The 141,885-nt window shown below is 47.2% G+C and overlaps 5 protein-coding genes and 1 long non-coding RNA gene across 18 annotated transcripts in view; 2 read left to right on the forward strand and 4 right to left on the reverse strand.

The window, feature by feature from the left end:
- The window catches only part of CAPN10 (calpain 10), a 17,034-nt gene extending 15,357 nt beyond the window's left edge, over positions 1-1,677 (forward strand). For all 4 annotated transcript variants that reach the window (XR_011973986.1, XM_072640477.1, XM_072640478.1 and 1 more), the window contains one exon: positions 1-1,677. This exon is cut by the window's left edge and continues 308 nt beyond it. The gene's annotated coding sequence lies outside the window, so the exon portion shown is untranslated.
- A 25,391-nt stretch (positions 1,678-27,068) lies between these two features.
- EIF4E2 (eukaryotic translation initiation factor 4E family member 2) lies at positions 27,069-51,487 on the reverse strand. 9 transcript variants are annotated; one of them, XR_011973987.1, is made up of 9 exons: positions 51,257-51,487; positions 48,154-48,268; positions 47,536-47,670; positions 42,480-42,584; positions 41,505-41,657; positions 41,266-41,402; positions 34,367-34,447; positions 32,303-32,452; positions 27,069-29,807 (listed from the first exon to the last, which is right to left on the reverse strand). XR_011973987.1 is itself a non-coding variant. In XM_072640483.1 (8 exons), exons 1-7 carry the CDS (start codon positions 51,274-51,276, stop codon positions 34,402-34,404), a joined length of 711 nt encoding a protein of 236 aa, XP_072496584.1. In that variant the 5' UTR covers positions 51,277-51,487; the 3' UTR covers positions 27,069-29,807; positions 34,367-34,401. The 9 variants fall into 9 exon arrangements, 7 of the variants coding, with proteins under 7 accessions (XP_072496584.1, XP_072496588.1, XP_072496585.1 ...); XR_011973988.1 differs by lacking the exon at positions 34,367-34,447; XM_072640483.1 differs by lacking the exon at positions 32,303-32,452.
- LOC140525263 (uncharacterized) lies at positions 32,370-41,144 on the forward strand. The gene is made up of 2 exons (XR_011973989.1): positions 32,370-33,529; positions 35,918-41,144. It is a non-coding gene; the product is annotated as an uncharacterized lncRNA (long non-coding RNA).
- A 5,959-nt stretch (positions 51,488-57,446) lies between the features above and the next one.
- CHRNG (cholinergic receptor nicotinic gamma subunit) lies at positions 57,447-66,424 on the reverse strand. 2 transcript variants are annotated; one of them, XM_072640489.1, is made up of 12 exons: positions 66,297-66,423; positions 65,823-65,962; positions 65,567-65,611; positions 65,173-65,282; positions 64,276-64,431; positions 63,458-63,555; positions 62,977-63,177; positions 61,186-61,300; positions 60,841-60,955; positions 59,396-59,612; positions 58,880-59,013; positions 57,447-57,833 (listed from the first exon to the last, which is right to left on the reverse strand). In XM_072640489.1, the coding sequence occupies exons 1-12, from the start codon at positions 66,343-66,345 to the stop codon at positions 57,669-57,671; spliced, it is 1,545 nt and encodes a 514-aa protein (XP_072496590.1). In that variant the 5' UTR covers positions 66,346-66,423; the 3' UTR covers positions 57,447-57,668. The 2 variants fall into 2 exon arrangements, with proteins under 2 accessions (XP_072496590.1, XP_072496591.1); XM_072640490.1 differs by lacking the exon at positions 64,276-64,431 and having other exon boundaries at positions 66,297-66,424.
- A 5,977-nt stretch (positions 66,425-72,401) lies between these two features.
- On the reverse strand, positions 72,402-82,410 carry CHRND (cholinergic receptor nicotinic delta subunit). Its single transcript, XM_072640491.1, is given in 13 exon segments — positions 72,402-73,045; positions 74,620-74,738; positions 74,851-75,052; positions 76,469-76,583; positions 76,724-76,835; positions 77,884-78,084; positions 78,244-78,359; positions 78,681-78,836; positions 79,437-79,546; positions 79,717-79,761; positions 81,602-81,654; positions 81,657-81,746; positions 82,160-82,410. Coding segments are annotated over 13 exon segments (1,554 nt in total). The 5' UTR covers positions 82,212-82,410; the 3' UTR covers positions 72,402-72,862.
- A 366-nt stretch (positions 82,411-82,776) lies between these two features.
- Positions 82,777-92,204, reverse strand: PRSS56 (serine protease 56). Its single transcript, XM_072640492.1, has 13 exons — positions 92,096-92,204; positions 90,710-90,847; positions 90,146-90,199; positions 89,831-90,020; positions 88,340-88,439; positions 88,045-88,204; positions 87,712-87,854; positions 86,968-87,130; positions 86,027-86,209; positions 85,712-85,882; positions 85,113-85,172; positions 84,368-84,474; positions 82,777-84,075 (listed from the first exon to the last, which is right to left on the reverse strand). Exons 1-13 carry the CDS (start codon positions 92,202-92,204, stop codon positions 83,890-83,892), a joined length of 1,764 nt encoding a protein of 587 aa, XP_072496593.1. The 3' UTR covers positions 82,777-83,889.
- Positions 92,205-141,885: the final 49,681 nt, after the last annotated feature.

Here is a 141,885-nt window from a genome sequence, read left to right on the forward strand (position 1 = left end):
GACTGTGAAAAGGTGAAGAGTAACATTGCCTCTCATAGAAAAACCTCAGGCTTGTGGGAAGCCAAGAAAGTTCCTCCCCTACCTCCCCCAAAGTGTCAGGGTTCAAACCTAGAGCTCACTGCCTGAGGTGGAAAAGTCCCTGGGAACTTGGGAAGAATATTGGATTGAGAACTGGATCTGTTCATTGATGATGCAATTAAGTACTGGAAAGGACCTCCTTTTCCAAATGAGGAAACAGACTCAGAAGTCTCATAAGTAGTAAAGCCAGGGCCTCCAGCCCCACATTCCATACGCCTTCCACTGCCCTCTCCTGTAATGGAATGAAAGCAGAAGGGCTTAGGGTTAGGCCAAGGATGGCTCCAGATCACAGCAGCTCAGACTGAGGGGCAGCAAGGAGGGAGTGGGTATACTGTGTGTTTAGCTACAGGAATGAGAGGAAGACTGAAGCAGGATAATGTGACCACTGCTGTCCAAGGCTGGGCCACGAATAATGGGCAGCACAGAGAAGGCACAGGGCGTCCAAACGTATTTCTGTTTTCTCTGTCAAGAAGTACCTTTGCACTAGAAAAGAGAAACAAAATGGTCAAAAGGGAGTTGAAACCCACAATGAATAAGGAAGCAGAAACAGGACCCTTGGCTTCCCAGTGAGTTCAGGTCACACAGCCCGGACAAGCTACCTCTTAGAGTTCTGAAAGAACGGCCGGTGTTGGACTTCTTGGAGAGCTTTTGGAGAACAGACCTGGAAAATGGAAACTGTCTGGATTTTCAAAATGGGGAACATGGTAGCATCGCCTTGGCATTTACTGTACAGGTGGCTTGTGAGCATTGGTCACTCAGAGCCTAAAGGACTTTATCAGAAACAGGTCATTCAGTTCAGCAAATATTAAGCACTCATTTTGTGCAGGACACTCTGCTGGACCCTGGGGATAAAAATACAATGAAACAGTCCCTGTTCTCAAGGAACTGACTTTTCTGTGGAGCCAAAGCACAGCTGAGTGCCTACCAGGTACTTGGAGGAGGAGAGAGATGTGAATAGCTGGGAGGGATGGAGAAGTGAATGAACCACTGAGCTTTGAGTGGAGCATTGGGTGGAAACTGAAGATTGATTTTGACTCATTATAAAGGAAAACTGCTTTGTGATAGGAGCTAGTCAGGAGTGCAGCAAGGTGCCCTGTCAGGTGGAGGATCCCCTCTCTCTGGAGGCCTTCACTTATACATGGCTTGTCACGATGTTGCAGAGGAGATTCCTGTTCAGGAATCAGCTGGATTGGATGACCCCAGGGGCCTCTTCCAGTGTTAAGATTAAATGAACCCAGTTATCAGCAAAGGTGATAGTCTGTTTTCGAGGACTTTTGACTTTCATTGGTATGGGTACCCACCCTGCAGATGGAGACTGCAACCCATCTCTGACATCATCTCACATAGTGACCTGAGGTGCAGAGAAGCTAAGGGCAGGCCCCTGAGTGTCAGCACAGAACCCAGGTCTTCCAGATTTCCAAGTCCAGCACTGTGTCCTCAATGTTGCACTGCCTCTCCTGATGTTTGCAATATTCTAAATCATCTGGTGAATTCAGAGAGATGCTCTAGCATCAGGAAGAAATGTATTATAAAACTGTTTCTTATTTGAAACATTTTTAAGATTGTAATTTTTTTAATAAACACATAATTAAAGAAACATTTGAAGTTGCCATGACTGTGCTGATTAGATGATTTACACATTTATTTTTACATGGTTTTAAAATACTTGTTTTTCAGTCATGTTCAACTCTTTATGACCCTATATGGGGGTTCCTTGGCAAAGATCCTGGAGTGGTTTGCCATTTCCTTCTCCAGCTCAATTTGCAGATGATGAAATGGAGGCAAACAAGGTTAAGTGACTTGGCCAGGATCACACAACCAGTAAGTGTCTGAAGCCAGATTTGAACTTAGGAAGGTGAATCTTCCTGACACTAGGCACAGTGCTCTGTGCACTATGGCGGCTCCTAGTTGCCAAAATGTGGCTAAGGTTAAATTCAAAATTTTGAGTTCAAACGTAGCCATAAGATAATAAATAAGAAAGTTCTTCATGGGAGCGTGTTGTGGGCTTGGTGGGTTACTGGGATCAGTCTTTCTGTACAGAGATATGTTCTTCCACATATCTGCCTCTGAGAATTAACTCAAGCTTATTAAGTGCCTACTGTGTGCCAGACATATGAGGACAAAAATGAAAGACACTTCCCTTAAGCACGTGGGCATGGAAGAGCAAATAGAATTTAATTTCAGTGACAGAGGATTGAAGAGCGCTTATGGCCTGTAGAAGGGGGCTGAGGCTTAGGAGTGACCTTGTGCAGGATTTGGCCCTTGAGCCCCATTGAAGGGAGCCAGGGATTCCAATGGGCAAAACTGGCCTTGGAATGGCCCAGCTGTCCCACAACGACTTTAGTAATGGTTACAACAACAAAACCCCAAGGAGAACCATACAGTAACAATCCAGATCTTCACAAAAAGACAGCCTGGCAAGCCTTTGGGTCTTCGGGAAGGGGTCCAGTCAGAACAGACTGGGGAATTCAGTACATCAAAGCTTCCCAGCATGTGGACCAGGGTGAAGCCAGGGGAACGTGGGGCTTAAAGTTGTGAGCCAGGGGCAGAGAGATGGAAGACCAGAGAAGGGTGTAGCCAAGGGTGTCTATGTCATTCTGACCCCAGAGGACCTCAAAAGCTTGTGAGGCAGCAACCAGGAGGGCAACAAGATCCAGGATGGATCCGAATACTCCACGTAGATAGACCACCCATGTTTGTATCAGCCACTGCTGAGGTTTTTGTAAAACACATCTGATTTATATTACCCAGAATCCAGAAGTTACAGAAGGCCTGACTGTTCTTTCCAGAAGTCCACAGATCCTGGCCCCTGGCACAAAGTTCTAATTCAGTAAATAAGGCTGGGAAAAATGAATAAACAGAAGAAAAAGATGATTAAAAATATTATATAGTCAAAGATGTTCAAGAAGTAAATCCAGAAAATGAAAATAACTGTACATTATCTACAAACAAAGCCTTAAATTTACAGATGGCCACAAACTTTACTGAGATTCCTGGAAGAAACGAGTCGAAAAATGATTATATAAATATTGAATGAAAGCTCTAGATAAATTGGAAGGATAAGAAGCAGCTTAACACAAGAGGTACACAACCTTACTCAAGTAATGGACTCCCTGACAGACTAGGTCAGAGAACTGACTTTGTGAGACTATTAAAAATACAACAAAGTTTAAAAAAATGTAAGGAATGTAAGGTATTTCCTGTCAAAAACAACTGACTTGGAAAACAAGTCAAAGAGAGACCCTAAGAATCACTGGCCTTACTGGAAAACCTTAACTCGCCTTTTGTTTAGTACCCGCCTCATGATATGTAAATGCTCAATTGATATGGTCTTCTGTACATCTTCAAATTTCAGCTAAATGGCATTTGCAGAGCTCCTTTGTTCAGTGACATAGGCTTCAAAATTGACTATGGGACTGTCATATTGGAATGACTGTCATCTTGGCTTACCTTCCACCCTTCCACTGAAGGCTGCCAAAAAGGACTGGAAAAATCCCAGTAATTTGGAGATACATCTAGGTAAAAAATTTATTTAGGCTATCCAGTTCCAGAATCTGATTTCCAAGAGTTAAGTGGAGTTGACTTTGACTTATATTTTGCTAATGGGGTCAGCAGTGCCACTGACTGAGAAACTCTCAAGGTGACAGCTCCCATCAAAAAAAAACCATACCTTTTGGGGACCTCAGCCATGGGCTCCCACTTGCTTATTTTTGAATGAGGTTATAACTACCATGATTGGGGAAAATGGAAGTTAATTCCTTTAAAGATAGGAAAGGCTTTTTACTACTTATTGTCATGCCTGAAAATGCTAACAAGCATGTCTCCTGGAATAGTCATACCTGGGGAATTAGTTGCGTGTCTTGGCTGTTGCCTTCCTCTCACTGCTTTTCCTGCCTCTCACTCCATTAGAACTGTCCACTGAGAACTCCTAGGACTCAAACCAGCAATAGGATGAATATGAGCAAGAGAGGGAGAAAAGAGGTACCTAGCAGCATGCTGGGATGGGAAACAGAGTGAGGTGAGTCTTGGAAGACCTTGAGGCACAGGTGGTGGTTTACCATTGCCTCCATTTGAAGGCAGCAGCCTCAGAAGAGGAAGACAGATGGTTGCCTGAGTATGGGATGTGGATTTCTGGACCAGAACTCAAGATAATGGACCCCTGGCTAAAATAAAGTTTAAGAAGTTCTAAATACACACACATATACATATATAAACATACATAGAGTATATGTATATGTATGCACACTATGTGTGTATATGTATATATATACACATGCATATATGTATGTGTGTGTATATATGTATACATATATATGTAGATGTGTGTATGTTTGTATTTAATCCAGAGAGTTATGGGGATGTCTTCCCTAAGTATGTTAGGACTTCTCCGATAGAATGGGTGAATGAGAACAGTTTATTCCATGCCATGAAGGTGGCTGAACCTGGTGCTGTGGAGTTTTTTAGAGCCTGATCAGACATTGAAGACACCAAGGTCGCATAACCATCCCCAGTCATCTTGAGTTTTGTCCTTCCATTGGATTTCGATGACTCTGGAAGAGAGAGTGATGGTGATGACTTTGTGCAACTCTGCCTCACTTAAATACAATTCATGCCACAAGTTAAGACATCACCCATGATGTCATTGGTCTTTGAAAAAGAGAGACAAATAACTGGCTGTGTCATCCTGGCAAGGCATCTGAGCTCTCAGTGTCCCAGACAACTCTAAGACTCTAAAGCTGCAGTGCTGACCTGTATTGGTAGAGAGAGTTTCCTCATCTGGGAGTTTTCTATGCCTGTGATGTCACAGGTTCAGTCCTTCTTCCTGTGTGCAAGGCATGGTGCTAAATATGGAGATAAAGAATGAAGCGTTCCCTGCTTTCAAGAAGCTCACATTCCATCATGGAGATATGTGTGTGTGTGTACATGTACTTATACATGTATGTGGGTACGTATGTACATAGACAATAAATGCGTACAAAATAAACCCAAGGGAGTTTGGGAAGATGAGTGGCACGAGCAATATCAGGGAGGGAGTGCATCCAGAAAGCCTCCAAGGCTTTTATTTTTATTTATTTAGTCCTTTTATTAAGTACTTACCATGTGCCAGGCACCGTGTTAAGCACTGAGGATACAAAACAAGGCAAAAGAGATCCCTGCCCTTGAGGAGCTTACAGTCTTATGGGGGAGACAACATGTGAACAAATGTCCACATCGCACGCTAGAGACAGAATAAGTACAGAATGATTAACAGGGGGAAGGCTTTCTGTAGGAAGGGGGGGTTTTAGTGGGGACTCAGAGGAAGCCAGGGAGGTCAGTAGTAGGAGTGGAGGAGGGAGAGTGTTCTGGCCTGGAGAACAGCCAAAGAAAATGCCCAGAGCTGAGTGATGGAGGGTCTTGTTTGAGGAACAGCCTCCTGGCTATCACTGGATCACAGTACATGTTGGGGAATACAGTGTAAGAATACTGGAAAGGTAAGAGAGGGATGGGTCTTGAAGGGTTTTGAATGCCAAGTGGAGCATTTTGTATTTGATCCTCAAGGTAATATGGAGCCACTGGAGATTATTGGGTAGAAAGGATGATGTAGGCAGCCTGTTTTAGAAAAATCCCTTTAGCGACTGAATTGAATGGAGGATGTATTAGAGCAGGGAAAGATGAGGCAGGCAGACCACCCTGCCCCAAGGAGCTGTGGCAACGTCCAAGTGGGAAATGGTGCAGAGGTGAACAACAGGACAGCAGCATGAATATAGGGAGAGATAGTGAGGAGTCCAGGACAACGCCTAGGTCAGGAGCCTGAGGGACTGGGAGGATAGTGTTGCTCTCTACAATAATAAGGAAGGTAGGAGGGGGAGAGAGAGTTTGGGAGGAAAGATGGTGAATTGTTTTGCATATTCTGAATTGAAGATGTCTGCTGGACATCCAGTTTGAGATATCTGAAAGGCAGTTGGAGATGGAAGACTGGAGGTCAGCAGAGACGCTGGGGCTTAAAGGGTAGATTTCAGAATCATCAGCATAAAGATGGTAATTAACACTTCACAGGAAGTGAAGAGATCTACCAGTGAAGTAGTAAAGCAGAAGAAGAGAGTCCAGGACAGAACCCTGAGGAATACCTGCAATTAGAGGGTGCGATCTAGGGGGAAGGGTCAGCAAGGAAGCTGAGAAGGAGCTATCAGAGAGGTAGGACAACCAGAAGAGAGTGGTATCCTGAAAACCTAAATAGATTGTGTTCGTTCTTCATTTTCAAAGAGGACTGTGACATCAGAGAAATGATGACATAACTTGCACTTGACTTTGTTGGGTTTTTTTTTGGGGGGGGGGGGCTGTGTAAGGTTACCAGCCTCACTTTCTCCTCCTGAGCCATCTGGGTCTAGTGACTGGAGACAGCTCAGGATGCAATGGGAGACCTTAGTCTTTTTAGGCTAATGCCTCTTCAGGTACTCACCTAGAGGGAGGTAAAGCCCATTCAGTGAATAGGTCTTTTTAAGAAGTAGTCAGGGAATGGCCCCTTTAATGAGCAAAAGAAAAAATTACTAAATCAAGCTGGGAAGGAAAGAGAAACTGTTACTATTGGTAATCACTCTAAGGCATCCATTAAGTGGAGCTTGGACAGGGACCTATTGTCCAATCTATGGGCTTCAGATTGCACTGGGTTTAAGGTTTTGGGAATGACAGGAAGGAAGGAGGGAGGGAGGGAAGGAAGGAAGGAAGGAAGGAAGGAAGGAAGGAAGGAAGGAAGGAAGGAAGGAAGGAAGGAAGGAAGGGAAAGATATCTAGCCAATAAACCCCAGGTTAACTGGGCAGCCTCTGGCCATCCAAATTTACCTTCCTTTGGAGAAGAGAAGGAAGGGGAGAGGGAGACGGAAGGGAGAGGATGAGCTGAGTTACCCAGCTAGCTCAGGCAGCTCGATCTAGTCACAGGTTGTGTTTGTCCTTCGTTTTCAAAGAAGACCATGACATCAGAAAAATAATGACATGACTTGCACTTGACTTTGTTCTGAGTGAGGGAGGGCTGTGCAGGTCACCAGCCTCACTTCTCCTCCAGAGCCATCTGAATCCAGTGACCAGATATTTATCAGGATGACTGGAGATGGCCCAGGATGAAGAGAGTATCAAAGACAGGGTCATCAACAGTGGTCAAAGCTGCAGAGACATCAAGGAGAATGAGGACAGAGAAAAACCACTGGGGCTTCATTTTTTCCTTTGTTATTTACTAGCTGGGTGACCGCGGACAAAATCTGTGCCCTTTCTGAGCCTCAGTATCCTCATCTTAAAATGGGACAATGATCCCTGCAGTGCTCTCTGGGAAATCTAATGTAAAGACTAAGTGCACTGGAGGCTGGTCCTCCGTCCTCCACCAGGACTATGGCCCATACTCCGACAGCTTCTCTCTTTTCATAGAGATGGTTAAACATAAACAACCTTCATATAGAGATCTCTAGCACTCTCTTCCTTGGAGATGCTTGGATTCAGAACCTAGCTGCTTCCTACCTACCCAGGACAGTCCTGAGAAATCAGGTGTGCAGGCCCAGCAAGGGAGAGTGTAACAGCTATGATCCTGGCCCTGCCTTTGGAGTGCAGGACTGACCAGACCACACGGGGGCATCATTCCTAGGCTGTCCTAACTTGTTTGGATTTTCTTTCCTTTAGTTACTTCCTCCTGTCGACAGAAGAGCAATATGGGCATGAGGTGCCTTGGACAAAGACCACTAGGTCTACTCTGCCTCCTCCAGTGAAGCTCCAGGGTCATTTGATGACCCTGGCACTTACAGCCAGGGCCATGATGGAAACTGAAAGGAGCTGATTCACTCCAAGCCAAAAGTTAGGGTGGCCTGAAGCATGGGTGTTGGAGGAACTGACCCAGCTATGAAACTCACCCAAGAGCTGACATGGACCCTCAGACTATGGCCTGACTCACAAAAGAACTGTAACCAACCTCTTGAGGAGGCCCTGGAAGTCTGGGGAGAACTTGTAGGTGGCAGCAGCCACTCACTGGAGAACCAACAGAGAAAGTGACCTCAATGGCACCCCCAGGATGTGCCTGCACCCTCTCCTGCTGTGGCCTCCATCTCTCATCCTCAACTGATCTGAAGCTCACTGTGAAATGAAACTCAGGAGGGCAACCAAGGCTTTATACTCTGCCACCACTGGCTGGAATGACCTTGGACAAGTCCTTTTCCTTTTCTTGTTGGTGAAATGGTCATACCATCAGACACTCCACATATCTCTTCCTCTTCTACCCAGGCCACTGGTGAGAGTCATTAACAGGAAACAGAGTGCAGATCTCAATGGTGCTATTACATTGCTTGTTCTGCAGCCCCAAAGTTTGTGTTTCCTGAGCCCAAACCACAGTGAGAGCTATGAGGCACTGAATGTAGGGTTGAGTGACATCTTCACTCACCATCTTCACATCTCCTCTCACTCTAAGAGCAGCTCCCAGGTCAGTTACCTTTGAGGCAGTCAATGGGCTTTATTTATGTGGCGTTTGGATTTCTTTATTTATGGGTGCCTGTGAGTCCCATGCATCTTTTATTAGTAACCACTTGTCTAGTATGTGGTGGTAGGGACTCCTTCACTGTATGGGTTGAACTCGGTGGCTACCGGGGTTCCTCCATTTCAATTCTCCCTACTGATTCCTTGAAATAAAGTCTGTCCCAACCCCAACATGCATGTGTTACCTTGTGTATGGGAGCCAGGGATACCCTTCGGAGGTTCTCCTGGGAACTCTAAATGTAAGTATTTGTTGTTCATTTATTTGTAATTGTGCCTGACTCTTCATGACTCCATTTGGAGTTTTCTTGGCAAGGATGCTGGAGCAGTTTGCTATTTTCTTCTCCAGCTCATTTGGCAGATGAGGAAACTGAGGCAGACGTGGTGAGGTGATTTGCCCAGGGTCACAGCCACAACTAGTGGCTAAGGCCAGATTTAAATTTGAGGAGATTTGTCTTGCTGACACCAGGCCTGGCACTCTATCCTAATGTATGTTGCTGCCCTAATATAAATATATCATGAAGTATAATAGGAGATTATCCTGGAGTAACTCCAGGTGGACACAATAAGTACAAGAGATAATGACCCTCTTGGGGTCCAGTCCCATGTGATGGGGGAGGCCATGCCATGGGTTATACTGTCTTCTCCATGGAAATACAACATGGAAGGAGATGGTCTCCCTCTAACTGCAGAATTTTCCATTAATAATTGATATTGAGACACCAGGTCTCACAGATACTGCTAAGGATGCCAAGATGTATAACAATGTTGATGGTCTGCTCAAGGGCACTTTTGTGCTGTGGTTCTCAGTGAGCATCACCCACCACATCTTGACTACTCTTGGTCATGGAGACATGCCCCATTGTCCTTTCTCTTGTGGGGTGGCCAGTAGCACTCAGAATGTTCCCTCTTCCTGCCTGTGAATGACTCTACCACCTGGCTGGCAGCCTGCTTTCTACTGTCATCTACCCAAGGGGATGAATGTCTCAGCGAGGCACATGCTGGCTTTATACAAGGAAAGCTTCCTAACAGTCACAAGTGACCTCAAGTAAAATGGGCTGCCCCAAAAGGAATGCATTCACCATCACTGGAGGTCTGCAGGCAAAGGCTGGCCAGGGAGACCGACCAGGGAGGATTCTTGGATGAGGCTCTCTCAGGTCCTCTCCAATTCTGAGGGTCCATTTTTTCCAGTTACCCACACTCAGCTTGAAGACCTCCAATGTGAAGAAACCTACTCACCAGATAGATAGCCACAGCTATGACTATTTGTGAAGTTTCCCCTGAAATCTGCTTCTGTGAATTTTGCCCACTGCTCATGTTTCTGCCCAGAGAAGTTGAGCAGAATACGTCTTATCCCTCTTTCACATACTTGAAGACAGGTGTCAAGTACCTCCTAGAACATCTTTTCTTCAGGCTCAATGACCTGTCCCTTTCAAGAATCTTTCAAGGATCTCTTGAATGTGACTCATGTCAGGGGCTCACATGCCTGGAAAGGCCAGCTACCCTGCAGAAAGTGTCACTTTCTTGTAGGGGACGATGTGTGAGCCCCTCACATTCACTCCCATCTCCAAATTTAACATTCCAAGTCCTGTGCCTTTGCCCTGGCTGTCCCCCATTTCTTCATTTTGTTCTCTTAGAATTCCCAGAACCCTTCAAAGCTCAGTTTGCATATAGCTGGATGCCACAGCGGATAGAGCACCGGGCCTGGAGTCAAGAGAACCTGAGTTCAAATTTGGCCTCAGACACTTGCTAGCTGCATGACCCTGGGCAAGTCACGTCAGCCTGTTTGCTTCAGTTTGCCCATCTGTAAAATGAACTGGAGAAGGAAATGTCAAATCACTATCTGTGTGCGGAAAACCCCCAAAAGGGGTCCTGAAGTGTCAGACGTGACTGAAAAAGAACTGAATAACAAACCCCCAATGTAAGCACCTCAAGGGTAGAAGTTTCTTATTTTGGTGCTTGTATCCAGCCTCATCACCCACCACAATGTCTGGTAAACAATAGGGGCTTAATAGATGCACACTGAATCCTTGAATGAACAAAGATGAAATTAGATCCAGTATTAAGTGTGAAAACCTGCACCCCAAGGAATGTCTTGGCTCTCTGAACCTGGCTGCTCCCCAGAAATCCAGGTGTGAGTGCAAGGCGGGGGTGGGGGTGGCTTCTATTTCTTCCTCAGTCCTCATGGTTCTCATTTAAAACCATCCAGTCGCTGACTTTGTAGACCAGAGAAGGGGATTCTCAGCCAGTCTCTGGATGCTGTCTCTCCTGACTGAAATCACTTGAGTCCCCTCTTCCCAGGCCCTTACCCCTCTCTGCCACTTCAGGGCCCCACCCTTCCCTAGCACCATTAATAAGTCCCTCTTGGGCATGGAGCAGTGACTATCTGAGCCATCCCTAGGTTATAACCAGCACTTTGTCCAGCCCTTTCCTTCTCCAGGCTTAAGGTTCCCATGTCCCTCAGATGTCCTTGAGGCCACATTCATTGCTGTGTGACCTTGGAGAAGCCCTGGGCCTCAGTTTCCTTCATGGTAAGGTTCCCTGCAGCTTTCTTCACTCCAGCCAACCCCAGGAGCTAATCCCCAGCACCTGCCAGGCCAAGGGGACACTTGGAGACTCCCTGGCAGCAAAGGGGCTTCTCAGATGCAGATATGGACAAGGGTAGCAGGTGGGATCCCAGTCCCACATGAAAAGCTCATTCTCTGCTGCTGCATCAGCCGGGCTTGGACTCAGTTCTGACCCTGGAAGAGAACCTTGTAGTTTATGCCATTTGGGTGTAGGTGGAAGTCAGTTTAATAAGGGGCTGAGGCTGAGATGCTATTAGAGGCCTGAGAGGAGTGTGGTGCTGGGGACAGAGGGTGACCAAAGAGAAGGAGACATGGGTCCAGACCTCACCCTTCCCCTACTGGCTGTTACCAGGGTGAGTCACCTAAACCTTCCATGTCTGAGATGCGTAGCATACATCATCCTCACAGGCAGAGGGAGTGAAGTCACAAGTCAGGCCTGGACTCTGGGTTGTTCCTGCATGATCTCTCTACATCCGGGTCTGCAAGCCAGTGGGGCAGGAGGGGCTAGGACCTGGCTCACCCTGCTGGTGCCCCACAGATGCGCTGCCTCTGCCAAAGGCCCACAGGCACCATCCCACATATTCTGGCCTCGTCACCCACTCCCACTTCCCTCCCTCATCTGCTGCTCTCGTCTTCCTTCCTCCCACTTTGGCTTCTTGCCATCTGTGATGGCTGCGAGGGAAACCCCACAAGCGAGGGTTATACAGGGGAGGAGGGAAGTGAGCACAGCCAGGAGCTGCCTGGGGGAGGGGCAGCCACTGTGGATACTCCCCCTGCTCTTGCTCCTGGTCTGGCTTGCTCCATCTGCCCTCTCCAACTGCAGCCTAGGAAGGTCTGCCCACTGGTGGCCTTCAGTCAACCCTTCATGCCCCATGTGACCTCAGTCAAGTCACTTCACCCTGGCTCAGGACACTTACCTGCACCATGCAGGCCTGAACTAAGTGGCCTCTGACATCCTCCCAGCTTTGGGTCTTGGGTCCTAGGATCTCCATGCTGGCTGGAGTCCCAGAGAGGAGTAACAGTTCTCAGGACCTGAAGTGGGATTGCTGCCCTTAGACTGGTACCTCCTGGGGTAGACCCTTTGCGCACCACCCGTATGGGAGGGATCCACTGGGCTGGTGACAAAGGGATCTGGGAAGGAAAGTGATGCCAGGGTGGCCGCTCGCTCCATCTCAAGATTAAGTCCGTTTCCCTCAGTAAGTGGAATGTGGAGGAAGAGGAACTGCGGCAGTCCTAGGGTCTTTCCTCAAGTCTCTGCTCTGCTGAAGGACAGATACTACCTTCCCCAACCCAAGCCTCAGTTTCCCTATTGTGGGTTCTGAGTCTTCCTTGGATCACACTTGAACATCCAAGCACAGCTTTGTCGTCCTGGGGCAGGAGGTAGTAGTGATGGCCCCGGGAAGTCAAGCTGGGGGCAAGTCAGGGGCCCAAAGATGGTGCCAGTGACGTGGCCTTTGGAAGCCTCCCTCATACCAATGGGGGATCAGGCAAACAAAAGGTACGTGTGTAAGAAGACCAATCACCTCCATGCCTGGGGATGTGTGTGTGTGTGTGTGTGTGTGTGTGCCAGGGCTACAGGCACACAGAGCACCAGCAGCAACTCCAGCTAGATAAAGCAGGAGCAGGAAGGAAGGGTATGATAGAGAACAATTCCTGCTCCACCAGCAACTTTTTTCCTTCCTGGGAAAAGCAGTGATTGCTCTTACTACACACGATGTGAAATACTTTCCCCTTCCATGAACAGTTCTGTAGGGAAGGGGAGAATTCTGGGGTACATTCCCTCTTCTGAGAAAGCTGCTTTCAATCCCAGGTAAATCAAGGCTCTCAGTGAGCCCAGTTCCCTCAGCATTCCCACCTATCACCCAGATATACAGGACTTTTTTCTGAAAAGGCAGGAAAATCCAGAGAGGTGATGTTTCTATTTAAAAATGGTATTAAAGTGGGTTTTTTTTAAGTCTCCAGACTTAATCCCCAGACACAAGAGAATCCTTCATTACCTCTGCTACATTTGCCTCAGTCTCTTACCACAAGGGAGAAATGTTCTTCTGTCCAATCCAGAGCCTCCCCATGACTGACAATGGAAACAAGCTAAAAGTAAACACTCCAGGAGATGGAAGAATGGACAGACTGTGATCAGGAGCACCAGGAAAGTGTGGGAAGACGTGGCCGTCAACATGGAAGGATTGGCTGCCACAAATGACCAGAACTTCCCTTAATGCCAGGCTGTGAGGCCCCCGGAGGCTGAGGCCTAGACTTCAAAGTGTCTGCCAAGCTCAGTGCAGGCCTGGGCATCAGAGGTTCTGCCCCTAGGCTTGCTCTGAGGGGAGACACGAAGCTGCTGCTGGAGCAAAGTGCCATCGGAAGCCCCCTAAAGGATACCTCCTCTCCCCCGTTCACTGTATGGTAGGGCATCCCTTGGACAACTCTGCCCCCTAGGTCTCTAACTGTTAGTCAATGCCAAGGGAAGGTCCCAGGGCAGCAGGACTGACTAGTTAAGGGGAAAAGTTGGGGAAGCAAGAAAAAGAGAAATGGAAAGGAGCCACAGCTGGCCAGTAATGGAGACATATAGCCAGATGTGCGGTGTTTGAGGACTTGGAGGCTCTTTCTAAGCTCTGTACCACAACCCAAGAAATACCAAGCTCTGGGAAGGGAAAGTGAGATGGCTCCTGCTGGGGAGGATAGGAAGGAGGAGGTTGGCCATCTTGGAAAGACGGAACTACCTAGTCATAAGCAGAACCTTGGATGGAAAGGGGGATGGGGCCCAGCTCAGAAGCACCAAATGAAAGTCTTCACCGACATCAGTCTGCCCCTGTCTCCCAGCCCAGCTGTGGTGGGTCCAGACAAAAACCCTTTCCCTGGACACTGGCTTATCCCAGAGGAGAAGCCTTGGGGCTCATCAGCCAATGCTTCCTGAAAAAGGGCACTAGGGCCAGGGAGTTGAGGAGATGCCAGAGGGGCCACCCACCTGGAGTAGACCCCGAACTGTATTAGCAGCAACAACAAATTCCTACCATGTATAGAGCACTGTGTCAGTAAGTCAGTCAACAAACATCTATTAAGCACTTATTGTGTGCCAGATAACATGTTAAAGACAGGTAAAAGGCAGGTCCTGTGTTCAAGGACTCAGTCTGATGGAGCAGATAGCAGCCTGACCACTGTACAAGTGATTGAGAGAGGAGCAACTGGGGCTGAGCCACAGAGGGAATAGGGCCATGGTGAGATGAGAAAGTTTAAATGGGATCTGGTCCCTGCTTTTTGGGGGGGGCATAAAGACACAAACCCAGAGAGCTTTGGAGCATGTGGCGTGATGGTGCTGCTAGGGAGGTGTCATAGTGACCAGAGCACCAGGCCTGAAGTCAGGAAGACTCACCTTCCTGAGTTCAAATCCAGCCTCAGACACTTGCTAGCTGTGTGACCCTGGGCAAGTCACTTCAGCCTGTTTGCCTCAGATTCCCCATCTGTAAAATGAGCAGCAGAAGGAAACGACCAACCACTGCGGTATCTTTAGCAAGCAAACCCCAAATGGAGTCATGAAGAGTCAGGACATGGCTGAAAAATAACTAAACAACGTCAACATGACAGGTGCACTGCAGACACAAAACAAAGCTTTGTGAGAGATCAGATGGAGGAGGTGCCAGATTTGGGCTTTAAGTAATGAGCAGGAATTTGAACAGTGAAGATAGCGGGGGGAGGCCTCCCAGGCAGAGGCCCAGGCCCAGAACAGAGGCTGGCAGGGATGGGGAGGCAGGGCAGTGCAGTGGGTAAAGTGTTGGCCCTGGTGGCCCAAAGACCCTCAGGCCCTCACTAACTGAGCGACCCTGGAGAAGTCACTTGGCCTTGATGGAATTCAGTTTCCTTTTCTATAAAATGGGTGTGATAACCGTGTCGGCCTCCCCAGGCTGTACCATTGGGTTATGAGGGGAAGCGCAGAAAGCAGGAGGGAAAGGATGGGAGATAAAGCTGCACATGGAGGCTGCCAGGTGTCTGGATCTAAGTGGTGGAAGGAGACGTTGGCCAGCAGGGCTCAGCCACCCTCAATGTCACAGCTCCAGGGAGGGAAAGTCCATCCCCTCATTTTACAAAAAAGTTCAAGGTGGTCCAGACAGGATTTAAACTCAGGGCTCTTCCTGCCACCTCCATTTGGCTCTCGCTGGAATAAGGACATAGAAATCTTAGCATCAGGGGCCCAAGAGAAGCTCCTGCCCCCACGGCTCCAGAGAGCTCATCTAGGGTGAGAGGTCTTGTCCCAAAGGAAGCCCAGTGTCCATTTGCCCAGGGGTTGCTGTGATCAATGTCCTGGACCCAGCGTCAGGATCGCTTTAATAACTCGTGAACCCCTGGGATGGAGAATAGACAACATCCTTTCACCTCCATCAGAACCACAGTCAGGGATTTTTGTATGTGGGGATCTCCATTTCCTGTTGGGGGGTAGAGCACAAAGACCTAGGGAGATTGGGGGGCTTGGGAGAGGAGACAGACAAAGGACACCAGCTCCGGGCTGTTGTTGGGGGTGAGCTCACACCAGCTTGTGATTTGATAGCTTCCATTTTTACCAACTATTCTTGTTAACTAGGCACTAAGCTCTGTTATTTCTGGCTGCTCAAGGACTGCCAAGAATGATCAGCAACCTCTCTAAATTTGGTACCCTGAGACTATGGCTCAGTTGCCCTTCCCTAGTTACAATCAAGCTGGGCTCAGAGGATCCTGGGAGAGAGGCAGAGATGGCTTGCTCCAAAGGCTGATTTGAGGGGAACAGAAAAGCTTTGGGGCTTAGAGATCTCATCAGTTTCCAAGGATTCAGGAATCATATCTACATATCAGAGGCAGCTAGGTAGGGCACTGGATAGAGATCTGAGTCAGGAAGACCCAAATTCAAATCCCATCTCAGACACTAATTAACTCTTGTAATTTGCTTGGGCACATTGTGTAATATGCGTTTGCCTCAGTTTCCTCAATTGTAAAGTGAGGACTGTTGTAAGAATCAAAAGAGAGAATATTTATAAACCATTTTGTACAGTGCCTGGCACATAGTAGGCACTATCAATTTTAAAATGTCAATCTCTATCTCACTCTTAGGCTTCTGTTCCCCATCTCCAAATACCAGACCATTGTAACAGAAATGCTGTTAGACAAAACAATGCTTTAATCTGGATGCTGTTACACATGAATTGGGCTTTTAAAAGAATGTGATAAAAACCTGATATTTGAAAACTGTTAAATATTTAATGAAGAATATTTTGTTATAAAGCAGATAATAATAATGTTTTTACTATAATAGCAATTTTTCATTTGAAAATCTTGGCTACTGTGAAAGCGTATAAGGTGGTTTAAAGACGCAGTTTCAACGTATCAAGGATAAGTCAACCATCAGGTATTTGCTGTATGTCTGAAGCCCCAGATTACAGCTAGTTTTAATTTATATGTAAAGGATAAATGAAATGTCAACTGTTAGGAAAACATCAGGAAAAATATTCAAGCCCTAAGTTGTGGTTAGTGAAATTTTGCTATTTAACATAAAACTTCCTGGGACTGTAACTTACTATTGTTTTGAGCTTTGTTGTCTGGACTGTTGTGAAGCTGTGGGAAGACAGCACACTGGTGAATGATTGGTGGAGCTGTGAACTGGTCTAGGAAATAATTTGGTACTATACCCAGAAAAGACACTCAACTCTGCATATCCCCCTTTGACCCAATGAGATCCAAACCCCAAAGACATCAAAGAAAGAAGAAAAGGATCCATATGTCCAAAACATTTACAGCAGCTCTCTGTTGTGGCAAAGAATTGGAAAGAGAGGGGGTGCCTGAATATAATCGAACATTACTGCACCTCAAGAAATGTTAAAAGAACAGTTTCAAAGAAACCTGGTAACACTTGTATGAACTGATGCAAACTGAAGCAAGAAGAAGCAAAACAAATTAAAGTGACAACAGCATGGAAAAGAAAAACAAGTCTGAAAGCCTTGCAGGCGCTGACCCTGGCAGTGATGACCCCTGACTTCCAAGGACCAATGATGAAGCCTGTAAGCTGCCCACTTTCCAACAGGTAGGTGATGGATTCAAGGGGCAGACGTGGCCAACGCATGTATTTGTCTAGGCTTATTGGTTGCAAGGATTTTGTTTCTCTTTTTATATTTGAGAATGAAATGGTAGAGAGGTAGAGAGAAGTTAGCAATAGTCATGCCAAAAAGGGGAAAAGAGAAGGTCACTGAAACATCCTAGAAAAACTCATGTTGGGAGAGAGTTCCAAAGAGACCCAGCAAACAGGGCAACACTGAAATTCAAATGTAGACTATATCACATTTTTTTTTTTTTACAGCAAGATGTATGTGAGAGCTATGCAGTTTTGGATATAGTTCCCCTTTTTCTAGTCTACTCTGTTATGGAAATATTAATTTTTTGGTGTTAAATTCAGAATAAAAAATTAAATTTGAAAAAATAAATGCTTTTTGATCTACTGACAATAAATTGATGTCTTCTGTATTAACCACACACACCTTAACTGTGTCCTGTCATTTGTACACTCGTAACACGTCTTGTATATGCCTCCTTCTCTCTTTTGACACTGCTCCTACCTTGGTACAGAGCCTCCTAACTTCACACCTGGACAATTGCATAGGCTACTGGGGGTCTGCCTGCCCCAGGTCTCCCCACTACATTCACCATTCAGCTATAAGAGTGATTTCTCTTAAGCACAGGTCTGACCAAGTCGCTCCTATATTCACTAAACTGCAATGACTCTTTATCACCCAGGATCAAATATAAAATCCTATTTGGCTTTTAAAGACATTCACAAGCTGGCCTTTTCCTACCTTTCCACTCTTCTTATAACTTACACCCTTCCAAGTACTCTGTTTAGTGACACTGGCCTCCTTTCTCTCCTGATGGTCCCCCATGCCCACAACACTCTCTTGCCTTTATTCTATCTCCCACTCATGGATACTCCATACTCTCAACTGGCAGCACTAGAGGGGGCCTCTGGGGCAATGAAGAGCTAGCTGAGAAGATGCCAGTGATATCTATTCTCAGATGCTCACACATCAGAATAAGCATTTGGATTTATATTCAAATATGTTCCAGATACCTACCATACACTACGTACTGCACTAGAGATATAGAGACAAAAATCCGCCCCCAAGAAGTTAACTTTTTATTGATGGGGAATGACATGTGTGCAGAAGAGTGAATACAAAATAAGAGATTCAGAGTGGATGGAGTACTGGGCCTGGGGTCTGGAAGGCCTGAATTTAAATCCAACCTCACACACTTATTAGCTTTGTGACCCAGGGCAAAATCACTTAACATCTCCCAGGCCCAGGTTCCTCATCTGTAAAATGAAGATAATAAGAGCACCTTCCCAAGAGGGTTGCTGTGAGAATCAAGGGTAAAGAGGTTTTAAAACCTCTGTATAAATACTACCTATTATTCATCTTACATTTGGAAGACTGACAAAGAGGAAAAAAGACAGGAAGAGGGATGGAGCAGGAGCTGTGGAGAGGCTGGAACACTTATACATTATTAGTGGCGCTATGGACCGGTGAAAAGTTATTTGGAATTATGCAAACAAAGAAATCGTAACATCCATACCCTTTGATCCACAGGTAGGGATATTACCCTAGAAGGCCACTGACAAAAACAAAGACTCCAAAGACACCAAAACATTAAGAGCAGTATGTTTGATGGTAGCAAAGAATGGGAAACAAGGTCATCCTTCCCATCAACTGGGGAATGGCTACACAGGTCAGGGTCCATGAACATAATGGAAAATTATCAAACACAAAGTATAATACACAGATAATGATGCAAAGTGAAGTGTACTGAGCCAAGAAAACAACACACAAGAGGACTGTGGAAATGAAAAGACCAGAGACCACAAAACAACCCAAACTGAAATTTGTGAACTTAGAATAAGCTCGGCCCCAGAGAAGACATATGAGAAGAAAAGCTGCCCTTCCAGCTTCCCCGGCTTCCTGCAGAGGAATACTGCACATAAAGCTTGACTGATTTAATGAATGGATCAGCTTCACAGAATTTTTTTTCTCTTCTCCCTTTACTTTTTAATTCTATGTCATAAGAGATTAAATTGCAGAGAGGAAATGATCTACCCTGGTGGAGATGGTAGCTACAGTGGTGAAATCGCAGATCCTGGAAGGGCAGAAACTTTGTCTAAAAAATCATTCATCCTATTAGCCTCCATCAGTTTGACCAAGACCACATGCGTCCCCTTAGCAAAGCAGACAATTGTGAGGAGCTCGTTCTGAGATCCCAGCACTCACACCGATTTAGCTGGGACACACAAGAGTCTCAGCCAAAGCCAATGTTTTCATTAAGAACACCCAGAGTCATGTTAACTTGTCCAGGAGAGTTGGATGCCCAGGGTCAGTCAACAAACTCAGTCAAGGGGTCACACACCCGAAAAAGAAGGGCAAGGCAAGCTGCCTTTACATTTCCATCTCTATGGGGACCTTAGATCTAGGCTGGCTTTCATTTCCAACAGCCCACACTCTAAGGGGCCGCAGGAGCTCAGGGGATGATGCTGAGTTTCTTTTAGTTGCTGGGCCCATGTTCACAGGATATCTCATTGTGCCACTGCAGTGAGAAAGGAAACTTCTCATTAGCACAAACAAGGCAAGGCAAGAACTCATTAACTGGAGGTGTGAGAGTAACCACAGCTCTCACAAGAGCAAAAAACCAGATATGATGGTGAGTTTTGGAGGTCAGGGGAAGGCACTCTATAAGGTAAGCATTTCCGAGAGCATGGATGAGGCTTTCCTTTTAGCTGTGCCTGTGGCAGCGGGGCACCCCAGCAGAAAAGAAGCAAGCTAGAGCTGGTGCCCACCTCTGGACATGGTTGATTGAAGATGTCACATACAGTAGATAATGAATTTGGAGGTATAAACCTGGGCTCAAATCCCAGCTCTGCCAGGAAGCAATGGATGTGGAATTGTGGGTCTGCCCCTTGCTCCCTGTGAGACCTTGGGCAGATCCCATCCTCACCTACAGATGAAGAGTTGGATTAGAGACCTCCAAGGTCACTTCTAGCTGACTATCATCCCATGTGGCCTTGGGCAAATTACTTAAACTCTCTAGACCCCCATTTCCATACCTTTAAAATAAGGGGGTAGGGGTAGAAGACTTGGTGATCTTAATGGTCCCTTCTGGTTCTAAATCTATGATCCTATAATCCTAATTAGTGGAGATGTGAGGGACAGGGAAAGGGACTGACCTTGTGCCAGACATTGAGCTAAGCACTTTAAAAATACTGTATCAGCAGATGATTCCTCACCTACAGACCCACACTGAAAGACAACTACATGCTCATGGGATGTACTCCGAGCTGCATGCCAACCCTGGGGTGAGAATGGTCCCCTCAAGACTATTCCACTGACATTCAAACAGCCCAGTGCCCTTGATGGTTGGGAAGAAAATCAGCCCTTGCATGCCTTAACTCCAACGAAAGGATGTGGGCATGTGTACACTTACAGAAGAAGGTCGGGGAGTTCAACACCACGACCCATCCTCGGTTGGCTACAACCAACTTCAAAAGGGCAATGACCAAAGTTTGGAAGTGAGCAAGCCATCATCATTCATCATCATCATCATTCCTTTGGTTCTGCCAGTGCCTCTGGAGATAGAAGGGAGCTAATGGTTTCCAGCAGGGGGATCCACTTTGAGGCTTCATCTCCACTTCAGTTTCAATCCAACAAAAATTTACTGAGTCTCAACGACATGGAAGGCATTATGCTAGACACTGGGGTCACAGAGATGAGTAATGACCCATTATTTGCCCTTAAACTATTTACTAATAGAGGAAAAAAACATGGGCACAAAAAACTATGAGTCAGACTATGGCTTAGGACAAAGGAAAGGTCAACATGGCATGAGTGAGAATCTCAAAGAAAGTGTGAGTCTTTTCTCTAGGACACTCAGAAAAGTGAGGAAGACTAGGCTCGTCTTTTTCTCTGACTGGAGGAATGGGGCAAGGCTTCAGAGAGAAAGAGGTTGGCCCCTAAGGGGGAACCTTGAAGGAAAAGATGAGGTGAGGTGAAGGCAGTCTGCTCCAGCAACAGAGAACAATGTCTTTAAGTACAGAGTAAGGCAAAGGACCGACAAGCTCAGAGAACAAGGAGAAGTTAAAGTACTGGGTGTATAAAGCAGAGTTGTGTGAAATAAGGTTTTTAAGGTAGGTTTACACCTCATGGGGGGTGGAGGGAGGTTTAAATGTCAAGCCAAGGAAGATCACTGAAGGTTTTTGAGTCTCTGTGACCATGAGTGAAGGGTTAACTCCCCAGCCATGTAAAGGTTGTATTTAACAAAGGAGATATTAAAGGTAGGAAAACCAATAAGGAGACAATTGTGAGCATGAAGATCCAAGATGTTTCTGGGCCTCAGTTTCCTCCTGTGTAAAATGAGAGTTGGACCAGATGGTCTCTGAGTCCCCGACTAGTTCTGGAGCAAGGGTTCTACTTTTTGAGGTCACAGAACCCTTTGGAAGCACTCTGGGGGAGCCTCAGAATGAAGTTTGTGACCTACATTCATAATTGAAGGATGTGCTAACTTTCCATTAGAAGCTGGTGAAAAATGTAATTTTTTTTCTTATCCAAGTTCACAAACCCTCTGAAATGTACTCATGGTCCCCTTGGGGGAGGGGGGGGGTCCAAGAATTCCAAGTTAAGAACCCCTGCTTTGGAGTGATAATCCTATGACACATACAAAAGGTTGTCAGTCTGATGAATACTCTTTTCTTAGAAACCTGGAATTTAAATGAAAGCACTTTTAGACAAAGCAACCACACAATCCTTAAGGTAAACAATAATGTATGTGTATACACACACACACGGACAATTGTCAGATATGGTTTCTGATGTTTTCGCTTAGCTGTTTTTTCTAATCACAAGGAAGGTTTCAATCTGGTGGGAGGGGCAGGAAATGACCATAATATTAACACAAAAGGCATGAATGTTAAAAAAAAAATCCTCAAAGTGTTCCAGAGCAGCCTTAACCCAAAACAAGAACTCTACCCAAAACAACATAACAACAAGAAAGGCTCCTTAGGAACACTGATGCACCATCCAAAGTGGTGTAAAAACTCAATGAGCTGGACCAGCCAGATTTCTGTGGTTTGCTTCTCCCTACCATAGTGAGGCAAGAAAGTCAGAGAGGGGATGCAGGCCAAGGGCATACACAGTGCATAACTCTCAGGAAGTAACCACATACACCTCGAATCTTGCAGAAGAGGAAGTACCTGTCCTCCAACAAGCATCACCAGCTAGTCATGTGAGAATCTCACCAACTCTCAGTCAAATAACGCAGACAAGCATTTCACTGGTTATGGAGGTGATCACTCATGGAAGTAACCTTTCTCCCACCTCATTCAATCCTTACGGTGAGAACCGGGCACTCAAGAGTCCCTGTGGACACATCTCCTTCCTCTGTGACATGAGCAGAAGTCAATGACTATCCCTGGACACTGTAGAATATAATGTCCATTGGTTCATAACTTTGAAGTTTGAATTGCCAACAATGGGGTCAACGGGGAAGAGATGAAACTGCAAAAGTTCTGCCATGAAGTCCAGCGGTCAATGAACAGACTCAGAGGCCAGATGAAAGAAGACAATATGCCTTCTGTATTGTTTAGACACAACTGCCTAATGGAGTACCCATGACCTCCATATAGCTGCCAAGGCATGACCATGTCATCCCCTCTCTATTGGCTCTGGGATCAAATATAACTCCATTCTTAGGAATGAAAGGCCCTTGACAACTTGATTCCAACTTCCTCACACATTTATTACACATTTTTCATGTTCCAATGCTCAGTGGGCTCACCAAGCTTGCCTCCTTGCCTGCTCCTATTACTTACCCCCAACGTTCCATCTCCTGTTCCCACAACTCTTTCTGGGCGGCTCATCATGCCTGGAATGCTCCTCCTACTCATCTCTACCTTGCAGAATCCCTAATTTCCTTCACAGCTCAGCTCTGCTACATCCTATAGGAAGTCTTTCTTGATTGGCCCAGCACGGAGCACCTTCCCCTAGAAATTACCATGTATTTTGTATAAACTATGTGTACATGTTGTCTCCCCAGTAAAATGTAAACTCCTCGAAGGCAAAAACTCTTATGTGCCTGGCATATAGGAATCACTTAGTAAACTTTTTAATGAGCTGAACAATTTCCTATTTTGTTTGTTTTCTGTGCCAAAGAAAGAAAATAAAAATGGTGAACTGAGAGCTGATATTCAAAATAAGTAGGGAAATTATAGATCTGGAGGTGAAAGGCCCTTAGATACCATCTAATCCAGTTCCCATATTTTACAGATACAGAAACTGAGTCATGGGAATTACCCAATGTCACAGAAATAGTAATCATCAAAGGTAGTGTTGAACCCAGAGATAATGTTCTTTGCAATCAATCTATGATACTGCCTCTTGTTATTATAAAAGCACTGTTATCCTTGATGAATCCAAGTCACCTGGCTCAGATGAATTACATCCTCAGCTACTAAAAGAACAGCCGATGTAGCCACTGAGCCCCAGTGAGTGATTTTGGAAGGATTAGAGAATGGGAGAGATACGATAGTCCTGGAAAGGGGGGAGGGGGGGAACTATGGGCCAGTGAGCTGGGAAAATTCTAGAGCAGTTAATTTAAAATGACCGGCCTCATCAAAAACAGAGCCTATCAGACTAAGCGGATTTCCATTTTTGGACTAACCAGATTTTATTAATGCATTTGATAAAGGGTCTCATGCTATTCTCATGGAAAAGAGGGAGATGTGAACCAGAGGATAACTGACAGATTCACAACTGGATGAATGACCGGACTCAGAAGAATTATCCTGGAGCTGTCAAGACAAAGGGCCTAGGATGTGAAGGCAGAAAATGAGTTCAAACACTGCCTCTGCTACTATCATCTGTGTGACCTTCGGTGGAGTGCCTAGGGTCACTGAGGCTAGTTAGCATTTTTTGTCAGTAACTTGGATAAAGAGATATAGATGAGGCTATGGCTTAGGACAAAGGGAAGGTCAACATGGCATGAGTGAGAATTTCAAAGAAAGAGTCTGAGTCTTTTCTCTGGGACACTCAGAAAAGTGAGGAAGACTAGGTTCATCTTTTTCTCTGACTGGAGGAATTGGGCAAGGTTTCAGAGAGAAACAGGTTGGCCCCTAAGGGGGACCTTGAAGGAAAAAATGAGATGAGGTGAAGGCAGTCTGCTCCAGCAAGAGAGAACAAGTTAAGACAGAGTACAGAGTAAGTACAGAGTAAGGCAAAGGACTGAAAAACAAGAGAGTTGGATATCCACCCTGACTTCAAAGGAGCTTTCCAGCTAAATCTATGACCCTAATAAGACAAAATTCAGTAGAGTCTGACACCAGGCTCAAAAAATCAACTTCCAAGTAGAATAGGATGGAGAAGGTTGGATTAAACAGTAGTTCAGGGAAAACTATCCAGGAGTCTAGGTGGACTGAAAGCTCAGTGTCAGTCAGTTACAAACATCTGTGTGACTTGGGGCTACACCGAGGCCTGGTCTCCAGGACCAAGGAGGTGATGCTGCCCTGGCCAGACCACATCTGGAGCTCTGTTCAGGTCTGAGTGTCATTGTTTAAGGTTATTGATAAGATGGAAAGTGTGCAGAGGAGAGCAAACAGAATGGGGAAGGACGAGTCCATACCATGAGGATCAAAGGATCTGAAGGCATCTAGCCTGGAGAAGATGCTGGGGAGACATGGAACCTGCGTTCAAGTGTCTGGGACTATACAGAAGGATTTGGATCAAGGAAAAGGCAAGGGTGAGAACTGGACTGTACATTTTGGGACACAGGATAATGTCTACCATGACTGCTTTGCAATTAACATGGACTTTGGTTAGAAGAAGCAATTGCCCTGTTCTGCTGGGTAGGAACAAGGGGCAACGGAGGGGAGAAAACTGCAGAGGCCAATTTGGGTTTAAAGGATTTCCTGACGAGAGCCCTCCAAGAGTGGAATGAGCTGGCAGGGGTGCTCCTTCTTTGGAGGTCTCCAAGAAGAGGCTGATGACCTGTCAGCTGGGATATCCAAGAAATTTCTTTTAGGAAATGTTTTGGAATAGATGGCCACTGAGGTCCCTAGATTCTCACTCTGTGACTTGGGCCAATGGGGAAGCAACACGTCAAAACAGAAAACTCCTTGCTTTTAGGTGCCAATGTGGGATTAGACATTAAACATGCCAAGGTAATGAGCATTTGTAGGACAGTCATTTCCTGCACCGAAAGTTGACAGTTGTTTGTCTTATTGCTAGACGCTTATTTTCTAGGAGTTAACTCTATTTACACAGTATGGACTCAACTGGGTCCAGAGGTCTTTAAATCATAGTGATTTAGAGTTGGAATGCACTGACTTGCCCAGAGTCACCCAGGTGAGGCCAGAGGGGTAATCTGAAGCAGGCTCCTTGGAGACACAAGAACCAGAGCTCATTCTGTGGAATCAGCACGAGGCAGAAATAGTCTTTGAAATGCCTCTCTCATATTTGCTCTCCAAGCTCCTTGTCTTCCAACCTCCAGTGGATAAGAAAGCAGATTTCTGCTTCACTAAATTCTAGATCCATTTTGGGAACTGGCATTTTCTTTTCAGACAGTGCTACCAAATGAAATTAGAAATGGGGGAGTCACAGAACCATACATAAGGATCCCTGAAGGAGCATACTGACTTAGAAAAACACATCGACATTCTATTTTCATTTATTTTGTTACATATTTCCCATTTACATTTTAATCTGGTTCAGGTCCACTCAGGAGTGTGGTGGCTTGCATGTCTGACAGCTGTTCTAAGAGATCTTTTCTTTGAAGCTGGGTTGAAGTTCTGGATACTTAGTAGCTGTGACCTTGGACTAGCCACTTCAAAGAAAAGAGCCCCAGATTTGGAGTCAGAGGACCTGAGTTCAAACACTGACTCTGTGTCATCTGGGTGGCCTTCAGTAGAGTGTTTCAGAGCTCTTACACTGGATATTTCATCTACAAAGGTGGGTTGCTACTACTGCCAGTCTCAATAATCCCTGTAAGGAGCACCCATCATAAACCACACAGTGCTACAGAAGAGGAACAGATCAAAGCAATAGGAGCTATTACTGACTCCCTCTATCGAGAGTCTTTCTAGGGGAGGGCAAATGGAACTCGACCTGGTAGAGGATTGTGCACCAAACAGGAAGGTATACTGCCAGGGAGTCATGGATTCTAGGCTAATGGGTACAGTGAAAACCCAAGCATAGGAAGACCTGGGAACGTGGGACCATTATAAATCTGAGGAAATGGGACCCTGAAAAAGAGCTCACTTCAGTGAGCCTCCTCGTGCTTTCTGCAGACCACACTCCAAACAAGAAAAGGTGTTTCTACGGTCTAATTAAGATTCAAGCAGTGCGCACAACATAGACTCCCACCCAGGGCATCACCAGACTATTCAAATCTAGACCCCAAAGCACTGCTCTTCCCTGCTTTCTTCTCTCTTTCCAATGTTAGGTTCCCATTCCTCTCTAGCCTTGGCTTTATGCCCTGCCTCAAGAGAATATACTCTCTATTTCCTTCCTTCTCAGTCTGGGGAATGACTGACTTCGTTCAGCTTCTGGCCCCATCGCAGCTCATCACAGCCCAAGCAAGAAGCATCACCACCACCTTGGGCACATATCAAGAGAATGAGAATGAGCCAGGATTCCACCAGCAGAAGAAAACCAGGGGCTCCCCATCACTCCACCTGTGCTAGTGATTAGCAGTGGCTGTGTCTTTCAGCAAGGACTAGTTCCTGCAGAGCTAATGCTAACTGGTGAGGTCACCAAATGGTAAACTCAGCTATTAGAGTTCACACCAGAGACTTCCACATGGTGCTAGTGGCTCCTGGATCAGTTTGTTCAAGGCTGTACTACCCTAAAGGGACAGGGCAACCCCCACAAGTTCCCCATTAACGAGTCCACAACCTGGTTCTTGCCCATTTTTCCATTTATTATTGCAGCAGACAAACGCTCTGAAGGTGCGACACTTACTCTTACCGTGGCCTCTCCTAATTTTCCACTAGTAATAGCCAGCAAGCCCTTTCTGGGAACAACATGAACCATATGCTTTACTCTGGGTAAGAAACAATGGCTGTTTCTGGTTTCACAGGAATAATACACCCCAAAAACTGAAGGATAAAAAAGCTGGGAGGAGTGCCTCAAAAAGAAAACACAAATGAGACAATGGAGCAGCGGGTGTGCCAGGTGCAGACGTCTCATCTATCCCCAGCAGGGAAGACAGGAAGGATCAGGATGGGGGTCTGAAATGTGTCCCTGCTCATGAGGCTGGCCCTGGCAGACCCATAACCATGCCATGTCTCACTGCATAGAAGCTGGCTCCAGTGAAAGAGGTACCTCAGCGCTCTGTTTGTAACACCAAGGGGACGGATGGAGCAAAGAGCACAGCTCCTCCAAGAAAAGGTGTTGGACAGCCAGGACAAAGAAACATTGGGAGTTGACTATTATCTAAAAGGGATAATGAATTGTTCTAGTCAATACTGTGTCCATGTGTATGTATGTGTGTATATATACACACACATACACACATATATGTATGTGTGTATGTATGTGTGTATATATATATTTTGGCTAGGAGAAATCTTAAATACTGCAAATGAGGAGAAGTGAAGGGGAAAAACGCAAGCAGCTCTGGAAAATATCAGTGGTTCAAGAGTCTGAACAGCAGATGAGAGTTAAAAAGAACATGGACAAAAAACCCACAAATACTGAAAAGATCCAACTCCATGGACATATCCATGTATGTGAGCACATACCCAACACACACACTGGTGAATGCCTGAAAGAGAGCAGATCTCCCCAGATTCGCCCTCTGGCATTTCCATGGCAAATCTAACCGTGCCCAGGCAAGGGCAAAGCTATTTCCCTTGGAGGGGGTACAACTGTCGGAGGAAGCTCCCAGTGCTCTCCAAAGTCATGTTCCTGGCTTCGCCTTGTCATGATGATCTGGCTCAGTGCTAGGATCTGTGCTCCCCACTTCTGAAGTTTGAATCATTCCTAAATTTCCTTAGGCACACTTGATTTTCCCAAGAATGGAAATGCACAACACACACACACACATACATACACACACACACAATCTGTATTTCATTTGTTTTTCCATTTGTTCTAATGAAAACCTTTAGAATGATTTAAAAAAATAATAAAAGGAAAGTATCCCCAAACCAGTGGTAACTGGGGTGCTGGAGAGGAAGAAACAATCCTAAGCCCAATGGAGAAATGCCTGTCACTCTCCTAGATTCCCTCTAATCCCAGTTGGTTAAGGGTCCCTACCTTGCCCCAGTCAACCCAGGCTTAGAGGATGCTTTAAAGAGAGGCCCTGTTTTAAGGCACTGCTAATCTTTGCTCCCAGGAGCTAAGTGGACCAGTGTAACTGGAAGGCTGCTGCAGGGTCCTAAGCCAAGTGCTTATTTGGGCCTTGAGGACTCATTCTACTTTTCCTAATTCAGTCCTTCTGGAGTTGAGAGGTCACTCAAACTTCTCAGACCAAGGAGCTGGTCCATCTTAATGCTTGATGACCGAAGCTTTCACGGGTTTCATCTGGGCATCTCGTAGACCAGCAGGTTGTTTACCAGAGTGGGTACCAAGCAGAGGTCTGCCGGGAAGGAGCTCTCTTGGCCAGCCGCAAATAGTCAGGAAAGGCGAGACAGTCATCAACAACGGCCAACTTGTCACCTCCGATGTCCAGGATTCTCCCATGGCACATCTTAAAATGCAGCCAGATCTGGCCTCCCAAAGTCCTCTCCCTTACCTTCCTGCTCAATGAGGGGACAGCCAGCCCTCAGACACAAGCGCCTTTCTCTCCCTCTCTTTCTCCCTCTCCCTCTCTCTCGGCGTCTCATGCCCTGCGCCCAGGGAAGCCCGATAGCCAGAGCTCAAGATGGGGCCTGGCTCCTGAGTAGGAAGGCCCTGCACCTCTGCAAAATGGGAGCAGACACCATGTCAGAGGCTGCACTGTGCACAGCCATGCTGAGGAAGAAAGGAACCATCCTCGGGAAGAGAATGGGAAGGACCAGAGGCTGGCAGGCCACACAGAGCCCTGGACTGTCACCAACATATCATTGACACGTTTAGAGGACAGAGGTGAGGATGAGGGCGAATGGGGGAGAAAAAACCAAAACGTCCCAATAATTTAAAGGCAACGCCAGAAAGGAGCACTTACAGATAAGCATGGTGACTCTCTCCAACAGAAATTCTTCCCAGATGCACAGACATTCATAATACTGATAAACTCGCTGTCAACAGCTCTGGCACATACGTGTGTTCACAATACCCTTTGTGAAGTGTAACGAGAGCAAGAGAGGCCCCAGAAGGCATGTGGACAACGGCACACACAGCAAATGAAAGGTTCGACTCTCCCCAGAACCCCATCGGTAAAAAAGAGTCTGTCTATTACAAAGTCATCTTTTCTGTCTTTCTGCTTTATAAAGTCAGCGTTGCCGAAGGGCGTCTAGTGGAATCCTTCCTCCAGGGATGAGTGCAAAAGGGGAGCCCATGGATCGGGGATGTCCCTTCAGTGAGCAGACGGAGGGAGCTGCTGGAGGCCTCCCATCCGTTTCAGACAGACAGACACACACATACAGAAAAGGATTATTGCCAGCTTGGGTACTTTCACAATGTGATTTTTGTATTTCGAAAACTTGAATTGTCCCTGAAAGAGAAAGTGGGAGAGAATGGAGGATTTAATACATAGGTCATCTAACATATATCCATACACAGAGGGGTGGGGGGAGCTGTGACCATCAGCTTTGGGGCCCTTAGTGACCCACCCCTGGTCCTTGCTTAGTGCCTCCCTGCTAAACTAACCCAGAGGTACAGGGACCAGCATCCCCCCTTTTCACTCCAAAGACCTCAGTTCAACAACTCCCAGCTGCACCTCATGAAGAAGAGAATAGTGGAGGAGGTAAGTCTGGCCCCTCCACTCTGGAAACTTGGATGGACTGGTCCTATTATGGGAAATAAATCCTCCCCATTCAATTTCCAAGTGTCTCCTCTAAGGTGCCTTTTTGGGAGCAGACAGGCTTGCCTTCTCAGGGGTTTTTCTTCCTGAACACAAAGGTATCTGAAAATGCCAAGAGGAACTGGCAAGAAATGGAGAGGACCGGATCTGATCCTAGAAGCAGAGTCAGAGTTGGGTGGACCAGACAAAAGTGTCTAGTAAGTGAGCCACAGTCTTTCTAGGGGTTTCTACTGGCAGAGGGTGTGGAGCAGGGCACTTCCCACACCAAGCTGCTCTGCCTAAGGCTGGTCTGCAAGAGCATTATTAACACATTAGAACCACACCCTGAGTATGTGACTCATCTACCTGCCCACCCACCATCGGATGGGGGCTAGCTGCCCCTTCCAATGTGGCTTCCACTACTGCTATGCTCTCCAAGAACTAATGATGGTTCTTCGGTGGGCAATGTCTGTGCTTCTAACACCAAAGCAGATACACTCTGGAACTCTACATGAGGTAGAAAAATTAAGAGAGTATTTATACCCAGAACCCCCTCCAAGATGCTATTGTTGCTAGGACTTAAAGCATAGTAACTCACTCTGTTCCCCCATCTTTACTGGTTGCCACCTCTAACCCAAGAATCCAACTGCTGATGTGGGTCAGTATGTAAAAGGAGGAACGGTGAAAAGAAAGGAGGACATGGGAAGGGTTAGAGTGAGAGTGTAATTTCTGAAGGTATGAAAAGACAATCATTTTTCTATCAAAACAGGTCGATGGGAAGAAGACAGAGAAGGATGTACCAGGCCCAGTTCCTTTGAGATTGTGTGATTATCTCCTGGGCTGTGGATCAGGGGATCTCAGTACCCATCACACTGATAAGCAGATACTCTCTCAGGGGAAAGTTGGTGAAGTATTCAGCCGACAGACTGAAAACTGAAGACCTCAGTTCTCTAACACACAAAGGACAAAGACCTTATACAACATTTTGCCATGGAGAAATTTTCAAAGAAACTAAATAGCCACCATTCCAAGAGGTCTATTCGTAATCACAAAGCATGCCATCTATGGAATGGGGCTTGCAGATATAAAAAGAAAAAAAAATTAAGGCCAAGATCATGCTGGGCCATGAAGAAAGTATGGGATGGGAAGGAAGAAAATTCCAATTAAATTTAACAAGTCTTTCCCTAAGCAGGAAAAATGAAAGCCAGAAAGCATGTGTCTAATTATATTTAAGAGGATAAAATGAAAAAATTGTCAATTTCATGTTTTGGTAATTTTTAGAAAAGCCATTCTGTTCCCTGAAGACCAGTCACTTGTTTCACTGGCTCCTTTGAGATTTTTTGAGCAAACATCAATCAAAATTTGCATCTATAATTCTCGTATGAAATCATAACGAAAGACCTTCATCATTCGGGGGGGTCACATTATGATAATCTGCAGTAGAAGAGCTCCTGCAAAGAAGGCAATCTCTGACAGGTTACACTCCCCTGCTACGGTCCTGTTTGCCCCGTCCCTTTCCTGATCTCCAAAGCTAGGGGTGTTCCCTCCACCTTCACATCATTTTTTAAATTAACTTCTCAGTTTTTTTACTGTATCCCCCAAGAGAATATCAACTCCATAGAAGCAGGTACTCATTTCTGTCTTTGGATCTCCAGTAGCTGACACTGGGCTTTGCACACTGAAGGCATTTAATAAATGCTTGAAAAATGAAGAAGTGAGCAAATGAACGAATGGAGAGGAGTGAGACATGCAGCTGACAATGGCTGGATGACAGAGGCAGACTGAACAGAGCTAGGCCTTCCTGATGAATCAGCAGGCAAAGGGGTGGCTAGGAACCCAACCTGGTATCTGCCAGCATGTCTGCTTTGTGTTTTCACTGCTCCGCTACATTCCTACCTGCAAATTGAAGTTGCAGAGACAGAGGCCTGGGCACCAAGCTGAAGACAGATGGTGGTATGCATGTACATGGGTTTTGATTAGGGGCAGGAGAGGACAGGGGAAGGGGATGGATTCCTTTTCTGCCCTGCTGACAGGGTCCCACTGTTATGAGTGAGCACCTACTAAGTGCTGGATGTGGAAGCAAGGAGATCTGGCCTCCAGTTCCAGCTTCACTACTTACTATCCTTGTGACCTTGGGCAAATCACTTAGCTTCTCTAAGTCTCCATTTTCTCATCTGTAAAATGGGGATAACAATTGAACCACTTACCTCACAGAGCTGATTGTGAGGATATAGGAGATAAAACAAGGTGCTACAGACATGTTCATTTCTGTTCTCATCACCACCATCCAAGATCCCTTGGGGAAAATGGGGGCTATCTACCAGCCCAGGATAGGGCTGGCTCCCACAGCGACTTTCCTAGGGATATGAATGGTAGAGGGTCTACACTAAACACATGGCTTGACTGTGGTTGCTGACTCCAGTGGAGACAGAGAAATCCCTGAGGATTGGATTCTCTCTTCCCTGAGCTATTCTCATCCTCAGCAATGGCTCCAAAGGCTCCAGGATGCCAAATCCTACCACCATACCTCTGTCTACTCCCAAAGAGACTTGGATCACAGCTGAGAATTACACGTTGAAATCTGGACTGAGCTCCACTGTGAACCTACAGGACTGTGCCCTGAAAGCAAGGCAGTCTGATCCTGGCTTCTAAGGAGCCCCTCAGGAAATGCTAACTAGAATCCTCCTGTGTGTTCCTGTCTTCAGAGGAATGCTGTGCAGCTATCAGCTTCCCATCCATCAGACCAGCTTTGGTTTCTTCCTCTCTTCCTGAAAAGAAACTGCAGACCATCCCTAGGGACAGGGAGCAACAGTCCTCCTGGCTCCGATTTCCACTTCTGCAAGTTCCCCCTTGACAGCTGCCAAGTGTTCCTGACCAAGAAAGGATTCCTGCCACAGGTGTGCCATCCCTGATGAGCCATCTGAGCTCTTTCTGCTCAAGCTTGGGGGAGGGGAGTCCTGCTGGAGCCACAGTTCAAGGCGCAGCATCTGCGCTGGGGCCAAAAGTGAATATGCCAAATTCTGCAGTAGAATGTCTGTGGATGCAGAGCTTAGATACTGATGTACACCACAGATCAAGGGGAAAATTCTTTCTTTCTGTTAGAGAGGATTTCTTTTATAAAAAGCAGTGCCCCCAGTTCACTGGTTTATGAATCAATAATTACTCAGGGGTCAAGGAAGGAGAGGGGCACTGAGGAAACTCACACCATGAAGGATCAATAATGACACTCTAAGGAAGCATACCTGAAGGCACTTAAAGGATGCCCTGGCTAGGTCTGAAGTCACTTGGGGAAAATGGGGGAGGTCTACCAACCCAGGATAGGGCTGTCTCCCACAGCGACATTCCTAGGAATATGAATGGTAGAGTGATTCCATAATCACGCTCTTTCATGCAGTGGGCCAGTCCAGGCAAGGATGCCAGCTTCATCAGGACAGGTAAAACAACAACCTGTTCTTGGCCCTTGAGGGAGACAGAGGCCAAGGGCATGTCATTAAGAGGCTGCCCTCTTGCTGCTGTCCCAAGAGGCTTCACTTCCCTCCCTGGCACCTGCAACCACAAGCCAGCTGCTACAGCTGGGGATCTCCATTCTAATCTGAGCCAACTCTGCATTCGTTGCCCAGGGAATAGAAGGCGGTCAGTGTGGAGGGCTCAAGTCCCACTTTCCACCAGTGGAATGACTCAGAATAATAATTTCTCAATGCCCCCTCTTACACACACAGGAGATCTGGTCTTGACAACCAAATAACAAAAACCCTCCACAGTGACTGTTGTCAGCAAGGAAGGGTCAGTTCCTCCCCCCAGGCCAGGCCCTCTCTTGACAAGCAGGGAGTTTTCTCAGTTACAGCTCATTCAAAGTTCTAGCTCATTGTTCCAAATCAACTTCCCTGGTCCCTAACATGGAAACACTAGGAAATTGTACTTTCACGCCCCAGATGTGACTGTTCTGGCTACAAGACAATACCTACACAACACAAGCAAATGGGAGACGTACCTCTCACCTGCCCCACAGAAAGAAATAGGGTACTGCCCTTTAAACTACAGGATGCTGTCAAAATGTATACGGCAAAAAAATGATCACAGCGGAACCAGAATAACAAATCTAGATTATGGTTCAGTGGTTTTTGTTAATAAGCAAATAATTAATCAACTGAGGAGACCTGAGACAGCAGGGCAAGAAAGTCATATGTGGGAATGGGGCGTCCCTCTTTAGAGAGAAGCCCAGCAGGGAGAGGTATGTCACAAAGTCACAGAGAAGATAGATGAGGCCCTACCCTGGGTGTGAGAGACAGAGAGGGGAAGCGTCCGATCAGCGGCCGCTGCTGTTCACCAGGCCATGAAACTCCTCCCAGGCCCTGGCAAGCCAGAGACAAAAAAACAGAATACAATGGTTCAGATCAAAAGCTTTTAACAAAAAAGAGAACAGTCACAGTGACCCAACAACTTGAGGTACCCCACACCCCCTTTGCAGACATTCTTAGAGCCCAGTGGAGATAGCTTTTTGGCCTGGAGAGGCCTGAAGGAACCAAATGCATCTCATCTCAGCAGCACCTTCCAGAGAGAAATTAGGTCAGCCTCCAATTCGTTCCGGTTGGTCAGTCTGGCCCTCCCCATGCTCTTAATGAGAGTTCCACAAAGATGGAGTTTAGTGCAGTATCTGGCACATAGGAGGTGTTAACAAATGCTGGCTGACTGATACAATGCTGGAGGAGCCAACGATGGCCAACAGGGGTGAGTTTCACTTCTCTTCCGATTTAAGGAACAGAGGCCCTGCTCTGTAAAGTCTGGCAGGAATTACCTCTGATCTCATAAAGGGAAACAATAAAAACATACTGTCCTGCATGCACTGAAGCACCAGTGAGAACAGGTGACCCCAAAGCACCATCTAACCCAGAAAAGGAAAAGTCCTCCCTTTCCAAAGTTCTGCCTACTTGCCTATGCTCCGGCCCCCAGCAATTAATGCCCTACCATTTTAGCTACCTGGACGCAACTGGCAATTCAAAGCTATCTGCCAACAAAACTTGTCAGTGCTTTCAATGTGGAAGTCGATCCAAATGGCTTTTGGGGAACATGGTTGTGAAGGAAGCAGGGCTACGGTTAAGGACGCTGAGTTTATCAAGGGCAGGAATGGTCTTCATGTCAGTTCCTACCCTCCCCACACATCCCAAGCACGGTGCCTCCAACATGGCAGGCATTCATTCAAAAAGCAGCCAATAAATTCATGACAGGAGGTGAATGTGACTCCCCAAACACCAAAGCATCACCCTATTTCACACCGAAGCTTTATCTTCAAAGTTAATTTCCTAGTTTTTTGCCCGAGACTTTGTTCTTGCCCCATTAAGGGTAGAATGTATGCCAAATTTCCCAAGAAAATGCCTGTTCCAAATCAAATTAAGGTTTCTCAGGAACATGTGTACAAACCAAACAGTGCTACTAACTCACCCAGACTTGTCCAATTACACCAATGGTATGTTCTCTTAATAAAACTAGCCAAGACACAAGGGGCAAAGAGATCACATCACTGGAGATTACATATTATTGCCACTGACCACCTCTTCTAGTTTGGCCATTTTTTAATTGAAAGGAGTCAGCACTGAGACCTGAATGACTGATATCCTTTTGCAGACAAGCATTATTCTTCATCAAAAGCCTCGTTTATTTCTAAGTTAAAACAACACACTCCTTGGAAAGGGTGGGTGAGGATGGTGGGGGTAGGCCTAGATTCTCACTCAAGTGACCAGTCAGGACTTAACTGGGCAGGAAGATCAATGAATGGGAAGAAGCCAGTTGACACAACCAACCATGGTTCTATGGTTCCATTATAGGTGACAGCAAGGGAGTAATGTGTGATATCTCATGTACTACATCATCAAGCTAGGACAACCTGACCCATCCTGCAAAATGGAAATGAGGGGGAAGCAAAATTCAATGTGCAGGTTTATTACCACCCAAATTACTGCGATGTTTTAAAGGTGGCAAAAGATGGAATTGAGATTTTAAAATAAACTCAATAGTTCCAAAAATTTTTACTTTGTAGTTCTTGGATTAAAATCCCATTATAATTTGCTAGGAATTTGCCCCTAGGGACTCCAACTTGTTACTAGGGCTAACGGAAGTCACTTACTTCCCTCACCCCACCCTAAAGGACCACATTTAAACCATATCTATAAAAACGGGCATGCATCCCTCCTGTTTGCTCCCTTAGTCTGACCCATCCCTCTCTACTCCAAATCTCTCATGCTGCATTCTAAATGGCTCTTTATGGTCTTTATAGATAGGAAAATTAAAACAAAACCAAAAACACACCAAAAGACCCTGCCAGTCAACCACTGTCCTTGAGATATATGCCCAAATCCTGACTCCTCCCACTGGCAGCTCCAACTGGCCTTTCAGACAGGGTTCAAGATTCCAGATGCCCTTCTCTGGCACATCATACAAACTGGCTACTATATAAAAATATGCTTCGTTTAAACACTGGCAAGTGCAAGTCCAATGACTACCACCGTGATCACATTTCCTGGGGGAACAAAGTCTCAACTATCCCATACTGTCTGCAAACTTAGAAGACAGAAGAAACTGCCCCTTAAGGATAACCATTCCTTGAGAACAAGACCATGTCTTACATGCCTTCAAACACTCAGAGCACATGGCCCAATGCCATCCCCCCTCAGCAAGTAGAAAAGTTGCCAAGTGTCTAAAACGGAAATCATCCCAGTATCAAGGAGTTAAAAAGAATCTGAGAGATGACTGAGCTGATTCTGAATGAAACAGAGCAACCCAAACTAGCAACCTCAATGAAGATCAGCCTTCCAAGGAAGAGCCTTCTTCATCCTCAGCTGGGGATGTCAGAAATTTGGCCTTAGAGTAGCCATCAGCATAGATCCATAGGGTACCTAGCCCAGAGATTTGATCTGAGGTGAAGATCCTCATCCAAGAGGGGTCAGGTTTAAGAAGTCTGAGATGAAATTGCAGTCAGTTCACCTGAACACGAGATGAAAGCGTCCCCTCTCAACCACCCCAGCAATGCCAGGCTATGGTCCTTCAAGTCAAAAGGGCCAGAGAGCACCTGGGTATGGCACTATCAAAGGTGCTGCATGGACTGGAGTCCCATCCCCTGTCCATCAGCTCTGATCCCCTAGATCTGAGCTGCGAAAAGCCAAGCTTCCTGCTTCTGACAACGCTTCTTTGGTTGACCATATTTCTCCCTCAATGACAGGGGTCTGCTTTTCCTTGATGTTCACAAGGTCCTAACAGAGGCACAAAATGGCAGGTGAGGACCTCCACATAATTAAAAGGAGTGACTAGCACTGAGTATCAGCTCAGCTTAATAAGTCTCTTGGGTGTAGCTTCACAAGCCTATCCTACCTGTAACAAAGCAACTTCTAGAAATTAAAGCAGGGTGGCTATTGTAAAAGGTAACTCTAGGAGCAGATTCTATCCATGCTTAATTTGAGATGCATGTTCCATCAGGCAGACTGATTCAGCACTTGCTTCCTGGGCACTAAGGCTGACTGCTCAGTCCCGGAGAAGAGTCATGGACCACTGGGCTCTTTCGAGTTGACCACAATGTAGCTGGGCGATGGGGTGAAGGAGGAAAGAACTGAGGGGCCACAAATGGCTTGTGGCAAAGACATGAAGGGAGAAGAGAAGCCTGAAAGGAGGAAAGATTAAACAATAGTCAAGAAGATGAAAACGAAGGCAAAGACAGCAAAATGAAGAAAGAGACAATGACTAAAAAAATCTTCTAAACTCATCCTTCATGCCAAAGGCTTTCTCCACTTCTGGCAGCCCTGGCATCCAGGACCCTTTCAGGGCACTGGACATTTCTCTTCTTCACTTTCCATACAATTCACCTGGCCTAGCCTCATCAGGCCAAGAATCCAAGGAAATAGTAAAGTATGAGCAAATTCTGACATTCAGCCAGCTGGGGCAAAGAAATCCCCAAACATGGTGCCCTCTAACCAGATCTCACTTCACTAGGCAATCACAAAGCCCATCAACAGCATGAGTCATGCTACACTTAAAGGAAAGCCAGCCCTCACTTAGGACATTTAACCACTCCTTGGCATACTCCACAATCCTTGGGGGCAGAGGGAGAAAGAATAGTCACAGAGGGCCAAGAAAAAGGATTCCAGCTCACTTATTAATCCTGTAAGCAGAGCCTGGGCATTGGAGGTCCTGGAAGCTCCTATAACCAGGACTAGCTTCCATTAATAAGGGAAACAAGACAGATGCTGCAGCGTCACAGAGCCCATCATGGTGGACACTGATCATCAGACTGGTACACCAACAGGCTACAATTACCACTTTGGGAAAGTAACTATTATGGCCAAATCCACTTTGTGGCACAGTCTACAAGGTTCTGAAGTGTTGGCTGACAGGCAATCCAGCGCCTGTGACGATACCTTATGATGGCACCAGAGTAGAGTAAAAAGAAAGTGCTAAGCAATTGTAGAAGGAAGCTTCCTCACGGTCTTTTTTGGGTTTAGAGAAGCTTGCCTGCCTCTGGAAGACAAGCTGCACAAATAAGCATAAAGCATAAGCCCCTGTCTAAAAGCAGGAGCAGAAGCCAGGAGCCAGCTGAAGGGTCGCCCTCCCATGGAGCCAGTTCACAGGACAAAGATGGAGGCTGGAAAGTCTACTCTCTCAAAGTCCATGGGCTTGGGCAAGGGGGCCCTCCTCACCCCTCCCAGGCTGCAACCTGAGAAGAGGCAAAGCACAAGGGTACCAGCTATGCCAGCTCAAGGGTCTTTGCCAAGTAGGAAAATCCTGCTTGTACAAAGCCAGGGCACAACAGACACGTAAGTGCACACAGACAGAAGCAGGGTTTGTACTCCCTTACCTCCAAACAAGAGATTCATTCAAAGTGAAAGCAAGCTGAGAAAGTCAGCAAGATAAGACACGAGGCCCCCCCCTCTCTGGGCCTAATGGAAGTGGCATCCTAATGTCCCCTTCACCACCCGAGTCTCCAACGTGGCTCGATGGGGCCTAAATCACTACAAGTGACAGAGAACAGGGCCTGGCCGAAGGCATGCCGGGTGCCCTTGTTCTGTCAGGCCCTGGGCAGACCCCAGCAGGTCCTCTTGGGCTTCGCTTCCAGGACACTGCATTGTGCCCTGGGACAGCACTAAAAAGGAGAAGCCCCGGGAGAGTCACAGGCCGCTTCTTGGAGGCACCAAAAGAGCAAGATCATGAGACAAACTCGTTTCGCACCATTTATTGAGTGATCTTGGCCGTCACCATGGCTGTGTCAGCCTGTACTGAAAACAGAAGATACTCTTCCAACGCCTGTTGTCCGGGGACAGAGGTGTCTTCCAGGTGGCACGCCAACAGAACAAGTGGCTCCGATGATATCAGCTGCGACGACGGTGCCATCCAGTAAGGGACAGGGTCATGGCACATTCAACCGCGTCTTCCAGAGGTTTTGAAAAAGGAGCCTTTGGGGGCCCAGCCTGCCTGGCATTCTAATGGAAGTGCAAAAAGTTGGCATATTGGGAGGGGAAGGAGAGGGAGAGTGGCACCTGGGGCCCAAGCTGGGCTTTTTGGGACCCCAGGGTTGCAGGGCAGGCCTGTACCCCTGAAGTGACAGGCCGTACCAGGCCACCTTCTCTACAAGTCTGAGACACCCTGCTGATAGGCTGGCTCTCCAAGGATTCCTACACATGTCTCTAGTATAGAGGCAGGGCTGCTCAGGGCACTGGGAGAGTGCAGAGAGGGGTGAGAGGAGCCAATAGACTTCTTCTCTCTGACCAGAACAGGGAGTAGCACACAGACAAATGCAAGTGTGGGTCTACACACAGTCTGGCCAAAGGAAGAAAATTATCAGCATCCTAAAAACAAAGAGTAAGAAAAACCAACCTAGAGAAAAGCAATGCTGACCTAGCGAGACTAAGACAAGTGACTGGGGCAATGGCTGGCTGGGGGTTGTCTGGCTAGCAGCCAGCCCACTGCCGGGCACTGAAAAGCAGGCCACTGAAATGCACAGAAGCACATACAACACACAGTGGCAGACACAGCGTCAGGGTTTATCTAAGGAAAAAGGCTCTCGGGCTGCCGGCGAGGGGCAGGGCGTGACCCCTGCTGCCTGAGGTAATGGGGGGAGGGCTCACCAAAGCAAACGTCCAGAGGCCCCTGGGCTCTGCAGACTTAACCCAACTCCACACCCCCAGCACCCTCACCTGGGCATGGGGAAGTAGGTTCCCAAATGGCTGGACTGCTGTAAACAACTGGTGGGCTCAAGATTGGTCTTTAATAAGTAGAGTAACACGATGGTGATAATAATAATACTTGGCACTGTCAGAGTGTCCTCCAGTGGAGGACCTCGGATCAACCCCAGACATTCATTCAGCCTCACAACAACCCTGTGAGGTAGGTGAAGTATTATTACCCCCCATTTTACAGATGGGGAAACTGAAGCACAGACAGGCAGAGACCTACCAAAGGTATACAGCCAAGTTGTGGTCAGAGGGCAACACTGCCTCCTAAGGGTCAGCTCTCTTTCCCAGGCTGAGAGGAGCTAATGGCTTTGATTGGCTTTTTACTGTCCTTAATAATGCCCTGTCTCTGGCAACCCTGGTCGGGGAGATTTCCTATGTGCAAATGGCTCCATTTCCTGAGATTCCTGGTGAGGTACCACGGCTTCACTTCCACATTTGGCCCTTGTTCCCCCCTTCAGGCCATCCTCACAGGAACCACCTGCTCAGGGGCCTTGGCACTTTCAGCTTGACACAAGAGGAAAGGACGTCACTACCCCAGGACTAAGTCCAGTTCCCAGGGCTGGGAAGACAGACTGAAGCTAAGGGGTTAAAAATGCAGGCAAGGGGGAGCTTAGGGATCTACCATCTCCAACAGCAGCAAAAAAAAAGCAAAGACCTTGTCTTTCTTTTGAGGAAATAGATTAGAGAGACTGAAAGACAAGGCAGCCTATATAAAAACAAGCCTCGGTTAATACAAAATGGTTTTAAAGAAAAGATCTCTTTTACACAGCCCACATTTTTTCTGAGTGGATGCTCAACAGAAAGAAAGCACTAGGATCTAAGACTGGCCTAGCCCTTCTCCATAGGTCAGCCTCCTGCATAAACATGCTCATGTGGGCACATGGTTGGGAGGTCCCAATGTGTGCACCTGTTTCTGCTGAGCTCAGGGACATCCCCGGCCCCCCCACAACACGTACTTGATGCTGTCGGTGTGTGTTTTGTATTCCATTATGGTGTTGGGAGGTAGGTTAAGCACTCGACGTAGCGTGTCCCGGATACGGGCTGTGGTTGCTTGGTCACTGGCAGTCTTGTTCCATATTGAAATAATGTCCTCCTATAAGAAGAAGATACACGATCAAAGCAAAGAGGAGGTAACATGGAGACCACAGGGAGTGAACACATCAAGCAAGGCAGGGCCAACCCCCCAATGACTCACCTGGAAACGGACAGAGACAACTGCCCCACAGATCTCCTCGCCCACCATGAACTGTTCCCCCAACATGGCAAGTATAAGGTTCTCCCAGCACCGGGATGCTAAGCCCTTGCGGAGTCGAATAATCCATTTGCCACCATTTTTATTTGCATCATCCTATAAAAAGGAGGGTGAAAACATAAAAAATGGTTCCAAAGTTTTTTCCTCTCATACCTAAGACAGTAAAGAGCCCAGACCATTTGAGAAAAAGTCAAACTTCAGGAAGAACTGGCATCTTCTGAAGCGTGTAATTTTGTAGGAGAAAAAGGTAAAAATATAGGAACTTGACTGTAAACTACAAGCCATAATAGAAAATGCAGAGTCACAGTCTTCCATCCAATACACTTCGTTTCTGAAGAGGCGCTTTAGGAAACAAAAGGAAACCAAGATTTAAGGAGAACAAGGTCAATTACTATGAGGCCAATTCATAGGTTTGGAATCCAGAGTTCAATGAACACAGCAGGATACTACCTCAGTCTCAAGTTACTCATGGGTACTTTCATGTGATGTGCTAAAGCAACAGTCACATCCTGTGCCCCAGCTCCTCCTATTACCTGATCCCAACTAACTGGAGACATCGACAGCATTCCTAACAACAGCTGGGAAAACCACAAATGATGGTGGCAGAGGACCAAGGGGAAGGTGGCCCTCCATTGCAAGGGAGAGAAGCCCCAGCTCATCTACTTGGCCTCTGGTCTAGGTATGTGCCTTAGGAAATCTTACATTTACCAACCCATAGAAACAAACCCCAGACACAGGTCCTTACCTCAAAAGGCATCCTACAAGTATTCACTGGGCTCTGGTTCTCAGAAGACACCAGTTCCTGTTTCTCATTTTGAGACCAGGCTTTTTGAACACTCAGACCCCATCACTGCTGCCAGAGACGTGCCCAGGCAAGTCAAATCTAACCCTAATGTGTAGGCCAGAAAATTCACTCACCTCCCACATGGGTTTGATTCCCTCTTTGAAGAGATGGAAGTCACTGTGGCCTGTCAGGTCCCCAGGACGTACCATGTGGCTATAAAACCTCCAGAACTGCTCAACCTGCGAAGACACCCCAGTTAGCACCATGTTAACAAAGAAGGATCCTGCCAAGCAAGAATGCCATGAGGCAGTCTCCTACCAATACCTAGCAAGTGAACCTTTCTGCTTCCTGGGCAGAAAGCATACACATACCCTCCTAATTTTTCTGGCAAAGCACATTCTCTCCCTTGTTCCAATTACCCCACCTCAGGCAAACTCACCTCCTCCTCAAAGCCTTGGCTTTCACCTGGTTCCAGATGCCCCAGTCACTCCAACAATCCCATCATGCACACATCTGCAGAGCCATTATGTATACCTAACATTTTCCTGTTATATTTGTGCTTATGAGCATTTCTCAGTATTTTCTTCCCCATTAGGCTTGAGTGTTCCATAAGGGGTCAAGCCTTTCTCTACAAAATTAGTGTAGCACTCTGCAGACAGTAGGTAGGAGATAAATCTAACTTAAAGGAAAACAGATCAAGAAAAACAAGAATGTGGGACAATCCAAAGTCAGGAAAGGGCCTGGGTACAAGTTCTACCTCATTCTTTGTACAAACACTAGAAAACAGAAACAGTCAAGGAAATCCTAACAAGCCTCGAGACAGCCTTGGCAGGCATGGAACATGACTGCAATCAAGGTCATTCTTCTAGCTTTGGTTAATGGCTAAGATTAAACAAACTATACGTGAAAGTTTTATAGGCAAGATCACACTCAGGTTTTTAATATTTTAAATTGAATCACACCAGCTCCACAGCCTTGCAATACCTGGTCTCAAATTTAAATGTCAGGAGCTCTCAAGCATTCAGAACATTGTAGCTGGGTGCACAAAGCTCAAGTGGTCACATACATACCTTACCCTAAGTGGTTAGCTTAAAAGTAGATACAGAAAGCTCTATTTTCCTACAGACAATTGTCTGTTACATTTTCACTGACATTACATCCTGTGCCATCTCCAGCCATCCTGATGAATATCAGGCCACTGGACCCAGATGGCTCAAGAGAAGAAAGTGAGTTTGGTGACCTTGCACATCAATCACTCCATCACTCAAATCAAAGTCAAGTGCAAGTCATGTCATCATCTTGATGTCATGGTCCTCTTCAAGAATGAAGGACAAACACGATATTTTCACTATCAGGCTGCTACTTTGCGTAATCGTTAGAACCCTGTCTTACAACTCTGAGCAATGAAGTGACCAGCTGGAGAAACAGACAAAAACCAAAAGTTTCAAACTCACAACCTTCTGCAGCCAGAAGCAGAATAAAATCTAACTGGAACTGTTTTCCAAAATAAGTTAATTTATGCAACATATATAACACAAATGTGTGGTTTTCAAAGTCAAGACCTGGCCCATCTAATGCCACTACTGTAAATGACCAAAGGGTCTTTTTCTCACCTCAAATCCCCTAAGTTCACAGTTATGTGGGTTTCCAAATTCCTGCACAGAATAAAAATAGGGTGAAAGTATTCTATGAAAGCTCTTTGGAAGAAATTAGCCCTTAATAAATCCTTCTGCATTCAGTCATTCATTACATACCCAAACAAGTCAGAGGAAGAAACATTCAGGACTCCAAGAAGCCTTAGACCTGCAAAGCTATGAAATGCAAATGTGCATGATTTCAGAAAAACCATTTTTCATAAATGAAATGCTTCTTTATTTGATGCTTTTCATTTTTATAGAACATTCATTTCCAAATGTGCCCTTCTTCCTTCCTTCCCCAGCAAAAGTAACCACCATTGAAAAATCAAAGAGCTTAAACAGAAGCACCGTGTCATTCCACTCCCAGAATCCTTCACCTGTCAAGGAAAAGAGGCGCTGAACACTTCCTGAGAGTCATTGTCCCACATTCAAGTTACATTTCAATGGAGTACCAGCCTACAGGCATAGGCTACTCCCCTTTCAGCCAACAGGGACCTTGACTGACCACAGCACTTACAGCACTAGCCATATACTGACTGGTCAGGTGTAATTCAGTACATCTCTGTCCACTGTCCAGCCTAGGGTACATCACCCTCTAAACACTCCACAGGTACAAGTTTTGTCTTCACAAGACTAATCTGCTCCAGCTCAGGGCCCCTAAGCCTGGGACATGCTCCAGGAGGGGAAAGCCCATGTCCTAATGATACCTGCGGTTCCTTCGGCACAGCAGTCTACACATGGGAGTTGGGGATCAATGGATACTGAATTAAAAGAATTACACCTCCACCCCCCACCCCGGGGTACCTATGTGCCCTCCAGTGGGGACTCTGGAGTGCTAAAGTTGGCAGTTTTATTTTAAAGTTTCTGAGGCTGCTGACCAGAATAAAATTAATACATTAATATTCAGTGCCTGCCAGATGCAAGGCACTGAGGATGCCAAAAGGACAACAAAAACTGTTCTAGAAACTAGTACGGGAGGGTTTGAGGGGCACAGAGGCCACTGGTAGAGGAGAGGGTGAGGGGCACAAAGGGGAGGTGGAGGCCACGAAGCCTGAGGAAGACAATGGGTGGTAAGAAAAGGATGAACCGGCAGAGGTGACAAAACCCACAATGGTATTGGGAAGGTCACCATGGTACAGGTAGGCACTAGGAGAAATCCCACAGGTGCAAGTGGAAGAAGGGCACCACTGGGAGCACTGGAGGCGTGATCAGCAGAGAGGAGAGCACTGATGGAGTTGAGAAGGGCAGTGCGGGAACGCCTTGCCGAATTCATGCTTTATGTGGCAGCCCATTGGGAATCATGCCAGGTTTCTGAATGCATGAACAAGGGGTTGTAAGGAGGGCACAGAACAGTGCAACAGTCAGGCTACCACAGCAGCCTGGGTATGAGATTGGCCACCAAGTTCCAAATCTTCCTCCTCCTCCTCCTCACTCTGAAGCCTTTAGAATACACTTCAATGACAGGTTTAGCTGCCCCTCCTGACATACTCTGTTCAAACCTGTGGTTTCCATACAGCCAATCCTTTTTGTGATTTATAGCCTGCCTGCTTTCCCAAAGGAGATGGAGGTAGAGAGAGGAAGGGGGCACTACGAACATGTGCCAAGAAGACAGGGGCTGCTAGGACTGTTCTTCTTAAGGAGCACAAGGCTCAGTGTGGCATGAGAAAGAGAGAAGCTGCGATATCCCTGGATTCGGCTTCCAAGATGGGGAGGGAGTGGGAGTGGGGGTGAGGTGGCGGGGGCGTATCACACACTTACCCACACACTCACACCCTTGGCCTAAGCAGGTAAGTGCTTCCTTGGCAGCCCCTAAAGGCAGCACAATGCCCTGCAGTGACAGACCCCCACACTCCAAGCTCTGCTCTTTTAGCTTTTCCTAGGGAAAACTGGAGCCAAAGTCAATCTCCTTTAAACATGCCCTTGGGCACATGTACATTTGCCCATCCTTCTATCCTCATGCTATCTCTCTGGTGCTTTATGCTTTACCAATTACTTTCCTCAAAACAACTGCAAAATTAAGTCATGTATGTATTTTATTTTCCTCATTTTACTGATGAGGAAACTGAGGCAAACGGACAAAGGCTGAGGATGTGGCTCCTTCTACTTAAAACTTTGTCTCTTAAGGTCATGGAGGTAATAATTCCAGTAATGACAATCACATTGATACAGCATTTCATGCTGAATGATGGAGGGACCAAACAGCCGCAGTCCCATGGTGGGATGGATTTGGCTTCCAAGGTCCAAGCCCAGCAGCTCTCCCTCTATTTACCCCCATCCCCAGTCACTGATACTGATAACCAAACATAAAGAAGATGGTACCCTCTCAAGCGTGATAGCAGGCCAGTGTAACAGAAGGAGGGCCAGCTAAGAAGTAGGACTTTACCAGACTCAGTATGACCCTGGGCAAGTCACTGATACTCAGCACTTCTCATCTGTTAAGTGAGGACAAGGCCATTTGGACTATCTGCCTCACGTGGTGGTTTTAACGGAAACTCTGGGCAGACCTTCCAGTGCTTTCTTGGTGCTACTGGCATCACTGTAACCTGAAGAGACAGAGCCTTAAGTAGAGATGGAACCACATCATCCTCCATCATCCCTCTGCCCAATTTTACTTCCCCACTCTGTGATAGTGGTCTGTCCTGAGGGTCAGGCTGGAAGTAGGGAATGAAACCTTCCCTGGTAGTTTTCACTACCCCAAGCAGTCAAGACTCCTCCAAATACTCCAAGGAAATGCCCACCCTGGTCTTGAAATCTCCATCTTGTGCCAGAAGCACTGTATCTTTCCACCTAGGCTACCTCCTTCTTTTCTTTCCTTGAAACATTCTCTTGTCCTCAAAAAAACAAGTGAACAAGGTTTTTTTTTTTTTTCGCTCTGTTTAAGGTCAACCAAAATCTGGGCTCCAGGGGCTGGGCTACCCTAAAAGAAAATGAGATGTTCATTCCATCTCTTGTGAATCTTGTGATTCTCATTTGTCTTTCAGTACTCAGACAGGTCCGATCACATAAAAAGGAGCCGGAGTAAAAGGATCCAGTAGTCAAGATGTTTACTCTAAGACAATCTCGGCCATCATCTCTGATATCACAGAATACACAAAGCAAAAGGAAGGAACTCTTTGCTTTGAACATCATTGCTCAACTCTAACCCAAACCCTGCTAAATTACAAACTCTTTGAGGACAAGACCATTTCTTATATATCTCTGTGTCTAGCATACAATGTATGTCCAATACAAATGTGCAAAATTAAGTGTTCAAGGAAAAACACTTTGGACCCTAAATCCACAGCCAAGACTTTCCAGGTCTAAATGAATCAATGTTTTAAAAGTATATGGAATTTCTCATTTATCCAAGGTCTCCTGCAAACCATTTAGTTGATGTCTAAGTGCAAACACAGAAGTCAAATCCCAGGTATCAGGTTCTACAAGCAAACTGAATGCCAGTTTGCCAAGGCAGATAAAGGGCTGGTCAAGGCATGCATGAATACGTAGGTATAAACATGATACTCTAAGACAGACAACGAACTACTTCTAATCATTGCAACAAGAGAAGACTCACAGAGGCAAATGTGCCGATCTGCTTAATGTTCTGCTCATAGCTCTGTGAGCTGGTTGGCCGGCCTGGTGTCCTCCGGGAGTACCAGAAAGTGTAGTTGTACTGCAGTGGGTGTTCTGAGGGCCCAGGGACAACAGCCTGTGGAACAAAGCAATCCACTTAGCCCATGGCAACTCACTCCTTCCAGAAAGAGAGGCTTTTTAGTGGCCTTCCTCAGCACTCCTAATCCTCCCCTACCCCCAAATAAAAGGTCCATTTAGCCCCTAAATTAAGTAAGGATAATTAACTCTGTTTCTGGCAGTTCCAGTCATAAATCCTAGATATACAGGAGAATGTACACCACTTCAAGGACCTATGATAAGAGAAATGTTCCAAGTTATAAGAGAAATTCCGGAAAATCCCCTTTCTCAAGACAAAATTCTCTCAATCCAGCATGATGGGTATTCAAAGCAGGGGGAAAAGCCTTGAAGACCAAAAAATCTCTGAGTAAGGGGATGATGTTTTCAGAAAAAAAGAGGATCTGTGAGATGCCCTGGAACTCTTGGAATAAGCAGATCTCACCAGCTTCCCAAGATTTAAACCTGCTGATGAACGCATCTGAGAACATAGCTCCAAACACACCTTCCTCTTGTTGCTGCTCTGACTTTTGTCTCGCTCACTTTTTTCCTTCTCACCGTCTTTCTGTGTGCTGTTTTCTTCATTCTGGTCATGGTCCCCACTGTCATCATCCTTCAAGCTGAAAGAAAAAACAAAACAATGTTCCTCCTATGGCTGAACTATCTCTTCTTCATCCAAAAGAACCAGGAGATTCTAAGATTCACTGTCTTGAATAAAGAGAAACCCCCTAAATTCAGCGTGGGTGTGGAAGATGACCAAAGTTAAAACAAGGAAAGGACTCCTGGCAGCTCCCAAGCAGAAAGCCTATGTCCGCACATGAAGACCCCGAACAAACCACAGGCATCAAAAGTGCATCATCCCAGAATGCCAGGGCTCCAGCCTGGCCCTGCTAAACCCTCTGGGTGCCCCCTTCCCAATTCAACGCATAAGGATCGGGCACTAATTCTAGGACTGGAGAAAGACAGGAAGGACTAACTCAAGGAGAATGGACTCGGCACAAAAGGTACTCTAAATCAACAACAAAGTGGGAGCTCTGAAATCACTGTTGGCTGTTGCCCTGTAGCTCAAGGGAGGTATGTGGTTAATGCAACTAAGACTAGAAATGCTCAAACTATACCCTAGGTTAGAGGCATTAAATGCATGAATTTATTATAGAAAAAGGTGATTAATTCAGGTTCCAGCTCCCCTGAATAAGAACCCACCATCAACCAACCTTCACTGAGCATTTGCTACTTGGAAGGAGTGGGGGATGAGAGGGCAATGAGCCCTCCTTGCTCCTTCTGCTTTCTCTTAAGAGATCAGCTTCCGATTATTCTAAATACATCTCATCCATGGCTAGTAATTCTTGTGTTGTCTTACTAAATGCTTGCTGACCCACTGACATGACGTGACAAGTGACTAGACAAAGCACCAGATGAATGCTGCAGACAGTAAGCGCTATAACAGGACACAGGAGCTACAGGAAGGGCTCCATAGCATTGGACAGATAAAACAGAGATGAGAGCAAACACAGATACTGGGCAAACGCTTTTCCTAATGAAAGAAAACTTGACTCAGGAAACCTTCCTGAGGAACCACAGAAGCTGAGGCCTGACTACACGGTTCTACCTTCAGTTGAGCAACATCTGTGACAGTGAGGTACTCAGTCTTTATGGGAAACCTCCACATCCTATGAGGACACTCTCTCCACTCTGCCTCTGCAGGGTCTACTCCATCCTCCTAATTCTACCCCTACCCCAAGGAAAACAAAGCCTCTCCCACCTGCCAGCTGGCCAAAGCCTTCCCAGTTGCCTTCTCTTCTCTGGGTTTAACATTCTCAGTCCCTGGAATCAACCCCTAGAAAACCCAGTTTCCATTCCCCTTGTGATCAGAGTCTCCTTGTCTACCCTTTCCCCTGTCCCCTAGCCCTTCCCCTCCCCCACCTTGGGTACACACTCTAGCTGGCCAGTTTCTTTCCCCAGATGCAGTGCACAGGACTGAACCCACCCCTTAGACGCCCTGTGATCAGGGCAGAGGACAGCCATGGCCTCCTTAGCCTGGGACATTGGGGTGTTCACTGAGCCTCTCCCATTCTGGACTTGTACGGGTGATTTTTTTTTTAAGACAAATGTAAGACTTTATATTTCTCTTTCATCTTATTAAATCTGGTCCTCAGCTGCCAATTCTACCATCGTGGGACATGGATTCCAGTGATGTTAACAATACATTGCAGCTTCTAGGACCACCTCAAACACTTAAAATGCAGGAACCCTGATTCTGAGCAGAAATACTCTTATCCTGTAACTGAACAAGTCCGCTTTAGCAACATGAAATTGGAGTTTCTCTTCACACACGTCTACGAATCGACCGTACCGTGTCCTAATCTTACAACAAAGCTCTGTATTATTCCAAGAAAGTGAAGGAGAAACCTATCTGAGGACAGAACGGTGGGAGAAGGGTGGAGGCCTTGGAAGTACATTTCCTCTCGGCAACCCAGTTACTTGTGAGACATGCACTGCTTAACAGTAACAGAAGATATAAGGAAGTGGACTTTGACAAATTTCTCAAGGAGTGTTTTCTGTGCCTGGAAAGAAGGAAGCTAGGGTACTAGTCAGGAGATCTGAGTTTGGGTCTCATCAATGTCTTCACCAAGTCCTTTTCCCTCTCTGAGTCTCAGTTTTCCCATCTGTAAAAGGAGGGGGCTAGCCCTGAGGCCTGGGGCCCCTTCCAGGACTTCTATCTTGGCTCTGTTACTTCCTAGCTGGGTGACTCTGGGCCAGTCACTTCCCCTCCTGTGAGAACTCCTGTAGGGCTCACAAGACCACGGGCCTGGGGAGGCAAAGGACCCCACGAGTCCAACCCAGCAGAAAGAGAGCCTGGCCCAGCTCAGGCGGGAGCCGGTCCTCGCCCCTTCTCCAAGCCCTTCCTGCCCCTCCTGCACAGTGACTTGGCCAAGGTCACCCAAGGTGCCAGGGCCTGGTCCCGGACTCCCGCCCCCTCCAAGACAGGGGAGCCGCACGTGGTTGCAGGACACTTCCTGGCCCCCCCCCCATCGCCCAGCTTTCCGTCTGGCTTTTACCTCTTCAACACTGGCTGGAAAAGCCCCAGGCCCCGCAGAATGGAAGTTCCCGGAGGGCAGGGGCCCGGCCCCCAAACAGTAGGCGCCTACTGTGTACGGGATGCACCCCACCTGTCTGGCACGCGGAGGGCGCGCTGGGGGCCTTGGGGGCTGCCCTCGGACAGCTTCCACCCCGCGACTAAGTAAGAAAAGGTAAACTGAGGCCCAGAGAAGGGACTTGCGCAAGGTCACAGAGGGTCGTGGCAGGGTCAGGATTCGAACCCAGGTCCTTGGGCTCCACACCCAGCGCCCTCGCCGCTGCACCGCACGACCGCCCCGCCAGGCACCCCCAGCGCTAAGTCATGCGCGCCGACGCGGGGGAGCGACGGGGTGGGCGCCCCGGCTCTGCCCCCCCTCCCGCCTCCCGCCCCAGCCCGGGGCCTCCCTTCCCCCGCCCGGGGGTCCCCGGCCCCGGCCTCGGTCCCGGGCGGGCCCCGGCGGGGGCGGGCTCAGGCTCAGGCCGGGCCCGGGCCCGGGGCGGCGGTTAGGGCCGCGCGCCACGCCACTCACGCGTCGAACTTGTTGTTCATCCTCTCACCGCCGCCGCCGTCGTCTCACTCGCTGACTTCCGCTCCGCCGAGTCCCTCGGCCTCGGTCCCCCCGGATACTTCCGGTGGCGCTGCGTACAGCCGGAAGCACAGCGCGCGAGCCCCCGGCCGAGGTGGGGGGGGAGCGGAGCGAGCGCCTCTTCGGGAAGGCGGGGTTGGGGCTGGGGGCAGGACCGAGCGAGGCGCCTGCGCAGTGCTGGGCTGGGCGGGGGCGAGCCGGCTCCTCCTCCTGACCACGGCTGAGGGCGGAGCGAAAGGGGGCGGGGCAGAGCTGACGACATTCCCGCCCCTACGCGGGGCGTGGAGAAGGAGGTGGGGGGGCCGGGCGCCGTTCAGTCCGCTCTCCTCCTTACAGAAGAGGAAACTGAGGCCAGGGAAGACAAGGGGCAAGAGGTCGCGGGTCCAACCCCCTCAGCTTACAGACGGGGAAACGGAGGCCCCAGGAGAGGGGCTTGAGACCCCTCCAATCCAACCCCTCCATTTCACAGAGGGGGAAACTGAGGCTGGGGGGCAGTCACTTCCCCAAAGCTCGGCTCTGCACATGCCACCCCCTCCTCGGCAAAGCCCAGGCGCCCCCTTCGTCTCCAGCATCCAATACGGGGGCTTTGTTTGGCTTCCAAGCCCCCCCACCCTTGCAGCTGCCCCCGGACCCTCCCTCTGGGCTCTGGGCATCTCTCTGGCCATCCCCCAGGCCTGCAACACGCCCCTCTGCTCTGACCACTGACCTCCCCGGCCTCCTTTTGGCCCGCCCCCATCACCTCCTATTTATCCCATGTGTTCCTTTATATACATTTGCTTATATGTGTCTCCACCTTTAGATTGGGAGCTCCTGGAGGGCAGGGACCATCTGCCTCTTTTCATCTACCTGGTGCTTATACAGAGCAGGGTATACAGTAGGTACTTAATAAATACTTATCGATCAATGATTGTGGTGTCTACAGTCCCTTCCAGCTCTAAAATCTATGATCTTTCACCTTGCGATACCTTCCAGTCTTTTCTAGCAGTTTAATTGTGAAAGAGAAAAGAAATGTGGGGCATTGGCTTGAGGGGATGCTAAGGGAAGGTCAAGAGTTTAGGCTTGGGGTCTTCGGATAGGAAACTGAAAACAGCAAGGACAGGTTCTGCTTCTGAAGGAGTATGATGGGGATGGGATCCAGTACACAAGGGTAAAGTTTGGCTTTGCCTAGGAGACAGACACATGGTCCTCAGAATCCAAAGGGAAGGAGGAGGAGATAAGGGATGCTTAGAGCAAGGGTTTGGGGAGAGGGTAGGACACAGTTAGGGTTATTGTGAATACCTAAGTAGGAGGCCAAGTCTTTTGATGACCAAGTTTGGACAAGGAGAGATTTATAAGACTTGAGAAAAAAAAGGGAAGTTTTGAGAAAAGCAACAGATCAAAATAAAAAGATTGTCTCAGGGCCCAGTTGAGATCAGGTCACATAAATCTGTAATGGACCCAGTAAGGCAAGGTTGGATGACCTCCTCCGTTGGCCACAAGGAACAGAGAAAATGAATGGTACTGGTAGGAGAAAGGGACAAGGAAATTCCATGTAGAGGTCAGGTGATAGCTGAGCTGTTTAATTCTAGTCTGAAGACTTCAGAGGAGAAGCATGAGGCCAGATGGAGTAAAGAGGAATGAGTCACATGGATACGTGGAAGTTGTGGTCAGAGAAAGGAACTTCTGAGTTCTAGATCACGAAGGTAAACCAGTTCTGGATGACAGTAAGATCAAAAGTATGAGCACCCCTTAGAAGGAGGAGGCCAGGGTGTCTGAGGGGAAACAACACACACATTGGAGTCCTTGAGTATGTCAGCAGGAGTTGGGCTTGAGACCATGAGCCAGATACTGAAGAAAGGCAGTGAGTGTGGAAAATTTCAGATTCAGAGTCAAAGGACCTGGGTTAGACTCCCTGCCTCTGTGACTTTGGGCAAGTCCCTCAACTTTTCTGAGCCTCGGTTTTCTCATCTTTGAAATGATGGAATGGTAATACATAACTTTTAAGGTTCCTTCCACTTTCAAATTTATTCTGTAATATCTGGGCTCAATCCCAACTCACAGAGCTGTTAAGCCTATGGATTTGCATTTACTTAAAATTGTAGCTGGGGCCCCCACAGGTGTGTTCACTTTTAGTGATCAGCCAGAAGACATGAGTGAGAAGATATTGCACCAGATTTCTGACAGTATCAGAGGAGAGAAGGGAGTATATTAGAGAGATATTGCAAAGGTGATATTGACAGATCTGGCAACAGATTGGTTGTGGGATGTGAGAAAATGAGGATGACACCTAGGATGAGAGTCTATGAAACTGGAAGGATAAATGAACCTGTTGAAAATCAGACGTTTCTCTCTGCTTCCAGCTGTGACCCTTGGAAACAAGGCTCACTCTCTTTGCACCATACTTTTGGCTTAAAAACAAACAAACCAGGGCTTTCAAAATAGCTATAATAATAAAGATACTATAACCATCAACATAATGATAGTTAACATGTATTTAGGCACAGCACTAACTGAGGTACTGATGACTACAGGGCATTGTGGTCCATTGGCTCATTTGCATGTGACTGTTTTTAGACTTTTAAGAGATTATAACTGAGAAATTATAAATTAAATAACTAGTCAGGGTACCATGGGAAAATCATATAAGGATTGCGGAATCATAACCTGACAAAAAGTTAGAATTTTTGAGATTAAAATCATATTAGAGATGGATTGTTGCTTATAAGGCGACCCTGCATGGAGGCTGGCATTTTCAGCCGCAGAAAAGTAGAATAAAGTGAAAGCGAGGTAAGAGATGGCCAGCTGAAGACAGAAGTGAGAGCCAGCTGAGCACAGGCAGGTGAACGGACACATAAGAAACCAACAAGGAGAAGCAGGCACGTAAGAAGCAATTGTGGCCTGGGCCCACCTTGGACATCCCCTGGGCTCCAACTGTATGGCATGCACCAGATGCACAGCCTTCCCTTGGGGCTGCCAAGTGCTTCTCTCTGCTTCTCCTGCAGCTCTTGGTCTCTGTCTCTGTCTGTCTGTCCGTCTGTCTCTCCCTCTGTCTCTGTCTGTCTCTGTGTCTCTCTCTCCCCATTTCTCTGTCTCTTTGTCTGTCTGTCTCTCTCTTTCTCTCCCCCTCCACTCTCTTTCTTTCTCTCCCCCTCCTCTTTCTTCCTTTCCTCCCTTCTCTCTCTCTCTCTCCCTCTCCCTCCTTCCCTCTCCCCACTCCACTGTACTTTCGGTTTAATAAAAAGGAGGCTTTAAAAATAGCTTTTTAAACAATAGTAATAGGTAGCAATTAGCTCTTACTCTATCCCAGACACCATACAAAGCACCTCAGAGTTATTATCTTATTTGATCCCTGGAGGTAGGTGAGATCATTATTGCAATTTTACAGCTGGGGAAACTGAGGCAGAGAGAATTTTTTTTTTTTAAGTCACTTGCCCAGGGTTACACAGCTAATATCCGAGGCCAGTTTAGAACTCAGTGTTTGTCTCTTGCCTCATTCCTCAGATCAACAACAGCCTAGGGGCGATCGGTTTCTCAGAACAGACACCTGTCTATGCCCTTCCATAGAATCATGGTTAGAAGGCATTTATCAACAGCAGAGTTTGCTCTAGGTGTCAAGTTGCATCAGACATGGCCCAGGGCCCTTGCATCAGGGGAACACTCTCTGGCTTAAGCTAACTTCTTGGCCTGGTGCTTTGGTGTCTGTGAAAGACTTCAACCCAACTTACTGCTAGCATTTCCGCTGTCTCCTGACTACATTCTCTGAAGCCTGGCCCATGGCATTCATGGAAAGGCTATGTGTCCATTAGTTCCCAAACTGCCAGCCTTCCCTGGAGAGGACTATGGGAGGTTGGGGGGGGGCGGTGCGTTGCAGGAAGAGGGGCACAAAGACAAAGCTAAGCCAAGGACAAGCTTCTCTACCTGTCTAGACTTGTGTGTGGTCTCTCACCTGCAGACACAGCCAGCCCAAACCTAAGGGGACTGAGGACCTCCTTCCAATCCTCCCCATCCCCTGGATTCTCTTGTCTTCTGGTCATCTCCTAGCCTCCTTCTGTCGTATCTACTCTTATTTGGCTGGTCTCTAACAAGTAGATAACTGCAATCAAGTTATCTAGAGAGGGTGGTGTAGCCAGATGACAAGAAATGTCATCAGCAGGGACTGTGCCCCCTCCTCCCCCAGGCCATTATGCAGGGGAGCATGGGGACTCTATCCTAGAGTGATGCTGGCTCCATCTTACAGAACTTAGGATTTGGGCTTTTGAAGAAGAGATCTTGGGCCCAACTAGGGAGAGGCAAAGATCTCAGGCTTCCTTTGTGAGCATGGGAGGAAGGTCATGGACCCCCAGAAGAGCCTGCCCAGGACCATGAAGAGCTGGTCCAACACCCTCCATTTACTGAGGAGAAAACAGAGTCTCACAGAGGACAAGTGACTTGTCCAAAGCCACACAGTGAGTAAGTGGAGAGAGCTGAGATTCAAACTCAGGTCCTTGGCCTCTTCTGTGTAGAGAGTCATCATCAAAGACTCCTTCCTTTAATAAGAAACTAGGCCCCAGAGAACCAAAGGATCATGGGATCCTAGAGCTAGATCTAGAAGAAACCTTAGAGTCCAACACCTTCATTTTATAGATTAGGAAACTGAGGCCCAGAAGTTAGATGATTTGGTCAAGTTTACACAAATGGTAAACATTGGAGGTGGATTTGAACTTAGGACATCAGACTCCAGAGCCTGGGGCCAGCTCCCTGCTTCCAAAGTCCAACCGAAGTTCTCATAGTACAGTTGACGATTAATTTCCCTCCTTTCCCCCAGGAGGCAATGGGTACATAGCCATGTCAAAAAACAGCTGGGGATCCACATCAGCAGGGCAAAAGCCCCCAGTGGTACACAGTGGTCATCTTGGAGAAGTGCTCCCACCATGTTGGTGCCCTGGGGCAAAGTCTGGTTCTCTTGCCCATGCCAGTACAACCACAGCTCCTTAGCTGGTTGGTATTGAGTGAAATCAGGTTAAGTGAAGACCCCTCAGGCATGAATTTCCCAAAACCCCCACCCTTCTTGTCAAAGCCAAAATAACTAAGTATCTGCCTTTAGGGAAATAAGATGCTCCAGGATGGTGGAAAATCACTGAAGTTCCTGTTGCTCAACCTGGTGTACCCTTCCCCCTTCCTTTTCCCCTTCACCACCCCTTATGCCACCTCAGCACTCTTCCTTTAAAGTTCCATATTTGGTAACAAAAAACCCTTGTTGGTGAGCAACAATACTTTCCGTGTTCTTTGTCTTTGGGACAGATTCCCACATTTAGATTGTATGCCTGGATTCCCAGCCAATGGGAAGAGAGGCTAGTGGGCTTCTGCGTTAGGGACTATATAATGTTGTACTCCACCTTGCACTTCCTTGCTGACACCGCCCATGGTCTCACAAGAAGTTCCCCTTCTCATGAGATTGTAATAAATTCCTTTTTGCCTTCTATCTTGAGAAGCCTTTGAGTTTAATTTGAATAAGGGTTGCTGCATCCCACACAGTATCATAGTTCTTGGGCATATCTTCTCTCCCCTCCCAACTTCTAAACCCCTTGAAGACAATAGAAATTACATTATTTATCAATGTTTTTGCCTCTACTGGTATTTGGCCTTTAGTGACAAGTTTTAACATAGCTGCCATTTAAAATTGAACCTTAAGGTCTGTGGACTATTTTCCATAGGGAAGGGAAAGGCTTCAATGCCTCCACCTCAATGGATCAATCCATAGAATGAAACTGATGTTAAGACTTCCCTATGCCTCATCCAAGCGTATGGACAAGTCATTCTATCCACTGTACCCCGGGGGGTGTAGCTATCAGGCCCTAAAAGAGTGGATGCTCTTTGAGAACCCCTATGGTAATCAGTAGGTGCTTAATAAATGCTTGAGCGATCGAATGATCAATTAACCACTGGGCCTTTGTCTTGATACATTTCATTTGTCCAAGATGCCTTTATTAAGCACCTACTATGTTCCAGGAATTGTGTTAGCATACAAAGATATAGGTACACCCCGCCCCCCTGCCCTTAGGAAGCTTATACTCTACTAACAAAAGTTTGTTAAATTGGATTGAATGAAATTCCATCCTTGCTCTGGGAGGTCCCACCTGGGCCCTTCATCTGCATTCCCCAAAAACACATCAGGTGTTGTTCCAGATCTGTCCCTTTATTTCCCCCCAGATCACAGAGCTCTGAAAGATTCCATTGTGGAAACACAAACATCTTCATCCTCTTTCTTCCCATAAGAGGTGTCCAAATCTTGATGCTCCATGTTGGGAGCAGAATGTCAAGATTGGACATCGAAGGCCCAGAACCTAGCAGAGGGGGGCCCTTGATGGCCCTGCCCCCCCCCCACTTCCCATGACAGCTAAGGCAGGTAAGTGCGGGGATCTCCTGGGAAGGGGAGAGCAGGGACCTGGTTGTAGTGGACCAGGACAAAGATACCAATGGTACCGCAGAGGAAAAGAATGATCATGGCCAGAAAGCAGACTCGGTCCAGAACGCGGCCCACCAGCATCCACTCTTCATTCTCCTACAGCATTGGAGACAAACATGGGGCCGGCAGGCAAGCAGCCTTGTCCCTCCCTCCCCCTCAAAGACACTTTTATCCATTCATTCATTCATTCATTCATTGTATGTGTCCACTCATTTTTCATTCATTCAATATGTGCGTTTAGTCTGACATGAACTTCATGACCCCATTTTGAGGTTTTGGGTTTTTTTTGGCAAAGACACTGAAGTGATTTTCCATTTCCTTCACTTAGCTCATTTTACAGATGAGAAAACTGAGACAAACAAGGTTAAGTGACTTGCCTGCGTTCACACAGCTAGTAAGTATCTGAGTCCGGATTTGAACTCAGGAAGATGAGTCTCAGCCATCCCCTGTGCCACCTAGCTACCCCATTCATTCAAAAAGCATTTATAAAGTACCTACTAACTGCCAGACCCAGGAGATAATAACTAGACCTGTAATTTTTATTGGTACAAGGATCATCCAGGTGAGGAAATTCTACCAAAGCAGACTGGCATCTTCAGTGCAACTGAGCTGCTTGAGGCCTTGGAGGACAAGTGGTTCCACAGAGATCCAGGAAGTATCAGAGGCTGGATTTGAACTCAGGTCTGGCTCCAGTTCACTATCATAGTAACTGCCCTCCAGGGGCTTATATTTTGTTGTGAAGAAATGTTACAGGAAGACTGACTCAGAGCTGCAAGGGCCCTCTGGAGGCCACCTAGGCCAACCCCTTTGTTTTACAGATGAGGAAACTGAGGCTCAGAGAGTGACTTACCCAAGGTCACATAGAGAGTAAATAAATACAAAATGTGTAAAAAGTAAATAAATGTAAGGTAAGACTGTATGGTCCCTGAGGGCAGGAGCTGCATTGTTTTTGGTCAGCACAGCCATGCCTGGCCCAGAGTAGATGCTTAATAAATGACGGTGCCTGATAGGAATGAGTTTGCAGTTGGTGGGGAGACAGTTCTAGCCTTCTTCACCTTCACCTCCATCCTCACCCTCCCTCTGCCTTCTCCAGCTTTCCAGTCCCTCCCTTGCAGCCCCAGCCTCTCCCTCCCCCCACTCACGTTCTCAAAACGTCTCTGCTGTCTCCTGGTCCAGGCAATGTGATTGCAGGCATCCACACAGGCCTGGATGGCGGGGCCTGCCTGCTTTAGACTGGCACAGAATTCCTGACTGTGCCCAGACTCCAGACCGTTCCCTGACAAGAAGGCAAGGGGAGAAGGAAATATCTGAGGGCATAGGAGATCACGGATCCAGGCTAGGGAGGACCTCAGGGGTGGCCCCCTCCCCTTCCCTCTCCTTGCCTTCCCCTCATTTTGCAAAGGAGAAAACTGAGGCCCAGAGAAGAGAGATGACTTTGCCAAGGTCATGTCAATGGTATACATCAGAGGTGGGATTTGAACCCAGGTACCCTCTGGCCTCAAAGCTGGCCAGTCCCCTTCCCTCTGAACTGGTCCATCTGCCCAGTCCAGGACGCTTACTTGACCCCTGCTGTTTCCCCTTACTTACACCTACCTCCTGAGCCTAGTACACCCCTGGGGCCTCCACTGCCTCACTGCAGCCCTCCTCCCTTCCCTCACCTATCTTTTCCAGGGCAGCCTTCACCAGCCCATCCCTCTGCCATCGCTGCTGGAACACGAGCTCAGTGCAGGGCATCCACGGGGCAGCCTCCTCTCCAGAAAACTCTGTCCCCCTAGAAGAGCCATTCTGGAGGTATCGGGTGAGGCGTCTGGGGGCCAGGTGGCCCAGGGGTCTCATGTGCATCTTGAGTAGCCGAGGCAGTAGGTACAGGAACACCTGGGGTCAGATGAGAGGGAGGGTAAGGTCAGGATTCTCTGAAAGTCTGGATCAAAGGATTCTTGGTTTTAGGTGGGGATGAGCAGCATTTGACTGGGACAATGGGGTGGCATAGAACACAGAGTGTTAGACTTGGAGTCAGGGTGACCTGAGTTTGAATCCTGCCTCAGACTTTTACTAGCTGTATGACCCTAGGCAAGTCTCTTAACCTCTGTCTGTTTCCCCACCTGTAAAATGGGATAATAATAGTACCCTGTAATGTTAATGAGAGTTGCTTGATTGGGGGAGGCTTGTTTTGTAGGAAGGCCCACACCTTTTGTTAATTAATGAGGCACTGGGTCATGGACCCTTCAGCTCTGAAAAGTGTGTATATGTGTTTGCACATGAGGATGTGTTTATGGGGGTATATGGATGTGTATATGGGCATGTGTGTGTGAGTGTGTATATGGGGGTATGTTTGGTCATATCTGTATATGGGTATGTGTGTGTATGATATATGTGCATGTGGGGTATGTATAAGTGTGTATGTGAATGTAAGTATGTGTGTTTGTATGGATATGTGTGTGTGTGCATGAGGGTGTGTGTATAGGAATGTGTGTGGGTGTGTGTATGGAGGTGTGTTGGGGGGAGCAAGACCAAGGAGCAGAGAATGGGCTAGTTTTGCTGGAACATAAAGTATGGGAAGGGAAGTCTGGAGAGGGAGGCTGGGATCAGGCTGTGAAGGCCTTTAAATGCCATGTTGGGGGGTCATCTTAGAGGCAATAGGAAGATCCCTCAGGAAATGAATGGCAATAAGAGGGAGAGGGTGGGTGGGTGCATTGAGCACCAGTAGAGGGAAGAATGCATATAGGAAGTTGGGACACTGGGCTAGAAGACGGCCTAGAATCCAGGTGGGCCCCATACCTGAGGAAGGAGATGTGGGGCAGAGCACAAATGTGTGCATGTGGTGGTGGTGGTGGGGGGTGACTCCAGGCAGAGGGGCCAATAGAGAATGTGTAGCTGGTGGATCTCTTGGGTTTGGGCCAGGATTAATGAAGTGTCTACGCCTTCTGGCACAAATATTCTGAGACTTTGAGAGCAGGTATGGGAGAGCTCTCTAAGGAGGGGCAAACATGTCCAGATCAGAACCTGGTGCTCACTAATGAGTTCAACCTATGGGAGGCCCAGCCTGGGCCACAGTGAGACCCAGTCTGAAAAAGGGGTCAAGGAGGCATGGCTATAGCCTTACCCTTCGGACCCCTCCAGCCATGGAGTGAGTGTGAGGTGATCTGAGTGAGACATTAAGGACGATCACAGCGTTCACCACAATTAGAATAGTCACCACCAGCAAGAAGGTCAGGTACCTATGGAAAGAGAGGAGGTAGGAGCCAGGACTGGTCCTCGGCCCTCTTCCTGGGAGGACAGGATCCCAACCCTCTCTCTTACAAAGTGAGACAAGATGGAGCCAGCTCAGAAACCCTGCCCAGAGCTCCTGAGGAACAGTGAGGTATCTTGGGAATATCTCAGAAAGAGTGGGAGGTCTCATGCATGAGGAGATAGGGCAGGAGGGAGTGAGGAGGAAAGGGATCCTTACTTGCTAATGAGGGGGACAGCCAGAGAGGTCTCAGGCACCTTCTTAGCCACCAGGAAAAGGAAGACGGTCTGGGCAAGTAGGACGTTGATGGAGACGGTACACTTCTGCCCCCCAGCTGGCCCACCCAGAGAAGATCCAGGTCAGAGCAGCTGCTCCCAGGAAGCTCTCCTCAACCCCCCCCTTCTAACCTCCACCTCCATGGCACCAATTTCCCCAGAAGGAGCCTCACTGTGATGTAACAAAGTTTTAAATTCAACAGTCTTTGGGATATATTTGTTGGGATCTGTACAGTTTCTGAAGAGCAATGCCTCAGAACTGTTCTTATGTGGCTTTTAATTATGAAGGTCTGAGGGCTACTGATGCTAGCTGGGATGTCCTGTGTGGGGTCTTGCCCTCAGGAAGAGGCTTTCCTTGACCCTTACCGGAGCACATGGGCAGCATGGAATAACTGAGGAATGATCCTGAGCAGAGGACATGTTTCAGTTAACTTGGGTTAACTTTCTCTTATTTATTGTATACATGTTATGTTCATCCTTCATTTTCGAAGAAGACCATGCCATCAGAGAAATGATGACATGACTTGCACTGATCTTTGTTTTGAGTGAGGAAGGGTTGTGCAAGATCACCAGCCTCACTTTCTCCTCCTGAGCCATCTGGATCCAGTGACCAGATATTCATCAGGTGGCCCAGGATGCAATGGGAGACCTTGGCCTTTTAGGCTAAGAACTTTTCAGGTACTCACTTAAAGTGAGGTAATGCCCATTCATCGAATAGGCCTCTGTGGTGGGGGAGGGGCTCCCCTTTCTCACAATACCCAAGCTACTAAGCTTCAAAGTTGATAAAGTACTTTACAAAAATTAGGGCTCTGCTGTCCTCCTTACGCAGATAGGGTAACTGAGGCAAATGCACCTCTCTGAACCTCAATCTTCCTGCAGCTATGGATTAAAATCCATGTATCCTCAAGTTTGGCTCCAACAAAGAGATATGAGTATGTACCCCCCTCCTGTCATGCAGAAGTGGGGGGCTACAGGCACAGACTATTGTAAATACTGTCAGACTTGACTGATATGTTAGTTAATTTTGTTGGACTTTTTTTTCTTTCCCTTTTTTATTCTATGTTATAAGGAATGGCTGGAGGTGGGGATTGGCAGTGCAGAAGGGATATCTTGGAAAATGAAGGTGAAAGAAGAAAAGGATCTTTAATAAACACTTATTATGTGCTAGGTGGACTTTGGCTAAACCGTGGGAATGCACACACCAAAAGGAAGACAAGGAGATGTAAATAACTCGTGACATCAGTGAAAAAGGCACAAAGAAAGAAAATCCAGGATGCTGTGTTTGTATCCCTAGGGCTTAGCACACAGTAGGAGCTTAATAAATGTTCATGGACTGACTGAGCCCTAACTTGAAGGCCAGTTCTCTTGCCATTGCTCTGCTGCCTAAACCCTCTGCACCATTGATTTAGAGCTGGAAGGGGCTTTAGAGGTCACGTTGACCAGACCCCTCATTTAACAGATGAGGAAACTGAAGGTCTAAGAGGTGACAGGTCCAAGATCACAGATGACTAGAAGAAGTAGGTTCTGAATGCAGTTCCTCTGGCTACCTATCCAGGGCTCTTTTCCCTGCACTGTGTTCTGTGAAGAGCACCTCCCCCTGCCCCCCTAGCACAGTCACCCTTGGAAGTGGAGGGGTTTGGATTGGATGATCTCTAGATTCTCTTCTCAATCTAGACCTCATGAGCCACCAATAAGTGACCCGGGTAGCTGCCCCTCAGGAGCCAGGGGCTCTCACCTTTGGCAGGTAGAAAGTAGATGAGAATGGCCAGGGAGGAGATGAGCACACAAGGAGCAATGATGTTGATGATGTAGAAAAGGGGCTTCCGCTGAATGAGCAAGTAGAAGACTACCCGCTGGTGCCCAGCTTCCCCCGGGGATGCTGGGGGATCCAGGAGTCTCTTGGCAGGGCGGTGCTTGATAGCCCACTCCCCATTCTCTGTAGGTGGCAGAGGGATGGCAGAGGTTGGAAGATCTCCTGCCTTGGTCCAGAGGTTCTGCTATGAACCCCACTCGACTTCCTTATATACCTGTCTAGCATGCTCCAGCCCTGGTACAGTGGCCATCACACCCTAGGGAAATTGAGGAAATGGAAGCAAAGAGGGGAGCCCAGATTTCAAAATGAGGGGACCATCTGTTCCTGAACTCAGAGTCGGGGTTCAGAGAAGCTGTGTAAGTTTGGGATGAGAGGGGCAATAACTGTGGAAGAATGGGGTTACCAGTGAAGGCTTCAGGGTCAATGAAAATCCACTCGACTGTCTGACCATCTTCCTTACTCAACTGCAAATCAATCTCGTTTGAGCTATAGGTCTGGGACCTTTGGGAAAAAGAGTGCAAAGGAAAAGAAGACCAGGTGGGGAAGGGACAGAGAAAGGAGAGAGAGAGAGAGAGAGAGAGAGAGAGAGAGAGAGAGAGAGAGAGAGAGAGAGAGAGAGAAGAAAAAGGAGGAGGAGGGAGAGACATAGAATGAAAAAGGGAGAGAGTGGAGGGAGGAGAGCAGGGGTAGGGGAGAAGTAGGAGAAAGGAGAGAGGGAGAGAGAAACAGACAGAGAAGGAAGTGAAAAACAGAAAGGGAGAGAGAAAGGGAAGGGAAGAAAAGATACATATAGAAAAAAAGGGAAAGGAGAGAGTGGGGAGAGAGAGAGGAGGGAAAGGAGAGTGAGAGAACTCTGAGGGATGTGCACCCATCCATAAACATTTATGCAAAGATTCTGTTTTCCCCCAATAAGGACTAATTCCAAGCATACCACTCCTTCCATAAAAATCAGACGCATAGAGCAATAAAGGTGGAAGGGACCTTAAAGGCCATTGAACCCAGTCTCCCCTCGCCCCATTTTCCAAGCGAGGGCATGGACTCAGAACGCTTGCCCAGTGTCACTCAACTAGTGAGTGGCTTGGCCCGGACTAGAGCTGGGTCTGCTGAACCTCAAGCCTGCATTCTTGCCTCTCCCAGCCCCCTCCCTCCAGTTGCTCCCCATACCCTCTCAGCCCCCTCCCTCCAGCTGCTCCCCCTCCCCTCCCAGCCCCAGCCTCTCACTGGAAAACCAGGGAACAGTTCTGCCAGTCGAAGGGGAAGTAGGTGACCGTGACGGGGCAGGAGGAGCGAAAGATGGCGGGTGGAAGCCAGTAGATGCAGCCGTTAGGGGACACAAGGACGTTGCAGTACAGGGCCACTTCAAACACGCCGTCCACACTGTTAGATGCACAGGGGGCCACGAAGGACCAGGCTCTGCCCAGCTGGCCCTTGGCTTTGGAATCCTCTCCCTGGCGGGTTCCCTGAGCTGCACCTTGTCCCGACGCCCTCCCAGCCTCCCCAGAAGACTTGCCCTTCTCTTGTCCTATAGCAGGATGGCCTAATCCCTGGCTTCCCAATTCAGACACCACCCCTTCAGCTCAGGGTTCCCCTTCTCTCCGGAATCCTCTCAGACTTTCCTGGATAAAAACCTTTTCTCAGACTTTCTTAGACCACTCTGTGGCTGTCTCTTTCCTCTGTCCATCTCAAACCCGATCCCAAACCCCAGGTTACTGCGACCTGTCCTAACCAGCCTCCCCACCTCCAGGAATGTAGGAACATTCCTTTTTGTTCTCCTTCTGTGCCTAGCGCAGTACTGGGCACAGAGCAGGTACTTCATAGTGTGGGACTGAATTGGATCTAATTGTAGCGGGCTATTCATCTCGCCTTCGTGCCCAGCTACTTTAACCCCTCCGCCTTCTCCATCATCCCTTTCCTCCCTCACCCACTCCCAGTTCCCTTCGAATTGTCTCCGAATCCCCTAAGCATTTAATCACAGGTACTTGAGCGCAAAGACTATCTCTAGGAGGGCGGGGACATCTAATTTGTGCCTGTGGATCAATGGATGGAACCTTAGAGCTGCCCTCCCGTTGCTCTCGAGCCCCCATCCTCACCCATTCAGTACCCCTTCCTCCAACTTACTTGTTCTCCAGAACGACGTCTGGCCGCCACACCATGGTGGAGGGTATTCTCAGCACCCACACGTCCTCATAGTCTCCGGGGTCCCAGCGCAGGCGGTAATCACACCATTGCTTCGGTAATGAAAGGCCGGGGAACCGGGAGCAGATTAGTTAGCAGCCGGGTCACACCGCCTCTCCATACCCCACCCCCTAAGTCCAGCTCCTGTGGCCCAACTTCGTGGTTCCCTGCCCCAGGACCCTGGCATTACTCTCAGCCCTCCCAGGACACGGGACTTGAACCAGCATTGAGAATGGGGTGGAGGAGGGGGCTGGAAATAGCAGCTTCTGGCCTGGAGCTTCCTAATGAGACCTTGGGAACCAGGGCTCCTGATATGGGGTAGGCAAGGGGTTCTTACCATCTCTATCCAGACATTGGTGGTGAGTGCTTCTTCCCGTTCATTCTGGGGGCATAAAGGGAGGCCTCAGCACCCCACTTTCCACTGCCCACTCCAATGTCCAGTGAGGAGGCCATTTAAATGACCCCTCCCACAATCTCCCCAGCAGGATTCCTTTGAATGATCCCTAGATGGACTCTGTCTGATTAACTCCATGTCTTCCCTAGCCATAGGGGGCAGGTGCACTGACCCTCCCTTCCTCAGAGGCCTGACTCACCAAGGAGATGAGATTGGTGAGGGTGAGCTTTAGGCTGACATTGACGACATCTGAGTCCAGCTCAGCTGGCCGCACATTTGGGTTATAATGTCTCATCAAGTCATCCAGCAGCTTCTCTTCCTGGTTCAGGCCTTGGACTCCTGTAATCAAGGATCTTGAGCCAGGAGGGGAGAGGGGAAAAATGGAGGAGGGAGAGGGGAGGGAGAGGAGGAGGAGGAGGAAGAGGAGGAAGAGAAGGAAAAAAGGAGGAGGAGAGAAGGGTAGGAAGGAGAGGAAGAGGAAGAAGAAAGGATGAGAAGAAAAGAGAAGAAAGACTAGGTAGAGAAGGTGGGATGAGCAGACAGGCACTAACACTGGAAGGGGAATCCTGGAGCGCGGCCCCCTATATCCATTACCTGCTCTCCGGCTCCACCCTTGTACCCTTGAGCCTCCAGCCCTGTGCCACCCTCCCTCCCTTCTCTCCAGCTTTGGTACCCAGGCAGCCAGCCAGCAGCAGCAGCTCCAGCTTCCCTAGCCAGGGCATGGTGAGCTGAGCAGGGTAGGGAACAGGAGGCGGCTTCCCAGCTCTGGGGGCAGATTCTGGCTTCTGCAGAGCTATCTCCTCTTCCTGCTAGCTCCCCCCACCCAATACCTCTCCCTCCCATCCCAGGCGCCTCCCTTCTCTTCTCCCACACTCACATTCACACACGCAACCCTCTCCCCAGCTGTCCGGCCACAGCATTGTCAGCTGTTCAGTCTGGGACACAATGCCAGGTTCAAGTTACCGGAAGGGGGATGAGGGCTGTGGAGGGTCCCTTCCCCCATGGCAGACACTTCCAAGTACCCCCATCCCCATTTCCAGGGGCAGGAACCAAGGAGTCACCTCCTAGACAGAGGGGATGGAAAGATACTGGTAGGAGAGTTCTAGTGAACAGCGGGGCTGGGGCTGCTGCCATGGCCCACTCCTGGAACTCGGGGCTCAGACAGTCACAGGAGCCCCAGAGCCCAGTCAGAGACCTGGGACCATATCCTGGCTCTCTGCCCCCAGGGTGAGAGACAAGTGACTGCCCAAGCTGCACCTGTTTTCTCATGTGTAAAGTGAAGGGTTGGAACCTGCTAGCCTCTTAAAATTCTGCATACTCCCAGGTACTGAACTGTGTGTGGAAGGGAATCTTGTGCTAGAATCAGAGGATCCAGAGCTAGACCTGACTCTGGATAGCCTATCACCCCCATTTTATGGAGAAGGGACTTGAAGCCACATGACAGCTGGGTGATTCAGTGGATAGAGCTCTGGGATAGAGTCAGGAAGACCTGAGTTCAAATCTGGCCTCAGACACTTAGTAGCTGTGTGACCCTGGGCAAGTCACTTCACCCTGTTTGCCTCAGTTTCCTCATCTGTAAAATGGACTGGAAAAGGAAAGGACAAATCCATCCGATATCTTTGTCAAGAAACCACTTGAAGTCCATTGAAGTTAAGCCATGCGAGTTCCCTGAGGGCAGGAAGCTTATTTTTGCCCTTCATGTTCTCAGCGCAGTGCCCTGTGCCTGTCACAGTTAAAATGGAATAAAAAACTTGCTTCTTTATTGCCTGACTTGCTCCAAGTCTTAGAGATTGGATAGAGTGACTGTTGAGATCTAAGTCACCTAACTTGAAATCTTGTGTTCTTGTCCCCACAGGCAACCAGGTGATTTGAAGGATGCCTTAGGGTCATCAGTTTGGATGGAAGGGACTTTCTAGGTCCTCTAGTCTAACCCATCTTGTTTTAAAAAAATATTCCTGAATAAAATCTGAATTTCTGATGCTTGGCATTCAAGACTCTAAGGAATTGGTCCCAACTTTCCTTTTCAGCCTTATCTTCTGTTTCATGGTTTTATGGGATCTGGAGCTGGAAGGGACTTTATAGATCCTCCAGCCCAACACTTACTTTTTACAGATGAGGGAACTGAGATCTAGGGAATTAGAATGACTTATCCAAGAGTACACAGATCCCAAGCACTTAATCCTAGACTTGAATCTTCCACCCTGACTCCAAATCTAGAACTCTTTGTACTGTCTACACTGGTTCTTCCTTTCTAACACTCTACATTCTAAGACTCTTCTAACGCACCCAGTCCTTCCTGCTTCCTTATCTTGTTCCTCAGCTTGGAACAATCAATTGTCTCTTCTGCCACCCCCCAACTCTCCCTCTTCTGGTCTTCTTCTTTCTTCTTCCTCCTCTTCCACCTGAAAATGAATTTTTGCTTAGAAACTAATATATGCTGGTTTTTATTAGAATTCGCCCTCTGGACACCTGCTGAAGGAAGTAACACACACACATGCACACACACAGAGACACACACATGGACACATTTGCACACACAGGCACACACATACATGCACACATACACATTTGTGTTGTTAGATGGCTGTGTGCATGTAAATTAGAACGGAAGCTTTTTGAGGTCAGGGCAATTTCATCCTTTGTGTTCTCAGCACCTGGCACAGCTCTCTCTGCCAAATTGCCCTGGGCTTGGGCAGAAACTGGGTTATGCCTGGAACATAGTAGATGCTTAATAAATAAAAGCCCGTTGATTGACTGATTCAGTGTCTTGCAAAAGTCCCGTCTCCCACCCAGCTACTGGGTTGATGAATTGTAGAACATCTTGGATGCATCTCAATATGTGGGGTGGGGGATGGAGAGTTGGTCTCCTCATTTCTCTTGACCAATGAGTGACTAGGAGGGGGAGGGTAGAATTTTTTAAAGGTTTATTGATGTGCTTTGATTTTACTTTAAAAACATTTACAGATAACTCCCATTCCTTGAGAGTAGCAAAGTAACAGAATGAAATAAAACTATTAATATAGTGACCTCATCTGAAAGTACATACAGCATACCACATCTGTATATCCCTCTCTCCCACCTCAATATTAAAGTTTTTTCATTGCACAGAAATCTATTTTCTCTCCTTGAAAAAAGAAAAAGAAATGTAAAACTAATTTGCATAGACAAGCAAAACATATTTCTTCATTAGCTGAACAGAAAAATCCCTGTCTCATTCTGCATTTTAAATTTCTACCCTCGGTGTCAGGAGGGCAGAATGTGCAGGAGAGAAATCTGCTGGGCAGAGGGTAGGCAGAGCACAGGAGATGTGCCTACAAGGGACACCTCCTTTATCCAGTTATTGTTGGGGACAGTTCCTAGCAGGATGATCATGGGACAAGTTACTCAATCAACAGTCAACAAGCATTTATTAAGCACCTAATATGTGTCAGGAAATGGGTGGAGTATTTGAACTCTGTGAGCCTCAGTTTCCTCATCTGTACACTAGACACAATACTTGCATGACCCACCCCCCAAGTGTTGTCATGAAGGAATAGTTTAGTGAACCTGGGAAGTCTGTGTCAAGGTGACTAATTACAGCTGTTGCAGCTACAGTCGGAAGGATTTCTGTGGAAGTGAATCTTCCAGATAACTAGAACTTGGAACTCTCAGTAGCAACCATTTTCTAATATTAAGCATTTTGAGAGTCAGTGTTATCTAGAATTCCTTGGAGATCATGCCCTAGAATTCTATTGAGAGGTACAGAAGAGTTTGCCCCTAAACTAAATGGCTCCAGACCACTGGACCTTACTAATTCTGCTGTCTGCTTTTTTAAAGTTCCTCTGACTGACTTATATGGCTCTGTCTGCTTTCCCCAGGGTCAGCTGTCCGCTCTCCTTACTGTCAGTGAACTCTAGTGCTCATCTGAGTGATTAATGCACAGAAGCCTGGGTGAAAGCCTCAGGGATCAACTGTGAAATGAAACATATAGGCTTTGTGACCAACTGATAACTGTTCAGGAGCATTTCTGTTGACTACCCAGTTCTTGTGGTGTTTTGGATGGTCAAAGATGCCAGAAATTTGCATGGCAAACTGGACAGAGGGAGAGACATGAGCTTACTATAGATTTTCATGTTCATATTACATAGGTGTTTCTAGTGAACATATGTGAGTATGTGGTAGAAATCTAAGTGGTATGATGAGCAGAACGGTTTCAGAAAAACCTGGGAAGACTCACATGAATTGATGCAAAATGAGCATCATTTTGAGCAGAACCAGGAGAGTATTGTGCAAAGTAATAGGAATATTGTGCAATGATCAACTGTTAATGGCTTGGCTATTCTGATTAATATGATGATCCAAGACAATTCTGAAAGATTTAGGATGAAAAATGCTATCCACCTCCAGAGAAAGAACAAGTGGAGTTTGAATGTAGGTTGAAACCTTCTTGTTTTTGCTTTATTTTTCTTGTTTGTTTTTTGTCTATGTTTTCTTTTGCAATGTGACTGATATAGAACTGTTTTACATGCCTGAACGTGTACAACCTATATCAAATTGCTTGCCTTCTCAAGGTTCCAGTTCCAACTCTGTGTGACTGTGGGCAGATCACTTCTCTTTCCTGGGCCTGAATCGCCTCATCTCTAAAATGCGGGGTGTATGAGATGACCTCTAAGGCTAGCTCTAAGTCTGTGAGCCTGGGATCCTAAGATGGTCTTGGAGGTCCCTTCCACCTCTCAGATGCCAGGGTTCTAGACTTAGTCACAGGAATGAGAGGAGATTGCTGGAGGGGAGGGGAGGGAGGAAGAGAATATGGAATTCAAAATTTTGAAAAATAAATGTTAAAAAACTTTACTTGCAATTGAGAAATATTTAATCAAATTAAAAAATATATTGAGGGCTGGGTGGTGGTGGAAGAAATCTAAGTGCAAAGGAAATTGGCTCACTATTGTGTTTCTAGCTTTGATTAGGGCCTAGATCAGTCACATCCAAGCTGTAGAATTTTCCTCTTTCACGTAAGTTCAAATTCTATCTTTGCTGTTTACTACTAATGTGATCTTGTGGGATTTCACTACTCAAGGCCTCAGTTTTCTCAACTTTACAAAGAGGAGGTCAGATTAGGTAACCTCCTAAGATGAGGTCTTTTCCAGCTGTGATCCTTCCCCTTGGTTATTCTCAGCAAACCCTTAATAAACCACAGCCCCATTCCTCTGGGGATTTTGGGAATGAAGAAGGGTGAAATAGCAGTTACCTCTATGGGACCAGAACGACAAAGTTGCAAGAAGACCTGGTCCAGAGGGAAGAGCTAGCATTAATTGGTGGAATTTTCAGAGAGGCAAATTTGGGGCTTTAGATAAAAAAAAAATTAAAAATAAAACCCTTCCCCAAATTAGAGCTAAAATGGGATTCCTCAGAGGGTAGTGAGTTCCCCATCCATGGAGGTCTTCAAGGAGAACCTAGAAGGTTGGGGAGTTGTTCATGTCTAGAAGTCTTCAAGGGGGAAGTAGATGGCCATGGTTAGTGATATTTGGGGGAGAGATTCTTGCTTGGGCAAGGCTGAGGAGGTGGTTTGAAGAGTAAAGAATGCTGGATTTGGACTCTGGACCTGGGTTCCAATTCCAACTCTGTGTGACTGTGGGCAGATCACTTCACTTTCCTGGGCCTGAATCTCCTCATCTCTAAAATGCGGGGTGTATGAGATGACCTCTAAGGCTAGTTCTAAGTCTATGAGCCTGGGATCCTAAGATGGTCTTGGAGGTCCCTTTCACCCCTCAGATGCCAGGTTTCTAGACTTAGTCAATCACAGGAATGAGAGGAGATTGCTGGAGGAAAGCAGTGGTCAAGAGGATGGGGGAATTGGAGAAAATGGAGCATGGGAAGGCAGAAATGGTCCTGGGGGACCCCCCAGGAGTGGGGGATTTATGGGTGAAGGGCAGGATGGGCAGCACAATGACAATGGGGTATAGCTTGGAAGGACTGAAAGAAGGTGCCAGCCTAGACTCAGAGCAGCCAGTTCGCAGAGGGACTTTGTTTTGTGCAACTGATGGGCAAGGGATAAAAGGAGGGGAATAAAGGAAGAGAGGAGGGCAGGAGATTTGTATCTGCCATTGTCCTCTGCCAGAAGATGGGGAGGCCTATGTTCTGAAGGGGGATCCTGCTGGAGAGCCTAGATTTAGAGCTGCAAGAATCTCGGATCCCAACCCTTGAATTAACAGTCAAGGAAAGTGGGACCCTGGAATGAACAGCCAAGATCCTGCTGGGAGCAAGTGGCAGGGCCAGGATCTGGACCCATGTTATACAGGCCCATAGGCTTGTAGCTCTCGAGCTACCTTAGATATCATCTTGTCTAACTCTCATTTTACAAAGAAGGAAACTGAGGCCCAGAGATGGAAAGTCAGTTTCTCAGTCACACATTTTGTATTGTCAAATCTAGGAGTTAAGCCCAGATCCCTTAACCCAAGAACCAGAGCTCTTCCCACTGGGCCTTTCTGTCTGCCCAGGCATCTGTGTATGAATGTCAGTTCAACCAGGTCCTACCTGTGGGACCCTGGACAAGTCATTTCCCTTTCCCAAACCTCAGTCTCCTCATCTTCCAAATGGATATAATAATAACACCAGTATTGAATGGGTTATTGTGAGGATCAAATGAAATTTTAAAAATATGTAATTTGACTTTTGATTTGAAATATGATTTTTCTTCAGGGAGAGAATGTCTGTAAGTCTATTTGTAAACTTTCACATGCTCCAGAAATGTTCCTTTCCCCTACTCCAGCACTGAGCAGAGCTGGGTACAGAGTGGGTCAATAAGGATTTAATTTATTGATTTATTTATTTACACTGTCCCTCCTTTACTCTTTCTTTCTTTCTTTCTTTCTTTCTTTCTTTCTTTCTTTCTTTCTTTCTTTCTTTCTTTCTTTCTTTCTTTCTTTCTTTCTTTATTCCCTATCCAAGGAAACTCTTCCTGCAAAAGCCAATGTCTCCTCTGTCCCCAGAAATACAGACTGATCCATCCCCATGTCATGCCCTCCCCCCTGTCTCCTTCCCCCAGGACAGTGCTGGGTCAGGGCCTGGCCTTTAGAGTAGGGAATCCCTTTAGGACCTCAGCAGGAGCTCAGGATGTGGTCCCTTCCCCATCTCTCTCCAGACTCCTGTCTTTTAGGGCAGTAACCCTTCCTCTCCCCACCCTGCCTTAGCCCCACAATCCCCAACAGGACTGAGGCCATGGAACTGCCTCAATCTGTGGGCCCCTGGATGGGCCAGCTCCTAGATGAAGCGCTTGTCCTTCTCAGCATAGGTGAAGGGGTCCCCAGGGAAAGGCTGGAGGGGTGGCTGGTTGTACATGCCCTGCAGGAGGATCCAGGCAGTGCCCAGGGTCATCAGAGGGGTCACCACAAAAAGGCAGAGGCGATCCACAGTGCGGGCCACCCGACCCCAGCTGTCCCTTTCCTGGGAGACAATCAGCCAAGGGACAAGCTTTTATTAAGACATCCCTCCCCCCAATACACACATACACACATGCACACACACACAAACACACAGACATATACACGGGCGCATGTACGCATGCACACTAGGCCAAGGGGACCCAAAGACAGCAGAGACACAGAGCAGAGCCCACCCACAATTAGACACCCCCCAGAGCCCTTCCCTAGGGCTCAGGAAGGGGTGGAGCAGTCCTCATGAAAAACTTCCCTGCCTCCATGACCATACCTGTTAAAAGAGTCATCTCTACTGCCCTCCAGAGCACCCTTATCTCCATGACCTGCCATCTGGCTTCCATTCCTAGCACTCCACTGACCCCGAAGCCCCCAAAATCACTGGGACCTGGATCCGGAGCGTCTTGTCCTCCTCCTCCTTAACCTCCAGGGAGTATTTGGCACCATTGACCACACCCCTAAATTTCCCTTTTTTATATCCTTGACCAGACCATTGATTTTTGAGTTGGAAGGGACTGCTGAGGCCATTTGGTCCACATACACAAACCCATTTTTCAGATGAGGAAATGGAGTCTTGAGGCAATAAAGTGACTTCATAGGCTTACACATAGGATCATAGATTTTGAGATAGAAGGGACTTTAGACATCATCTAGCCTAAAGCCTTCACTTCACAGATAAGGAAACTGAAGGCAGGAGAGGTGAATGGGGCTTGTTCACCCAAGGGTTTAGGTAATGAATGGCAGAGCTAAGATTTGAACTCAGGTCCTCTGACTCCTGCCCTTCAATCCCATGCTACTTTCTCAGATTTTCTCTAGCATTCTGTCCCTGGTCTTCTTCTGATACTTCTGATTACTTAGCAGCCTAACGCATTTCCACGCCTCCATTAAGGCTCTATGCTGCAGCCTCTCAAATCCTCCTCTCCAGCTCTGACACAGCTTTTCATCTCCAGATCTGTTGTATTTGGTTTCAGAAGATTTGGGTTCTAATCCCAGAGTTGCCCCTCTACCTCTATGAACTTGCACCTTCCTGTTTTAATGAGGGTGCTTGGCATGGCAGCTTCTTTAGTTCTAGAGCTATGTTTCTGTGACTCTTTGGTGCATCAGTTTTCTTCTCTATAGAATATGGGGCTTGAAGAGGGGAGTGGGAGAAGGTGGAATAACTTGGCCAAAGGAGCAAGAAAGGCACGGGATAGGGAAGAACTCTGACGGCCAGTTCCCTACATCTGCTTGGAAGTCTCAGCCTTTGACGTCCTACAAACTCTGCCTAGCACCCTCTCTGAATGACATGTAGGGCAGCACTCTGACGATGATAGGTGGAGGGGAACTGTGATGCCTTCACTGGATCTTCACCCCATCCCCTCCCCATTCCACCTACATCTACTTCCAGGAAAGCATTTGGGTTCCAGCCCAGGGCTAGAGAGAAGTGTAGGATTCCCCAAGTGCCAGGGAACAAGGCAGCTGAGGGTGACCCTGGGTCCTGCAGCACTAGTCTATCCAGTGACCTAGAGCATAGGCCACTGGGCCAGTCATGGCACCCAAGACTTTACCATTGCCCTCATCGGCCTGAGATCCTCTCTGCCTCACCTCATTATAGTTGTTCTGGTCTTTCATGTGATTGACAATGAAGTTGGCCCCATCCACAGCTGGTTTTATCTCACTCAATAATTCCTGCTGTAACTCTTCGGACCCTGGTGGGGGCCGCCCTGCCAGAAGACAAGAAACCAGGCCACTCTGCTTAGATGGTAGAAACAAGGCACGGTGCCCTGTCCACCTGCCTTGCTGGCACTGATCCTTGTCCCCAGCCTGGCCACTCACGGGCAGGAGTGACGCGGCTGGCGAGCCCATGCCTCTCTGATTGTTTCTCAAACATGAGGTCACTGCGAGACTTGACTGTGAAATATTCCTCTGCTTTGGAAATGTAGCCCAAAGAGCTGCTGCGGCGGATCTGGGAGGCCAGAACTGGCGCAGCTTCTGGCTGGGACATGTGCAAGATCCGGGGCAGGGTCTCCAGGAACATCTAGGGGAAAGAGAAGGGCCAGGGCTGAGTCAGAGTGCTTCCTCTCCCTCCTCTCTCTGGACAGACAGATGCCCAGGCTCACATGCCCACTGTCTCCAGGGCCCCATATGGCCACTTCTCCTTCATTTGCCTGCTCTCACTTCCTCCTCGCTTATGTGACACCCAAGGGGGCAGGGCAGGCAGCCAGGTGGCACAGTGGTTAGAGCACCAGGCCTGGACTCAGGAAGACCTGAGTTCAAATCTGGTCTCAGATACTTCCTAGCTGTGTCACTCTGGGCAAGTCACTTAGCCCTGTTTGCCTCAGTTTCCTCATCTATCAAATGAGCTGGAGAAGGAAATGGTTAGCTACTCCAGTAACTCAACCAAGAAAACCCCAAATGGGGTCATGGAGAGTTGGACAGGACTGAAATGACTGAACAACAGGAGATGGTTGGTCTCCATGGGTCACACCCTGTGGTGGCCTCTGGAGGATTAACGAGCCAAAAATGAAGCAGCTACTGCCCTCAAGGACAGTATCCTCTATTGGCTCATTCAACAAACACTGATTAAGGTGAGAGGCAGAGTAGACAGAGGGGTGGGGAGTTGGGTTCACAAGTACTGGGCAAGTCACTGCACCTTGTACTAAGTAACTCTGTGTCTTTAAAAGGTGGAGAAGGTGCCTCTTGGCACTGATTGAGGGCTTCCCAACACTCACAAAATCACACGGGCTTACAACAATCACCACCCCAAAAATGTGACAACTCATGTGGAAAGTGGAGAGAATTAAACACTTCCTACCTCAGAGGATTGTGATGGGAAAAGGGTCATTTTGGAAAGGGGAGCTAAGTCAATAAGAACCTGGGTTTCTAAATCAGGGACTGTGAAATTGGTATGATCACTCCCATTTAACAGATAGGAAAACTGATGTGCATAGAGGTAAAGTGATTTGTCCAAGGTCATATAGCTCAAAAGTGTTAGAGATGAGATTTAACCTTGGGTCTTCCCGACTCAAAGCCTCTGGCTCCTTCCCATCCTCCCCCTTTTGATGGCGATTGCTCTTTATCTCGGTATCTCTCATTTTTCTTCTTCCCTCCCCTCTCCCCCTCTCTCCTCTCCTTCCCTCTCTTTCCATCTAAGGTTATCTCCCTATTCTATTTCTCTTGGGCCCTGGCTCTCCTCTCCTTCCCATCCCCCTCCTTACCCCTCCAGATTTTTCCAACCTCTCCCTCAGCCTGGCCCCAGCACAGGGATCCCCTATCCCCACTGTTAGAGGACATATTCTTCCACTACCATGTAAGCTCTTTTCGGGCAGGGACTCTTCTGTCTGCTCATATTTGTATCTCTGGGCTCAGTTCGGTGCCTAGAGCAGAGTGAGTGATCGAGGAACACTCTCGGTCTGTCACCCATCCCCCACTGTCTCTTCTCCTCCACACTTACCTTCCTGACTCCCTGTGAGAGGACATGGGTGCTGGGTGTCCGGTGGTGGATGTTTAGAGTGACCACACAGATGAGCACAATGATGGTGACCAGGACCATGCCGAAGAGAAGAAACCTGCCGCGCACAGAGATAGGCTTGAGCCCTGAGCCCTGAATCCCGAACCCTGGATCCTGAGTCCTGAGCCCCAGGTCCAGTCATAAGTACGGAGTGGAGCAGGGATAAGAGTAGAGGGCAGTGGGCAGGGTCTCACTCACTTGCCAATGAGGGGGATGGCATGGGAAGTAGCAGGCAGCCGCTTGGAAATGAGCAGCAGGAAGACAGACTGGGCCAGCAGCACCGAGATGGTCAGTGAGGTCTTCTCACCACCTGAGAAGAAGACTGGCCTTAGGCTCTGACCTCTGACCCCCTGGCTTGTGACCTTTAACCCCAGACCTCATCGTCACTTCTGCTTAGGGTTCCCGGGCCCAGGTGCTCGGTGTCTGGCCGCCCTCCTTTTCTGAGCTCTTGGGAGAGTCAGTTACAATGGACCCAGAACAAGAATTGGGGTAGGGGCTGGGCAGGGACACAATGGTAACTCAGTGGTACAGTGCTTAAGAGTCATAGTGTCAGGAAGACCAAAGATCAAGACCTGCCTCAGATACTCACTAGCTTTTGGACCTTGGGCAAGTCACTTAATCGCTGTCTGCCTCAGTTTCCTCAGCTGTAAAATGGAGCTAATAGTAGCATTTACCTTTCAAGGTGGATGTGATAGTCAGCTAAGATGACCATATAGAAAGTGCTGCATAAAAATATCCTCGGTTATTCTCATTCTTTCTCATCCACAGACAGTTCCCATGATCCCTGGTCCCTGAGGGAAGCCTCTCACTCATTGAGAGGAAGCTGGCTGCAGCAGAGGAGGGAGGGCTCAGGAACACGAAAGTCTCCTTGATGTCACAAGGAAGCACTTTGGGGATAGATAGAGTCTGACACCTGGGAGGGTCACTTGGCCCATCCCAGGCCCAGAGCCTTGGATGCCCATGATGGAGATAAGTGAGGGCCCAAGTTCAGATCCTGGCTCTGACGACTGCCTTTGGGACCTAAGACAAGTGATTCCTTTCTCGGGGTCTCAGTTTCCTCATCTGGAAAATGAAAGGATTGATCCAAACAGGCTCAAAGGCCCTGTCTGAGGTTGGATTTATGATCCTTAGCTGAGGGCAAGGCATTTCACCACTCTAGGCCTCAATTTCCTTCAATGCAAACTGTGAGGATTGGACAAGATGGTCTTCAAGGCCCCTAGATCTTGGATCCTGCCAACCTAGAGCACCTCTTAAACATGGCCCCATCATCTCTGAGCCACTAGCAAGTCAATAGGGAAGTCCAAAAACCAGAGAGGTGGGGTTGGGGCTGGGGCTGGGGGCTTGAGCCCCTCCCTCACTGTCAGCAGGAAGGTAGAAGGCCAGATTGATCATGAAGGAGATGAGGACGCAAGGCACCAGGATGTTGATAATGTAGAACAGAGGCTTCCTGCGGATGATGAGGTAGAAGGTGATGTCCTGGTAGCTGGTGCTGGCCAGGGAGACGCTCTGATCAATGTTTTTCCGGGCAGGCCGGTGAATGATTTCCCACTCCCCATTTTCTGGAAATGATACAGATATAGGGATGGGGGCAGGGCTGGGAGGGTGGAGGCTCTGCTGGGTGAGAGCACTGGGTCTGGCCCAAGGGGTGGGACCAGAACAGGGGGAAGGGGGAGAACAGAACCAGCTTGGGGTCTGGAGAAGATAGGAAGGCTGGGTACCTGTGAAACCTTCAGGGTCGATGATGATCCACTCCACCGGGTAGGAGCGCCCACTGACTTGATCCGTCTCCTGCTTCAGTTGCAAATTAATTTCTTTGGCTGTGTATGTCAGAGAGCTGTGGGTGATGGAGGGTTCAGACCTAAGTGACTGCCCTGGAGTTCCTTCTCTCCCCCCCCGCCCCACCCCCGACCATGAGTGATGATTGAAAGGCTCTGGCTCTCCTCCTGGGCTTCTAAGGGCTCAACCCCGGCCCTGGGAGCCGCCCATCCCATTCCCCACCTTGCATGTCTTGGTCCCTCCCCTCCCCTCGGACCCCCTGAGACCATGCTGCTCATTCCTGGGCTGGGGGCGGGAAAGTAGATCCAGAATGAGGAAGAGCGCCAGGCAGAAAAGGGAGGAGCCAATGTCTGGGGGCTGGAAGGCCCCAGTGTCCAACCTGAACTTGAGAGAACAGTTCTGCCAATCAAAGGGGAAGTAGGTGACAGTGATGGGGCAGGAAGACTGGAAAATGGCAGGTGGCAGCCAGTAGACCCAACCAGAGGAGTAGACAAGAATATTGCAGGCATAGGAGATGCGGAAGGCACCATCATTGCTGTGAGGGAGGAGGGGGCAAGAGTGGAAGTCACTGGCCTGGGATGGGGTGAGGTGGGGGGATAGAGTGGAGGTCACTGGTCTTAGAGGGGGTGGGGGATGGAGTGGAGGTCACTGGCCTCAGATGGAGTGGGATGGGGGGATGGAGTGGAGGTCACTGGCCTCAGATGGAGTGGGATGGGGGGATGGAGTGGAGGTCACTGGCCTCAGAGGGGATGAGGTGGACCAGGTTGCCACAGTTGGGCACTGGGAGGAAGGAATAGTCCCTATGGAGATAACAGCCCTAAGGTTTGCCAAATATTCTCCATGGATTCTATCATCTGACTGCTGCCACGGCTGCCATGGGAAGGAAGTGCTATTTTTGCTCCTGCATAGATGAGAAAACTGGGGCTGAAAGAGGTCAGACAGTGTCCAGGGCAACTCCTGAGCTGTGGTCTTCCTGACTCTCGGCCTTGGCTCCATTCCCTGCAGATGGTCAGGAGGACTGAGGGCAGGGGAACCAGGGCCCAGGGATGGAAAACAGACTGGAAGCTGAAGGGGGAAGTGGGAGGGGGGTCTTGGGGAAGCATTGGAGGAGGAAGAGGGGAGGACTCCAGGTAACCTGTTCTCCAGGACAATCTCTGGGAGCCACAGCATATCCGAAGGCAGGCGGAGGACGCTGATGTTCCTAAATTTAGTTGTATCCCATTGGAGCCGACTGTCCATCCAGCCCTAGAGATCCAGAGGACACATAGAGACCCAATCCTCCCCTCATCCCTCTTCAGCCTGAGGTTCACACTCCCAGGGAAGGCCCAGGAATTGTGGGCTGCTAAGAAGGGGACTCATTGAGGAAGGATCATTTCCCTATTTCCATCTCCACCCAGGAAGCCCAACTTTCTCACATGCTCGATCCACACGTTGGTGGTGAGGGTCTCATCAACTTCTTTCTGAAAGGAGAGCAGCAGGTTGAGATCTGACCTTGGGTCCTAGGCCCTAGGCCTTTGTTCATTTATTTATTTATTTAGGAGGTAACTGGGGTGAAGTGACTTGTCCAGGGTCATATAGTTAGTGTCTGAGACTGGATTTGAACTCAGGTCATCCTGGCTCCAGGGCTGTTGCTCTATCCACTATCCCACCCAGCTGTCCCAAAATAGTCCTGAGGGTGGCGATCCAGGCCCCAAGACATCTTGACCTCTACAGATGGGGAAGGGTCCAAGGGGGTTGTGATACAAGAGGTCCCAAGTCTGCACACAGTCCTCTTTACTTTAAAACAACATTAGTTGCAATAATAGAAGAAGTTCAAGTGTGGGAAAACATGACCCCAGAGTCAGGAAGACCTGGGTTTAAGTCTCACCTCTGACACATCCTGGCTGTGTGGCCTGGAGCAAGTCACTTTACTTCCATTGTCCCAGGCAACCCTCTAAATTATAATTGGAAAAGCTACAATCTACATTGGTAGAGGGAGTTTCCTCCCTGGCAGTTCCTCAGACCAGTGGAGTCAAGCTCAGACAGAAACAGATCCCCGTGGGTTCAAAGTGATTTAGAAAATCACAAATTAACATCTTCTATATCTCGGTGTATTTTTATCTATCGGGCTCAACATTTCCCAATTACAATTTAACCTGGCTTGGGTTACTGGACCAAGGGCTCCACTTTGTCACTTCTGCTTTAGACCAGTGAATCACAGGTCCAGGTCAAATCATGATAATAAGAGACATTTCTGTATGACTTCAATGCGTTATTTCATTTGATCCTAACAGACTCGGATTTAGCTCTAGAAGGGACCAAGCTCATGAAGGTGGTGAGTGGCAGTTCTGGAATTTGAATTCTGGTCTTTTGAGTCCAAATCTAGGGAATCTTTCCACTGTACCAAGCTGTCCCTCCTTGTAGCAGTCTGAAGAGTGGAGGAAGGGGTTGTTATCTTCATTTTACAGTGGAGGAAACTGAAGCAAACAGAAGTCAAGAGACATGCACAGGGTCACATAGCCAGCCGGTAAGTGTTAAAGGTAGGATTTGAACCCAGGCCTTCCTGACTCCGGGTCCTTTGCCCTCTACCCATTGTACAACACTGACTTTTACTTTTGGCACATTAGCTCTTTCCCTCTCCTCCTCCCATCCTTTATAACAAGAAGCAAAATTGACCCACACATCAACCCAGTCTGACAGTGTATGTGCTGTTTCAGCCCCCTAGGCCCCCACCTCTGCCTGAGCAAGGAAGGGAGCATCTTTTTGGGGGGATGAGGCCTTTTTCTCTTAAAGAATTTCTCAGGGCCCAGCTTGCAGACCTCCGCCTGGTGATATCCCCATCTTTTTTTTTGGAGGCTTATTTTCGATCTTGCTGCTTTATTTGAGTTAGTCTTTGTTTCAGTTAATTTTAACTTCCTATGTCAAACTTAATATGATTTACTGAGGCCATGCCCACCTGCCTTCTCTCTTCCCAAATTCCTGGGCTGCTTGCTGTTTCCTCCCTCTTCTCTCTTTCCTCAATTCAGCTCAGGCCAATAAGCATTTATTAACCCTCCCCCGCTCTCCCCTTCCACGTGCCAGGCCCTGGGATACAAAACCAAAAGGGAACTGGCCCCTGCCCTGCACTTTCCTGGGAGAAACAGCATATGGTACTCCAGAGAAATACAGACTTGAGGAGGTGTGGGGATGAGATGCTGCTGATGGGGGAAGGGAGTGTGTCCCACCCAGCCCAGCTGAGCAGCTGCCCAGGGACATCCTTGGGACGAAGGAGTCACTGTCCCCAGGAAGGCCGGCTGGGGCCCCAAGGAGACTGACACTCACCAGGGAGATGAGGTTGGAGAGGGTGAGGGCCAGGGAGATGTCCACCTTGTCCCTTGCCGTTCCACGGGTCGAAGGTTCTTGTTATAATTCTTCTCATGGAAAAGGTAGTGGATGAGCTGCTCCTCCTCATTCCGGGCCCAGGCACCTGGGGAGAAGGGGCTGGCTGGGGAGGGGCCTGAGGACCCAAGCTGAGGCTGGTTGGCAGCCTGGATGGACATTCCTTTCTGAAAACTGTCCTGCTACGGGGAGCTGAAGCTGGATAAAGTGTCTGAAAAGGCCCCTAGAGGTTGGGTCTTTGAGCAGGATTTGGGGAAGGGGGTTTCCAGGACTGGAGGAAGGGAAAAGGTCCTCAGTAGGGAGTGTGTGTGTGTGTGTGTGTGTGTGTGTGTGTGTGTGTGTGTGTGTGTGTGTGTGTGTGTGTGTAGCCTGTGTGTAACCTGGGAGCTAGGTAGTGGGGGAAATGGGTCTGGGGTCTGAGGGCAGGGAAGAGGGGCCAAAGAAAGTGTGGGTGGGGGGCAGAGGGGTGAGATGGGGATCAGAGAGATGCCAAGTACTTACCAGAGATGACCAGAGCCATGAGTAGTCCCAACCCCAATGTCCAGCCCTCCATTCTGTCCCCTTGGTCTGCAGCCCTGGACCTGACCCCTTCTGTTCTAGACAGGGTACTAAGTAATGGAACTAGAATTGGGGTGGGGGGGAGGAGGAAGGGAGGGACAGGTGGTGTTGGGCTGGGGGAGGAGGAGCAGAGGAAATGAAGGGATTATAACAGCAACCTGACACCCTGTGGGGCTCATGGAAAGTGAGGCAGAGAGAGGAGAGAGAAGGGGAAACCCAGCTGGAGCCGCAGTCGATCAAGAAGGAGGAATGAAGGAGGGGACTGTGGGTGAGCTGGGCAGGGGGCAAGGCTCAGAGCTGGGGAGGGGCATGGAAAGTGGCCAGGCCAGCTGGGGCTGTCACTCATCTGAAAGGGACAGCTGCCTTCCTAGGGGTGGGAGCACAAGAGGCAGGACCCTTTCTCTGAGGAACCAGCCTTGTGCTCTGACCAGGAGCAACACACCTGAGAAATTCACACCTAGGAAATTCACACCTAGAAAATTCAACTCAATTCAACATTTTTAAAGGACTCCAGGAATACAGACAAAGAGAAACGACCCTTGGCTTTTGGGATTTTCACATATACAATAGTTTATTGGGAGAGCTGAAGAGGAACAACATTTATTAAATATCTACAATTTGCTAAGAGGCCCCTGACCCTGAACACATTTCTGTAACTGCTTTTAAAAACAAATCGATATAATTTATTTTCCTATCAACCACATTTCCCAGTATATTCTACTGCCTCCCATGTAAAACAAAGAGTAAAAAGGAAGGGAAAATAATTCATCAAAATTAGCCTGCACATCCCAAAAGTCTGATGTTGTATATAGTGTTCCATACCCATAGGCCCCTGCTCAGTCCCCAGTTCTTCAGAAGAGAATTTCCTTCTGTTTCCAGATGAAGGTTGTTCTCCCACCCAAGTCTATTCCCCAAAGCTTGATGGGTCTTTACTTGTTGGCCCAATTCCAGGGGAGCTCTTGGGGCCAGGGGCACATGTATTGTGGAAATGCTACTTGTCAGAGTTATCCCTTAGGGATACAATTATCCCTCCACATCATAGGGGTTAGGGGCAGGTCCCTCCCATCTGGAAAATCTGTGTAAAATTTTTTTGCCCTCCTTTCATATCAGAGAAGAAGTCTGAATTATGTATTAAAAGATAAAATACGTTGATGTTAGGAAATATGCATATATTATATACATTTTTGAGTTTCTAAACTTTTTCTGTATTGTCAACTGGCCTTCACATGTTATCTATGGCTTTTACAAAACTTCCCCCAAATTCCCATTTAAATTCTTATGCCAACTTGCGATATACTGAAACCGCGATGGAGAAAGTCACGATGTCGAGGGGATAACTGTCCAAGTCTATCTCCTTCCATCATGAACCAAATCTGTTGATAAATATCTACATTATCCTTATCCCTGCCCCTCTCCATTGATAGCTAAGGGCCCTATGGCTGTAGCATCCTCCTGGGGCCAGTCACAGGACACCCCCACGATCAAACTTCATCTGGCGGCTGGGAAGATGGGAGAGGGGCTCCACTGGGCCCTTGAATCCATGACCCCCTCTTTAGGGGTCTTCAACTCCAAGAGACTTCTCTCTGCCTGTCCTTGTCACCCTGCTATGTCCATTGCAATAGGGTCAAGTCCTCCTCAGTTCCATATGGGCATCTGGCCTGAGTTCTTCTCAACTATGTTGGGGGCCCAGCTCTGAAGGCCCTCAAGGCCTGGGCCAGAAGTCCAGGAAGGCTATAAGTGAGGGTGACAGGCTCCAATCCAATCATGGTGACAAAGACCACTCTCCGGCCCCCCACTACTGCCCTGACTTGGGCCTGGAAGAGTCCCTTCTGAGTCCCAGAGCCCAGGTCAGCCAGGATCTGTTCAGGAAAAAGGGCAGGTCAGGAAGGCAGAGGTGTGTCCCCTCCCACAATCCTCCTCCTTCTCCCTCTTTTACTGCCTCTTCTGGGAGGGGACCCCAGCAAGGTGACTAGAGCCTGGTGTGTGTGTGTGTGTGTGTCTGAAACCTGGCTTACACAGGGGAAAGGAAGACCCTCTTTTTTCCTCTTGATTTCCCCACAGGCTTCCCTGCCTCTGGCCTGTTCTAAGCCAGGTCAGGCTGTATGGGGCAAGGAGAAGATGAGCCTGGGGTCTGAGGGGTTTTGTCCCTACCTCCTGGAAGTCCATAGTCAGCTGGTCAGGGGGCACTTGAAGGATCCAGGCATGAATTCCTTGAAGGGCAGCCAGTTTTTGGCCCAAAGCATTCAAGCCAGGGCATCCTGGAGGGAAGGGGAATAACATTCCAATTTACAAAGGACTTTAGAACTACCACGTCCCCTGGTCCTCACAACCACCAGTATCCAAGCATTTAGAGCTGAAAGGGACTTTAGAGGTGATTTAGATCAATCCTCTCTTTTTACAGATGGGGAAACTGAGGCCCAGAGAGACGGAGGGCATAGCAGCATAGGATCAGAAATCTAGAACTGGATTCTCAGAGGCCACTAAATCCAACCTTCTCATTTTACAGAGAAAGAACTTAGGCTCCCTGCTTTTCCCTCACCCCACCCCCCATTCAGCTGCTCGCTATATATCCTGCCCTGCTTTCCTTTCTAATAATAACTTACATTTGTTTTTTAAAGTTTACAGAGTGTTTTCCTTTCTACAACCTTCTGAGCTAGATGATGCCCATTTCTCAGTTAAGGAAACTGAGGCTTAAAAGGCTCCTATCCAGGGGTCATAGTACTAATGAGTATCAGAGGTAGCCTTCAAACCCAAGGCTCTTCCTGACTGCATGCCTCTCTCCCCTCTCTGCTCTTGGCTCCCTCTGGGGACCCATGTGTAGAAAAGGGACCCATGGGAGATAGCTTTGGTATAATGTTGCATCTGAGGGAGACGGACGGAGAACCTGACTCATTACCTTTCACTTCTGTTTCTTGCTCCTGCCTCTCCTGGGGTAGGGGGACATCTCTTTGGGACACTGAGGAGGAAGAAAACAGTGAGGACTTTGTCCAACAGTGGGGGAATGAGGACATTGAGAGGGAGAGATAGAGAAGGTAGTAGCTCACAGGAGGAGGGGAGGTAAGGGAAGGCATCCTGTGGTACTTAGGGATTTTGGTATCTGGGGCAAGCACCACAAACCATGCCCAGGGCATGGGAAGTTATTCTGAGGAGGGAATGAAGTGCTCATCATCCCCTATGGGGAGACAAAGACCCTGAGCCACTGACTCTAGGCTGCCGCTAGTGAAGCTTCCCAAAGGAGAAAAACTGGGGCAGGGAAATGGGGAAAGAGTTCACGCCACCACAGTGAAAGACAGAAAGCATTGCCAGCACCCTGAGTAAAGCCCCTGTGTCCTTATCTTAGGTAGGGCTCTAGTCATAGGAGTGGAGAAGGGGTTGGGGGGGGCATTTAACACGGGAAATAAAGCGAAACTGAGGGTCTCTAAGAACGATGAGGTCCCAGGAGAAAGGGTAAAGGAGGCATGGAAGCTTGCCAGCCACTGGAGAGGGTCGAGGTACCTGTGCCCTGGCTCTGCCACGGAGCTTGAGGAGGAAGCCAGGAATGTTCCAGAAGCCTTAAACCAAGCTGAGGCAGGGCTCGCGCAAGACGAAGCAGACCCAAAGGGCGGGAGAAGAAGTCCTGAGCATCTCTAAGTAGGTTCAGCAGGATCTGGACCAGAGAGCGCAGCTCTGGGGAAGCGGCACAGAATGGAACAAGGATGCCAAGACACCCTCTCCCTGCCTGTCCACAGCCCCTCCTCCCCCTCCCCCCCCCCCCCCCCCCCCCCCGTCAGTCCCGCAGCCACATCCCCCTAGCAGCCCGGAGAAGCTGACCACATCTCCTCCTGTGCAGCTGGCATATCTTCTGGGACAGCAGGGTGCAGGCGCCCGATGCCCGAGGCGCGGGGCAGGAGCGCTCATAGAACGCGCACAGGCTCGTGAGCTCTGCAGAAGGGTCCTCCTGGGCTCCCAGAGCCAGAAACTCCCGGCAGCTGGGCTCCCGGCTCGAAGGAGGAGCTGCACAAGACAGAACCAGATGTGCCAGCGGTTCTTTCTCTGAACCAGCCTCTCAGTGCTGAATCAGTCAGTGGCTCAGACAGCTTTCATGAAGTGTCTACTTTGTCCTAGACCTTGGGAATTGAGACCAAAACGGGATAGTCCCTGACCTCAAGAAGCTTATGTCCAAGGAGTCTGTGAGCCCTGGGTTCAAATCCTGCCTCAGTCATTAACCTTTCTGTGGTGTTTTCTCATCTGTAAAATATGGACTTAATTGTCTCTAAGGTCCTTATCTGGGAGGAATGGAGACATAGAAAAGACGGAGATTTGCCCAGGAGGAGTGGAGTGGAACCAGAGCCTAGAACCAGGGCTATTTTTGTCTGTGGACCCCCAGGTCCTAGCACAGAGCCTGGCACGTAGTAGGTGTTTAATAGCTGCTTGTTAAATGGACCAATAGAGTGTAGACTCTTAGAGGGAAGAAATTGTTACATTATGTCTTTGTGTCCACAGTCCCTAACACAGAGCCTGACATATAGTAGGTGCTTAATGTCTGCTTGTTGAACGGACCAATAGAATGTAAGTTAATGGTTTCATTTTGTCTCTGTATTCCCAGCACCAGCAGAATACCTTAGCGCACAGTAGTTGTTTAATAAATTGTTGCTGAATTTGAAGGTTTTTTCTCTGTGCCCTAATTCCCGGTAGCCTGCAAGGTAAAAGGTGGAGGAAAAATCCCCGAACCAAAGTAAAGGCTGATGAGGAGATGGGGAGAGGGTGCTTACCACTCATGTGCTGGTGGATCCAGTCCCCAAAAGCTGCTACGCGGGTGTACACTCCAGGTTTGCCTGGCTCTCCACAGCCATCGCCCCAGGAGGTGATACCATAGAGGACTTCTCTCAGGGGAGCACCAGCCACTGAGCATGTCAGAGGCCCCCCTGAGTCACCCTGTGGACACATGGAAAGGAGGAGGAAGAGCAGGTGGCCTCTGGGCCACCATGTTGTTCCTCCTGCACCCCAACCAGGGAGCTATTCTGCACAATTGAAAAGGGACAGTTTTGTGGGATGGGAGTCAGGAGATCTGGGGGTTCTAGTCTCAGCTCTGCACTAGCTGTGCAACCTAAGGCAAATAGCTCCCCCTCTCTGGGCCACTCAGTACAATAAGGGGCCTTTAGGTTCTTCCACATCTGGTGACTCACAAGGGGAGAGGGTGGGAGGGCTGCTGAGACAATCACATCCCTGTTTTGCCCCTGATGATGTTTATAGGGTCATAGAAAATTGGGGTTTAATGCTGAAAGGAACCTCAGAAGCCACCTGTTCCAACTTGCTCAGTTGATAGAAAAGAGTATCGAGGTTCAAGGTGGGTAAGGGACTGGCCCAAGGTCATTCAAGTAGTGTCTTAAGTGGAATCTGATCCCAGGGCTTCCAATTCCAAATACAGGGCTCTTTCCATTCTAGGAAGCTGTCCTCACAAAGGAGAAGCCATGTTGCTCACACTCGTGGTGGGGTGCTGTCTCCCTCCCTCCTACCTGGCAGGAGTCCACTCCTCCAGACGGATAGCCAGCACAGAGCATGGTGCTGGGGTGAAGTGCTGGCCCCAGAGCTGTCCGGCAAGTGTCCAAGCTGAGCAAGGGTACCCTGGCCTCCCTCAGGGTCTTAGCTGCAGGTCCATCTGAGAGGGAGTGACAAGACACCATTGGACATGGAGCTCTTGGGACACCCTGGCTCTTTCCCCTGTGATGCTTTCCTCTATGCCCCTATACACCCACCTACTCCCATCTCCCTTCCCATTGGGGGCTCTGTGTGTGTGAACTAGACAACCAACTACAACCCCATTGGCTAAGAGCCCCCATCCGTCACACCTTCATAAACAGCTCCCCAGCCAGCAATGGAGCAGATGGTGCCTGCTGGAGGCTCTCTAGGCTCCTCAGGCAGACAAATAGGCCATGCCCACTTGGATGGCACCACTGGTGCCCACAGCTCCACCAAAGCCAAGTCGTTTTGAAAGGTCTGGGGGTCAAACTATAGGAAGAAGAAAGGGGGCATATCAGTGAGGGGGAGACTGAGAAATGGAAAGTCGGAGCTCTGGGGAGCCTAGGGGTCAGCAGCAGTTTGGAGAAAGGGGTAGGGAGAGAGAGAAGGGCTCTGGAGTCTTACCTTGGGGTGGGACAGAATTCGGTTAACAGGGATCGCCTCCTCCTGCCTCTCCCCAGAGGGACTGTTCAGGGTCACTGTCCACAGGAGCTCATTTTGAAGGCTGTTGAGGGACATAGGAAGTGTGATCACCGGGGAGGGGGAAGGAAGAGGCTACAGACTGTCCTGGTCCCTTCTCATGTCTCAGGAGAGTGGTTCACACATAGGGTTCTAGATTTAGAATTAGAAGAGACCTCAGAGTACATCCAGTCCAATGCCCATTTTACAGATTAGACCAAGTAAAGCCAGGGAGTAATCGACAGAGATGCTATTTGAACTTAGGTCCTCACTTTCAATCTAACGTTTTTCTATTTTACCATGTCTGGGTTGGTAACAATATTGTCAGCATTTATAGAGGACGTTAAGTGCCTTAAAAATAACATCTCGTTTCATTCTCATACCAACCCAGGGAGGTAGGTAGTGTTATCATCCTCATTTCACAGATGAAGAAGCTGAGGCAGACAAAGTGACTGCTAAGGGTCACACAGCTAATCAGTGTCTGAGGCCGTATTTGCACCTCAGGGCTTCCTGTCTCCACGGCCAAAGCCCTATCCATTGTGCCACCCAGATTTGTGTAATCAAATTTAGGTGTTTTTTCCCTTCTTCCTTTGGAGATGGGATAGGGATGGGTGGGGAGGAGGAGGAAGAGGAAGCATCAAGGCTTGAGGCCCTGGAGGGTTCATACATTGACTTCTCTTTACTTCTTCCTTCCTTCCTTCCTTCCTTCCTTCCTTCCTTCCTTCCTTCCTTCCTCCCTCTGTTCATCTACCTATCTGTTTCCTTATTGTTTGTTTCTGGTGTGGACCTGTGATTTTATTGGTGTAGGAAACTCCCATGGAGGCAACTCCCTCTACATTAGGTGAGCGACTCTTAATCGATGTACAGCTGTGGAGAGTCAGGGAATTGATGGGCACACTTGGAGTGACATATCTAGTCTCATACAACATACTGATGTGTCAGAAAAGGGACTTGAACCCAGATCTCTTTGAGTTCTGGGTGGGCTCTCCATGGCACTTAACATATATTATCCCAGCTGACCCTGCATCTGGGAGGTGGAGATTTTAGCCTTCAGTATCCCTAGTTTACAGCCAAGGAAACTGGTTCAGAAAGCAGTGACTTGCCCAAGGTCACCAAGCTCGTTAGTGCAGAGGTGGGTGCTGAACCAAGGTCCCTCTTGATTCACTTCTATCCACTATCCCCTTGGCCTCTCTGGGGCCTATCTGTAAACCTTGATACTGCTTTGAGCCTGGCTCCACTTCCCCTGGCTTGGGTTTTGGAAGGCGTTAGGGATGCTTCTTTCATCCATCAGGGGGCAGCAGAGACCACTGCCTGGTTGAGGGGGTAGCCACAGTCCTTTGGAGCCTTGACAATCAGAAGTGGGAGACATAGGGCAGGTGGGCTTGGATGTCTGTTTCTATTTCCCCCTCTCCCCCCACTCTTTTTCAGGGGACACACCTTGCAAAACAGTGAGCAGCGGTGAGGACCCAGGTATCCCCAACTAGGACACCTCCACACATGGTCTGCCCATTCATTCTCAGCGACACTAGCCACCTCCAGGAGCCCGGGGATGCCGCCTTGCCCCCCACAATTCTGCCCCGGGCCCATGTCCCATTGGCAACTCCATGGTTCTGAAGGCCACAAGTCACTGGCAGGAGAGGAAGGGCAGTCAGGATGGGGCTCCAGCCCCATGGGCACTGCCTGAGCTTCCCACCTTCCCCAGCATCTGACCATCCTTCCTCCCACCCTTCTGCCCATCCTTGCAGTCCTTACCCAGCTTCTGTTGTCCAGGAATGTTGCGGACATGAGGCTGCTTGCTCCAAAGCCCTAGGGATGCAGGGGTCAAGGGGATAGGACCGCAATACTCACCTCTGACCAGCACACATGCCCACCCTAGGATCCCAGAATCTCAGCATTAAAAGGGATCTCCAAGGCCAACCCATTCCTAAGCAGGAATTCTCTCTATACCCACCCTAATGAATGGTCATCCACTCCCCCAAGGGGACTCTGACTTTGTCCTTGGGCTAACTGAGGGGAGAAGGGGGTCCTAAGGAAGTGCTAGACATAGGATCCTACAGCCTGAGGGAGGGCTTCAGTCAGGGGGGACAAGGTGGTAAAGGGATAGTCAAGAGCTAGACTGGATTCTTGTTCAGCCTTGAGAAGGAAGACAGGAGGGATCATAAAGGGACAGAAGAGGAGAAAATCAGAGTTATGAAGGGACTGCGGTGCCCAGGGGGAGGAATAGTGAGGACCCCAGCCCCAAGAGAAGGGATGACGTAGGTCCAGGGTCTCAGGTAGCTTCAGCAAGGGTTCCTGCCCCACCACCTCCGTGCTTACCAGGACAAGGTGAGCTGTGGTTAACACAAGCCTGACACACCAGAAGCCTGCGTCTGTACTCCAGCGTCGCCCTTTCTATAGCCAGTGAGGCCTTTCTCTGGACAGCCTTCAGCAGGAGAGTCCCCTGTTCAGACAGAGCTGTGGAATGCACAGAAAGCACTAGGGCTGGTCTTCTGATCAGGAGGTCTATGCCTGGGATGGAGGTGGGTGATTAGGGAGCACCCAGGCCAGTCCCTTATCTTACAGAAATTCAGTCAAAGAGAGGGGTCAGTCACTTGCCCAAGGTCACAAAGGAAACTAATGTCAGAGCCAGGGTTTGAAGAAGAAACTCCAGGGTGCCTGATGTCAAAGGTGTAGGACTCAGTGACCTCTGAGGTCCCTGCTAGCTCTACGACCATAACTAAGAGTGATGAGGGCTTTGCCTCAGGGCATCAAAGTTGAAGACAGCATATGGAGTTTTTCAAGTGGCAGAGAAACTACTGAGTTTAGCACCCACCCTACAAGAATAACTAATTAAGCTAGGAAAAGTATCTGGGCGGGGGGAATCTCCCATTCTATGCCCTGACTTGTCCATTCATGGGCATCTCATCTATGACTTAATCTGTCTCAAAAGGTAGATTTGAGGTGAATATCGTCCCATTTGCTCCAGGTGCCAAAGTGGCTACTTATGGTCCCACCTGTCCTCATTGCCCTGGGGCCTCTTCTACCCGAGAAAAGCTCCAGTTAAACTAATCCAAATAAGAATGGAGCAGACATATGAGAGAGGTCTGGGCCGTTGGGATACCTCCCTCCACCTTTCTCCCCTAACTTCAATTTCTCAATTAACTTTCCCCTGATTGATTTCCAACCTTTCCCCCGATCTCAAAATTCCTGTCCTAATCCCCAATGTGGACAGCTGGAATCAGAAGGACCTGAGTTCAAATGTGGCCTTAGACACTGTTACCCTGGGCAAGTTACTTAACCCTGTTTGCCTCAGTTTCCTCATCTGTCAAACGAGCTGGAGAAGCAAATGACAAACCACTCCAGTATTTTTGCCAAGAAAACCTAAATGGTGGCACGAAGAGTCAGATACGACTGAAAAAAGGATTGACCAACAAAATCTCTAACTCCTTCTCAGCCCCTCAAGTGTCCCCCTCACTCTCACCCTCGCCCCTCATTGTCATTTGGCTTTCTAAACTTTAATCTCCTGGTTTTACTCCTCGCTATCTCACTCCTTCCTAATACCCCCATTCGTCCCTAAACTCCACACTTCTACCTACTTACCACACACACACACACACACACACACACACACACACACACACACACACACACACACACACACTCCTTACTCCTCTCCTAACTCCCCTCCCTCCCATGCTCGGGATGACCAGGGAATAAACTCACCTTGAAGTATTGTCCTGGCCAGGCGCTCTTGCCTGGGGGCTACAGACCCCATACCCCCAATGCCCCAGGGGGACAGGAGACCCAGAAGCCCCAGCACCACCAGCAGCATCGTACCCTGAAGACTTGGAGAAAACTAGACTGAGAAGCCCCCAGGCTCCTCAGGCCTCCCAAGCTCCCCTCATTGGGCCCCCACTTCTTTCTTCTCCCTCAGTCCTTTGGGTCCTGGTTCCTCGGGCCTCACCTAATTGTCTGTCTGTCTCTCCCTGGCTAGGCTCTCCCACCATGCCCTGGCTTAGCAGGGACAGGACAGATGAGGTGAGCTAAAAGGGGTGGGGTAAAGGGGGGAGACAAGGGGCTGTTGGACAAACCCTCCTCTGGCTAGCCCTGGTGTCCAGCTTGGGGTCATGAATGGGGCCTTCGAAGATGCCAGCCGGAGGGAAGGGAGTGGGTGGGGATGGGCCTGTCCCTTTCCCTGGGTCCCCTCTCCCCACCAGTCGCAGCCTTTGAAGTCTGTCCTCAGGGCTCTTAGTGAAAAGGGCCCTTGTTTCCCCAGGCCCATCAAAGGGGGCATCAAAGGGGGAAAAGCTGGGCTAACGGTTGGGCTGGTGGCCCTGGAAGTGAGTGGGAGGGAGAGGGCTAGACCGCCAGGAAAGCACAGCTCCCCACCCCAGAGCAGCCCATATAGGCCAGTTGGAGGGGAGCTGTGGGGGTGGAGACCCAGGCCCTGGGGTGGGAGGGAGACATCTCTAGGCCCTTCCCGATAGTCCATTGCTCATGGTCTTACATCAAGGAGATTTTCGCTGTGGCCCAGCCGTCCTAGGAAGTCCCAGGTGGTCTTTCCATGCTTGGTTTGCATGCCTAAAGCCAGTTCTGAAATTTGGCCTCAGAGGTCTTGGGTTAAAATTCTGCCTCAGTTGTGTAACTTTGGACAAGGCTTCTCTGCCCTCTGGGCTTCAACTTTCTCCAATGTCCAATGGGGAGATTTGATTTTTGATGATTTTTGAGGCCTCTCTGAGCAGTGGATTCCCAGACTCTGGGTCCCCTGCCTGGGCCCCAGAAGCTCCCAGGCCTAATTGCTTTGGGGCCCCTTCCCAGGCGATTGTTGCCACTTCAAAAGGGCCAGATCAAAGAGCCGTAATTAGCGCAGTAATTACTGGAGGGGAAGGGAGGCCAGAAGAGGGTACTGGCAGCAGGTCCGGGGGACTGGAGGGGAGAGGGACAGATGAAAGCCTCCAGGCAGGACCTGAGCAGGCAGGGGGCTGCCACACTCCCAGACGGCACTTCTTGTCCCCTCACCCTGCCCAACAGGCCTCCTTTAGTGGGAGGGTACCCTTTCTCCCAGGGAACACTGGGGACAGCTCAGCACCACTGGAAGGCCTCAAAGACCTGTGGGCATGTCTTTGGGTGGGGTAGGAGAGTCGAGCCCAAAAGCTGTTGAGGAAACTAGGTGATGGGGCCTGGGACTTGGGGGGCTCCCGTACTCCCTGGGCTTTAGAGACACTAACAAATGGGTGTTGGAATAAGGAGGACCTAGTTCTGGTTTTACCTTGGATGTATACTGGCCGTGTGATTGTGGGTAAGACATTGGACATTCCAGGACTCTCAGCCAAGTGTCCAAGACTATAAATGACCTATCTCCTAGTACTGACAAAATCATAGATCTTGTCTCCCCCCCAAATCCCTTCAGTCAGAGAGAGGAGGATGATAGTAGCTGACATTTCCATGAATCAGGCCTTAAAGTTTGTAAAATCCTTTATTTACATTTGTAATTCAAGGACTGGTCAAACAGACCCAGTCCCTGAAGTATCTTTAGCTATTCTCTGCCTGATACCGGTCCTTGTGGAATTTTGGGGAGCCATTTTGGTCAAGATGACAATCTTCTGAAGGACCAAGGTGCTGGAAAGACTGAAGACTGTGGAGAGGCTGAGCAGGAATGGATCCCTGGCAGCTTTTGGGTGAGGAGGTTATGGGTTGCCAGGTGGGGGAGAATCAGCTGACTGCATTCCTCTACCTGGCCACCATGGGTCTGGGAGCATGGTACCTCTGCTTCCTTTATGTCTGTTCTTCCCTGATTTCAGGTGAATATATGTCCCCAGGTGAGAGTATCTAGGCAACTTCCAAAGCTGTAGAGGTCCCACCAGGGAGTCGAGTGGATAACAGAGTGTGCCCAAGTTGGTCACTACAGGATACCCAGGCAATGACTTTGTGGCACTGCAAAGAAAAGAGAGCATACCAGCATTAGATAAAAAGTGGCCTTGCCTGGCAATGGATGGCCCTGTCCATGCCCAAAGCCAACCCTTGCTGTAAACTTCTTGAGGTCTCAAAGAGAGAAGAGGAGGTCTAGGGTCAGGACACGAGAAGCACCAAGTTCCCCTCAATAACTTTGTACTTTCAATTTTAACCTGCTCTCACCTTGCTTATGCTGGGGGAGAGTGTGCTTTCTGGGTCGTGGAGAATTTCTTTCAGCTATACCTTCTCAGTAAATCACTTTTCTAAGAGCTAATTTATTTCAGCTGGCTTATTGGTCATGCAGAGCACACTGATGGGGGCTGGTGATCAGTGACACTAGAAACCCCAGCCCCTCAGGGTTTCCCCCAACCCCTGAGGAAAGTAGTCCCTTTGGGAACATAGCCCACCAACGGGAGAGAGTGGGTTGGGAGAGTGAGCCCTGGAGGAAGTGCTACATAATGAAATATAAACTATATACAAAGATATTTTTAGAGGGAGAACACCGGCAACTAGGAATGAATGAATGAATGTGTTCTTTCATTAATATGTGCTAAGCACTGGGAACTGAACTCCCAGAGCATCCCTGACTAGTGGCCAATCCTCCTTGCAAAGTCTTTCTTCAAGCTTGTCTATGCCTCTAGAAGGCTCTGGGGACTGGTTGGAATCTCTTCTCTCTGAGCTTAGTGAGCTCTCCCCTGAGAGTAGCATTCCCAGCACAGCCTAATCTTAGATACTCAACAGGATTGAACATGTTTTGAGCCCACAGGAAGCACCAGGAGCTCCAGGTGGTCTCAGCTCTAGAGCCCACATCTTCAGGATGATGGTCAAGAAAAAGAAAAGGGAGGCGGAGTCAGGAGAGATGCCTCAGGGGTGCTTAGGATAGGATGCTGGGATTACACCACTAGGTGGCACAATACAGCAGGTAATACCTCTCATTAAGAGAAAGGAGACACCGACAACTCACTTTCTAAGGTACACCTCCAGTGTGTGCAGGCTATGGAAATATCAGAGCTCCATCTTACAAATGGAGAGACAGAGGAAAGGGTCCAAAAGTCTGCCTATCTAGTCACAGAATCATAAGATGTAGAGATGAATGGCCAACCTCCTTGTCTCCCAAGTGGGGATCAGATTTCAGCCTCAGTTTATTTCAGAATTTTTTACTCATCTGTATTAATTCAGTGTTTCTGGAGCTGGGTGATGGGGAGGTCAGGGGTCCATGATGGAATCAAGTGGGAGCAGCAATTGGAGAATGGGAGACTCAGGAGCCAGTCTCACTGGTCGTTCTTCAGTTGTGTCCGACTCTTCATGACCTCACTTGGAGTTTTCTTGACAAAGATACTGGCCTGGTTTGCCATTTCTCTTTCCAGCTCATTTTACAGATGAGAAAAATGAGGCAAACAGGGTTAAATGACCTGTCCAGGGTCACACAGCTAGCATATTCTGAAGTTGAATTTGAACTCAGGAAGAATCTTTCTAATTCCAGGCTCAGCACTCTATCCACTCTGCCACCTCGTTGCCCTCTTAGACTGTGATTTACAGAATGCTCAACTTGGAAGGGACTTTAGTGGTCATTTGACAGAGGAATTGAGGCTCAGAATCTTAACTGATCCTGGCTCTGGATTTGGTTCTGGTATAGGGGTAGAGGTTGATTAAACTCATCAGTCCATCAACCTAGCCCACTTTAGGCTAGCTAACTTCATCAGGTAAGAACATGTTTTGGTTGAATCAATCAACCAAAGGTATGAACTAGGTGTTCATAAAGCCTGGGCATGGTGCAACAGAAAGTCTTAGGAATTGATTGAGGGACTTGGCCATTGTCTGTAGGGCTTACATAAAGTTGGAAGTTTGGAATTGAAGATTTGAGCATCTTGGTCTCCAGAGTTGATTGGTGGGGGAAGAGAGCACTTTAGCCTTGGTCTCCTTTGTCCCTACCTTCCTTGGTTGGAGGAGAAACTTCTTGAATGCCAGAAGACCATAGGATTTTAATTTTTTCATCAGTGTCTTCGCAGGGATCCTGGGACAGCAACAGTTCTGACTCCAAATCTGGTGTCTATATGGGGAGTCAAGGATAGATTGGATGTAAAATAGAGATTCAGGATTCTATAAGGAGCTCAAGGGGGAAAATCTATACCATAATCAATAGAAACTTCTTGGGGATTTCATCAAAAGGACTTCTAGGAGCTATGAATGACCTTCTCCACAAGGACTTGAGGCTAGTTTTCAAGGATTTTATGAGCTGTTGGAAGGCCATGGACCTTGTGAGATGCTCAGGCAGATAGGTCTGGAGGGCAAGTGAAGCATTTATTCTACAGCTCTTCAGAGTTCCTTTTAACTTTCAGGGAAGTATAATAGGTGTGATGGGTTGTGTTCTGTGTTTATGCATGCTTCAGAGACTTTGGTGCTTTGGGTTTTTTGTGGTAGAAAAAATTTCCTTTGTGGTAGAAGAAATAGTTGTTGCGTGTGTGCGTGGTTGTGATTTGTCCTTCATTCTCAAGAGGACCATGACATCAGGGAGATGATGATATGCCTTGCAGTTGACTTTGATTTGAGTGAGAGAGGGCTGTGCAAAGTCCCCAATCTCACTTTCTCCTCCAGAGCCATCTGGGTCTAGTGCCAGATATCAGTCAGGATGACTAGAGTTGACCCAGAAAGCAGTGGAAGACCTTGGCCCTTTTAACCCAATTCACTCTAGTTCTCGTGGATTGGACAATAATATTCCCTGCCCAAGCACCACTTAATGATTATTTTGGGGGGCCCTCCTGGCTCTGAGTGAATGTAAATAGTAACTGTTTCTCTTTTGGCCTGAAGGTCTTCCCCTCCCAGTCTGATTTTTTTAAATTTTTTATTAAAGGGGCCATCTCTTAACTCACTGCTTAAAGAGACCAAAAATGGGCATTAAATGGGCATTGACTCACTCAAAGGTAGAAAAAATAAATAGCTATCTTATACCTGATATATACTTTGTACCCTGAGTATCTTTTCTAGAAAGTATCCTCTTAATCCCTTCAAGGGGAGGCCATAGACATAGGATGCACCTAAGCTTTGTTTAAGAGATTTTTTCTCAAGAACTCCAGGGTAGGGCCATAATGCACCTAGAGAGTGATATCCTCTCTTTGAGGGCAAGCTCTCCCAGGATTGCACTCAAGTCATGTGAATCCAGTTCAAGTAACTCCTTATGAGGGGGCATCTTCTAGACCATTGGCAACATCTATACAACTTAAGTCCGTCTTTCAAAACCACATCATCCCAGAAACCAAAAAGAATGTACATTTCAAAAGCACAAGAGAAGAGGCTGTTGATTTACTTCTTTGACCTTAGTACGATTATTTGTGCAGAATTAATTTCCCCAAAGTCAGTCAACCAAGTTTGTTACACTGAAAGTGAGAAGCAAAGGAGACTCTGTGGAATATTTTTCTTCATAATGATGGTGTAGCAGCAGCCCACTGCTATGTCTTCCATGAAAAGTTCAGACCGAAATTCATTGAGTCCAACTCAGTCAGCAACCTCCTTATTCACAAGACGTGCATCTGAATAACTTGGTTGCTTCCAAAAATCAAATCCATTCTTTGGACAGATTCCAGGGCTCTGAGCTACTTATTGGCTATCTCTCCACTGTGCCCTAGAACTCTTTTCTCTTCTCCTGACCACCACAACCTTGGGCTCTACTTCTGAATTCACCTCTGAGAGGTGAATTTTTGCCTTATTTTTCCAGGGTGCAAGTGTCCATCATACTTCCCTGATGGCTGTCGCTTCACTACGCCGATGGGAATCCTCCTCCACACTTTCCAGTACCCTGCCTCTACTAGATCTCAGATTATGTTATAATGCAGAAATCATCAGAACTATTTGATATCAGCTTTTTTTGATTTCCATATTAGTCATCTTGTGAAAGAAGACAAAGACCAAGAAAAAAAACACACACACACAAAAAGTGAAAAAAAAATGTTGCTTCGATCTTCATTCAGACTCCATTAATTCTTTCTCTGGAGATGGATAACAGTTTTCATCATGAGTCTTTTGGAATTGATACTAGCTTAAAAAAATTAAAAAGTCAATAGTACAAGCTAGAAGAGGAAGAATCAGAAATAATTGAACTCAACAAACCAATTTTCGATAAACCTTCAAATATAAATTGCTAAATTATCTAAGAAAAAACTCTCTATTTGATAAAAAAAAAATCAAAACTAGAAAGCAGTCTGGCAGAAATTAGGTTTGAACCAATATCTTATACCATATTCTGCAATAAATTTCAGATGGGGACATGAGATGAATATTAAAAATCTTATCAGAAAAAATGAGAAAAGAAGCAGATTGGACATCTTTCATGGGTTTAGGAAAGGGGCCAAATTCTTAAACAAAGGATAGAGGTAATTATGAAAGATTAGATAATTTTGAATGCATTGTATTGATAAGATTTTATATATGTAAATTTAATGCAAGAAAGGATAAGAAGGAAAGCAGTTATCTGGGAAACAATCTTTGTATCAAATATCTCTGATAAGGGTTTGATAGGCAAAATACAAAGTGTCCCAAAAGTCTTAGTTCAGTCTTAAGTTATCTAAGCTTAATATAGAGACAATTACCAGAAATATATAAATCCAAAAGTTATTCCTCAACAGGCAAATGGTTCTAGGGAATGTTTTTCTTTTTGTCTTTGTGCCCTATCCCTTCCAGTGCCTAGTCCAGCACCTTACACATGGTAGATAACTAAAACTGAATTTCTGTCAATCAAGGAGCCAGTCAGGCTGGGCAACAGACATTTGAAACCAAATGATGGGAGCTAAGGTCAGACAGCCATAGCGAAGCCAGATTCAATCCAGACAGACATTTACTAACTGCCTACTACATGAAGGGTAACTTGAGTGCCAGTGGTATGGCCATTTTCCAACAATAGTTCATGGGAAGCGGGACTAGGGGATACCTCATTAGTGGACCAGGGTGGTGTGATGGCAAAAGCACTGGAAGATGCCAATTGATTATAGAATGGCAGAACAAATTGGGGTATGTAATTGTGATGGAATATTATTGCACCATGAGCATTGATTGTTTATGACCTGATGTGAGGTGAAGTCAGCCGAACCAGGAAAACTAATTAAGTGATGACCGCAATAATGTAAAGGAAAACCACTCTGAAAGACTTCAGAACTCCTCCACGCAATGACCAATTTGTGATTTTTGTTTCTTCAGAGGACAACTCCAAATTTAGTTTGGTTTGCCCTCAGGCAATGGACATGGAATCCATCATTAAACCCCTCCTTGAAATCTGGTTCCTGTGGTCATAGTCTTCAAGAACCTAGAGTCACCTCTGTCCAATAACAAAGTTTCACAATGGGAACTTTCTCCGAGTCCTGAATGAACCATAGCTCTGTGAAAATTACCATTGGTCCATGTGCCAAGGTAAGAGGGAAGTATAACTAAAGTAACCAAGATAGACCCAAAGGACATTAAATATGCCAACTGCCAACTCTTGGCCCAGGGTAAAAGGGAAGTGTAGACTGAAAGAGCCAGGGCATAGAATCTACTCTGCAGCTGGACTGCAAGACGTCCCTTCAAGTTCTAAATCTATGATTCTATGATCCCTAGCTCTCCCAAGGAGTCATTATGAATTGACCAATTTTTCAAAATCAAACTCATAGATGCATTGGTATAACAGAGCCCCCAACAGAAAAATCCTCCCTCCCAGTTCAAATTAGCACCTTTAATTTACAGCCTTAGTGAGTGGGCAGGAGATACCATGGGGTTTAAGGGACTTTTCTACCAGTCAGATCATGAATAAAGTGTATTCTAATGGAAAGAGGCAAATTTGTAATCAGAGGCCTTGGGTTCAAATCCCACCCCTGCCATATAATTCTCATGTGACTGAGTATTTCACCTCTCCTTCTGGGCCAGCTTGCTCATCTATAAAATGAAGGATTTGGACTCTATGCTATTTTTAGCATAGTGGAAAGTCAAGATCTTGGAATGGCATAGGAGTGGACAAAATGTGAACCCGGTTAGGCCCAAGGCTAAATACTTATCCTTAGGTAAGGAGATGACCCTTGACAGTTCACTTCTCTGAGTCATGTCTATCTAGAAAAGCAGTTATTCAGTTAACTATAAATGCTGACGGCTTATTTGTCTGGCAACGCAGGTTGACTTTAGAGTTCTAAGAAAAGCCTTTACTGGAATTTGATTTGACTCAATATTCTGACATAGCAATTGTTCATTTGAATATGACAAGTTGTAGAATACTGGTGTGAATGGAAAACAAAGTGGGCTCCAATGATTTCCATCTAAGGTATTGGAGAACTTTTAGATTAGTAATATGAATGATCACAAAATTCTAAATTTTCTGTAATTATAGGACAAATATAATTTAGCTGATAATAGACCGAAGATGAGAATTTGGTTGCTCAGCATATGAGAAGAATCAGTGACTAAAACAGAGGTGGAGTGGCTTTGCAAAATGCTACTAAATTGGAATGCATCAGATAAGTCTGAAGCTGGAAGTGACAGATACTATGGTTACTATCAAGGAGTAAGCTCAGCTAAGCAGAGGTACATGCTCTCTTGAAGGAGAGCATTTGAGAAGCATCTAGTCCAGCTAAGATGTCATGTTCAGTGAGTTGTAAAGTCAAGCACAGGATGGATCAGCTCAGATAAGCAGTGGGAATATTTGCCGAGATTATGATCAAGGAATTTTTACTAAAACAGAAAAAGCACACTGAAGGCTATAGGTTCAGAGTTTTGAGTTTCCCTTGACCACATGTAAGCTTTACTATCTTGGCATTTTAGGTATATGCCCACTTTCCCAATGAGCACTATATACATTGGTGGGAGAGTACAATTCAAGTTTATGGGTACAATTTATGCAAATATTATATTCTCTTTGCATTTTTGGAAAATGTTTTAAGATTAGAGGCCAATTTGTTCATGCGAAATACATTAGTGTGGAGAGGGCATGAGTTATAATGTTGGTAGGAATGATAAGCCACATGCATTAGCCCTAGGATCTTGAGATTTGGAGTGTATTTATGGCTGTCCCCACTTAAAGGGCTCTTTTCTCTTTGAGCTGCTCCCAGGAGCCAGGTCTTGCCTCCCTAAATGGCAGAATAGTGTTATTTGATTAACCCCATCCCTTCCCTATTCACCAACCAACCACCATGAACAACAGATAAACTTCAGTGGTATCACCCCAAGAATAAGAGGGCTTGTAGCACAGATTCTTAGGATCTGAGGAATCAGCTAGTTCAGTCTCACACTCATTTGGGGAGTCTCCTGGGCAAAATCTCAGTCCATCAATTCCAAAAGATTCATGATGGAAAATGCTATCCACATCCAGAGAAAGAATTGTAGAGTCTGAATGGAGACAGAAGCAGACTATTTTCCCTTTTGTTTTGTTTTTTCTTTCCCGTGATTTTTCCCCTTTTGTTCTAATTCTTTCACAATATGACTAATGTGGAAAAATGTTTAACAGGATTATATATGTATAACCTATATCAGATTTCTCACTGTCTTAGGGAGGAGGAACAAAAGGGAGGGAGGGAGAAAAAAAACCTTACAAAAATGAATGTTGAAAACTATCTTTACGGATAATTGGAAAAAATAAAATACTATTAAGTTCAAAAAAACAAAACAAAACAAAACAAAAACTTCTGTCTATACTTGAACACTTCCAAAGACAGGGAGCTCATTAACTTTCAAGGCTTCCTAGACAGCTCTCTTTACTGAAAAGTGCTTATGATCATATATCAAGAGCTGGAAGGGACCGAGGAGGCCATTTACTCCAAACCCTCTCCCATTTTATAGGTGATAACCAAGACCCAAGATCACATGGATGATCAGCATGTGATCCCAAGTCAGATGCTCTGCCTCCACAGTGTTCTTCCTTAGGTTCAGACCCAGCCTGGCTCCCCTAATGGCTCATCTTAACATCTTGACTTTCACTTCTTATTGATGATTTTTGTCCCCACCTTTTTCACTGTTTCTCTTCTAATTCTATTTGACTTCATCTTGTTTGCACGAAAGTTTTTCTGTTTTATGTAAATCTGACTTTCACTATGCAAAGTGATTTCACCTCTGTTAGTTTTTGTGAGCCCTGGGGCAGGGGTAGAAATTACTATTCCTTTTTGACTGTAGGAAAACTGAGGCCCATAGTTATGAGATGGCAGGCCCAAGGACACACAGTTAATTCCTGACCCAGCTAGGCGAGAAGCCTTCTGATCCCCGGACTCTCTCCTCTAGATTCTGCTTGCCTCTTTAGGCTTAAATCTTATTGGTTCTTTTACCACCCGGCTCTGGGTGACCCAGGTGACCAGCCTGTAGCTCTCCCAGGCTATTAATGTTAAAGACACAATTAGAGTGGAGGAGAGAATGTCACCTGAGTCAGATATTTCTCAGGCCATTAGCTCAAAGAATTTTCCACACAATTTATCTCTGGTATTTATGAGCACTGGGGGCCAACCATATCTCTAAGCACCCGACAGTTTTTTGATTCAGGAGTTTCCGAGCTCCCTGAGGGGGTGGGCTGCTGTTATTGTGGCTACAGGTGGTCCCCATCATTATAGCAGAAAGTCAAGAGATGGGACTGATGGGGACTTGCTCTTTCCAGGAAGGCATTTTCTTTTTCTTATTATCTCTATCTGTTAGTACTTCCTGCCCTCTCTTGGCCCCAACAGATACCAGGTCCCCTGTTTCAAGCTGTACAGGCATACTTCAGAGGCATTTCCAGTTTGGTTCTACAGCACCACAATAAAGCCAATATCGTAATAAAGCGAGTCAGATGATTTTTTTGGTTTCCCAGTGCATATAGAAGTTATGTTTACACTATACTGTAACCTATTAACTATGCAATAGTATTATGTAAAATAAAATACACACACCTTAATTTAAAATACTTTACTGTTAAAAAATGCAAATCTTCCTCTGAGCTTTAGGGGTCATATTTTGTTTTTAACTGGGAGAGGGTTTTGCCTCCATGTTGATGGCTGCTGACTGATCAGGGTGGGGGTTGCTGAAGGGTGGCGTGGCTGTGGCAATTTCTTTTATTAAGACAACAATGAAGTTTGCCATATCGATGGACTCTTCCTTTCACTTGAACACACAGAGACTATTGTAGGGTTATTAATTACCTGACTTCAATATTGTTGTATCTCAGGGAATAGGGAAACCTGACAAGAGGGAGAGAGATGGGCAGCAGCAGGTCAGTGGAGCAGGCAGAACACATATAACATTTATCAATTCAGCTTGCCATCTTATATGGGGTGGTTCATGGTGGCCCCAAACAATTACAGTAGTAACATCAAAGATCACTGATCACAGATCACTATGACAAATATAATAATAATGACAAAAAAAGTTTGAAATGTTGTGAAAATTACCAAAATGTGGCACAGACACAGTGTAAGTACATGCTGTTGGAAGAATGGTGCCAATAATGACGCAGGGTTACCTCAAACTTTGTTTGTAAAAAAAACCCAGTAGGTACCCCCATAGTGACTGGCTGGAATTTCCCTTGTTGCTCACCCTTCTAGGCCAAGCCCAAGATCCACCTTTTCCAGGAGGACTTCCTGCCTTCCTGAGTCCTTGTATCTCCCTGCTTTCCTCAAACTCCCCAACTAATCACTTCCATTCCTTGGCTTTCTGCAAATGGACAGTTTGCTCCCAGAAGATGAGAGCTACATTTCCTGCCTCTGAACACGATAGTAGATATGGATAGAGAGTTCTGGGTTCAAATCTCACTTCAGACACATACTATCTACCTGTGTGACCCTAGGTAGGTCACTTAACCTTAGTGAGCCTCCTCTATAAAATGAGATTGAATTACAAGATCACTGAGGATCCTTCTGGGTCTTGATCTTTGATCCTGTGTCCAACCCCCTTGGCCCAAATTTATATTATGCTTGCCAGTTTAGAAATATTTTACACTCATTTTATTTGAACCACATGAGAACTCTGTGAGGAAGACACTATAAGTATCATTATGCCTACTTGATAGATTGATCAACATACGTTTATTAGGCACCAATGATATTCCAGGAAATGTGCAAAGTGCTGATGATACAAATACGAAAGGTCCCTACCATCTGGGAGGAGGGGACAGCAAATACGTAACTAAATATTTAAAGGACTTTTCTAAGGTCACTCAGTTCTTCAGTGAGGATGGATTTGAGCCCAGGTATTCGGGCTTTGAGTCCAGTATCTTTCCCTGTCTGGATGAGGTCCATAGGGGATGCTCAATGAGTGAATGACTGAACAGCAACACCCCAGCCCAGGCAGGGCCAGTCTTCACTGTAGCCTCTCACAAGAGTGAAAAGAAGCCTACAAGTAGATGGTCTTGACTAACTTTGTTCTTTCATCTGGAGGATCAGGTCAATGAATTGGGATCTAGCAATGCACGCTGTGTACAGAGTGCTTGGAGCCAGAAAAACTTGGGTTCAGTCCCCTCCCCTGCCACTTACTGGCTGTGTGACCCTGGACCTGTGTGTCCCCTTCTTTGACCCTCAAATGCTCCACGGATTAAGTAGTATTAGCGCCAGCTGCTTGGCTAGTTCGGTGTGAGCAAAATTTTTGTCAGTTGCTCGAGTGATACGCTGCAGAAATCGGAGGTCTTCATTGTCACCATTATTTCTCTGTTCACACTTGTGATTCCACTGACACAGGGAGCTTCAGGTAAGGAAATGCCTTCCACAGGCCAAAGCAGAACTCATCTTCTAGGTCAATTATTAGAGAATTGTTGAAGTGACTTGTCTGGGAACATTAGTCACAAATACTCTAACTCTGCACTCGATTCTCAGGAGGAAAGAGACTACATGCGATTGGATCCAGAGTTGACAGTATCAAGATTTAGTTAAGTAAGCCTGCTTCTAGGGGATATTCTGGTCTTCTTCATCCCACTCCCTTAGACTTTCTCCATTTTCATCCACAGCTTTGGGAAGTGGGAGACCACAGAAGTCTAGAAGGAACTGGAGAAAATGGACCTCCTCAAAGGTCGGATCCATAGAACTGTGCTGGCAACTTGTCTCCTCAAAGTTCTGGGGGCCTTGAGAGTCTGGCTGGGGTGGGGTGGAACTTTTCTTTAGAATTTTTTTCTTTAGGATCATGAGTTGAAAAACAATGCCAGCTAAACTTGATTAGCTTTTTTAAGGATATTTACTAAGAGTTAGTACAAAACATTCCCTCTCTCTTCTCAACGCAATAACACACTCACAAGGACATAGAGAGTTTAGGGGGAAGTAGGTGTAAGCTTAGAGCACATGTAACAAAACACAGAGTTTCTGGAAGTTCTTTTAGAGGAGTCTGGAAGATGTTGTCCTTAGGTATGATGTATTTTCCTACTGATCTCTTTGGAGTCTTGAAATCCTAGTGTGATTAATTTGTCTTAGGTAGACCCTGCATCCCCTTCCCAAACTACTGCTGTCTTACATTGGGCATTGCCAAAAAGAGACACAATACCGAAGCACTCATAGGAGGTCCTCAGCAATGACTCAAAATTCCATGTTTTTTTTTTTTTAAAACAAACTGATGAGGACCAGAAAGGCTATGGGGAGAATTGCAGAAATAGTCTGATGTGCCATAGTAAGATTGTAACTTTTATTTGAAACCATCTGGGGTTTCAAGGATTAATGTCCAGATATTTTCAAAAGAGAAGCCCTCCTGCTGCATCAGAGAATCTCATTCATTTGGAATTTGGGATATTACGGAAAGGGGCACCCGGCTTATAAAAGTTTGACTCAGCAAATGATTCTGCTAACCAAGAGTCCAGTGGGAATGATTACTTAAATCTTAAGAGGAAAAAATGATTTGCAAGTGCTTTAGAAATACCATTAAACATTAAACTTTAAACAATACTCACTTATTAATTAAAGCAGGCCCCCTAAGAGTCTCTTTTAGAAAACACTGGAAACTTAGACTTAGTTTTCTGATGTACCTGAAAGAAATGGGACAGAGTTTCTTTAAAAAGTAAGTCTAATTTCTTGTAAATGTGAAATGGTCACACCTTCTTCCCGGCCCCCCCTCCAGTTTTGGGGGTGAGATGTCATTGGCAAAGGGAACTTCCTCTGTGGAAAGTCTCTTTCTCCTCACAGATCCATTCTCTTCCAACGTCTGGTCTTAGTGGAGCCTGAAGCACTGAGACGTTAAATGATTTGTCCAGGATCTTGAAGCCCAGATGGGGCAGAAGCAGGGTTAACACTGAAACTCAGAGTGAAAGCTAACTAGTGTGGGAGGTGGAAATTGAACCCAGGTCTTTCCGTCAGTCAGTCAACATTTATTAAGCTAAGCGCTGGGGACATATCAAGAGGGGAAGATAGTCCCTGCCTTCAAGGAGTTTACAGTCTAATGGAGAGGCAACATGCAAACAACTATGTGCAAATAAGATATAGACAGTTTAAGCAAAAACTAACAGGGAGTGAAAGGGGATCAAGGAAGGTGGGACTTGAAGTCAGGGAAGCCGTCAGGTGGAGATGAGGAGGGAGTGGATTCCAGGCTTGTGGGGAGGGCCAGGGCAAATACCTGCACTGCCTGGTGGGAGGAACACCCAAGAGGCCAGTGTCACTGGATCCCAAAGTAAGGGGGGGGGGAAGAGTCAGATAAAATAACCGGGAAGGCCGGAGTGGGGTGGGCGAAAGTAATAAAGTCAGTCCCTGGGAAGCACCGTGTGCCCCCTGATGGCCCCCTGCACTGCCCCCTTGCCCAGGAGCCCAAGGCTGGAGGCCTAGGAATCTGGCTAGGCTGTAGGCACCGGGCTAGCCTCCACTCCTTCCTGGGCAATTCCGTCGCCCTTCCGAGCCGGATCAAAACCCCTCTCCTTCCATCCACGCCTCCTCTATTCCTCTTGGGTCAGTGGCTTCCCACCATGGGGTCACTCTCTGCAATGCCTGCCCTTTCCTGCGCCAGCCTAAGGGGAAGGGAGACGTATTCATTTATCCATCCACCCACCGCGCAGCCCCTTTCATTTATCCCTCCCCTCGCTGCCCCCAGGAAGGGTCAAGAGTCGGGTAAGATTGGCCTACGCCCCCTCCCAAAGGAAAGGCTATTTGGCCTGGAGCCTGCTGGGAAGGCACTGGGTCGAGAACTCTGGAGAGAGGAGGGGGAGGCTGAGCCCCCTTCCCACCCCCAGATCCCAGTTCCTCAGTTTCTAGCATCACAGACACCTCGCGCACCGCCCCCCCCCCGTTCTAGTTACGTAGGTTCCAACCCTTCCAGGGGTCCAGTCCTACCGCCCCCTCCCCACTCCAGATCCTCCCCCTTCCCCAGGTGCCCATTCCCTCAAGTCCTAGCGTCCCCTCCCCCGCCCCCCAGCTCCTAGCCCTGCCAGTCTGGGTTCTCCCTCCCACCCTTCCCGCCTCGGGTTCTCAGCTCCCTTTAGCCCCAGGGCCCCAGCTCCTCCAAGCACCGAGTCTGGGGTCTCCCTCTCTCCCTTTGGGAGGGCTGCGGAGGCTAAGAAGGCCATGGGGCGCGGGAGAGGGATAGTGGGGTAGGGGTCGCAGCTTGGGCCCAGTCGCCGCAGCAGCCGCAGCGCAGGGCGAGATGCTAATAAATCGCTGTAGGCTATTAGGGAGAGGAGCGGGAATAAACAAGCCGCCGCCACCACAGCAGCAGCCACCCGCCTAAGATGAAATGCGGCCCATTTGCGGGGTAATCGCTCTGCGCAGGGAGGAATTATCTGCGGCATTAGTAATGGCAGGGCCTGGGAGAGAGGGAGAGGCCCTGAGAAGAGAAGGGAGGCTGGCCGCTCATTCCTGCCCCCGGGAATCTGAGGAAAGGGTTCGGCCTCCCCCGGAGGCAGAGCAGGCCAGCCCCTACCCCTCCGCTGGACAGCGACTTCCCACCTCCGCCAGGCCCTGAGTTCGATTCCCAGCTTTGACACTTACTTGCGTGGCCCCTTTCTCTACAGTGAGGACCCCGGCCTGGACTGGGCTAGGCTGGACGGCGGTTTGTTTTTGAGGGGAGGAGGGAAGCATTCTCAAGAGCTGATGACTGTCTGGTTCCAGCACAGACCTTAGAACTGGAAGTAGACTCTAAGGAGGTGAAGAAGTGAAAGGAGGCCTAGATCTGAAGTCTGAAAAGCCAAATTCGAATCCTGACTCGCCTCTTAGCACTTATGTGGTGTCACCTTGGGCAAGTCCCTTCTCTGGGCCTCAGCCTTTTCCTCCTTAAAGGGAGGAGGTTGCCCCCGCCCAGCTCTGAAGGTGGTATACGGCAGGGAGACGAGGGGTCCCTCTGTCCGAGTGTCTCCATTTAGAATGTGCGTTCCTTGAGACCGGCTGCTGTTTTCTTTTGCCTTGGTCAGTGCCAAGTCAGTGCCTGTCACAGAGCAGGCATTTCATACGTTTTTGTTGAATTGAATTCTGCCACGTCTGTTCTGTCGGAAAAGGCCATTTGAAGCTCCCCAGGTCCTCCAGGGATCCAGATTCCTCTAGCCCAAGGCCACCGTGGTCACCCCTGCCCACCTCTGAGTACCAGCGGCCCCGTTGGCTCGCGGGAGTTGCCTCACCCCTTCGGGAGTGGTAGCCGACTGGGGGGATCAGCTCTGGGCTAGGAGGCAGAAGGCCTGACTCTGCTGTTTGCCCTCTGTGGGGCTCTGGACAAGTCTCTTCAACTCTATGGGCAAAGCCCTTGCTTGCCTCCTCTACAGAAAGAGGGGGATGGGCAAAGTGATCCCTAAGCGCCGGGAGCTCACGATGCTGGGCGCTGGATATCCTGCCTCTAACCTTGACTCGGTTCCCATCTTTGCGCCAGCCAATTTATTAAATTCTTTGTCTTTCTTCTTCAAACTCAGGTCCACCTTTTCTCCTCTCTCTTTGTTCCTTTGCCCCCCCCTCCCCCTCGGGGCTTGAGGACACCTCAGTGCTGTAAAAGTAGGGTGGGGACGGGATGGTCAGAGAGAGGAGGAAGAAGGAGGAGAGCTGAAAGGAAGAAGAAGGGGGGGGGGGGGGGGCGTTGGCATTAGCTGACTGTTTCTCTCCATGACTGTAATGAGAATCTAGCCCTGCTTCCGTGTCTGGGCTGCTAAGCAGTCCTCAGTGGGAGGGGACTGGGATGAGTAGCCCCCTTCCTCCTTCCTGAGGAAGGCAAAGTCCTTCAATTTTCCCTAACCAGGTGTCCCCACTGGGAGACTAGCCCCTTGGACCTCGCTCTTGCTCCATCAAACCTTATTCTTCTGTCCTCCCCCTCCCCTGTCCCCATCCCCAAAGGATTCAGCGCCCTTGGGCTCAAAAGGGCAAAACTTGGCCCCACCAAAATGAGACTGATCTGGACTGGGGGCGATTCAGTACAGTGGAGGAGGAGTGCTCCACTGCGGAGAGCTCTTTATGGCCTCTTCCCTCCTGGCCTTGGTTCACAGCCCTCTCCTGGCTTTCCTCAGCAGGCAGGCAGCAGAGGGGAGGCTAGTGCTTTCACGCTAATAGCCTTTGGGAATGACAATCCAGTCCTCAGCCTCCTTCTCCCCCTCCTCTTTCCCCTTTCCCTCCCCCCTCCCTCCCTCTGGCTGCTCCTCTGGGGGCGGGCCTGCCCGCCCCATTGCATTTAGTGAAATTGCTTGAGAAAATAAACCTACCCACACATGATTCATGCAGAAGGGAAGGGGAGCGCTCCTGCAGCCCAGGAAACAAAGCCTGGGAGACAAAAGCTTCTCTTCTTCCTGAGCAGCTGACCAGGGTATCAGCACCCTTGTCAGGATCCAGGACCTAGAGCCTGGGGGAAAGGAGAACGAATGAGGAGACAGACCCAGCAGCTGGCAAGGCTCACTTTTTCCCTCTCTCCCCAGGATCGAGTCTGTCCCTGCAGGTGTCAGAGAGGCCCCTCAGCTTGACTCTGGAAGCCACGGAAGATCTGATTCTGATTGGGAACTGGAGGGAGCCAGGATGGGGCAGCAGGGAAGCAGCAACTCTCAGGAGCTGGCCCAGTGGTCAGCAGCCCTGGATGTGTTTCCAGAGAATCTGGGTTGGGATGCCAGATGTGCTTCATGCACATGTGTGTCCCTAGCTATTAAAGTTCCTCTTGCTAGATCTCAGTTTTCCCATCTGTAAAATGGGTGAAGCCTTTGACCCCCTTCTTGGTAGAAGGTTGTTAAATGCATAAACTAAAATACGTAGGGCTGCAAAGGAAACCAATTCTATTAACAGAAGTACAGTTGTCACAATGTCCAAAGAAGACATGGTCACAGATGCCAGGTCAAGATGCTTCTAGCTCCTCCTCCCCTGCCAGATTCTCTCAGATGGCCATTCCAGCTCTAGCACAGTTCACTGGATTTGAGGCCCATAATTGGAGATCAGATCCCAGATCTGCTACTTCCTACTTCCTTCTCCGGGCTTCAGTTTTCTCCTCTGTAAAACGAGGAGTTTGGACTTGGTGGCTTCTGAAGGATCTTCCCATTCTTTTTGACTGCTGGCTGGGTGAAAAGTGGAACCATTTGAGTGACTGTGAAAAAATACCTTTTGTGACTCCAATAGGTGACAACCCCTCCCCTGCAAGGTGCCATCCCTATGAAGGGTTTCAGTTGTCTCTCTTTCCCTGACATCTACTGGCACCAGACCTGGAGGAACAAAGAGTCACTAAATGCTGGCTTTATAATTCAACCAAGAGACAGTCAGTGTTTAAAAAGCTTTGCTTGGGAATTAAGGGGAAAAGTAAAATAAAGGGCAGGAGGATAAGGCTGTCAAATACACAAAACCTCAGAGCTGTCCTTGGGTTAACCATGGCTCAAGCAGTCTGAGTCTCGTCTGCCCTGACTTATCTCCCTGCCCAAGGCAGTGGTAAGGAATAGCCTTCCTGTCATAGCCTCTTCTCTTGGTGGCTTAGCTAAAATGGCCAGGCCATGGTGGCCCACTCTGCTAGCTCTTCCCAGGTCCCATTTTGGGACCTCCTGATGCTGGGAGAAGGAAGAGGCCCTGGGCAAGTGGTCCTTATACACAGGAAGACTGACATGATTAAAACCAGCAAACATAGACAATGAACATTTCATAGGCTCATAGATCTGCAGCTGGAGCTCACTGATCATCTTTTACAAATGAAGAAACTGAGACCCAGGGAGATGAAAAGACTTCCATTTCACTTCTTCATAGAATTATATCTGGAAATCCCTTCTCAATGAGTGGGTGGAGAGAAAGAGACAGACAAGAGAGAGATAGACAGACAGACAGACAGACAGAGAGACAGAGAGAGAGGCAGAGAGACAGAGAGAGACAGAGAGAGAGACAGAGAGACAGAGAGAAAATTCAGAACTGAAAATTAAAATGTTAAAATTAAATACATTTTTTTAAAAAAGGAATATACCTGGATTGAATGTAAGTTACTTGAAAGTAGCAATTGTTTCATTTACTCATATTTCTCAGTGTATACCTCTTCCTGCCCCCTCCCAGAGAGCCATCTCTTAAAATCAAAGAATGAAAAAGAACAAGTAGTTCAACAAAATGAACCAATATTTCCAAGAGGTCTGACGTTAGAAGCATAGCTCCCACCTCTTAAAAAAAGGGAGGGTGTTCCCTGCTCAAAGCTCTTCTTTCAGGTCAAGTTTGGTCACTGTGATTTCATGGCATTTGGTTTTAATTGACTTGTCACTCTTCTTTCCCTATCCATCCATCCTCATAGTCCCTGTTTATCGTTTCCCTGGTTCTGCTCACTTCACTTTGCATCAATGCACATGACTTCCTCCCACGCTTCTCGGCATTCATCACATTCCTTATCTTTTACAGCACAATAATATTCCATTATCTTCATGTTCATTCAGCCTTTCCCTCATCAATGGGCATCTTCTTTCTTTCCAGCTTTTTGCTACCACAAAAAAGGTTGCTATGAATATTTTTTGTATATGAGAACTTTCTTCCTTTTTTGTAAATCAATGACCTCTTTGGGGCATTGGTCAAAGGGTGTGGACATTTTAGTCACTTTCATTGTATAATTCCATTTTTCCCCCCAGAAGAGTTGGAATAACCACATTTTAAATGTATGTCTATAACTCAGACAGTTTCTACCTGTGATAAGAGAAAAGAAGGATCATTTCGTGGCACAGGGTCCAAGAGGGCTGAGTCTGGCTGAAACAATTCCTCAAGAGTAAGGGGTTTATAATACTGTAGCAACTATACTCCTTTGCCACTAGGGAGCATTTGTGGATAGAGCACAAGGTTTGGTGACAGGAAAACTTGAGGTCAAATCCTGCTTCAGACACTTCTTAATTATATGACTCAGGCAAATTACTTACCTTCTTTCAGCTTCAGCTTCCTTACCTTAAAAATGAGAATCATAATACCACCTGTCTCACAGGATTGTGAGGATCAAATGAGATAATATATTTAAAGCATCTTGCAAACTTTCAAAATGTATATACATGATAACTATTATTGTCTTTATTATTATTAGGTAGAGAGGGAAAGGAAGGAAGGCTAGATCACAGAATTTCACAGTTGAAAGAGAGCTCATTAGCCTGCCATCTAATCCCATCCATGCCCTAGAAAGCATCTCCATTGTAACACACTAAATATGATCTAGGGTCTACTTGAAGACTTCCAACGATGATGAATCCATTACTTCTTGCAAGCAGCCTCTTCACCTTTTAGACAGCTCCAATGTTTAGGAAGGTTTTCCCCATATCAAGTCTCATAGTTTTCCTCTGAAACTAAATAGGAAGATTCCTGTTTAAACTTTTTAAATATGTGAAGACAGTTTTCAGGTTGTCCCTGAGCCTTCTCCAGTTCTTTCAACCCTGCCTTATAGGAAACAGTCTCACGATACTTCAGCGTCCTGGGTGCCTTGCTCTGGTTATTCTCCAGTCAATCAGTATCACTCCTAAAATATCATGACACGGTACCTTAGAATAGTACCTTAGATGTGGTATAATCATGACTGAGATGGTGATTGGAACTAAAGAACCATGGAAAAACTAAACTGGGAGGAAAAGGGGACTAATTCAGGAAGGGAAGGCCATTTGGACCAGATCATAAGAGATGCCAGGGAGGAGGAGACAAAACAATGTACTATACTTTCAAACTAGGAACAAGAATTTGGGCTGTGCTGATACTTGGGGCAGTGGATAGACCATTGAAATGGGAGTTAGGAGGATCTGAGTTCAAATCCCACCTAAGCCCCTTACTAGCAGTGTGAACATGGGCAGGTCACTGGTCCTCAGGTTCTTCATCTGAGAAGTGACAGGGTTTGACTTGATGGCTTCTAAGGTCCTTTCTAGCTCTGTCTATGATTCATTAAGTTGTAAAAATTCTTGGGCATTTCATATCTTCTGCTCTAAATAGTAGCTGGCTGATTGGCTATCACTTGGACTGAGGAAAGAAAAGGACATTCCAGAGAACATCCTGGGTCCATCGTTGGATTCCTTTTGCAGTGTGTGGAAGAGTGATTGGGCTCCATGGTGAATCTTTGTTCAGTTGCACTAGAAGAAGGACCTGGGATGTTAAGAACAGAGCGGGAGGACAGAGAGCAGAGAATTACAGAACCAGGAGAGACACCAGATAATGGCTAGTTCTGCCCAGACCCAAACAGGAATCCCTTCTCTACGTCTCCCAGGTCACCCAGCCTCCATGTGAAGACCTCCAGAAATGAAGAAGGCACTATTTCCCAGGACAGCCGGTTCTACTTTGTGGACAGATCGTGGTTCAGAAGTTTTTGCTGAACTTATCTGCCTCTCTACAAATTCCACCCTTTGTCCCTCCTTCTGGGCTCTGGGGGCAAACAGAACAAACCCAGACCCTTTCTCAGTGCCAGCTCTTCAGAGGCTTGAAGGCAGAAACAGCAGGTATGGCCTCACACTACTTGCTATACACAGGAGTTAGAAGGGTGGTGGTTGGGCAGGTTTGTTCTGAATTTTTCAGATTTAAGATAAAGGGGTTTGGGGACAGTTTGTGAAAGCTTAGAGCTGAAGCCCATAGAGGGTAGCCTAAGGATGCCAGAAGTGGGGTAGACAATGTGAGGGGAATAGGGGACATTCAGACCCGAGCTTGGTGTAGAGAACTGCCAGTGAGCAAACTCTACAAATACAGAAAGGCCCCTGCTTACAGTCTTAGGAACCTACCTGTAGCTCCAAGAGGTTAATTGACTAGCTCAGGTTCATGTTGCCATTGGGCTAAGTCAGGCCTTGAAGTTAAGTCTTCCCAATTCTGATGCTGGCCATCCATTAGACTGCATTGCCATGTGGAAAACCATGGTAAGAGCAATGCCTAATTTCTCTTTCCTGAGTGAGGACAGCTCCCAAAGCTTTCCCAGGACATTAGCCCAGTCAGTCCTCTCCATAGACCCATGACAAATGCAGGGCAGACAAGGATGTGGTGGGGGAGACCGACGATGATGGATGAGGATGGGCGAGGGGGAGCGTCTAGCAACAATTTACTGTATTCCTCTGGCTCAGCTCCTGGGCTCTCCTGGAAGTATGTAAAGCTAGGCCCCAGGAGATTCAGGGTTGATGGTCCTCCTTGCACTCCCCCTCCATTTTGCTAATATCACACACACACACACACACACACACACACACACACACACACACACACACACACACACACATGAAAAACAACCTTCAGTGGGTCCCTAGCGCTCGTGAGCTAAAAAACAGTCTTTAGCTTGGCATTCAAGACCCTCTGAAACCTCCCTTTTCAGCCCTATTCCATGTGACCCACCTTGACACATTCTGCATTCTAGCAAAACTTCCATGTCGGCTCTCACCTCTGTGCATTTGCACAGGTCCTCCCTCTGTACCTTCTCAACCCTGACTCTCAGAATCCTCTTTCTTTAAAGATCAGCTCAAGTGTCTTCCTCCATGAAACCTTCCCTCATCTTCCTAGTTTTTAGAGCTCTGTTTCTCCTCAGATTGCTTTGTATTTATGTAGCATGTAAGATTCTTGAGGACAAGAAGTGTTTCTTTTTTTTTTTTTAACTCTTTATACAACACCTTGTACACTGTAGGTTAATTGAATTGAATGGACACTGACAGATTTTCCCTACTTGATAGATATGGGGGGGCAGTCTGAACAATGAGCTGAGTTCCAATTCTGCCTCCTTCCCCTGGCTCACCCCCAAGTCCCTATATAAGCAGACAGATCGACCCTCAATCACCATGAATTCATTGAGCACCTACTATGTGTTAGGCACCCTGTTTTTGACTCTAGCTGGTGCTCCTGCCTTCTCCTTGACCCTCTAATCCACCCCAGTGAAGAGGCTCTGGTTCAATTAATTAATTAAGGTAAATATTTTGTATTTTCCAATTACATGTAAAGAAAAATTTTGACATTCATTTTAACAAAATAATTTAAAAAATTGTTTGGGGAGATTGGAAGGTGGCCTTTCACAGTAGGGAAACTCTCAGGGGACAGGCCTCAAGGGGCTGCAACTCCCAGGCCCGTGTAATCAGTGGGTGGCTGGGTGGAGGGGCTTAGGATCTAAGCTAAGAGGAACCATAGCTCAACCTGACGTGACTTAGCTAAGGTCACACAGATGCTAAGTGACTGGGGCAGCATTTGCACCCAGGTCTTCTAATGCTGTGGAAGGGCAAATTTGGTGGGGAGGGGATGAAGGGCAGAGGGTCCCTGCTGTCTCTTACACACTTACTTGGGTCTTTCTCTCGACTCTTGACTTCTCCTCCCAGAATCCTCCTTTCCCCTCATCCACTTTCTTTCCATGACTCTGTGACTATTCTTTTCCTGTTTTTTCTGTCACAATAACCCCTTGGAGTAAGCATGGGGGGGTGGTTTGCATTGGAGGTCACGTGGGGGGCTGGCAGGAGCAGGGAGGAAGAGGGGAGGGAGGGGGAGGGAGAGAGGGAGAGGGAGAGGAGATGGAGCCCAAGCAAGGTGCTTGTCAGCTGCGAGCTGGAAACCCATCTGTCTTCTTACCTAGCTGTAACTGCAGTGGAAGCGTCTGAGCCTGACATATTCCCTCTGGGCTGGGAGCTCCAGGAGAGCTTTGGAACAGCTTTATCCCATGCTCCCAAGACACTGACCACCCTCTACCTCCCTCAGCACTCTGAGAACAGAGGTCAGAGCCTCTGGAACCTGGGAATCCTGGGAGACAGACATCCCTCACAGATGCAGGGCTCTAGACCATTAACAAGACACTATGTATGCTCCCACCCTGCTCCCAACACATTTATCCAAATGAAATCAAATTAAAATGGACCTGACAGGCTGTCTTGAAAAGGAGAATGTCTCTGAATGCTGGTCTGCAGGCTGGGGTTTGGCGGGGAAGAGGAGGGGCAAGGCAGGGAGAGATAAGAAGAGGGAAGGTGCAGGCCATAATTGGGCTGAGGAAGGCAGGGTTGTGAGCAAATCTACTCATTCAATGGATTACTGAGAGTCTGCTTAGTGCCAGGCATTGTGCTAGGCACAGGGCTCACAAAGATAAAAGGGTAATAGTCCCTACCCTCAAGGAACTCACATTCTATCGAGGAAAGCCACCTAGACACAGATAAAAGCAAAGCAAATACAAAATAACTGGAGTGGGGTGGGAGGGCTGGCTGGCTAGCAGAAGTTGGGGAGTCACTATACTTTTCCTCTATGTAAGACATAGCTCCCGATCTGAGCTTTGAAGGAGAGTTAAGGATTTTAAAAAACAAAGATGAGGAGTGAGTGTATTCCAGGTGTGGGGACTACGCAGATCTGGGAGATGACATTTCCTATCTGGGGAACAGGAAGTCTTACAGTTTGGCAGAGGTGTGGGATGTGCAAAGGGGAGCATGTGCAGGAAGCATAGAAAGATAGGCTGAAGACAGCCTAGGATGCTCTCTAAAGCCAAGCAGGAGTGCGTCCTTTCTCCTGGGGGCAAGATGGAGCCAGTACACAAAGTTCTGGCTGATGGGGACATCGCTCCCCTGTTCCTTCCCCTCCCTGCTCGCCACCATCCCCTGCCACTGGGCCCCCTTGAAAGCACTGTCATTGCCTTCAGAACTATCATGATGCACATTTCTATAGCACTTTATGAATACCTTCACAATAGCCCTATTTTTTGTCCCTACATAATAAACGTATGTGCAAACCAGGGGTCAGGGAGGCTGCCTCATGGATACCTGTATGTCAGGGGCAAATTTCAAACCTAGCTTTTCTGGCTCTACGTCCAGGCTTTTGCTAGCATAAGAGGCTACTTCCAGACTACATCATGTTGCCTTTTACACGGTATGCTGTCTGAGGGCAAAGATCTTCACTTACCCAAACTTTCTATCTCCTGTAGCACCTAGCATCCCTCAGGCATTCCCCGATCATCCTGTCTTTTATGATGGTTTTGAATGAAGAGATGGTCCCACTCCTCTCCAATGGCAATCTCTTTCTATATATGCCCCTTGCTGCCATCCCCTCCTGTCTTCCCTCCAAGATGGCCCCTTGCAATCATTATCTCTTGAGCTCTTTTGCATCTCTCCTCTCTGTCTCTTAGTCTCTGTCTGTTTCTGTGTCTGTCCCCATCCCCCTCTATTTCTCTGCCTTTCTATTCCTGTGTGTCCATCTCTCTCTCATTTCCAATCTCTCTCTGACTCCTGGTTTCTTCCCTGCTGCCTACAAATACACCCGTGTTTGTCACTCTCAGCAAAAGCCTTCTCTTCATACCACCATTCTCTTAAATGATAATCCTATATCTCTCCTCCTATCAGTTAAACTCTTTGAAATTGCTGTCTATGCTGTGGTTTCCACTAGCTCTCTCTCATTCTTCAAGTCTCTGCAGTCTGCTATCCGACCTCATCATTCAACTGGAACTGCTTTCTCCAAGGTTACCAATGACCTCTTAATTGCCAAATTCAGTGGCCTTTCTCCATTCTCATCCTTCTTGACCTTTCTGCAGCATTTGACACTGTTGACTACTCTCTCCTCTGTAGGTTTTTGAGGCATAGGTTAGATCTCCTTCTCTTCATGCCTCTCTTGCTGCACTTTCTCAATCTCCTTTGCTGGTTCACCATCCATATCACGTCTCCTAACTATGGATGTAACCCAAAGCTCAGTCCTGGTTCTTCTCTTTGCATTCTTACCAATGTAAGATTTCCATTGTCTTCCATTCTTAGCTCAGCGGCTCTCATACATTTTCTTTTCTCACCTACACAGAAGACTTGAAGATCTGGGTATCCAGCCCTGATCTCAACCACCAGCTTCAGTCCTGTATCGCCAGCTACTTACTGGATACTTCAAACGTCTGTCCTGTAGACATCTCAAACTCAACCCTATCTAAAACAAAATTCATGATCTTTCTCCCCGACCCTCCCTCCCTTAACTTACCTATTTCTTTTGAGGGCACCAGTATCCTTCAATGACCGAGATTTGTAACTTCAAGAGACATCCTTGACTTTCCCTTCCCTCTATGTCCAATCCCTCCAATCCCCTCTCACTTGGAATAGTGCCATAAATAGCTTCTTCACTGATTTCCCTCCTCCAGACCATTCTCCACAGAGCTGCCAAACTGATAGTCTGAAAGCTCTATTCTGACTGTCACTCCCCTCCTCAGGAAGCAGCAGTGCCTCTGGGACCCAATACAAATGTCTCTGGTTGGCATTTAAACCCCTTCTCGACCTTCCTCCAGCCTGTCTTTGACTCCCCTTCATGAGCGCTATGTTGGAGCCATCTTGATCTGATTATTCTTCCTCTTATATAGAGTACCATCTCCACCCCCATGCCTTTGGAGGGCTTGTCTTCAATGCCTGAAAGTTTATCCTCTTTATCTCTCCTTGGTAGAATTCCTAGCTTTTTGATTCCCCCACCTGCCAGAGCCCCTTTCCCAATTACTTTGTATATATCCTATAGTAACTCATATGCTTATATACTATTTTGCTAAATAGGATATAAGCTCCATAAAACAGGAATGATTTTTTTTCTTTTTTTCATTGTATCCTCATAACCTGCCATAGTGTCTGGTATGTAGTAGGTTCCTAATAAATCCTTTTTGATTGATTGATGGCACAATGCAATTTGATCTGCTGAGACCAATCTGTACACAGTAAATGCCTAATCAATGTTTGTTGACTGGATGAGAGAACATATCAAGGAAACAGATTTCTTTGGGAGAGCTGGTCTAAAGTAACTTTGCCACCTTCCATGGGTCTAGACACATTCAATGGGAAGTTCTGTTTTTGGCCACCTTTTCTCACATCCAAGAGACACTTTGGATTTTGTCCTCCAGATCACCTCCCCTAAAACAGCCATCTCCCACCACCTAGGGTGCACTTCTTACCTGATGTCACAGTTTCCCATGGGTGACATTGGAGTTGCTGCTATGACAACCAGTATCCATGTCACCTTGAGAGGAGCAAAATTCTGGAAGAGGATTCTGTGTATATGTGCACACATATTTATATGTAAATAAAATCACCTTTCCTCCACTCTTCCACCCTTTCCACCCTTCATAACTTCCTGATTATTTTTGAGTGAACCACCATATTTCCAGTCATCATGATTTATATACCTCAGGAGTCATCCTCTACTCTTTCCTCCCTTTGTGACTAATACATAATTATTGACACACTCACATCTCTGTGTATCTACATATACAGATGTATACGTGTATACATGTATTTGCACAAACACATACAAGAGATTTTACCAAGTCAAGGACCAAGTTCCATCCAGATCTTCTCACAGTCCATCTCCTCTTGATCCTGGAAATGGATCACTCTAGAATTTTGTTATCTATCAAACTATGTATTGTCTGTCCCAAAGAATCATACATAGAGATGCCTTTGTTGCTGAAATAGAAATGATGGAAGATTTGGAGGTAAGAAATGATTCCATCAAAATTAGGAATGTTAGAGGAGAGGAGAGTTAGTCATAGTCTACCATGCAACCTAGGTTTGCAGAAAACCTATTTCAAAGCATTCAGAGAAGGGACAAATGGGTGCTATTTTTCAGGGGACCACTGTCCAAAAAGGGATAGGAAGTGCTCAAGAATAAAAGAATAAAATGTTAGGATGCAAGCAGATAGGAGCTACCTGAAAAGACTGATGTTGATGCACAGGGAGCTCTTTGGTAAACTGCCTTTCAAAGATGTGTAGAAGATGAAACCAAGGGCAAGTAAGTGAGAATGAGTCCATAAACAAGCATTTATTAAACACCTTCTATGTGCCAGGCACAGTGCTAAATGCTGAAGATGCAAAGAAGAGCAAAAAGCATGGTCCTTGCTCTCAAGGATCTTGCATTCTAACAGGAAGACAAATATGTAAATAGCTAGGTACATGCAAGATATGTGCAGAATAGACAGAAGGTAATTTGAGAGAAATAGAATATGAGCTGAGTCCTGAATGAAGTCTTGAATGACATGCTCTGGTACCAAAAAAACCCCAATGAATATTATTGCTGAGCTATAAAGAGTGATTTCTGAAAAATTCTTGAGAACAAGTGAGGTACCACAGGATAGGAGAAAGGCAAAAGTCCTAATTTTAAAAAAACAACAGAGAGAGGGAGAGGAGAGAGAGGGAGAGAGAGAGAGAGAGAGAGAGAGAGAGAGAGAGAGAGAGAGAGAAGAACAGAGACTGCAAACTCTAAAGCAGTGAGCTTGACGTCTTTTCCTGTCAACATTCTAGCATCATTACTATTGAGAACAGACTATGCCAAACTAACCGTATTTCCTTTTTTGACAGGATTACTAGGCTGAGAGAAAATGGGTAGGCTATAAATACCTAGATTGCAGCAAAGCATTTTGTCAAGTTTTTCATGGTTTTCTTGTGGAAAAGAGGGAGAGATATGGGGTAGGCACACAGTACAGTTAGTTGGATTCATAACTGGTTGATTGGCTGAATCCAAAAAATAGTTGTCAATGATTAAATTTCAACTTGGAAGGTCTTTAGTAATTGTGTAGCACTTCAAGTTTTGAAAATCACTGCACAAATGTTATCTCATTTTATCCTCATAACATTCTTGAGTATTATATCCATTTTACAGATGGGAAAACTGAGGCAGACAGAGGTTAAGTGACTTGCCCAAGGTCACACAGTTAGCAAATGTCTGAAGCCAGATTTGAACTCATTTTCCTAACTAAAGAGTCAGCTTTCTATCCACTGCGTCACCTAGAAACCTTTTCAACAGAATGCCCATGGAATCTGTTATTTAACATTTTAAAGTCAATTACTTAGATGAAGTCATAGAAGGCATCTATGTCAAATTTACAGGTGTCAAGAAGCTTGGCGAGAAATAGCAGTTTGTTGAATGATAGAATCAGGATCCAAAAAGATCTTGGCAGGCTAAAAGTATGAGGCCAACACAATAAGAGAAAATTTAATTATGATAAGTATAAAATCTTACATCCCAGTTCCATAAATCTATCTCAACAAATACAAGATGGGGGAGGCATGAGAGTTTCTGTGAAAAGAATATGGGAACTTTAGTGGACCACAAGATTAGCATGAATCAGTCTTGTGATAGTAGCCAAGTAAGCTAATGCCGTCTTAGAGAAAACTATACAGCAATGTGCAGGACCAAGAAAGTCATCATCCTGTTCTCTTCTGACTTGGTCAGAATACATCTGGAGTATCATATGCTGCTCTAGGCAGTGCATTTTACAAAGCTCAGTTATAAACTCAAAAGTTTCCAGACAAGGATGAATCAACAGAAGGAAGGAATTAGAAAATACATCATACAAGGATGAACTGGGGATGGTTAACCCAGGAAGAGAACATTCTGATGGGATATGATCACTGTCTTTTGGTATTTGAAGAGCAGTCACAGAAAAGAAGGAATTGACACATTCTGCTTGGCCTCTGAGGGAAGAAATGCACTTGTCCTCTACATGGGAGCTCCACAGAGGCAGACTTGGATGTCAGGAAAACTCCCCCTAAATCAGTCACCCCAAAGTGAAGTGTCTTAGAAGCTCTCGATGGAGATCTCCAAGTTGAGGATGGTCAACTGCTTGTTGGGGTAGTTGTAGAGGGGAATCTTGGTCAGTCTGATTCATTTGTAGTGAATTCAATAAATTTTTAAATTAATTCCTTACTATGTTGAAGGCATCGTGAGAGGTGATGGATTCACAAAGCCAAAATCAAAACCGTCCCAAACATCAGGAAGTATAAAGCCTAGTGTTCAGGGGTGGGTCCAAGATAGATAGCCTCTGGGATCCCTTGTCAGCCTTTGATTCTGTGATTCTTTAATAACATTCTGTGATGCCTTTTCCTATTACCCAGATGTCTGACTGTGGCCTGCCAATAGGGAAAGAGCTGCCTGGTTATTTAAGGCTGAAGTAGGACAAGCAGGCATGTTGGTCAGAACGCACTGTCAGCCAAGTTTCCAATCAGCTGGGGAGTGAGCATCCCTGGTTTCTTCTCCCTCCCTCCTTCCCTCTCTGTATAGCACACCCTCCCTGTAAGTATCTCTTTGCTAGTTATTTTCACCATAATTCTGCCCTCAGGTCCTTGGATGATTTCCAGTGCAGTGATTGAGTCTCTAGCTGCCTTAGGCACAGACATTCTTTCCAGACTTCTGGAGCAGGCTGACCTTATCCTTGCAGGTGCTTGGTGTTCCATCCTCCACAGTCCCCTGGTGTGAGTCTGTGCCTCTGATGCAAGACAAAACTCTTTCATTTGAATTCCCTGAGTGGGATGCGGCTGTAGAGTTCCTCTGGCTGGTGTGCTGTACACACATAGAAAGTCATCAGCTGGGTGGAGAGGAAGGGATTTCTTATTAACAAAGCTAACTCTCCTGGTGGATGGTGATGAAGGTTGCTCTTTAGGCTGACATCGAAGCTAACTTTGGACCAGCTCTTGGGAACCCAACCAAAAGGGTCTTCAGTCCCACAAAAGGTGAAATTCCTTGTCTCTAGGAAGATAAGATAAAAATCAGGGACATGCTTCTCTACAAATTGGATGATTCTCAATGGCTTTTCTTTCTGTACAGAGGACTCTTCTGGAACAAAATACATCCTTCTTCAAAACTGGAAACTAGAAGGTCTGTCCTTTTCCAAATTCTTGCCAACTATGGCCCCCATGCAAGCATGTAACATTGAGCAACCATTCTTTCCACCAATGAAGAAAGTTTCATACAAATGTACCATTACTGGTGGTGGTGGTGGTAATGATGATGATAATAATAATAAACAATAATAAAATTGTATATTATACTTTAGAATTGACAAAATAATTCATGTATGTGTTCTTATTTGAGCCTCTCAAGATGCCTTGGAACATGTATCTTTGTCCCCATCTTACAGGTGAGGAAACTTAGGACCACAGGGAATTTGCTAAGGCACTTAGTAGGATTCAGAGGAAGGAGTCTTTCTGACTCCTGAGAGAATCTTTAAAACATCATTGCATACTCAACCTAACCACCTACTCCTAAACCACTTGAAGTCACAGCAATCCTTTCAGGGTTGGAATGGGCAAGGAGTTGCTTGTCCTTGTTCTTGAAGAAGACCTTACATCGAAGAGGACCATAACATCAGGGAGGTGATTGGTTTTAAGTGAGGGAGTGTTGTGCAAAGTCACCAGCCTCACTTTCTCCTCCAGAGCCATTGGGTCCAGTGGCCAGATATAGATCACGATGACTGGAGATGGCTCAGGATGCAATGGGAGACCTTGGCCTTTTTAAGCTAAGATCTTTAAGAGGTCTCAGGTTGACTGAGGCAATGGCCATTCAATGATTAAGGCTAGGTAAGAAATGAAGCAGAGAATGGCCTCTTTGCCTACTCAAAAGAAAGAAAGAGAGATAGAAAGAAAGAATGGAAGGAAGGAAGGAAAGAAGGAAGGAAGGAAGGAAGGAAGGAAGGAAGGAAGGAGGGAAGGAAGGAAGGAAGACCCTTAAGGTTTCTGGTCAAAACAGAAACAATTGCTATCTACATTCACTGAGAAGGGTTCCCATAATACCTCTGTTTTTTTTCCTCTCCTTGGGTCCAGTTTCTCACCTCTCCAAGCTCCTCCTACCTACAGCTGCCACAGGGCTATTCCAAACAGACAGGTGTCCCCAGTCCTTCCCTTTCTGAAACTTTGTCTTCCTAGCTCTTCTTACAATAAAATGTAAACTTCTCTGTTCAACATTTAAAGCCTTTCATAGACTGGCTCCAACTTACCTTTCCAGGTGGATTTTCTCTTACTGGCCTCTCTGACACTTTTCCCCCAGCTGGTCCATTTACTTATCCCTAATCACAACATTCCATCTCCCACCTCCATCACTTTGCGCAGTCTGTGCCTCATGCCTGCAACGTTCTCCCTCTTCCAAGAGATTCCATCTCTTGGAATCTCTATGTCTCTTCATGACTCAGTTCAAATGCCTCCTCTATCTAGATCTGTTCTGACATTCCTCTTCACCCCACTCCCATGGACCCAAATTGTTAATGTTTCTCCCCTATGCCCAATGAAAGTACCTTGTGTTTCAAATCAACATCTAATTATGTGTTGATCCTCCCGGTAGAATGTAAGTTCCTTCCTTATGTTTGTGTCTCCCAGTGTTGATTCTCCCAGTAGAATGTAAGTTCCTTATGTTTGTGTCTATAGCTACTACTATACAGTAGGCACTTAATAAATGCCGACTGTGTTGAGTCTGTACCATCTTCTCTGTCTCCCCTCTGCTCACCTTCTATGTTTTCCCTTCCTTTTCCTAGGAGAGTGGAATCATCCAAGTGACGCTATCCCCACACAAGGGCCTCCTCCCAACCCTAGTCAGCTGTACCCATGGCAGAACGAGGCCCCCCCAAACAACCTTATTGAACCAGGGTCCCATTTGAGTGATCCCTGTTTCTCCCTTTCATCCCGCTTCCTCTTCTCCCCTCCCCAGCGGAGGATGGGCTGGATCAGTGGGGTCTGAGCATGCATAGAGGCAAGAGGTGCTGGTGAACAGGAAACAGGGCAAATGACCCCAAGATCATAGATCTAGGCTAAAAGGGTAACCTTCAAGGCCATGTGTTCCATTTTACAGATCAGGTAACTGAGGTCCAGGAAGGTAATGTGTTCTGCTCGAGGCCACTCAGCAAGTGGGAGAAACAGGACAACTTACTCGACATCTCTTCTCACTATCCCACAGTCTTTCTCAAGGCACTCTCATTTCAGACATCAGAGGAATCAGTTTTCCTTCAGTGCGCCTTCAGAATGGAGGGTTAGCAGGACTTACCCTTGATGAAAGGGTAAGAGAGGCTGTGGGGATGACTAGATACCCCAAAGCCCCTCCACACTCCCAGGTTCTCAGAGCACTTCTGAAGGCTCCAGTTTGTGTCTTCATCTTAACAGGAACACTTATTCCACCCTTGCCTCCCCCTGCATTCCTAACAAGGGTCCTCCAGTTACTGCTTGAAGTCTCCTATGATGGGGAACTCACTACCACCCTCCAAGGCAGCCCATTGCACTAAGGATGGCTTTCATTGGTAGGAAGCATTTCCCCTTACATGGAGCCCAAATCCATTTCTCTGCTACTCCTCCCCATCACATTCCCACTGTGCCTGGGTATGTTCTCTGGGACCAAGAAGAAAAACTCAGCCAGTCCCTCTTACACATGCCATCCCTTCAAATACTAGAAGACATCTGATTATACCCTGCCTTGAGAGGTAACAGTTGCCTGGTGCTAAGGACTGACAGGTATGTTTAATCCTCTGTGTATGTATGTATGTATGTGTGAGCGTGTGTGTGTCCCATTCCAAAGTCCAACCTCCAACCCCAGTCTCCAGTGTTCAGTTCTTTCAAACAAGGTACAAGTGACATACTCTCTAGTCTCCTCTCCAACGAGATGACCATCTTGTGGATGTTTGCAGCTCTGCCAAAAATAATAATAGCTACTGTTTATGTAGTGCTGTAAGGTTTGCAAAACGTGTTCAATAATTATTTCAGTTGAGACTCACACCAACCCTGTGAGGTTGATATTATTACCAACCCCATTTTACAGGTGAAGAAACAGAGGTTGAGATATGAAATTACTTGCTCAGAGCTGCAAGTAGGTCAGGATTCGAATTAAGGCCTTCCTGATTTCAAGATCAGTGCTCCAGACACTACATTACCCAGCTGCTTCATTAACTAAGGCCCAAAGGAGCCTGCTTCTTTTTAACCCATTAATTTAATAATATTGATATAAATGATAATACTTCCAGACTCTTGGCCTAGGATGAAGCAGGATGTTAGCTTTGAAATCAGAGAACCCAGGCTCAAGTCCCAGCCTGGCTACTACTACCTTGTGACCTTAGGCTTATGTCTTCCTCAGGGATGGGGAACCTGTGGTCTCAAGGTCACATGTGGCCTCCTAGGTCCTCGGGTATGGCCTTTTGACTGAGTCCAAGTTTTACAGAACAAATCCTTTTATTAAGGGGTTTGTTCTGTGAAGTTTGGATTCAGTCAAAGAGGACCACATGTGACTTTGAGGCCACGGTTTACCCACCCCTGATCTAGTCCAACCTTTCCCATTTTACTGATGAGGAAACTAAGGGACAGAGGAGTTAAAGTAACTTTGTTTGGATCTATCATTTTTCAGTCATGTCTGACTCTTTGTGACCCCATTTGAGGTTTTCTTGGCAAAAAATACTGAAGTGGTTAGCTATTTCCTTCTCCAGCACATTTTACAGATGAGGAAACTGAGGCAAACAGGTTATATGACTTGCCCAGGATCACACAGCTAGTAAGTGTCTGGAGCCAAATTTTCACTCAAGTCTTTCTGATGACAATATATCAGGATATTAGATAAAACTTTAAAAAATCTATTTGTTCAGTTGTTTTTCAGTCATGTGTGACTCTTCATGACCCCATCTGAGGTTTTCTTGGCAAAGATACTGGAAAGGTTTTTCATTGTCTTCTCCATCTTATTTTATAGAAGAGGAAACTGAGGCAAATAGGGTTAAGTGACTTGCTCAGGGTCACCCAGCTAGGAAGTATCTGAGGCCAGATTTGAACTTAGGAAGAGTTAGTTTCCCTGACTCCAAGCCTGGTGCTCTGTGCACTATGGTGCTACCTACCTGCCTTTAAAAGTGACTTACCCAAGGTCATACAGCTCACAAGGTACCAGAGGTGGATTTCAGTCTAAGCTCTCTGATTCTAAATCTAGTTCTTCCAACCATACCCTGTTTTACCTGCTGGTTTCAGTCAATTCCTCAGATTCATAGTTTACTGACATCCTCAGGTCCCCATCCCCACTCCCCAAGTGGTCTTTTCTTAGACTTCTCACTTACATTTTACTCTGTTCTAGTATTTTAAACATCTGTCAATAACCCAGACAATTTGGACCCCATAGTAAGAAAGGAAGGGTCATTTCATGCATTTCCTCTGTATAAATGAGAGTTGGACTCAATGACATCTAACATCCCTTCCCACTCTAAATCTAGGATCTTGTGACTTGGGGCTGGCTGATGTCCTTCCCCTCCACTCTCCCTTCTTTGACTCTGTTCTTCCTGTCCCAAGTTATGTCTCTCTGCTAATGACCCGGTGTATGAGATTGTCTTCTTTTCCTCCTTCTCTCTCTGCTCCCTCATCTCTCTCTGTCCCCTTTGCCTGTTTCCCCCTCCCATCCTCTTTCTCTGATGTGGTCTCTTTCCTTCTTCCTTTCCCCTCCTTATTGGTTAGATTTCTTGGGGGATTTTCATACTCTGTTTGAGCTAACTCTCAGGGCTGGGGCAGGCAGGGGAAGGCTCTTGTTGTCAAGGGCTAATGTCTTAATGCAGGGTCATTATTCACCATGACAGTGACCAGGGCAGGGCTCGCCTCTTCCCTCCTCATTTGTCATCCAAAGTAAAGCCCACATGTCTCTCCTTGGGGATCAGATTAACTGAACTGACAGATCAGATGAGCAAATGGAACTCTGTGCTTCTGCCTTCCCCCTCACCCTCAGCCTTCTTTCTTCTCTTTCTCTGGGCATTGGTGTTGTTGCAGCCCACAGCTCCTCTGGCTTGGGTAAGTCCTCAAGGACTGGTTTTCAAGGAGAGCCTGGAGCCCACTGGGATATGTCTTCTGCCCTGCTAGACCCCATTCTCCCCATAGCTCTGAAAAGGTCCTGTCCTCTATCCTGGTCAGAGCGAAAATGGAGAATTGCACTCAGTGATGAATGCTGCTGTTTAGGAAGGACAAAGGTAAGCTGGAGGAGAACCCAGAGAAGGGAGGGCAGCCGGGCTTGTGAATGACCTTAAATCTATGCCATGTGAGGTCTGGTCAAAAGAACTGGGCATACTTAGCCTTCTCCATATTTGGATCGGGGATCAGCTTCCTACATTTTATCTGGGGGGTATAACTAACAATGATGACCTGAACATCCACACAACAAATTGAGGTTGAATGTCAGAAAAACCAACGACCAAAGCTGTTCCAAAGAGACATGGGCTGTCTTGGAAGGTCCTGTATTCCTCTTTACTGGAGATCTTCAAGTAAAAGTTGGGTGATTTCTAGGGCATAAGGTAATGGAGATCCCTTTTCAGGTACACGTGAAGCTAGAGAGTGAGTGTCCCTAGTGGAAGAAGCCCTGCCATCAGAGTCAGAGGACCTAGGTTTGAATTCTGCCTTTGTCACTCCCTATCTAGGTGATCTTGGACAAGTGGTTTCCTTCCATCTCAGTTTCCTTCTCTGTACAATGAAGGAGTTGGGCTACGTGATTCATAAAATCCCTCTCAACTATATATCTATGATTCTAAGTCACTTTTCCTCTTTATGCCTCAGTTTCCTCATTTGTAAAATGAGAATCTCTAAAATGGTCTCTCAAGTCCTTTGAGCTCTAGATCAAGGATACTATAGATAGTCACTTCTCAGATCTGAAACCCTGTGATGCTGTCTCCTTTTGCTTATAAGAGGAACATGGGTAGTGTGCATTCCATCCTTTTCTTAAAGACATTTGAATATAAGGAAACAGAATTAGAGCCAGGATTCCAGAAGCCCTGGCCTTTACTGAATCTTCGGGGAACAGTCTTTCCCTTCCTTCTCTTGTCTCTCAGAGGTCCCGAGGCCACTTCTGCCTTGATAGATGGTCCTTACTACTGGGGGTTCTGACAGGGCTCTGTGGGAGTGCAGGGTTGCATGCAGGATCACAGGGCATTTATCATCTACAAATGCCTGCCATATTTCACAGGAGGCTTGGCTCCTGAAGATCAGCATGCTGTACCTGCCAATCTGAGGGGAAATAGTGTGTATCTGTGAGTACCTATGAGAAACCAAAGTTTAGCCCCTATACCCCTAACTCTGACGGACACAATTCATAATTCTTGAATACTTTCGAGTGTTTCCCAAAGTCTAGGTTGCTTTCTCACAAAGCACTCTATTTCCCACTTCCATGACTTTACCCTGGCTGTTGTCCATTCCTGGAATGCCTTCCTTCCTCACTTTTACCTTTCAGAATCCCTAGTCTCCTTCAGGGCCATACAGGAGTGATCAAACATCACTTCAATTAGGAAATCCTTTCTGATTCCCCTCAGCTGCTAATGTCTCTCTCAAATTACCTTGCACATAGTTGGTATATCATTTATATTATATACCTATACATATACGGAGGCAACTATATGGCATAGTGGATATTGTGGTGGACTTGGACTCAAGAAGCACTGAATTCAAATCTGGCCTCAGACACTTGATGTGTGACATTGGGCACCTCTCTCAGTCTCAGTTTTGCCATGTCTACAATGGGGATACTGTTGATGTCTTCCTCAGAGGTTTGTCATAAGGATTAGATAAGATGCTATTTGTAAAGCCTGTTATAAAACTTAAAGTGCTATGTCAATGTTAGCTATTATTAGGAACGCCTTGTCTCTCTTGATGGAATATAAGCTCTTTGAATGCAGGGACAGGCTTGTATTTGGTTTTGAATTCCACATGCCTGACCTGGAGAAGATTTGCTAATGTATGCTAATCAACTGATTTACGGCACTGTCTGATTGTTGGCCAATGTCCACCTCACCTCTTCCACTACCAAAATATATCCTTTCTCCACTCCCAATCTTGTGTTTACTTGTATATATTTTCCTTGGGCAACCTTGGGTTCCTGAAGCCTATGCTGGTGGGCCACAAGCTCTGGCAGCTTCTGAGTTGGAAAGGCTTGAATATGGTTGTAGCAATGGGCAAAATCTGCCTTCTGAGGATCATCTCTGACAAGTAAGGAGCAGCACACTACTAGCAGGCTGGCCACTTGGGGAGGAATTCTTTAGCCACAATAACATCTGAAACAAAGCAGAGTGAGAAGACCAGGTGAATACGATTGTGGATCTAGCCGAGGATTGGTGTATTTTGTACTGATTTCATGTGTGTTATAGCCCCCAGTAGAACGTAAGTTTCTTGAGGTCAGGGACTGTTCTGTCTTTGTACATCTAGTACTTAGGACAGTTCCTGGCACATAGTAGAGTCTTACTGAATTGAATTGAGTCTTGCAGAAGGGCTATGTCTTCCTGAAGGACATTGTCCCCCATCACCATGGACAGCTCCTACCCCACCTTGCCTGTAGCCATGAGTACTTATATGAGTCTTTCCTAGGTCTTGCATGTCATCATCCAGTATGTCCTGTTTGGTCTTTCTGATCCAACCGCTTTAGTTCTGACATTCAAGCATGGCCACAACCCCCAAACTTGACACCCTTCAACCTCTTGCTGAGACTTTGACACCTCATAGTGTCAACTTGGTTCCATTGCCATCAGCCCTACTTTCCAACTGCAACCCCAGCTCCCACAGCAACTCCTAAAGGCAGAATGGTGCAGTAAAAAGACTATTGCAAAATCACACTGCTATCACTACCTGTGTGATTCTGGACAAGTCCCTCAACCTCTTTGGGCCTCAGTTTATTCATCTATAGAATGGAGCAGTTAGAGTATTTGGTTTATTAGTTCCTTTTCAGTGCAAAAATCTACAATCCTATGATTATCCCTCACTGGATTTGGAATCAGGAGACTTGCCACTATTTCTTATTACCTGTGTGTACTTGAGCAAGTCACAGCTCCCCTGAGCTTTCAGTTTCCTCATCTGTAAAAGGAATAGAAAGGGGTACGGGATTGGACTGGATGAGTTTTTCAAGTTCCTTGAGGCTCTAATATTCTATGACCCAATGATCCTGTTTCCTGGGTCTCCTAGCAACTGAGTGCCCTAAAAGAAACAGACACGACTGAAAGCTACCCCCATCCCATTCTAAAACCACCAAATCAGTCAATCGATGCATTTTTTATTAAGTGCCTACTGAAACATATTCTACTCACAAGGAATTTATATTCTAATCAGAGAGACCACAAATACATGTAAATATGTATACAGCATGAAATAAAGTGAATAAATACAAAATAGTCAAGTGCAATATAATCTGAGAGGGGGTACCTCTGCATTTGGGAGGATTAGGAAAGGTTTCATGAAGAAGACAGCGCTTGAGTTGCATCTCCAAGACAAAGAAGGACTCTTTAAGGCCGTGGTAAGGAGAGATGTTCCAGGAATGTGGGACTATCAGGGCAAAGCCATGGAAGTGGGAGATGGATCTATCATACTCTAGGTTGGAGAATCATAGATTTAGGGCTGAAAGGCCAGAAGCCACCTCGTTTAACTCTCTGGTTTGACAGAGAAGGAATTCAAGACCTGAAGAAGTTAAAAGAAACTGCACAGGTAGTGACAAAGACATGTTTTGAACTCAGATCTTCTGTCTCCAAATTCATTGGATCATGTTGCTTTTGAGACAGAAGACCAAGAAGAAGTTGGAATTTGGCCCAGAGGCAAAACCCTCAGAGACTTCCCAGTCCAATCTTCATTTGACAGCATTTCCTATAAATTCTCACCCAATTTTTCTACATGGAGTCGTATGGTTGTGGGCAACACATTACGTCCTGGGACCATCCATTCTGTTTTTAGACAGGAAGTTCTCCTTTATTCTGAGCCAAAATCCAGCTTCCTGTCCTTTTCACTCATTGATCCTGCTTCTGCCCTCTGTTGCCATAGTGAGCCAAGGCTATTGACCCAACCCATTCTGAATGAAAACCCCAATATGTGATTGGGAATCCTAGGTAATCAGCACCATTGGATCATAGATCTAAAGCTGAAGGAGATCTCAGAGATCACCTTGTTCAGCCCTCTCATTTTATATCATTGGAAATTGAGACAGAGAGGTTGAGTGATTTGTTCAATACCACACAGCTAGCAAATATCAGAGGTGGGATTTGAACCCAGGTTCTTTGATCAGGTGGTGCAGTTGATAAAATATCTGGTTTATCAGGAAGACCTATCTTCAAATATCTATTCAGATCTGGGCTCTGACACTTACTGGCTGTGTGACTCTGGATCAGTCATTTAACTCTGCCTCAGTGACTCATCTGTAAAATGAGCTAGATAAGGACATGGCAAGCCACTCCAGTATCTCTACCAAGAAAACCCCAGTTGGGGTCACAGAGAGTCAGATATGACTGAAACAACTAAACAACAACAGAATCTCTGACTTCAGAGCTAGGGGTTCTTTTCACAACACCATGCCACCCAGTATTCATTAAAGAGCGCCATGCCATCATCACCATTGGGATAGATGCCCTTGCCAGTCTCAGTGGTCAGGAACACAGTGCCTGGCACATAGCAGGCACTTAATAGATGCTTCTTGATTGGTTGGGAGAAGCACCAAACTCTGTCCCACATGTGGGACATGTGGACCTCTTGAGTCCTGGATTCGTGGGCTTTGCTCAGTTGGAAAAGAAACAAGGAGAGACAGACAGACAGAGACCCAGAAAGAGGAAGAGTGGGTGGGAGAGACAGAGAAGGACATAAGGAGAGCAAGAGAGGGAATGGGAAAATGATGAGGACCCAGGATGAGGGGAGACAGGGCTCAGGTGACGGGAGTCCAAGAAGGTCCTGGGCGATATGCTTGAGGAGAGATGGGGAAGCAGGAGAGAAAAACCTCTAAGTGTTTAAATGGCTCCGACAAATTGCCTGGCAGAACCTCTTTATTCCCGAGGTGTCTGGGGAATGAGTTCTCCACGGGAGCTGTGCTGTTTGCACTCTCCAACCCTCCTCCCACCCCCACACCCAAATGGCTTTGCTCAGGAATTCATTTCATTTTCTTTGCTGCCAGGTGAAGGGAAATGGGGAAGTTGGAGGATTTGGGTAAGCCCTGGGGGAGGGGATGAAGGGAAGAAGTCCTGAGGAGAGGGGAAGGGGGAGAGGAAGAATCTCAGATCTGGGAACCTGTCTCTGTGCCTTTCCAACCCTCTCTTAAAGGAGAGGTCTGATGGGGGAGGATACTCAGCATGACCCTTCACCCCCACCCCTCCATACTGCATATCCCTTACTCCACACTCCAAACTTCCCAGGTATAAGCAGAGAGTACCACCAGACTGGGGCATATAGAGACCTGCTGGCTCCCCCTCCTTATAACCTCCTTTCTGCTCCCTGTTGCTATGGCCCCTCCCCCCCACCATTCTCCTACTCCCCTTCCTCCATCCTTGTCAAATAGAATGTCCAGGAAAGGGAGATCTATTTTAAAGAGCTCTCTGAGTCCCCATGCCTGGCTGGTCCCCCAGCTGGGACCTGTCTGATATTTTGTCCAGCCCAGCCCCTCCGCCTGCCCAGGGAACTGGCAGGAGACCCTGTTGGCAGAGCTGGTAGCAGCCTGGCTGTCCTTCTCTGTCCTCTGGCAGCAGATGTTGGCCAGCTCCTTCATGATGTAGAGCCCCTGCAGAGGCAGAGGGAGTCAGGGCCCAGGAGTGGGGGATGTCAGGGGAAGGGAGAGCCAAGCACTGGGGAATCTGGGGGAAGGATAGGGGCCAATCCAATGGGGAAGCATCATCAGAGCTGCTTGGTCCCTTTGCCTAGAGTGGGGAGGGACTCATCCTTTCTTTCAGGGTTAGGATACTAGGTAGGCAGAATGGGGAAGCAGAGGGAAAGGCCCACAGGGGAGGGGTCGGGGTTTGGCCCTTGGTCAATACTACTAGAGCCCAAGCTCCCCTCCCCCTGGGCAGCACCATCGATCCCCTGGCAGGTTCTCAAGAGCAGGGTGACTTATTCAATTAACTAATTCCTGACAATATAGATGTGAAATTCCAGCTTACTTTCTATTAGCATGACATGGAGCTTGGCCAAGGGGTGGGGATTAGTGTGGGAAGAAGAGAACTGGGCTGGGGGTTGGGACAGCTCAGTCCAGGAGGGGGCTGCCATGGGGGAGGAGATGAAGCAGTGACATCATTGGGCTAGTCATGCAGAATGGACAGATAATAAGTTAGAGCTCAAAGGTTAGTCCACCTTCCTCATTTTACAGATGAGAAAACTAAGGCCCAGGGAAGTGAAGGCTCTTTCTCTGGAGGCCCTCGGGGAGTTAGTGACAGAGCTAAGAATCCACCTCAAGACCTCCGACTCCAAATCTGTTGCCTTTTGGGCAGTCATGGCAAGAATCATGCATACACAATGAGAAACCTTGGGTTAGAATGCTGTTTTTACCAATTTTCTCCCTGTATGACCTTGGGTGAGTCCCTGAATCTTTCTGGGTGCCAGGTTGGACTTCACATTCCAGTTCCCTAGGGTCAATCTGCCAAGTCCCTCATTTTTAAGTGTGAGTCTCTCTGTGTCTCCAGACCACTGAAGGATTGTTTTATGTCCCTGTTCATCTCTTTCTGAATCTTCACTGGTCTGTGCTTGGCGCATATCCGGTGTGTGTGTGTGTGTGTGTGTGTGTGTGTGTGTGTGTGCGTGCGTGCGTGCGTGCGTGTGTGTGTGTGTGTGTGTATGTGTGTATTTATCCATGTGTGCCCCTCCCTAGGGAGCACCCTCGGTCTGGTATTCACTCACTCAGTTTGCCTTTAATTCTGTCGTTAAGCTCTAGCTAAAAAGTGTAAACGTTGCAAATGGGGTGGGGGTGGCCCAGACTCCACTCTCATATTTATAGCCCCCAGGGACCTTCTCTGGAACAAATAGTACTTGCACTTTCTGGACTTCTTAAATTGTGCCTCCCCTCAGCCCCAACCATGCCTTAGGGTTCTTTCTCAGTTCTTTGCCACTCCCTCAACAGTGGTTTCTCTTATCTGGAAGATGCTCTACTCTCCCATTTGTTCCTTGGCTTCTGAGGTACAAGGTGTACAAATGACCAAAGGGGAGATGACTTTGATCTGAATTTTTAGATCTGAAGGGGTCATTGGAGACCATCTAGTATAGCCCTCTCATTTTACACATGAGGAAACTGAGGCACAGAGGTATTACGCCATGGAATGCAAACTCCTTGGGGGCAGGGTCTGCCTTTCCTGACTCCTTATCTCAATGTTCCTTCTTAGTATTCACATAACTGAGTATTCATGGCTCCCCTTTCAGAAAAAATACAAACATCTTGTGGGCAGGGATTGCTTCATAGGAGTGTCATTTTAGACACTCAAGGGACCTTAGAAGCCACTGAGTCTAACGTTCCCTTTTTATAGTTGAGGAAACTGAGGCACAGAGAAGTTAGCTACCTTGTCCAAGGTCACCCAGGACCCCTGACTCCAAAGTCAGTGTTTTCCTCACTATACCATGCCTAGTACAGAGCCCAGAAGCAGTAGGTGCCTAATTAATTCCTCTTTGGTGAATGAATTAGGGGTGGGGGTTCCAGGGAGTTCTCCTGAACTCTGAGGTGGGGAGAGAACCTGATCACTTGGAGAGAGTTCCCCAACTCCCCCAATCATTCAGTCATTCATCAAACATTTATGAAGTGCCTACTGTGAGGACAAACGGGAAACAGTCCCCACTCTCAGAGAAGTCAGAGTCTCTATTAGCCTCAGGATCCTTCTTCAAGAGAATGGCTTTCCTCCTGGGACTTGAGGAGAAGATTGGGTTTGGGGGAGCATTCTGCTTCCACTCTGGGGTTGGGAGAAGTAGCAGAGGTGGAAGGGGGAGGGGAAGCATTCTCAAGGACACTGACAGGGGAAGGAAAAAAAATGCCAAGTGCAAGAAATAAAATCAAAAGGCTTTTAGGCTGCGTTCCCCAAGTAGTTGATGTCTTGCCTGGGATTGCCAGCAATGAAATATTGCGATCTGTGATCACTTAATGCACCCAGCCCCCGCAGCCCCCCTTCCTTCCCCTCCCTCCCCTTCACATCTCCTTCTCTCCCTCCCTCATTTAGAGAGCAGCCTCTTAACTCCCAGGATGTGCCTGGAGGGGGATCAGGGACAGGGATGGAGCTGGCCCTGGGTACTTTCCCTGGCAGAGAAGCCATGTTGGATCTTGGGATCTCCTCGGCAAGGGTCCAGGAGCTAGCCAGGAGTCAGAAGTTACCTTAGCCCTCCCTGAGGTAGGAGAGGAAGGATTTGCTCCTTCAGAGGAAAAGGATCAGCTGACTTCTGCTGTCTCCGTGCTCTACCACCACCACCTCATGTCAATCTGGGCAAAGAGCAGTCTAGGTTAGGGCACCTCTGGTCTGACAGGCAATGGGTTTGGGAGATCTTAGATTTAGAATGGGAAGGGAACTCACAAACCTTTGAATCCAACCCTTTTCATTATCTCATCTGTAAAATGGGGATAGTATTAACACCTACCTCATAGTTGTTGGAAGAATCAATGAAACAATGTAAAGTGCTTTGAGATCCTTAAATATCAGCTATTATTACTACTATCAATAGAATGTAAGCCTGGAAAACAGAGCCTACTGTCTAGAATGCTGCCTGGAGTAGTAGGTACTTAATAAAGGCTTACTGCTGCTGCTATTACTACTATGTGAAATGAATTGGGCACCATCCCTTTGGTTTCAATGAGCCTATCTTTGAGACAATCCAGTCTGTACTCTTTTCAGAAGTCTACTGGCTCTCTGTCTCTGCCTTTCGGTTTCTCTCTGTGTCTCTCTCTACCTCTCGATTTCTCCTATCTCTGTCTGTTTCTCTCATCGTATCTGTCTCTGTTAATAAACTTGTCTCCCTAGTCAGGGAGGGGGAGAGGATAAAGTCTGAGAGGAAGAATGTGCCCAGCAGGATCAGGTTTCAGACCCTGGATATAGAAGTACTTATGTCTTATTGTAGGTAGAAGAATAAAGATCGAGGACTCTGAGTGGGAGGCATACCTGGGGATGTTGCTTCAACTCTCTCTCTCTCTCTCTCTCTCTCTCTCTCTCTCTCTCTCTCTCTCTGTCTCTGCCTCTCTCTCTCTGCCTCTCTTTCCTCCCTCCTTGTCTCAGTCTCTCTTCATTTTTCTCTCTTCCCTTTTTTTCTCTCATTTGCCTTTATCTCTATCTCCTCCCTCTCTCTGTTTCTGTCTCTATGTATCTATATTTTTCTGTCTCTGTCTCTTTCTCTCCTTCTGTCTCTTCCTGTTCTCTGCCCGTATCAGTCTCTCTCCCTTCGTTCTTCTCGTGTCTATGTTCCCCACTCCTTTCTCTTTGTGTCTGTCTCTCTTCCTCTTTCTTCTCTCTCTGTCTTTCTAACTATTGGTGCAGCCAAGCCATGCTATAGGGGCCATCTCGGGTTCAACAATGGTGCTGGTGGGTGGTTCTATGCCTGGCCCAGATGAGGCAATAGATCCCTTTCTTGGGACCTGGAGAGGGGGGTCATCTTCCTTGACCTTTAAGATGATGCCAAATTGTGGGCCCTGGTGGGGTACATGAGGAAACCGACCCAGGGAGTTGGTCAGGGAGCGCCTGCCAGGCCCAGGCCCCCAGGACCACAGCACTGTCTCTCTCCCTTCTTTGTCCTTTTTCTCACCCCTCCCCCAACCACGCTACAGCTCAGCTTGTCCTACTCTCTTCTCTCAGGGCCAGCAAATTGTTCAAATCTCTGTAATGCTAAAAAAATTGGCCCATTAGCCAGCAGGGAACATCGGCAGCACAAAGGGAGGGCAGAGCCAGTCCTTGTAGCACTTCTGGGTTGGGGGAGCTGAGCACTAAAAGCTCCAATGGGGAAAGGGCTGAGTACTGTCCCTCACCTCCTTGTACAGCGAGAGGAGCAGGGGCTCCCATGGGCTCAGGAGGGGCGGGGCATCCAGCAGGGTATCCTTCTGGACTGGTGCAGCTAGCTGATGGAACCCTGAGGCACGGCTGCTGAGAACATGGGGTCTTGGGCTAGCCAATGCCACTCCTCCCTTGGGGATCTTGCCAGCACCCCTTGAATGTTAGGTCCTAGGATTACAATGATAATATGGGGTGGTAGCTGGGCATGAAGAGCTGGGTTCAGATGTCACCTCAGGCTCTTACCAGCTCTGTGAGCCCTAGAGAAGTCACATTCCACCTTTCTATCCCTCGGTTTTCTTTTCTCTAAAGTGAAAGTGACAATAAGCTCTTGTAGCTCCCAAGGTTATTATAAGGCTCAGGGAGATAATGATTTGTCAACCCAAAGTCATGACATTTTAGGGAGCTGCTCCTGTTATTATTACCGTGCCAGATGGAATAAAAGGTGCTTGAGGGCAGGGGTTGTCACTTGTATCTGGATCCCAGCGCTTAGCACACAGGAGGTGCTTAACTGAATGAGTGACTGGAGGGAGGGAGGGCAGAACTAAAACCGAGGTGCGTTTCAGTTCACCCCAATGTTATGAGCTGTCCAGTGATTGAATGGGCTTCTTTATACCAGTAGTGAGCTCACCATCACTAGAAATCTTCGCATCATCCAGCACTTCCCTGTAACCTCATAATTCGTGCCTATTCATACCTCAGTTTAGCACCTGAAGTTCTTCAACCTGGCTTCTTCCCTTTTATCCCCCAGTTTTCGTATCCATCACTCCCCTCAACACATCCTACTCTCCATATTCTGTTCCTCGTACACATGATGTTCCATTTTCCATCTCCAAGCCTTTGCACTGGCTGTTCCCCATGTCTGGAATTTCATCCCTTCTCCTCTCTGCCTCTTACAATCTCTATCTTCCTTTAAGACTCACCAACTTCTCAGGAGAGCTTTCTGTGTTCCAACCCACCCTCTCCACTGCTATAAAGGCTTCTCATTTGGGGCTATTATGTATTTACATATGTATTATTTTTATATTGTTATATATTATATACCTTTATTTTACATTATTATGTATTTATATTACATCTTATATAATATTATAAATAATATTATATGTAATTTATATTATATTTTGTATAACATTATAAATAATATTATATATAATTTATATTACATCTATTTATATTGTATATTATTATATTTATATATATCTTTTCTAGACCAATGTACGTAAATGTTGTTCTCTCTCCCCCTCCCCCAACTTGTAGGATATAAATTCCTTGAAGCTGGTTACTGTTAACTGATTGACCACCATCATCATCGTTGTTACCAAGCAGACTTCCGTCTTCATAGGTCCAAACGCTACCATAACTAGGCAGGACCTTGGAGGCCACCTAGAGAGTCAAATGCAAATAGAAATAGTCTCTACTCAACGAGGTACAGAAATCTGTCGCGCTACAGGAAAATAGAAGAGAAGGGAAAAGAGAAGGGGTGTGTGATGGAATGGAGGGCAGACTGGAGGAAGGGGGACTCAGAATGCACACCGTCTTGGAGTAGGGGAGAGGAGAGACGGGGAGAAAATCTGGAACTCAAAATTTTGTGGAAGTGAATGTTGAAAACTGAAAATGAATAAATGAATAAAAGATAACTTCTTAAAGAAAAAAAGAAATAGGTGCCACTAAACTATAAAGAAGGATACCTGTGGGTGGCTATTGATTGAGAAAGACCACATGTTAACATTATCTATATTTGGTTACATATTTATTTTATTAAAGATTTCCCAGATATATTTTAATCTGATCTGGACTGCACTTGAAGTGTTTTAGGCTGTATGTGGTCTGGGTCCTGGGTTTGAGGTGCCAGTTTAGACCATTTGAAGGATGAGGAAATAAGCCCAAAGAAGACAGGTTACACAGCCAGTGAAAGGCAAAGCTGGGACTTGTATAGAGGTCTCCTAGTCCAGTGCTTTCCATTTTCTCCCTCCCTTTCAGAGTACTATTCAGTCTCTTAGGGCCTCCAAAAGCTTCATTTCTCCTCTTCTAGGAGATCTTGGCCCCCTGACCTTCCCTCTCTTCCTGCCCTGTGTCCCATGCCCCTTCTGCTCTAACCAACACTCACCTATGTTCCTTCTCTGCTAGCACTTCCTCTGGGCATTCCTGCTTCCAAGCTGGCTCAGCCCCAAACTAGGGTGGCTGAGGCTCACCCAGCTGGGCAGGTCTTGCCTGGGCCTTGGCTGGCTTCCCCAGGGCCAGTTTCCCTAATGAAGTTTTGTCATATTGGGAATCAATGGTGCTGGACTGCTAGATAAATGGGGGTGATTAATGAAGCCCAGAGGAGGAGGCAATTAGGCAGAAGAAGGGAGGGGAGAGGAGGAGCTCTTCTTAAGACTTCTCTCTCTGTGCCTGGAAGTTGTTGAGAAGATAGGTTAGGGGAACCCGATAGTGTTATGGCAGGGACACCAGTGGGGCAGTGTGGAACAGGAGAAAGGCCACTAACTTTGAAATAAGAGGACCTGGGTTCAAGCTTCACTTCATGAGTGACCTTGGTCAAGTCACTAAACTTCTTTAGGTCTCAGTATCCACATAGGTAAAAATTAAGTGTTTGGACTATATGGCCTCTGAGGTCCTTTCCAGCTCTGGATCTGAGACTTTATGAATAAATGGATGAATGAAAATCACCAACCATTAAGCAGATTCCTCACACAACCATTCCAGCTCTACAAAGATGATTTTAAGACTTATAAGCCTTAGAAATGATGCCAACCACAAGTCTCCTGGACATCCCCTTTTCTCAAGAAACGTGCCCCTGTACTTCCCCCAGTCCTTCCATGGTCAGCCCAAGAGCTGGGGTTTCTGGAGGGTGGAGGCCACCTGACTCAGATCACTTCTGCTCTATGTTTAATTCTGGGGTACCACATTTTAGGAAGGACGTTGATCAATAGGACAATATTCAGAGGAGATTTGGAGCCAGGATGGTGAAAGGCCCAAGTTCTTACCTTGTGAGAAGTGGGTTAGACTGGAGAAAAGATTTGGATGGAAGAGGCTGGAAGGGGACATGAGAACCGATGATACAGATCATTGGCCTCAACCAGTGACTTCAATGTATTGATCTGTTGGCCTAAGGGACCACCAAGAGCAGTCAATAAACATTTATGAAGCGCCTACTGTCTATCAGGCATTGGGCTAAGCTGAGGTTATAAAGCGAGGCAAAAGACAATCTTTGCTTCAAATGAACTCCCGATATAATGGACGAGTCTGTGGGGGCTGGAGTGGGGGAGGGGAGCAGAGACTGAGCTTCCCTCTCCTACTGTGACATTCTGTCCTCTGAAATCCTGACTTCTCTCTGTCCTGGACCTGTTCTTCCTTTATGCATTTTTAGAATTCCAGCTTCTGGAGAGAAGAGACTAACTCCTTTTTCTATCTGTAGTCCACTGTCTAGCACAGCGCTTGGCACATAGTAAGTGACAAATAAATTCCATTGAACTATTGGAAGGGCTTTCCCCTGTAAGAGAGCTCAGTCTGGTTATGTTTGAGACCAGAGAGGCAGCAGAGGGGAAGTGTGGGAAGGAGGGGATGAAGAGAGGTTGATTTAGGCTTGAAGTCAGAGCTCATTCTTGATCATTGGAGCTGTCCAACAGTAGAGGAGACTGCCTTGGGAGGCCCAAGATTCTCTTCAAGCAAGGGCTAGATGACAACTTTTCCAATTTATTGTATAAAGAACTCTTACTGAGGTGTGGACTACATGACCTCTGAGGTGAGATCTGGACTTGCAGTCAGGACATATGGGTTGGAATCCTGGTTTTGATGAGAGTTGGGGACCCTGGACAGGTAACCTCTCTTTTCGGAGCTTCAGCTTCTCCATCTATAGAATGGAAACAATGATAATACTTGCACTGACTACCATACAGTGTTATTGT

The sequence above is a fragment of the Notamacropus eugenii genome, chromosome 2 (assembly GCF_028372415.1).
Source record: "Notamacropus eugenii isolate mMacEug1 chromosome 2, mMacEug1.pri_v2, whole genome shotgun sequence".
NCBI classification, from domain to species: domain Eukaryota; kingdom Metazoa; phylum Chordata; class Mammalia; order Diprotodontia; family Macropodidae; genus Notamacropus; species Notamacropus eugenii.

Bases quoted from the DNA above. Each gene is read 5' to 3' on its own strand.
- PRSS56 (XM_072640492.1), bottom strand. From the start codon at position 92,204: ATGCTGCTGGTGGTGCTGGGGCTTCTGGGTCTCCTGTCCCCCTGGGGC. The intron at 88,440-89,830 runs GTGTGTCCCCTG...GTCCCTCAACAG, and splicing joins GCTGCTCACTGTTTTGCAAG to CCTTCAAAATGAGCTCCTGT. The intron at 85,883-86,026 runs GTCAGCTTCTCC...CCGCTTCCCCAG, and splicing joins GCTGCACAGGAGGAGATGTG to AGCTGCGCTCTCTGGTCCAG.
- EIF4E2 (XM_072640482.1), bottom strand. From the start codon at position 51,276: ATGAACAACAAGTTCGACGC. The intron at 48,269-51,256 runs GTGAGTGGCGTG...TTTTTCTTTCAG, and splicing joins ATGAACAACAAGTTCGACGC to CTTGAAGGATGATGACAGTG. The intron at 41,403-41,504 runs GTGAGTCATTGG...TTCTTCTTATAG, and splicing joins TTGTCTCTGTCCGTTTCCAG to GAGGACATTATTTCAATATG.
- CHRNG (XM_072640489.1), bottom strand. From the start codon at position 66,345: ATGCCCTGGCTAGGGAAGCTGGAGCTGCTGCTGCTGGCTGGCTGCCTG. The intron at 65,612-65,822 runs GTGAGTCAGGCC...TTATGCCCCCAG, and splicing joins TCACCAATCTCATCTCCTTG to AATGAACGGGAAGAAGCACT. The intron at 63,556-64,275 runs GTGAGAGGCTGG...TTTTTCCCAAAG, and splicing joins AACTGTTCCCTGGTTTTCCA to GTCCCAGACCTATAGCTCAA.